The 115710-nt window shown below is 52.5% G+C and overlaps 5 protein-coding genes across 23 annotated transcripts in view; 2 read left to right on the forward strand and 3 right to left on the reverse strand.

Annotated features, from left to right (window-relative positions):
- Positions 1-559: 559 nt before the first annotated feature.
- RANBP1 (RAN binding protein 1) lies at positions 560-8131 on the reverse strand. 2 transcript variants are annotated; one of them, XM_082697600.1, is made up of 6 exons: positions 8005-8131; positions 6514-6650; positions 4429-4586; positions 2223-2351; positions 1518-1583; positions 560-984 (listed from the first exon to the last, which is right to left on the reverse strand). In XM_082697600.1, exons 1-6 carry the CDS (start codon positions 8017-8019, stop codon positions 863-865), a joined length of 627 nt encoding a protein of 208 aa, XP_082553726.1. In that variant the 5' UTR covers positions 8020-8131; the 3' UTR covers positions 560-862. The 2 variants fall into 2 exon arrangements, with proteins under 2 accessions (XP_082553726.1, XP_082553725.1); XM_082697599.1 differs by having other exon boundaries at positions 560-987.
- A 468-nt stretch (positions 8132-8599) lies between these two features.
- On the forward strand, positions 8600-13108 carry TRMT2A (tRNA methyltransferase 2 homolog A). Its single transcript, XM_082697492.1, has 12 exons — positions 8600-8728; positions 8990-9552; positions 9812-9920; positions 10109-10290; positions 10489-10603; positions 10696-10811; positions 10890-11001; positions 11553-11675; positions 11866-11941; positions 12253-12369; positions 12496-12592; positions 12684-13108. The coding sequence occupies exons 1-12, from the start codon at positions 8705-8707 to the stop codon at positions 12898-12900; spliced, it is 1851 nt and encodes a 616-aa protein (XP_082553618.1). The 5' UTR covers positions 8600-8704; the 3' UTR covers positions 12901-13108.
- Positions 13109-14226: 1118 nt separating this feature from the next.
- On the reverse strand, positions 14227-50646 carry DGCR8 (DGCR8 microprocessor complex subunit). Of its 2 annotated transcripts, XM_082697476.1 has the most exons (15): positions 50333-50494; positions 45367-45595; positions 44595-45268; positions 43961-44120; positions 41217-41359; positions 40772-41054; positions 38539-38736; positions 38174-38275; positions 37334-37432; positions 35647-35729; positions 20059-20159; positions 19623-19729; positions 18308-18435; positions 16821-16934; positions 14227-15798 (listed from the first exon to the last, which is right to left on the reverse strand). In XM_082697476.1, the coding sequence occupies exons 3-15, from the start codon at positions 45255-45257 to the stop codon at positions 15715-15717; spliced, it is 2265 nt and encodes a 754-aa protein (XP_082553602.1). In that variant the 5' UTR covers positions 45258-45268; positions 45367-45595; positions 50333-50494; the 3' UTR covers positions 14227-15714. The 2 variants fall into 2 exon arrangements, with proteins under 2 accessions (XP_082553602.1, XP_082553601.1); XM_082697475.1 differs by having other exon boundaries at positions 44595-45595; positions 50333-50646.
- A 5002-nt stretch (positions 50647-55648) lies between these two features.
- On the reverse strand, positions 55649-96265 carry TANGO2 (transport and golgi organization 2 homolog). Of its 3 annotated transcripts, none has more exons than XM_082697568.1 (9): positions 96203-96265; positions 84333-84428; positions 74649-74737; positions 69125-69244; positions 68432-68546; positions 64040-64110; positions 59824-59977; positions 58191-58295; positions 55649-56687 (listed from the first exon to the last, which is right to left on the reverse strand). In XM_082697568.1, the coding sequence occupies exons 2-9, from the start codon at positions 84386-84388 to the stop codon at positions 56567-56569; spliced, it is 831 nt and encodes a 276-aa protein (XP_082553694.1). In that variant the 5' UTR covers positions 84389-84428; positions 96203-96265; the 3' UTR covers positions 55649-56566. The 3 variants fall into 3 exon arrangements, with proteins under 3 accessions (XP_082553694.1, XP_082553695.1, XP_082553693.1); XM_082697569.1 differs by having other exon boundaries at positions 95942-96225; XM_082697567.1 differs by lacking the exon at positions 96203-96265 and adding an exon at positions 95926-96195.
- A 4148-nt stretch (positions 96266-100413) lies between these two features.
- Positions 100414-115710, forward strand: part of ARVCF (ARVCF delta catenin family member) — a 76294-nt gene continuing 60997 nt past the window's right edge. For 11 of the 15 annotated variants that reach the window (XM_082697457.1, XM_082697454.1, XM_082697458.1 and 8 more), the window contains exons 1-2: positions 100450-100691; positions 106050-106103. The gene's annotated coding sequence lies outside the window, so the exon portion shown is untranslated. Of the gene's footprint in view, positions 100692-106049; positions 106104-115710 lie in introns of all 15 variants that reach the window. The other 4 variants (XM_082697434.1, XM_082697446.1, XM_082697439.1 and 1 more) reach the window with 4 other exon arrangements.

Below are 115710 nucleotides of genomic sequence, written 5' to 3' on the forward strand. Positions count from 1 at the left end.
AAACGGCCCTTTATTTAAAGCTATTGCAGATATCCACAGTTCCACCCAGACAGAGATGCCATGAGTGAGCAGGTAGGCCAATTTTCTCTGAGGACAGCAGCAGGGTATCCAAAGAGGGCTGTGGGGCCGAGCTCCCCACCCACCCAACACACTGCACCAGACTGGACAAGTGTGCTATGGGACCGGCCTTTCCCTCCACCAGGGCCGAGGGCCAACCAAACGCAGCCTTGGCCAAAGTCTGGAAACCTACTTGGCTTTGCCATGTGAAAAGCCAGGGTGTACTCCAGTGCTCTTCCTTTCCCTCCCCCAGAGGCAAGAAACAGCAAGATCCAGCAGAAGCCCACCTACCCCTTGCCACAAGGCAGAAACACATGCCACAGCAAGCACCCCTGCCCCACCCTGGACACAGCGCGGCCCCAGAGGCCAGCAGCAGCCCCAAGCCCGAGGCGGAGCCAGGGGTGGCAAGTGGGCCCCGCAGCGCCGCCCCAGCACCCCGGAGCCAGCGGGCACCCACACTGCTCCCAGGACAGGGCCGGCGCACACATGGTCCTGCCCTCTGTGCAGGTTTCGAATGTGTCGTTTATTCACTATTTTTGATGACTATAAATAAGTGTTTCCACTATGGAAAAGAAAGTGAGCACAGTACATTTTCATGACTGGGGAATGGATTTTCTGAAGTCTTCTTCAATAGGGCAGAAACTTAGAAAAAAACAACCTGAATGTTGGAATTCAGTTCTTTATATAAAGTCCCTTGTAAAAACAAAACAGAATAAAAACAAACTGAAAAGAAGGGGCAGGGCAAAATTTAAAAAAAGAAAAAAGAGGAAAAGAACGGAAGGAAGAGAAAACAAGGGGCGGTGGCTTATTGCTCCTCCTCCGCTGCAGCCTTGCTCTCGGTGTCTTCCGACTCCTTGCTCTCCTCCTTCACGGAGAGAGCTTCTAGCTTCTCAGTCACCTTCTCAGCATCATTGTTTTTGCCCGACCCTGCTAAGACATAGGGAAACACAGTAAGAAAACCAAAAAGCACTGCTCTCTGCAGCCCACCCGCCTACCATGTCCCTGGGTGAAGGCGTAAGAACATGCCATTTCACCATGTGCTGGCCAAGCCAGCCTCCAGGGGCACACAAACAAGTAGGAGCTCAGTGGGGGACAGGAGTCAGGGAGCTCAGTTATGTCAGGTCACTTGCTATGGCAGCCATCGTCAGGCCCCAAGCAAGCAGGTGACTGCAAGGACCTCCTGAGGCCCCCTTCACTATGGGCTCTAGCCAGATGTCACTGGATCCCCAGGCTGGGAGCTGTCAGGCAAGGCCAGGGAGCACATGTTTGGGACCCTGATGGCCAGCTCACTCCCCAGGAAGCAATCTGTGCCCCCAGATGGCTGTATCGCCCTTGACAGGTCGAGGTGATCACAGCACCCCGGGATGTTTCTGTGGCAGACGGAAAAAGCACCCGCCTGGGGCTGCAGCCGGATGCAGAGTGAGTCTGCGAGGAAGTCCCCTACCCAGACACCATGTCACCTTTCTTTTCTCTCTCCTCGATCTCTTTCCTGCATTCTTCAAACTTTGTTTTGAATTTCTGTGCATCTGTGGAAAGAAGAGAAGAGACCTTCTAAGATCCCTGAGCAGTGAAGGGGACACATCTGAAGGGTGTGAAGAGTCAAGATGCATCAACGGCTCATCCCGTGGCCAATATGGACTTAAGGACACAGCCTTGGGCTCACTGCTACCCAGACCAGGCAGTAACTGTTTCTTGAGTCCCTCCTGAGACTGGTGACTATGTCGCGCTGTCTCCCTCCATCTGACTCTGTGACAACTTGGGCACAGCAATATATGGCACTGTGGCCATGCACAACCAAGGGAAGGAGTCTCCCTCCCACTCTGTTCTCCACTCACATCAAAGTTCCTGCTAGACGAGGCCCACTGGGCACTTCTGACAATTGGGGCTAGAAAGGGAAATGCCTGCCCCGGGCAGACTGAATGCCCAGTCCCCTTCGAGGTTAAAAGGGAGAAGACCCTGCTCGTCATCTCAAAGCCCAGATGAGGCCTCATCCGCACACGGCTTGCAAGGCTTGCATCCTGCCCCCAAGAGAGCACCAGACAGCAGGGCGGGACCAGTCCCTACCACACACTTCCCAGGCACTACCGATTCTCCCTGAAAAACTACATGGTCAGATGGGTGGCTGCAGTCAGGCGGTTCCCACGGCCCAGCACCCTGCTGCTTACTTTCAGCATTTAGGAAGCGGATGGCCAGCAGCTCTGGCTTGGGGCACTCGTCGGCAAAGTCAGCATGGGTGTTCCAGACCCAGGCACGGTCGCTGCCCGCATTCGGCTTCAGTTCCATCATCGGTGTGACTGGGGAAGAGGAGCAATGTGAAAGTCTGGTCAACTGCGGCAAGGCCAACTGGCCCCAAAGGCCCTGGTTGCCAGCTCAAGGTCCTAAACAGAGGACCCCTAGTTGGGGTCCACCAACCAGGCCTAAACGAAGTCCTGTGGGATACGGATCTTAAACACGTTTCTTTGCAAACACCTTGCATTCACTTAAAACCAAGACTGCTCTAAATGTGGAAACAGGGCAGCCTGCTCCCTGACCCCAGAATACCTCAGCAAGTTGTCTCCAGTTCCACTGGAACAAGGGCTCCAACACCAGCCGAGCCGCTCACACCTAGCCCTCCCTCCCTGTGGAGCACCCATCACATAGCTGTGTCCACGTTCAGTCATATCATCAGAGACCTGGCCCATTGGGACATGGGGGACAGAAACCGTATGTGGGGTGACTACCGTGGAAGGCATGGGGTCGGATCAGGGCAACCACTCTGACACTGTCCAGGGACTTGGGGGACGAGGCCACCACAAGAGGACACAGTGGGGCTTGTGACCTACATCATGGAAGACAAAGCCATGACCTGAAATAAGCACAGCTACCCTGGTGTCCTTGGGCTTTGCACAGCCCCAAGGCGGAAAAGGGAGACAGGTTGCACAAAGAACAAAAGCAGCCCCAATGCCACCCCTACCGGTGTGCCCCTGTACACCTGGCAGAGATCTCCAGGGATGTGGGTCGGCCCATGCCGAGCCCCAAACACACATGACCGTCTGAACCACGAACAGTCACACCATCTCAACACCAGGCAAGCCCTCGAGCTGTAGGGAGCACAGAGGTGCCACTGCCTCCTCCTGCCACCACCCACTGGCACATCAAGGGTCTGTGACATGTTCCAGGCTCAGAACCTGCCTACAACCTGGAAACAACCCAGTGACCTGACCAGGCTCTGGAAGAAGCACAGGGTGTCAGGAAGACCCCTGGGGAACAATTCAAACTGGAGTGGAGGCCAAGGGCCAGAGAAGACAGGTGGGGATGGTGGGGTTCACAAGAGGACACCCAAGCAGCCCTAAGGAAGGGTATGAAAGGGGTACCTGGGGGGCTCAATCAGTTAAGTGTCTGCCTTCGGCTCCGGTCATGAACTCGGGGTCCTGCGGGGATGGAGCCCTGTGTTACACTCCCTGCTCAGTGGAGCATCTGCTTCTCCCTCTCCCTCCCACTTGTGCTCACTAGCGCGCTTGCTCTCTCAAATAACTAAATAAAATCTTAAAAAAGGAAGGGCATAAACGCCCCTCTGCACCACCCCTCAGGGTCTCTGCAAACCCGTTTGCCCATCCTTCCACACCATCAAGAGCTGTTCTGCTCAGGTTCTTGCTGGTGACCCTGTGTGCCCTGATGAGGGGTCCTACCCTGCAAGACATGCAGACATGTCCCTGGATCCAGAATGCAGCCCCAAGCATGTCTGCTTCCCAATACACACAGCACTGCAGAACAATCCAGAACCCAAGAGACTGATATGGTAGGGAACTTACTATCGCTCCTTCACAGACGAGGCCTGATGTGGCTTTTCCAGCCCCCAGCCCCACCCCCACCATACTGAACCCAAGGATGATACATCCAAAGTCCTCAGCCTGTCACCACCCACTACCTGTTCAGTCTCACAGGCACAAGGATAAGGTAGCCACCTTCTCCCCCGACCCTTTTTCCCTTTTGTGTCCTTCTTAGGAGACACCCCACAGGGACAAAACACACCCAAGAATGGAAACGCTTCCTGCTGGGCACATCTAATACATACGGGAGCACACGTCCTGACAACATACAACCTCATAGTCCCAAGCCCACACTGGGGCTCTGTGTCTACCCTGTCAAGTCCTATCTGCCTGGACTCCACACCTCATATGTCAGAAACTTCTCTGAAAGTCTGCTCTGAGTTCAGAGCACGTGGGAACACCTCATTTCCCACTTTAAGTTCTGAACACACCACAAATATGCGCCCCATGTCCCACTGTACTCCTGGGCACCCAGTGCAGCACTGAAGGCAACCTGGCCAAAGACCTGAGGCATCCTCGTGTGGAACTCAGAGTAAAAACACACCCCCCAGAAGCCACCTACTGTAGTGGTTGGCGCATATCTTCAGGGTCTTGTCCCTCCTCATGAGGAGGCGGATGGTCCCTTTTTCCTTATGCTTCAGAAGCTTAACGTCACCAGTGCCTCGTTCCTTCCACTCTGGGAGATCGTTCTCTGAAGCGAATCGGAATAGCTTTGCCCGCCTTCAAGAAAAGCCATTGAGAGAGAATTTAGATGAGCAAAGAGGGAAATAAGTAGTGAAACACTGGCTTGGAAAGAACACTGGTTTTTTGTGCACTGAACAAATGGCTGTATCTGGCGCCTCCAGAGATGCCCTTTGCTTTCTTTGACCGTCTAGGACTATTGGTCAAAAAACTACCAAAAGAGCAAGACAATACAAAGTTCAAGTTTTTACTTAGAATAATGAAACGAGAAAGAAAAAACAATTTCCAACATAAAGACCCAACTTCTCAGCAAACATACCTCCGAGTACACCAAGCTAGCCTGTGGTCACAGTGCTGGGGAGCCCCTGGGGTCCCAGAGGGCCACAGGGATAACATGGAAGCAGGTGAGATCAAGGACCCCTGCCCTCCAAAGGACCAGCCCTTCCCTCTGCTGTGAGATGCCCCCCTTTGCTTCCCTGGCCCCTCAACCCAGAGAGAGGGCTGCAGACCTCCGCTCAGGCTGCCAGGCTCTGACCAACACCCTGCCTTCCTGCCCAGAACAGCACCTCATACTGGGCCCAGCCAAGGCCCCCACCCAGCCAGGCACCGAAGCAGTCGGTGATGAGCCCAGCAGTCCTGCCTTTAGGGCTTTAGGCTGAAGCCCTCCATTCCCTCTCCCCACCCAACCCAAGCAGTGTTGGTCCATTTCCTGCAGAACACTCTGTTCTCTCCCCGCAAGCTCAGTTCTGTTAAGGGATACAGTGTCCTCACAAGGATGCCACCAGAGCTTTCACCTGGAGCTCAAGGCCCCAGACGAAAAGGCCTGAACTGCTGGCCTTGCTTCCCTCAGGAAGGTCCTGTGCTCAGGGCCGCCAGGAGCAATTCTTAGCCCTTTGTGGGCACACATGTGTGTGACAGCAACAGCACCAGCAGCAGTCCCCAGTTCTGGGAGAAACCAGTCCCTGGCTATCGCACCATTTCTGGGCAAAGCAGTGATGTAAAGAAACAGTGTCTTCAGGGACACGCCCACCACTCTCTGAGACCAAAGGGGTGTTATGTGACTCTCCCTCCCCAGACCTTTGGGGATGGTGGGAAGGGCTCGTCTCCCCAGTCGAGGGAGGAGTCCTCTCCTTAGAGGGAGGGGTCACTGTCCCTGCCCCCCACTCACACCCTCATCTGGCTTCTTCAATAGAATCTGAAGTGGGGGGGGGGGCAGTGAGGGAACTCCACAGCTTAGACAGGAAAAACACTCCAGCCTATTTCCATTAGCCTTGTAAGGGAGCCTAGTGTTTCCTGTGATTCTGAGTCTTGGCAGTGCTAATTTTGTTACAAACATCTCAACACATGGCTGGTTCCAGTGCTACTTAAAAATGTCCCTTGCCATTGGAGCTTCTCAATGAAGGTGCCAAAAAACATGTGGAGATTAATTTTTAGAAAGTCATTTTGGTAGGCCTAACACTATCCACTTTCACTTATAATTCCAGGTGTTACTCTGTGCATTAAAAACACTGAACTGGGAGTTCCCAAACTTCAAGATGCCAGAATCTATCATGCAAAAGAAAAAAAAAATAATAAAATTTGAAAAAAAAAAAATAATGGCAAACTCCCCGTTCAACCAGAGGAAGGGTGCCAAGGGAGTCTTAGAAGTAACAAGCCTGGAAGGTGGCAAGGACAGGGGGCTGGTAAGATGCACCTTTGTGGACAGAGCAGCAGGGACAGGACACCAGGGAGCACCTGTGCTCACCACAGCACTGGCCACCAGAAGCAGGGGCACCCGGTGAAGAGTTATCCAACCAATGTATTCTAACAGCCGCCCTGATTTCCACATTAGCCATCATACAATTCCAAGCCCTTTCTTCAAGCCTCGGTCCAACTGAAAGTCAGGCCAAGACCCTGACACCCATAAAAAACACAACTTCATTTCACACTAAGATTCCTATGTCTGGAGCAACACGAGCTTACTTACATTTTAAAAAGCTCTTCTTCATCTTCTTCCAGCGTTTTAATTTCTTGCTCAGGAAGAGAAACTATAGGCTCAAACTGGGGGTCGTGGTTGGACTCGTCGGCATTCTCAGTGGAGGTATCATGGTCCTCATGGGTGTCCTGTGAAATGAGGTGCAGAGAAGTGACTCTGCTGGCCCTGGAGCCTGGCCCCCACACAGAGGTCAGCAGTACCCACAGTGGGCAATCTCTCCTAGTGATCTGCCTCATCCCAAAGCAAGAGATTATGCCCACAGTCTTTCACACAAAGAGAGGTTTGCACCCACATTGAAAGTGCAGTAAGATGCTGAACTTCGGCACCCTCCCCAGATGCATCAATCCCATGTGTGGACAGCGGGACAGAGGTCCCTAAAGTTGGGCCTCCTACTGGCCAAAGATACACTGTCTCACCACTTTGCACCTCCATTTCCTCACCTAGAAAATGTGAATAATGACAGTGCTAAGATTAAAAGACACAATGACGGAGCAGAGCCTAAAGAAGAGTGCCACTCTTTAAGCAAATAGCAACCCTTTGAATGTCTACTGGTTGGAGGGAAAAAAATAAATCAGTGCTGTTGTTACTGAACAGGGCAAAAAAGTTACTACCCAACTGTTAGTATTTACATGGAATTCACAGTTCTGTCAGCAATTTTATCTTACATCAGAAAGTTGATGCCTTGACAGAAATCACACAAACGAGAGCAGTAAAATCCGGATCCAGTTTAGAAAACCACAGAGCACAAAGGATCATAATTTAGGTTCAAGTCTTACAAACACGTGGTTTGGTGATCTGTAGTCCAGAAAAAGCTGAGAGACTTTGCTACCAAACTCGAGCCAAAAAAGAACAAATATAAGGCTTCGTTGCTTTCCTTGGTTGAACAGCAACTGCGGCTCTCCGCCGAGGGCAGCTCGAGTAGATGCCCGCAGTCAACAAAGCCGCCCCCACCCTGGGTCGGTGAGACCACGACCCGACCACCTGGCTGGAACGCGAGCTTTCGCGACAGAGGCCTGTGGCGGTTCAAGACGTGAGAACAGAATGAATGAAGTGCTGCGTAGGCGACGGCAGGAAGGGACGCACGGTTTTGGTGAGAAGCCTGCAAGTGGGCCGAGCCGGAGGAAACCGGCCATCGGCCCCTCATCTCAATCGAGCAGCGAAGTACACTAGAGATCAAGAACCCGGGCGGCGGGCCTCCCCACGCCCCGATGGGGCTCCCGGCCCCACCTGGGACCGCCCCAAGGTCACGCGGCCGCCCCGCAGCCACCGAACACGCGCGCCCCAGGCATCGCGAGCCCTGGCCCCGAAGGCCCCAGGTCGCGCTCCCCAAAGCTCCAACCACGCGCCACTGAGGCCCGCAGGCACGGAGCCCTCAAGCCAGCGGGGGTTGGCGGCGGCGGCGGCGCGGGCCGCCCACGTGGCCGCCAATAGCGGCCTCGGCCTCCGGGCCCCCACCCAGTCCCCGTCCGGGCCCGGCCGCACCTTGGCGGCCGCCATGGGGGCGCGGCGGCGGCGGCTCGGCTGGCTCGGTCGTCGCTGGCTCCGCGGCCTCTCGGCGGCTGGTTGTAGCTCCTTTCCTCCGCGTCTGGCGCCGGCGCCTCCCGCCCTCCCGCTCTTCCCTCCGCCCCGCGACCCGAACCCCGACCCCTGACCCCGGCGGCGGGAAACGCGACGCGATTCAAAACCAGTGCAGCTTTATTGGCTCACACTGCGGACACTCTCATTGTCCAGCCCGCCCCGCGCTTCCCGCCAAAACGCCCGCGGCGCATGCCCGGCCCGCCCGACAGCCAGAAGAGCGTGCACTCCCGGCGGCCCTAGCGCGCACTTCCGCCCCGCGGCGGCGTGCACCTCTGGAGCTCTCTAAGGAGCAGGGGAAGCGAGGCTGGCGCGTGGCGATGACGTCACCGGAAGCCAGGATGATAGAGACGTGCGGCCACGGCTGCACGCGTTGGCTGACGGGAGAGTGGCCAGCAAGGCGAGCGGCCGGCGTACCCCATACCTGAGACCCGAACGTGAGCACCGAGGGTTCGAGTCCCACCCCCGCCCGGGGCGGAGCCGGCGAGGGGTCTCGCGGCGTTGCAGCCGCCGCTCTGAGCGCCCGCTTCCTTTGCTGGGCCCAGGACGGAGCAGCGGAGGCGGCCCTCGCGGGGAACCCCAGTCTGGGCAGCTGACCGACCGGACGATGAGTGACAAGCTCGACAACGAAGTAAAGTGAAGGGAGATGCTGATGGGAGACGGAGGAGGAGATGGAGGAGAACGGGGTGTGGGGGGAGATGGAGATGGAGGCGGGGTAGGAAACCGCTGGGAGAAAACGGGACAGGGGAATACGTTGGGAGAGGGGAAAACGGAACGCGGTAAAGCTGGGTGTAGATACAGTAGCGGAGGTCGGGGTGTGGGGCAAGGGGCCCTGGGGCATTCAGGTTCTAGGGTCGAGCCTTCAGCCCAGTCCTTGCCTCTCTCCACACAGGGCCCTGTGCCTATGGAGGGCTGCGGCCAAGACGGCAGCAGTGCCCAGGGTAGCTCTGCAGCAGTAGCCCCCCAGGAGGAAGACAAGGAGGAGGAAGGGGGTGCTGAGGCGGCTGCAGAGTCCGTGCCTCAGCCAGGGCTCTACAGCTACATCAGGGACGACCTGTTTACCTCTGAGATTTTCAAGCTGGAGCTGCAGAATGTGCCCCGCCACGCCAGCTTCAGTGATGTCCGACGCTTTCTGGGCCGCTTTGGCCTGCAGCCTCATAAGACCAAACTTTTTGGGCAACCTCCCTGCGCCTTTGTGACATTCCGCAGTGCTGCTGAGCGGGACAAGGCCTTGCGTGTGCTGCACGGTGCCCTCTGGAAGGGCCGCCCACTGAGCGTGCGCCTGGCCAGGCCCAAGGCTGATCCTATGGCCAGGAAGAGGCGGCGTGAGGATGAGGGTGAGCCAGCAGCCACATGTATCGCAGATGTAGTGACACCTCTTTGGACTGTGCCCTATGCTGAACAGCTGGAGCGGAAGCAGCTGGAGTGTGAGCAGGTGCTACAGAAGCTCGCCAAGTGAGTGTGGGTGCAGAGCAGCCCCTTCGCCCCAGAGCTCTGCTCGGCTCTGTGCTTGTTCGCCCATCCTGTGCCTTGTACAGACATCCTCAGGGTCTGCATGGTCTCTTGGGTAGTTAGCTAGTAAAACCCATGTATAATCAGTGTGGATAGTTGGGTCATGAGGGAGGGGCCAGGTACATGGGCATTTAGAGAATGGCTGGGGATGGCTGCAGGGGAAGCAGACTGAGTCCAACCTTGGCCCCACCTCATCCTGCAGGGAAATTGGGAGCACCAACCGCGCCCTGCTGCCCTGGCTACTCTCACAGAGGCACAAGCACAACAAGGCCTGCTGCCCACTGGAGGGGGTTAGGCCATCACCCCAGCAGGTCAGGTCGTGCTGGTGTGGCCAGAAACTCATCTCATGTTCTTAAAGGATCTCTTCTCACTTATTTCTGCCATCCCTCTTCTGCTTTGCATTTGCTGTTGGTATTTATGGTGTGACTGTTCCTTGTTGTCAGCCCCATCCCTTGGATGGCCAGGGTAAGGGCAGACATGTCTCTTTGCCTCCCTGCAGACCGAGTATCGTAATAAGTGTGAGTTTCTGGTCGGCGTTGGGGTGGACGGGGAAGACAACACAGTCGGCTGTCGGCTTGGCAAGTACAAGGGCGGGACGTGTGCTGTGGCCGCCCCCTTTGACACCGTGCACATCCCTGGGGCCACCAAGCAGGTGGTGAAGGCCTTCCAGGAGTTCATCCGGTGAGGGCTGATGCCTGGCCTGGGGGCCTCAAGAAGTTCCGAGGTGGTAACTCTCTGGGAGCAGAGAGTCTGCCTGGTGGGGGAGGGGGAGTCTGGGATTGTGATTTGGCAGGTGTGGCTGGAAGAGAGAGCAGGGATGCTCACCCAGACCTGGTTGGCAGATTTTGGGGGACTCAGGGCCATTCATGGCTCCCACAGGTCCACTCCATACTCAGCGTACAACCCAGAGACGTATTCAGGCCACTGGAAGCAGTTGACTGTGCGCACCAGCCGCCGTGGCCAAGCCATGGCCATTGTCTACTTCCACCCCCAGGTCTCAGGCGGGGTGGCCCTCCTGGGGGAGGATGTCTGGGCCACAGTGAGCTGTGACGCAGCCTTACAAGGCCTTTTCTGCTGCTTACCCAGAAACTGGGCCCTGAGGAACTGGCTGGGCTGAAGGCCTCCTTGGCGCAGCACTTCATGGCGGGGCCAGGCAAGGCCACTGGGGTGACCTGCCTCTACTTTGTAGAGGAGGGACAGCGGTGAGGAGCTTGGGTAGGGGTGGGGTGGGTCCCTGCAAGGGTTGGTGACACTGACAGATGTAACCCTACCACCCACAGAAAGACTCCCAGCCAGGAGGGCCTGCCCTTGGAGCATGTGGCTGGAGATCGGTGCATCCATGAGGACCTGCTTGGGTTGACTTTCAGGATCTCTCCTCACGCCTTCTTCCAGGTAGCCCTGAGTTTCTGGGGATAATGAGGATACATGGAGGGGGGCGCTTGACATGATGTCAGCATCTGATGGGGACAGTGGGCTAGGGCAGTGATAAGGGATTAGCCTGGGGAGAACATCCAGGCAGGAGAGCCACCAAGCGTTGTAAAAGGTAGGGAGATCATTTCCTATTAGATTCTCTGATCACCTTTTGGGAGGGTCATATGTAGAGGTAGGAACAAGAGTTGGGGTGACGCCAGGACTCTGGTGTGAGCTCTGGCACTCAGAAAAGAGGTGAAGGGGGGGTTATCACCATCAAGTTACTCTTTGAATTGCTAGGCATGATGGGACTGAGGGTCATTCTGAGGACTGGCCCTTTGGCACTCAGACAGCTAGATGGTGAGGGGCCAGGGATATCTGGAGACCTGCGAAGAGGGTGAGTGACCCAAGGATAGGGCCATGGAGGCCCCCAGGCAGGAAGAATGCCCAGGGAGTGCAAGTGCTTGGGGGTGAGGAGGGTTGTGCAGCAGAGAGGCCAGTGTGGGCAGTGAGACTGCCGGCCCATTCTCCAGGTGAACACTCTGGCAGCCGAGGTGCTCTACACAGTCATCCGAGACTGGGCCCAGCTGGACAGAGAGAGCACAGTGCTGGACATATGCTGCGGCACAGGCACCATCGGCCTGGCTTTGGCCCCAGTGAGCTCTCCTTCCCCACTGAGAACACCCTCTTCCTACCCCACCCATGTTGTCACCTGCCTCATGACCACCCCCCCCCCACCCCAGCCTGGTCCAGATCCTGTTTCACTCCAACACCTCCTGCCATTTCTCTCCCTAAGGCAGTGGGGATGGGGTGGGGTGCCATGAGTCTGTCCTTTCCTGGCTTCAGAGAGTGAAGAGAGTCGTGGGGATTGAGCTGTGCCAGGAGGCTGTAGAAGATGCCCGGGTGAATGCCCGAGACAATGGTGAGAGCCGGCGCTCCGCGCAGTGGGTGAGCAGCAGATACTCCTGCTGCATACCTCAACACAGCACCAGGGACCCAGCCAGGCATTGTTAGGGCCTGCAGTGGGGTGAGGGGCAGAGAGTACAGTAGGCCACCTACTGTTTGGACTGAACAGTGCGTCCAGGATGCCAGAGCTGGAGGAGGATGAGCTGGCTCCTTAGCCAGCAGGTCTTCCTGGGACACCTCTGACCAGGGACTTAAAGACATCATGCAGACTCTACAGGGAGGGTGTGTTCTGGGTCCCCTGTGACAGGGCTGTGGTTTCATGTCCAGAGTTGAGCAATGTGGAGTTCCACTGTGGGAGAGCCGAGGACCTGGTGCCCACTTTGGTGAGCAGACTGGCCTCCCAGCAACTCGTTGCCATCCTGGACCCGCCCCGTGCTGGCCTGCGTAAGTGGCCTCCATCTGAGAGGTGTCATGGGGAAGCGGGGGGGGGGGGGGGGGCAGGGGTGTTTGGTTGGCACACCACACGGCACAGCTTTAAGCCTGATGCCCATCCTGTTTGAACCTCCTCAGATTCCAAAGTGATCCTGGCCATCCGAAGAGCTGAGAACCTCAAACGGCTCCTCTATGTCTCCTGCAACCCCCGGGCAGCCATGGGCAACTTTGTGGAGTGAGTGTGAAGTGGGGGGCCTGGGGTGGCCCCAGGACAGGGTGGACCAGGGACCCATGTGGCTGATCTTGACATCCCTTTCCTACCACAGCCTCTGCCGGGCTCCATCTAACCGGGTGAAGGGCACCCCCTTCCGGCCTGTCAAGGCTGTGGCTGTGGACCTGTTCCCGCAGACCCCACATTGTGAGATGCTCCTCCTATTTGAGAGGGTAGAGCACCCCAATGGCACAGGGGCCCTGGCACCCCAGCCCCCACCAGGGCCCCCTGTGGACACCGTACAAGAAACCAGGGCTGCTGCCTCTTGCTAGGTCCCTGGAGAACTAGAACCTTGTCCTTTCAGAACAGGTGATTCCCCAAGTCCTTGCCTTAGGATGCTCAGGCAGCATCTAGAAGGCACAAGATTTGGCATTCCATCTGTCTCTGTGGATCCTAGGCTCCCATAGCCTGTCCCCTACCACCCCTCCCCTTTCCGGGTTAGCTGGGATATAATGCTAGAATAAAGAGTTTCTCAACTACTGATGTTACTGTGATTGATGAAAATTCCTTAGCCCACAGCGTTCCCTTTTGCCCACCCACTGTAGGTGCCGGGGGCAAGGTCAACAGGGCACCCTGAGCAGCCAGTCTGAGCCTCCATTCCTGCTAGCACTCTGCCAGCCCCTCTGCATGGTGGCAAGTCAGAGCAGTGTGCTGACAACATCAGGTTTTATGCTTATTGCCAGGGAAGCAAACATCTCAAGGCCCAGAGCCAGCTGTACACATAAGGTAGAACACACAGCAAGGGGCAGCCTGTCTACACAGGTAGGCCCTGTGGTCTGCCCATTTTCCCTGTGCCTTGTGAGGTGAGGTTCTGTCCCCAGCCTAGCCCTGAAGGGAATCCATAGGAGCTGGGGCTGGGATTGGACGCAGCCCAGCTGCTATAGGAACAGTGTGACCAGGCACAGATTAAAGGCTGTTTCTGGTGAGTTGAGGGTCCACAGCCTCACGTGCTAATTAGAAAGAAACACCAGTCATTCCCTTTGGGACAGTTTTGCTTTATGCGTTCAGATAATCAAGGCTCACCCTTACAGCCATAGTTGAGCTGCCACCTGGAAGGTACACGACGGCCAGTGGCCAAGTGGAGGTGGCATCAGCACAGGCTCCCCCCTGCCCTCCCCACAGCATGGCTGTGTGCACACAACACTCACACCCACAGGGAGTGGGGGGAATACAAGAGGAAGGACATGGGGAGGCTGCAGCAAGGCTCACTGCCTCTAGTTAACACGTGTGCACAAAGCTTTGGTTCACAATGGCGCATCTGGCTGTTCTGGGGGCAAACAGTCATATAGTCAAAATGATGATTCACAGCTGCAGACAGGAGGCAAGACAGAAGCAAGTGTCTAGGGCGCCTGGGTGGCTCAGTGGGTTAAGCCACTGCCTTCGGCTCAGGTCATGATCTCAGGGTCCTGGGATCAAGTCCCGCATCGGGCTCTCTGCTCGGCAGGGAGCCTGCTTCCCTCTCTCTCTCTCTCTGCCTGCCTCTCCATCTACTTGTGATTTCTCTCTGTCAAATAAATAAATAAAATCTTAAAAAAAAAATTTTTAAAAAAAAAAAAAAAAAAAAAAAAAAAAAGAAGCAAGTGTCTAATTACAGCAACTTGATCTGAAGGTTTTGTTTTATAAAGGTCAACAGAAAAGCCAACCTTGGTTACATAGGTGGTAAGGAAGAGATACACTGTGGGTGGCACGCAAGACCGACATTCTGTATTCCTGAAAACAAATGCCATCAACGCCTACCACGGGGAACAGGATGGAGAACAGGCATACCTGTGGAGAATGTAGCCCAGCAGTGGGCCCCTACAGCCAACAGTGCACCCCTGAACAGGCCCAAGGAACAGGGAGTGGATGGCCACCCCTACCTTGCACATGGGGACAACCCAGAGCCTCAAACACACCCACATCCCCTGGGGCTCAGGGTAGGGACACACCTACCCGTTGCACCTGTCTGCAGGAGCCACCTGGAGAGCACGGACTGCTGATCAAAGGAACAGGTGGCCGTGAGGCCTGGCTGCACAGGGCAGGTGCCCTTAAAATCCAGTGCAGCCACTGTCACAGGCAAAACCGCCACCCTCCACATGCTTGTGCCAGCTCCAGGCAGGAGCGCCACTTTGAGCACAGATGGTCTACATGAACGGTCCTGGTTTCCTCTTCTAAAATCGTGCTAAAATGCTTAACTTGTTTATATCTGCTACGTGATTCCAAATCTATCTTCTACTCTTGCTGTAAAAGTTTCTTCCCAAATGCTAAAATACCATAAAAGCTTTAAAAATTGATGGGTGGACAGATGGACTTGACTGTGCAAAAATCTTTAGTAAAAAGTTGCCAGAGGCCAGTGAAGAGGGCCTCGGTGTCTAAGAAGGCGTGTTTTTAGGACATTAAGACTTACTCAGAGGAAATGAACCACACGCCAGCCCAGGGTAACAAGCCAGGCGGAGACCAGCAGACTGCATACTCCCACTGGCAACAGGTTTCAGGAATGGGAAAGAATCACCTTGAGGGCTCGCCTGCAATCTCTGAAAAATAGCGGATTCTAAAATTGTGTTTATTTTAAGCCAAAAAGGTTCTGAAATACTCCTTCCTATTATAACCTTTTCAGAGTAAAAGGGAAAACACAAGAGGCAGGAAAGGGGCGGGGGTGCCAGCACGCACCTTCTGACCAGACCCCTGCAGTAGCCTGCGAGAACCAGAGGAACAGAGTGCCACAGGACTTGGCCACCACTTTCTCAGTCTGTCATTTCTTGTCTGCACGTACTGACACTCATGAAAACCTTCATCAAACCAGTCTGCAGCAAGTCCCCAGAGGCAGAGGTCATTCACAGCTGTTGCCAAGCTCTTGGCTCTCACCCGGGTGGGTAAGCGGAGTCCATCCTTGAACACATCCACTCAGACCTGTGGGCGGCCCCCAAGGAAGAGCTGCCTGGCCCAGCTGTCCCTGTGCACCAGAGCCCCACCCCTCTGGTCCCGGCCTCAGATGCCTGGCCGCAGGGGAGGAACTCAAACCAGAGGCCCAAGGCTGCAGAGTGAGTGGCGGGTGGTCTCGCTGGCAGCAGAGCTGGCAGTCCCCGCGCCTGACCCTGCTGCCTCCCTCACACGTCTACAGTGCACAGGGGCTCGCCGCCAGGCTGGGCAGATGCCACAATAGACATCTTGGGCTTCTTCCGAGTCTCCTCCTGGAAGAAGAACGAAGGACAGGGATACCAATGATGTGGGAACATGTGGCCGAGCCCAAGCTCAAGCAAGAGGTGCCCAAGGTAGGGAGCAATGGGGGTGAGGATGGGGACGGTGAGCTCAGCACATTAGTGCCAGGTAGCCTCTAGTAGGAGGGCACCACTGCTCTGCCATATCAGGTGGAGGGAGGGGAGGCCTGAGAAGTAGGCCACATGGGAGGCTGGCTGGGTCTCCCTGGGTGCCGTCTCACAGCACTACGTGCTGGTTCTTCCCTGGGACTCAGAACACACCCATTTATGTATGTAGTGATAATTAATATTGGGCCAAGGAAGTTACAGCCACCAGGGACAAGCCACATGGGTGGGTCTCTCTCCCTACTCCAACTTGAGGGCAGGGGTGAGGCATCTCCACCAGAAAGGCAAAACAGCAGATACCCCCTTCTCAGGGTTTTATACGGGCCCGGGCAAATACCACAGCTACAAAAGGTCCTAGCCTAGAAGCCTGTCGAGCGGGTGGCTTGAGGAAGTTGACCAGCATCAAGCCTTGCCCAGGACCACCTGCTCTGTGAACCATGCTCCTCTCTTCCAGAAATGCCAAGGGCCTGAGGTATAGGTCCATGATAGCAGTCTGTCGCCCACTGGACCCTGAGTAAGGGAGGTCTGGCAGGTGCACTGTCCCTGCCTTCAAACAGCTGGTACTAAGTAGAAACACCCAGAAGCCAAGCCCTACACAGCTGCAGGCCAGGGCTGAGAACTCTATGATGTAACTAAAAAATGACAGGATTTGATGCAAGTGCCGTGAATGGTGAAACACAAAGAAAAGGAAAGGTACTCTGGAAGTGCTGCGGACTCACTGGAAAGAGGGAGCACTACACTGGCATCAGGAGCCAGGGACGGGTTCCTGCAGGCTGACATCACCCCCACAGCTGCCCGCGTGACCCTGACTCGGCCCTCCCCTCCTGAGTGCAAGGGGATGAGGGAGTCGAGGGGCCATGGCTGGGGTGCTGGCCAGGCCTCCTGCTCACCCTCTCCTCGGCCAGCCTCTTCATTTCCTCCTGCAGCTTGCTCAGGATGTGCAGGTTTGGCTTGTTCTTCTTGGCGTACTGCTGCAGCTCAATCACGCTCTTGTCCGAGGTCTCCTGGGGGAGCACCGCGCCTTGCTCTCAGGAGGGCCCTAGGCAGGCCTCAGCAACACATTGTGGCCAGCGGCAAGAGCTGCATGACCCCACCCCGGCGGCCCCACCCTCAACTGGCAAACTGACAAAGCCGCAGAGAACGAGACCAGTCCACGGCTGCCCCAGCTCACTTTCTGGCCTTGCCACCCCCACTTCCACCTCACCCTCAGCAGGAAGAAGCTATGGCCTCTTCCCTTCATAAGGCAAAAAGCACCCTGGCACACAGCTGCCTCCAACTCCTGCCGTCGGCGTCAAGAACTCACCCTGCCCTGACCCTCACAATGTAACAGCCAGAGCACGGCCTCAGCCAACAGCAACGGCATGCTGACAGATGGGACACACCCTGGCACTGGGAGCCCACCAGCCCCAGACACAGGGCTCTCTGCATGCCCTATGACTTTCAGCATGGGACCAAGCTGTCCTGAGGCCCTTCCTGGGTGAAGTGGCCATCTCTAAGAACGCCTGCTGGGCCTAGGAGTGTCAGACTCCACCTGTCCTCCGAAAGATGTCAGCTGGGGCTGTGCCCAGACCGGACCCTCGCCCTCCAAGCTTGGAAGGGTTTCCATTCATGGGCCAAAACAGGCTTTCTCCCTCTCAATCTTAGTCCAACCAAGATGCTGCACAAAAGGAAGGGACATAAAGGCACAAGTCGGCTTCATCTGCACTACATCTGAATTTTCTCAGCAATTCCTATCGAGGTTCCTCAAAGCACTCTAGGTGCCCAGTGTCACCTCCTTCACTCCATCTTGTCAAGTCCAAAATGAGGGCCTCTTCAGGGATACCACAATGACCATCCCTCCCCTTACTGGGGTGCCAATAACCCGAACTATTTCTGGGAACATTAGGGGAAAACTTAAAAACCACAAAGACCTTCCCATATTTCCTTCCACCTCACAAAGCACAAACCTAAGGGTATTGCTTTAAATCTCAGGAACACAGCAAAACAGCCTAAACTAACCAGATGACACATTCACGCTGTTGAGTTAAAGGTAAACCGATATTTATAGCCAGGAAAAACTGTCCTGCATCTCTTACTCTCTGTCAATCCAAGGACTTCCAGCCCTGTGCACAAGACAACAGGGCTTAGCTGAGAAGCTTCCTCTCCACTTGGGCTGGCAGCACCCACCACCTGCACCTCCTGTTGGGCAGCCCTTCCCATGTAGCCAGTGCCAGACCCAAGCTTCTCAGGGAAGGAGACACAGCAGAAATGACCTCCCATCCCAGACATGCCCGGTAGAGGGCCCAAGAGGCAGCACTAAACAAGAGCAGAGCTGCCCAACTCTGCCCCTGGGACAGCGGGACCCCAAACACATGCTCCACGGTGGGGGCCCAGTTACCTGTTTGACCATCTTGCTGCTCTCGCGGCCATACATGCGAAGTAAAGACCCCCAGTTCTTGACATGAGGGTGCAGCAGCTGAAGGATTTTCTGAGAGGCCAACTGTTTCCCAACTCTCTTGTTCTTACCTGCGAGGTAAGACGAAATGTGGAGAGGGAATCCCTAACACCCAGCTGTCAACATGGCCACCTCTCCTAAAAGGAGCACGCCTGCTGTGCCCCCAGCCCACCTGAGGGTATGTTCTAGAAGATGGGGTACAGATGTGTTCTAGCCCTGCACTGGGCACCAGGTCTCACAAAGATGAGGCCAGGAGCCATCCCACTCCACTTTGCAGAAGAGCCCCCTTGGGGGCTTCATGAACTCAGCACAGGCATAACTGACAGGGCCTCCTTCCCACCACCCCCACACTTCCAGAGCAACAGACAAGCAACAATGGGTGTTGGCAGGCAGAGGGGAGGGGAGACTCCGCCAGAAAGCCCAGAGAAGTTTCCAGAGGGTGCATGCACTTTGGAGGGGTTTCTATGCAGAGGGAAGGCAGGGCCAAGGAGCAGAGTGATCTGGAGAACAGTGAGTGCCAGAAGCCTTCCATGGCCAGACAGAGCAAGGCTGGCCACGCTTCCCAGACGGCGGGGGGGTGTCAGCGGTGCCAGCATTCCTCCTCTGCCCCTCCTGCCTGCTCTGGAAGATAGTTCCGTGAAGACAGGTGTCTGCTGGATCATGGGGACAGCTGGGTCTGTAAGTGATTCTGCAGTTTTCCCAGGGACAACTGGTATGTTATCTTCCAATCTAACCAGCACTGGTTTTGTGTATATGATAGTCATACTCAAGATTTATGATAGCCATACTCAGATTCCTTTTAAAATAATGTTTTAAAAAAGTGGTTACTCCAAAAACCAAATTCGGTAAGGAGTGCAGGTGGTGCACACAGACACCAGAACACGGGGACACAGAGTACGGCAAGCCAGGGGCTCTGTGGCCATTCAGGAAACCCCTCCTCCTGCCACGGGGACCACACAGTCTAACCCAAATGACCAATCCAATCCCAGGAACCAGGAGGACAGAGAGGGTGTGGGCAGGACTCCCACAGCCCTGCCTTAGGGTGGCTGGCTTTCAGAGGCTGAAAGGAGAGGCCAGTGGACACAGCACAGGTGATCAGCACCCAAGGCAGAAGCTCAGGAAAGATGCCAGAGCAGTGGCCAGAGACCCAGCCACAGAGGCTCAGGGCTGCCAGAGAGGCCACATGGCAGGGTGCGCCCTCCCCAGCGGTCACAGGAAATTGTGACAGGGCAGCGCGAAGCAGGGGAGCAAGGCTTACACCAGCCGCGCACTGTGTGCTTGCCACACGCCATGACATATTCGCTCTTCTGGTTTTTACCAGGAACCACTTCAAATTTGATGGATGTGTCACCCATTCCATGGTTTCTTTAAGAAAAAACAGAGACAACAGGTGACATCAGCTGCGAAGGGAGGAAAGAACTTCAGAAAAGCCCCTGAAAGGCTCTTTGATGAAGACCATGCCAACCCTTTCCCCAAACCACTTCTCAGCAGAGGAGGACAGTCTTCATGCCAGATCTGATCTCATGGACTCTGACTGACCACCAGGCACAAGGGGCCTCTGTGCACACACTGAAAACCTGTCAGCCCAGTCTTTCACAGCACCTCTTAAGCCAGGATAAATGGCTAATGAAGACACTGGGCACTAAAAGAGAAGCCCCCATGACCCCTCTCAGGAGGGGAAGCACCCACCCTACCTTTTAAGGCACTCGTGGAGGATCTGATAGGGAGACAACAGTCCGGCCTTGCTGGTCAGCTCGTAGACACGTGAGTCCTCAATACTGATGTGGTTAAAATACTACAAAACAAGGAAGCCACTCCTAAGTGCTGGACGCGCAGGGCTGCTCCCCATGCTGTCTGCTTTCCCCAGAAGTTCCCTGTCCTCTTTACTGCCTCAAGGAGCAGGTCATAGCCCCACCACACTGTCCAGTTGCCCCCTGGGACGGGACGAGCAGTGCTCTACTAGGGTGGGGAGAACATGCTGCAACAGAGCCTGGTGCTGCCTGGGAGCCCTTTCTGAATCTAAGTGCGATCAGACACTTAGAAATCTAAAGACAGACAACCTTAGGAGAAAAAATGTGGAGATCTTCATAAGATTATAGAAGAGACACACTAAGTCAGACAAAAGCAGTGTATTCTAAAAAAGGGCAAGCCTCCCGAAAGCTACAAAAGGCCTGGCTGGCTCCCGTTTCAAACAAAGTCACCCATCCTGGCTCTGAAACCAATCACTAGTGAGACACCACATAACCCTTATGTTAGGAGGAAAAGGGGAAGTTCTGCACAACAGAGACAGGCGGCAGCCAGGAAGTGGTTGTGACCCCATTAAGGCTTGGGCCTCTGCTGAGCCACCCCAGTGAAGGGAGGCCATGGCCTACCCTCTCAGCATAGCCCACCTCCCTGTTGGGGACCACTGGACTTTGGGGCTGCTGTAACAAGGTACCACAAAGTGGGTGGCTTATTTTCTCACAATTCTGGAGGCCAAAAGTCCAAAACAAGTCAGTAGGCCACATTCCCTCTGAAAACTCAAGGAGATCCTTCCTTGGCTTTCCTGGGTACTAAGAGCCCCACACTTTCCTTGGCTTGTGGCAGCACCGCTCCCATCTCCGCATGGCCCTTTCTCCACCTCCCTCCCTTTTCTTATAAGAACATTAACACTGCTTCTCTGGGCAGGGAGACAGGGGTTCCTCTCCCACCACCAGCAGACTCCATGTGACAGAGTCGAAAAAAGCAAGGCACTATTTCTGAAGAGAACTCCTGATTCTGATAAGCTGAAAATCTCCCTGCTCCCATTTGGCTATTGTCTTCCAACAGGTCCCCACAAGATACCTCCACTTTCAAGTGTCCATATCAGCGGGGATCGGTTTCCAGGGAAAGTTATTCACCAAGATATCAAGCCCAGGCCCCATCCTCAGTGGTTGGCCAGGTAGCCAAACCATCAGTGGTGGCTGGCGCTCTCACTCAGCCTATGAGCACTAGTCTCTAACCAGCAGCCAGCACCTGGGCTATGGACCAGGCTGATCAGGTAGAAAACAACTGTGTGCTAAGGATCCTCCCTGAGAGAGCCAAGGCACACACACACAGCTGGGGAACACCCACTCAGAAGCCCAAAGACACCCAAGAGCCGCTGGCAAAGGCCCACGCCACAATTACCCGTACCAGGTGCCATAGCCACATGTGGCTGATGGTTAACCTGTGAGGGACATATAGGAAATGCAGCACAAAGGGCAAAAATGACCCACTGACAATGGTATGGAAGAGGCCTTGCACAGAAGCCTATGCCCAACAGACACTGAAGGACCATGAGGGAGCACCATGGACAGCCCAGCACCCATAAATTCAACAATTCAGAGAAAATGGACTAATTCCTTGAAAAATGCAAACTACCCAAATTGCCCTTTTCAAGAAGCTGAATTCGTAGTTCTAACTTTCCTGCAGAGAAGACTCCACATGCAGATGGCTTGATTGGTGACAACTGCCAAACATGTAAGGGGCGGGGGACACAATTCTAGACAACCTTCCAAAAAAACCTCAAGAGAAGAACAATTGCCAATTCATTTTATGATGTTAGTAGTATCCTGTTATTAATACCTGACAAAGAGAATCTGATATCCCTCAATGAACACACGTGTAAAAATCCTAAACAGAGCATTAGCAATACACAACCAGTAACAAATATAAACAAATATATGCCATGCCCAAGGAGGACTTATCCCAGGAATGCAGTTTTTAAATAAATCAACCAAATTCACTCTATCAACCTATTAAAGAGGAAAAGGCCTATCATATCAAAAGCTGCAGAAAGGGCCATCTGACAAACAGCCAATACCCTTTCATGATAAGAACACTCAACAAACCCAGAATAGAAGAACCTGTCCTGAAACAGATAGAGGGCACCAACAAAAAACTGACACCTAACATCACAATCTGTGGTCAGAGGCTGGATCACTGCCGCCTAAGATCGGAAACAAGACTAGGATGGCCACTCTCCCCACTGCTACTCACCATGTAATGGAGCTTTTAGCCAGAGCAGCAAACCAAGAAAAAGAAACAAAAGGCACCCAGATTGGAAAGGAAGAAATTCAACCAACTTTTAATCAGTCAGCCTACTCTGTACACAGAATTCCAAAGAAATCTACAGAAAAAGTACTAGAATAATACAGTTAGTGAAGATGCAAGATACAAAGTCAACATACAGACAGTAAATTCCATCTCTCTACAGTAGCAATCCAGAGTCAGGACTGAAACCAACAGTTCCCAAACACATATGAAACACTTCTGGCTAAATCCAAGAAAATGAAAGCAAGATCTGAACACTGGAGATGACCCAGCAACAATAAAATGACATGGAAGAAAACCTCAATACATGGGGAGACACACTGGGCTTGTGAGCCGAAAGACTCCATACTGTTAGGAAATACATTCTCCCCAAATTTATCTATAGATGTAACACAATTCCAATCAGAATCTCAACAGAACTTTCCATACTGACATACTACTTCTATATGTAAGGGCAAAGGAGCATGGTATGGAAGTCCTTTTGAAAAAGAACAAAGTCGGAGGGTTCACAATCTGATTTCAAGAATTCACGTCACTGGGGCACCTGGATGGCGCAGTCAGTTACGCATCTGATTCTTGGTCTCAGCTCAGGTGGGGATCTCAAGGTCGTGAGACTGAGCCCTGCATTGGGCTCCCCACTCAGTGAGAAATCTGCTTGGGATACTATACCCTCTGCCCTGTCACACTCGCTCTCTCTCAAATAAATCTATCTTTAAAAAAAAAAACAAGAATTCATCTCATTAAGAAGGTGTGGCATTGAAGGGACAGACACACAGACCAAAGAGATAGAACCAAATGCAGAGACAGACCCACACACACATACATGCTGCTCCCACAGATAGGCAAAGGCATCCAGTTGAAAACACATCTACTGTACTGCCCAGGAGAGCCATCTTGGGTGTTTACTTAACTACGCTCACAGGGAATCCTGACAGCCTCGTAGCAACACTAAACACCCAAAACTGGAAATGTGTTCAACACCCCTCAATCAAGGAAGAACACACCCAGCACTGCCCTACAGTAGGCAGTCAGCAGCAAAAACAACCCAACCATAGACACAGGCACCAACAGAGACGAATCCTACATGCATCACTAAGCTGGAGCCTGGTTCTCAGTGGGACTCCACTGATAAGACATTTGGGAATTGGCTAACCTAGGAAGACAGCTCAATGCCTAGCAGGGTGAAAAGAGAGAATTCTGACTACAAAAGGACAGTTCAAGAGAATTGGGAGGGGGAGAAGATTTGAAAATGTTCTGTCTTGATTGTGCTGTGGGTTACGTGATAAAATGAAAGGCATGGCTCAAAACTCACAAATGTCTACCCAAAAGTGCATTTTACTCTCTATAAATTAAGAAGTAAATTGGGAGGGGGGGGGGGACCAAAAAGGCAAAACCAACAGGTCACTAATACCTAAATTCTAGAACAACCATGAACCAACCAGAACCCACAACTATCTAAAAAGCAGTAATATACTGAGAAAAAAAAAAAAATCACCCCAGGTCTTACGAGTGGGTACAGTGCCATTTCTGGTCCTGTGTTTTCGCCTTTTTTTTTTTTTTTTTTAAAGATTATATTAATTTGTTTGACAGAGAGAGACGCAGCAAGAGAGGGAACACAAGCAGAGCAAAGAGGGAGAATCAGGCTCTCCATGTAGAAGAGAGCCTGATGCGGAGCTCGATCACAGGATCCTGAGATCATGACCAGAGCCAAAGGCAGAAGCTTAAAGATTGAGCCACCCAGGCACTCTGTTTCAGCTTTTTTTTTCTTTTTTCTTTTATTTCTTTTTGTTGGGGTGGGGGGGCATTTATTTTATTTTATTTTATTTTTATTTTTTATAAACATATATTTTTATCCCCAGGGGTACAGATCTGTGAATCGCCAGGTTTACACACTTCACAGACTTTTTTTTTTTTTTTAAGATTTTATTTATTTCTTTGAGAGAGAGAGAGAACATGAGAGGGAGAAGCAGACTCTCTGCCAAGCAGGAGCCCGATGTGCGACTGGATCCTGGGACTCCAGGATCATGACCTGAGCCGAAGGCAATTGCTTAACCAACTGAGCCACCAGGTACCCCTGTTTTTGCCTTTTTAATCAACACCAAGCACATCCTGCCCACACAGCAGCTCTCACACTCTGGATGTTCTATACATCCATGCCACCACTGTGTGTTAACTTCCTCCACTGCACCTCAAGTACAGGAGGACACAGAACTCCCAAAGAACCAAGGCCCTCCAGACCACCTTGGCATCCTACCGTCCCCTCGCCCCCTGGAGTCCACGTAAGAAGGGAATGCTGCCCCTACAGCCCCAGCTCTGGCACCAAACCTCCACAGAGGCATCATGGGAAAGAGGGGCCACCACCTACGAGATACTCACAAGGATATGACAAAAACACCGTCACAGTTTTTAGGAGCAAGACAGCAAAATCAGGGGCACCTGGGTGGCTCAGTGGGTTAAGCCTCTGCCTTTGGCTCAGGTCATGATCCCAGGGTCCTGGGATCGAGCCCCACATCGGGCTCTCTGCACTGCAGGGAGCCTGCTTCCTCCTCTCTCTCTGCCTACTTGTGATCTCTGTCAGATAAATAAAGAAAAAAATCTTTTTTTTTTTTTTAAAGATTTTATTTATTTATTTGAGACAGAGACAGTGAGAGAGAACATGAGCAAGGAGAAGGTCAGAGAGAGAAGCAGACTCCCCATGGAGCTGGGAGCCCGATGCGGGACTCGATCCCGTGACTCCGGGATCATGACCTGAGCCGAAGGCAGTCGTCCAACCAACTGAGCCACCCAGGCGTCCCAATAAAGAAAAAATCTTAAAAAAAAAAAACAGCAAAATCAGTCAGGATTGAGCTGCTCTAATACATCCAACCTGACAGAAAAGCTACTTTCTTCTCTGACAAATTTTAAAACAAGAGAAAAATACAAATGTGTATGTGTGCACACATATACAACTAAATTCTAAGTGTGAAAAAACTTCTCCAGAGAATGAGGACAATTTTGGTCACTGGACACATATTTGGATCCTTGTATCCAGTTCCTGGCATGGAGCTCCTAAAACCCTTAGTATTTCCTCAGAGATATGTGTATCTTTTGTTCTTCAAATGAGCCCCTCTGGCCCTCACCTGAGTTTATGCTAATGAGGAGACTAAGGGGGCTTGGTGGGGACCCTAGATAGTTTCATGATGGGAACTTCATGATCGGACTGGTCACCAGAAAGATGAAACACAATTAAGGACCTGTTCGTTTGGCTGTCCATTTGTATCCTTTATAATAAACCAGTAAACAAAAAGTTTTTCCCTGAGTTCTGAGAACAGTCTAAAAAAGCTCAAATTCAGGGCACCTGAGTGGCTCAGTGGGCTAACCCTCCACCTTTGGCTCAGGTCACGATCTCAGGGTCCTGGAATGGAGCCCTGCATTGGGCTCTCTGCTCTGCAGGGAGCCTGCTTCTCCCTCTCTCTCTGCCTGCCTCTCCTCCTGCTTCTGATCTCTGTCTGTCAAATAAATAAATAAAATCTTAATAAATAAATAAATAAGCTCTAATTCAAGCAAATTAATGTACCTGAGGGAAGTCATGAATCTGTAGTTGGCTGGACAATGTGGGTGGCCTGGGCACCCCACTGGTGGCCGGAGTGTGAAGTGTACAGTCTTCTGGTACTGAGCCAACTCCACGTAGACCGTGTGAGAACTGACCAGAGTTGCACATCCCTTGCTGATGTCAGAGAATTGGGAGAACTGACAAGATAAAGCCCCTTGTGTGAATAAGGGAACTTTTACCTGGGATTTCCAAGCTGCCCATGTGGCCTCCTCCACCTAGGGAAACCTTTCTCAGGCTATTTTCTGATGTCACTTCTGGAAAGATCCCTCACCTTCCAGAAAAGCCCCCAGAGTACAGGACCAGAACCTGAACCTTACTACAATCCACACAGTCCGAGGCACAAATTCCAGAAACCCACAGCATCTGTCCCACAGATGCCTCGGGCAAATTCAAGGAAAAGGGTGCAGCCACAATGACCTTGCAGACTGAGGGCAGGAAGAAGGTGGAGGATCAAAGAACAGAGCACAAAGACTGCCAGCTCGTCAATGTCAAAGCCATGCACCTCCAAAAAAGAAGAGGTAAGTAACCCCAGGCCTCTGATCTCCAGGTGTGAGGCAGTGACAGGGTTGATGGTACAGCTTAGGGAGAGCCTGCAGCCCACCAGGTGCACATCCCACTGCATGGCCACTATGAGGAGGCCACAATGCAGGTGGTAGGCTGCAAAGGGCAGCTGGGCCATAGCAGGGAACTGGACACTGTGCAACACACATATACTTCCAAGGCTCTAGGAGCCACAGAACACACCCTGGGTCCCTGTGCTGGCCAGACTGAAACCCGGAAGTCCCTGCTTAGGGAACTACAATGGTACCAAACATGAAAGTGAACCATAGCCAGAGACACCAGAGACTTTCAGATTAAAAACTGGACTTAACTGCTTATTCATTCAACCACCAACCAAGCAAGATGGTGGTATCGTAAAGGCTACAACATGAAAGATAGATTGTCTTGGATGTTATCTTGAAACCAGCCATTCCTAACCCTTGCTCTACTAACCCTGGAAAATTTTCCATTATCGCAACAAGTCAAAAATTTCTGAAGTCAACTGTCATTTACTGAGATACTTAAAAGTTTTACCACAATAATAGCCACAGACAAGTAGATGTGGGTCCTATAAGACCTCCCATTACCCCACCGCCATCCACCCATCCCCTGCTCCCCACTGGGGTTCAACAGTGGAGCCTGCTCAGAGAAGCTGCTGAGACAAAGTAAAGTTCCATCCTCCAAAAAGGCTGCTGGAGCCACACATGCCCTGCCGGCCTAGGCCAGGCTGACTCCCGGCACCGGAAGGGCAATTACCCTTCCCGTTTCTGCTACCCTGTATCAGAGTGCCGAGCAAGCTATATAGCCCAGGCATCATCAACTGCAACAACCAGTCCTAAGGGCCTTAGCGGGCTGTGGGCAGGGGCCCAAGTACCAGGCTCTCCAACATGCCCTGGAAGCCTCCCTGAACACCGCTGTCCCACAGCTGGGTTCTTCAGACCTAGACTTGAAGATGTGAGGCTTTTCTGGAGGACCTAGTCCTTTTGAGATGGTCTCTGGGGATTAGGGTCTGCAACCTCTCTGTGGTCCATCTATGACAATAAAGCAAAGAATATAGACGTCTGACTGCCACAGACACTGCCGTATTTTATAATAGTATCAGTCTAAAACAAAGACAACAATCTAAGGAACATTTATTCAAGAAAAATGACTGGATCTTGGCAAGACAATGAGTTTTGTAGCATTTTAACTTGGCCCATTCCTGTCTCCTCTTCCCAGCTCTATAGTAGCCTTAGGAACCAGCAACCCCAGAGCCACTAAAGAAGGCAGGATGTTTCCCCAATACTCCGACCCCAGAGAACCATCACTATCTGGCCCAGGTGGCAGGGCTACAGAAAAGCCCCATTTTAAAACCTGCCTTTGTGTGATCCAACTAAGAGCTCACTCCATGAAAATACCCCAACTTCCCAGGAAATCTGTCAAAAATAATCAGTGACAACTATTTTCTACTGCAACTGTATGAGGCTGGAATACCAGCTGGCAAGCAAGAGGCAGGTCAGAAAACATAAAAGGGAATGTAGAGAATGAGAAAGATGCCCATTAAGGGACTTTGAAAAGCTCTAACTTGCCTGGGGATCTAGGTGGCCACGCACATGCCCAGGAGACCCAAGAAAGCCCAAATTTCTCACCCAACTGATCTGGAAGCTCCGTGCAAGTGGGAAGTAAAGGCTAATACACAGTTATCAACTACTAGAGCATTAAAGGTGACCCCAACATGCATAAAAAGTCCCCTGGCAAAGGAGACTTACTGGTTTACGTCAAGAAATATCTGATCTGGATTTCACAGAATAGACTGGAAAAGTCACTGTTATGGGCTGAAATATATCTTCACACAAATTCATATATTCATAAATTCATATACTGAAATCCTAACTCTGAGTATGCCATTATGTGACCTTTTCTGCAGCCTTATAGATAATCAAGTTAAAATCAGATTATTAGGGTGGGCCCTAAATTCAATATAAAGAGGAGATTTGGAAACACACACACACAGCCTCTTAGTTATCTCCAACAACTATCTCCAAATGAAGGAAAGAGGCCTGAAAGAGATCCTTCCCTCCCAGCACCCAGAAGGAACCAACCCTGCTGACACTTGCAGATGTCAATTGTGAGGCAAAAAATTTGTCTAAATCACCCAGGTTGTGATATGTTGTTATGCCAATGTTAGCAAACTAACAAAATCACTAATAAGTCAACAGCAGCAAAACAACAAATCTTGAGAAGGGGTGGTAATCTGATATCTAGAGTTGCCACATTATTTTAAATGTCCCAGATTTCAACAAAAGAAATCATGAGATAGGAAATGAAACACAAATGTATATGCCCTACGAGATGCAGGAAAGCAGTCAATATAAACCATCCCTGAGGAAACCAGACTTTAATAGCTATAATAAATATGCTCAAAAAAAAAAAAAGCATGTATAAAGAATTAGTGATTAGAAGAAACCACAAGAACAATATCTCACCAAACAGAGTATCAATAAAGACATAGAAATTATAGGGGCGCCTGGGTGGCTCAGTGGGTTAAAGCACTGCCTTCAGCTTGGGTCATGATCTCAAGGGTCCTGGGATCAAGCCCCACATCGGGCTCTTTGCTCAGCAGGAAGCCTGCTTCCTCCTCTCTCTCTCTCTCTCTGCCTGCCTCTCTGCCTACTTGTGATCTCTGTCTGTCAAATAAATAAATAAAATCTTAAAAAAAAAAAAAAAAAAGACATAGAAATTATAAAAAATTCACCAGAGGGTTCAAAAGCAGATTCGGTCAGAAGAAAGATCAATAAACTTAAGATAGGCAAACTGAAGGCATGTCTGGGTGGCTCAAACAGTTAAGCTTCTGACCCTCAAACTCAGGGTCATGAGTTCAAGCCCCCACACTAGTTGGGCTCCATGCTAGGTAGGCATGGAGCCTACTTGAAGGAAAAGGGGAAAAAAAAAGGCAAATAAAAAATATCCAGTCTGAGGAACATTTGAAAAAAAAAAAAAAAAGAAAGAAAAAGACCAGTGACTATGATGTCTGTGTGTCTAAGACTGGTGAGATACTGTGGGAGTGTACCAGCTTACCTATAATGGGAGTCCCAGAAAGAGAGGAGAAATAAAAGAGCAAAAAAATATATGTGAGGAAACAACGTCTCTAACTTCCCAAAGATAAAAAACATTACATATTCAAGAAGTCCAACAAATTCCAAAAATGAAAGCTAAAGAAATCTATACCTAGATATCCCTGTCAAAGGCCAAAGAGAAAACCTTGGAAACAGTAAGAGAGAAACAATTCATCAATAATGTGACTCTAAGTAAGATGAACAGCTGACTTCTCATTGGTTGTAGAGGCCAGAAGGCAGTAGGATGACATAGTCCCACCATGAAGAAAAGAATGTCAACCAAGAATTCGGTAACAAAACTATGCTTTTAAAAAGGGAATCGTGGGCGCCTGGGTGGCTCAGTGGGTTAAGCCTCTGCTTTCGGCTCAGGTCATGATCTCAGGGTTCTGGGATGGAGCCCTGTGTCGGGCTCTCTGCACAGCAGGTAGCCTGCTTCCCCTCCCTCTCTGCCTATTGCTCTGCCTACTTGTGATCTCTGTCTGTCGAATAAATAAAAATCTTAAAAAAAAAAAAAAAAAAGGGAACCGTTACAACATTCTCAGATCAATAAAAAGTGAAAGAATCTACTGCTAGTAGACCTGTCCTCCAAGAAATACTAAAAGCCTTCCCTCTGAAATAAAAGGAACACTACAGACTGTTAACAAACTGAGGGCACTACAGAAAGTAAAGGTAACTACAGTAAATAAAAGACAGTGTAAACACATATTTTAACTCTTTGTTCTACCTTAATTAAAAGACAACTACATAGGGGCGCCTAGGTGGCTCAGTGGGTTAAGCCTCTGCCTTCGGCTCAGGTCATGATCCCAGGGTCCTGGGATCTAGCCCCGCATCGGGCTCTCTGCTCAGCAGGGAGCCTGCTTCCCCCACCCCTCTCTCTCTGCCTGCCTCTCTGCCTACTTGTGATCTCTCTCTCTCTCAAATAAATAAATAAAATCTTTTTTTAAAATTTTATTTATTTATTTGACAGAGAGAAATCACAAGTAGATGGAGAGGCAGGCAGAGAGAGAGAGAGAGGGAAGCAGGCTCCCTGCCGAGCAGAGAGCCCGATGCGGGACTTGATCCCAGGACCCTGAGATCATGACCCGAGCCGAAGGCAGCGGCTTAACCCACTGAGCCACCCAGGCACCCCTAAATAAATAAAATCTTTAAAAAAAAAAGACAACTACATAAAGCAATAATTATAAATCCATGTTTAAGACACACAATATACGGAGAGATATCATTTGTGACAGTGAAAGCACAAATATGGGTGTCAGCAGAGCTATAGAGGAGCAAAGTTTTTGCATATGATTGAAGGTGGCAATAGTCCAAACCAGATTGTTTTCAGTTTAAATGTGACTGAAATGTGGTTAGGTCAACCACTGAGAAAAGAACTGAAGTATTTAAGGCAAAGAAAGCAGTAATGGAGGAACTGAGGAACAAAAAGACATAGAACAGAAAGCAAACAATGTAATGGCATACATCAATTCTACCTTATCAGTAATTACATTTCAATGGACTAAGTACCCAACCCCACTGAAAAAACAATAACAGAAACAAAAAAAAAGTCAATAAACTGAAATTAAAAGGGGTGCCTGGCTGGCTCACTCAGTGGGACATAGGACTCTTGATCTCAGGTGATTTTTAGTTCAAGCCCCACGCTAGGTGCAGAGATTACTTAAAAAAAAAAAAAAAAAAATCTTAAAAAAAAAAAAAATCTTTTGGGGCGCCTGGGTGGCTCCGTCAGTTAAGCGTCCAACTCTTCATTTTGGGGCAGGTCATGGTCTCATGGGTGGTGGGATGAATGGAGCAGGGTAGCTCCACACTCAGTGAGAAGTCTGCATAGGGATTTTCTCTCCCTCTGATACTTCTCCCACTCTCATTCACACTCTCTCTCAAATAAATTAATTCTTTAAAAATAAAATAAAATGAGGGGTGCCTGGGTGGCTCAGTGGGTTAAAGCCTCTGCCTTCGGTTCAGGTCATGATCCCAGGGTCCTCGGATCAACCCCCGTGCCAGGCTCTCTGCTCAGTGGGGTACCTGTTTCCCTTCCTCTCTCTCTGCCTGCCTCTCTGTCTACTTGTGATCTCTGTCAAATAAATAAAATCTTTTAAAAAAAAAGTAAAATTAAATAAAATGAATCTTCCAAAAAAAAAATTGCTCTGGTAGGTCCTCTGATCAAAAGACAGAGACTGATAGAAGGATAAACACAAAACCCAATTATATGCGGTCTATAAGACATGTTTAGATTCAAAGTTACAAAGAGGCTTAAAAGGTATAAAGAGGGAAAACACATATCACGCAGAGTAATTTAGGGAGTAGGAGTGACTATCAGATAAAACTGACTCTAAGATAAAAACTGTTACTAGAAATAAAGGATACTTAAAAACGGCAAAGGGCCCATTGATCAAGATGACATAACTATTATAAACATTAAACAGAACTGACTTCTAGTTTCAACACTTGTGACACCAAGTGAGTGGGCTTCCACACCGGGCAGCTCTACCACTAACTGCCAGGAGCTGCAGCAGACTCCACAGCTTGAGGGCTCAGACCCACAAGACTGTTGCCACCACTTGACTTCAAGTCCACGTTGTCACCTGTGCTTCTGACTGAGCAACTGCACAATGCCAGTTCCCAACCCTTCCTCAGCTTCAATAATTTCCCAGACAGCTCACAGAGAACTGGTTTATTACAAAAGGATAGGGCTCAGGAACACCCAATGGAAAAGATAAATACGGCAAAGTATATACGGCCATCTTTTTAGCACCTCAATGTGTTCACCAACCCAGAAGCTCTCTGAACCCCTCAGTTTTTTGTTTTTATTTTTGTTTTTTAAGGAAGGCTTTACTACACAGGCACAACTGATTACATCATTGGCCATTACTGATCAGCTCAACATCCACTGCCCCCTAAACACACACACACTACACACATACGGCGCAAGCGTGGAGGCTGAAAGTTCTAACCCTCCGGGTAGATTCCACAGGCAACCAGCTCCTATTCAAAGGGATGGTCCAAAAGTCACTTGATTAACATGAACTCAGGTGTGGTTGAAAGGGATGTGTTAGGGGAATCTGGCTGGCTCAGTTGGTGGAACATACAATTCTTGATATTAGGGTCTTGAGTTTGAGCCCCAGGTTGGGTATAGAGATTACTTAAATAAATACAAGTAATGGAAGCAAAGAAGGAAGGAAGAAAGGAAGGAAAGAAGAAAGGAAAAGGAAGGGGAGGGATGGGATAAATTGATATTAAATATAAGAAAATAAGAAAAGACATTCCATTCTCCTTTATCAACCTGCAGCTTTTTAAAGAACTTGGGACAAAAAACAATGTATTGTAGAAGCTCTGCACCAGGAACCAAGAACAAAGACCAAACATACATTTCTTATTATATCGCAATACCACAAACATGTATGTATCTAACAACAGCCCCAAAATACATTAAGCAAAAATGGAGAGAACTGAAGGGACAAATAATTCAAGAATAACAGCTGGAGACTCCAATACCCATTCTCAACAACAGACAGAAGGAAGACAGTGCACCTGAGTGGCTCAGTCAGTTGGGCATCCGACTTGATTTTGGCTCAGGTTGAGGCCTCAGGGTCGTGAGACAGAGTCCTGAGCTGGACTCCCACTTCATGCTGGGCATGGAACTTGCTTAGGATTCTCTCTCTCCGTCTCCCTCCGCCCCATCCACCCACGTGCACATGTGCACACAGGGGCTCTCACTCTCTCTTAAGGGAAAAAAAAACCAAAAAACAAAAACGGATAGAAGAACAAAGCAGAATACCAACAAAGATATAGAATAAACACCATTCGCCAACTGGACCTAACCGACACCTGCTTCACCCAGTAACACCAGGAAGCACACTCGCCTCCTGCACACACGTAAAACTCTCCAGGGCAGACCGTATGGTAGGTCCTAAGACAAGCCTCAGTGAACTTAAAAAAACTGGTCGAAACCATACAAACTATGTTTTCAAACAACACGGGAATTAAATAAAGACCAACAACTAAAGGAAATTTGGGGAAATTCACAAATATATGAAAAGTAAAATGACCAATTGTTCAAGGAAGAAATCACAAGGGAAATTAGCAAAATACTCGGAAATGAACGAAAACAAACACAACACAGTAAAGCTTATGTGCTGCAGTAGTAAACAGAAGAAAGTTTATCGCCATAAATTCCAGTATTTAAAAAGAACACCTCAAATACCCTAACCTGAAGACACTAGAAAAGAAGAACTAAACCTAAGGCTGGCCAAAGAAAGGATATAAAGGCTAAAGCAGAAAAAAATGAAACAGAAAACAAAAAAGCCAATAGGAAAACAAACAAGCAAACAAAATCAGAAATTGGATCTTTGAAAGATCAACGACAGTGACAAACTTTAGACTGACCAAGAGAAAAAAGGGGACTGAAACTATGAACAGGAATGAACACAGGAGCAGCACAAACTTAACAAAATATAGCGAGTCACAAGGGAATACTATGAAAGAATGTATGCCAATAAAGGAGACAGTCTAGGTCAAAAGGAAAAATTCCTATGAAGACACAAAGTTCCCAAACCAGCTCAAAAAGGAGCAGAATATCTGAAGAGAAGTACACGAGGGGTGCTTGGGTGGCTCAGTCAGTTAAGCATTTCCCCTCGGCTCAGATCATGCTCTCACCGTCCTGGGATTGAGCCCTGCATCCGGCTCCTTGCTCAACATGGAGCCTGCTTTCTGAACCTCTCTCTCTGCCTGCCGCTCCCCTTGTTTGTGCTCCCTCTCTGCCAAATAAAAAAGACCTTCTTAAAAAAAAAAAAAAAAAGAAAGAAAGAAAGAAAAAGAAGCACATGAAAAGACTGAATCAGTAATTAAATAATCTCAAAGTCAAGTCTAGACTCAGATGATTTCACTGGTGAATTCTACCAAATGCTTAAAAATTAATACCAACCTTTCATAAACTATTCCACACAAGAGAGGAATACTTTCCACCTCATTCTGTAAAGACAGTATTTCCCCAACACCAACACCACAAGAAAATTACAGACCAGTATCCCTCATAAATACAGCTAAAGTCCTTAACAAAATACCAGCACTCTAAATCCAGCATACATAACCAAGTGGGATTTGTCCCAGAAATTCAAGGTTGCTTTACTATTCAAAAACCTATGCAATATACCACCACATGAGTAAAAAAGACAAAAACCACACAATCATCTCAATAGAAGCAGGAGAAACATTTGACAAAATCCAACCAGTCCTGAAAAAAAACTCTCAGCAAAACAGAAGGAAGCTTCCTCAATCAGTTAAAACCCAGAGCGAACACCTCGTGGCTTAAAAAGAAGCCAGTCAATAAAGAACCACATATGTCATTTGATTCCACTGATACGAAGTGACCAGGGCTGGCAAATCCATCAAAACAGAAAGAGGATTAGTGGTTGCCAAGGGTTGAGGGGCTGGGGGAAAGGGAGAAATCAGGAGTGACTGCTAACAGGTATAGGATTTCCTTTTAGAGAGATGAAAATATTCTAAGATTTGACCACTGCGATGATTGTACAACTCTGAATATACAAAAATCCAATCAACAGTATAGTTTAAGGGAGCAAAATTTATGGTACATATAAATCAATAAAGCCGTTATAAAAAAGAATGCCTTCTTCAGATTTTGAAAATCCCTCACTACACATAACCATAGAATCATATTTACCCAAAAAGGTTTACAAGTAGTTTTAAACAGTTCTTAATACAGAAAACATAACTTACAGACTCTGTCTCAAAGACAGATTCCCACCATAGATCTACACTTGGGAGAGCTGACAGTGCGCATTCTTTACCCCCATTGCAAGACATGAAGGGCAAGCTTGCACAAAGACAAATAAGTTTCCCCTTTTATGAAAGATTAACAAATGAAAACCACCTGGAGCTGGGAGGACTAAATCCACAGCTCGCACTAGCCTGGGAGGTGGGGGTGGGGCAGTGGCACAGGTGCTGCATTGGAGCCACAGCTCTAGACATAGCAGGACTAGGAAACTCACCTCAAGCTCTTCACTATCTTTGGGCTTCTCCTCAGAGGTCTGTTTGACAAAGTCAGGGATAAGGATCTCCAGCGTAGCCCGGGCTATGAAAAGAAAAACCCCAAGGGTGAGGGCTTGGGCCCAGCTTCCAGACTCCAGAGCAAGCCACATGCCAGCTCCTGTGCAGGGCCAAGCTTCCCAGGGCTCAGAGGGAAACGAGGGCCCTGGGCAACAGCAGCGTTTCAGAGGCAGGCATAGCCTCTCCTCCTGAGCAAAGGACGCAGTGGGGCAAGTGTGAGGCTGTGGGCAGCCTCAGAAGCCACAAAAGCTGTATGTTCTCTTGCCCTGAGGCGCTTGTAGCAGGCAAGGCAGGAGAGATGTTTCAGAGAAATCACGGTGGTGGCGTGCAGGCAAATGGCTCAGCAGGACCCAGGCCAAGTAGTGAGGCCAGAGAACTGAGCAGGCTGCTGTTGAGTGTGGGAGGGAAAAGCAGTGAAACCAAACAGATGTACTTGAGAAAGCACCTGCAGGACGGAGCAGAGGGATGGCTCAGTGCTGAGCAGAGACTTCTAAATGAGCAGGCTGCCACTCACCACTGGGGTGAGGAAGTGGGGAATGCTGGGGAATGCGGAGGGGTAACAACCTGTCCCTATAGAGTTGGAGGTGCTGCAAGACATCCGAGTGAGTTATCTAGAGAGCAGCTGAGGTCTGAGCAGAGGAAGTGGATCCTCCCACATGGGGAGAGCACAGCCCTGCTGCCAGGACGCTTCCACTTCTACCGTGCGCCCAACTCTGTGAGCCCTCTGCCCCATGACCTTGGCAGCACTGGTTTGTTGAGCTGAAAAACCCTTTTGGCACAATCTCTCTAAAATGGACAGGAGGCCTTCCCAGAGGAGTGTAGTGTGTGAGCCCAGTACAGCCTCAGAGAGGGAAGGACAAAAAGTGACATATCTTCCCAACCATCCTCAGCATACACCACAAAAGAAAGCAACTCCAAGGTAAACTCTGAGTCCCACAAACAAAAGCACTTTTGCCACCCGAGATCTGGTAAGAACGTGATGAAGCCGTCATACTTCATGTGGGTACAGGGCAGAGCTGCTTTGGAAGACACGACAGCAGAGGCAGAAACCTTAAGAATTGAACTGTGGGCACCAAGCCTGGTGCACACCGCCAAACCCACCCTAAAATGTGCTCCACATCCAAGAAGAGGCCATGTAACCCTGACGGTGAAGCAGAATGGCTTCGCTTAACTGGAAAAGGAAAACATAGGCCTTCCCAGGGATCTGACCACTTACTTTCAGTCCCAAATCTAGAGATTGGAGGACTTACTTAGAAAATCATCCTCACACATGTCAAAACCACTCAGGAAAATCCCTCTTTGTCATCTAGCATGCCCACATTTTGCTCAGTTTACACACCAACCCATAGAATGTGTGCTCACCATGACCCAGTCGACTCTGTGAGCAGTGGGGACAAGGGTAGGAGATTCTAGCCCAGCTGCCACAGAGCAGAGAAGGTTTGAGTTCTCTAGTTTTATTTCTCACATTTTACTTCCTATTTGAGTCTTTGAGCACATACTTTTTAAAAAACCAAGTTAAAAGATTACATAAATCAAATGGCTTTTCCCCACACCCAGCACTCCCTAGCCAAGGGGAGGGGCAGACACTGTGGGCAGCATGGGTCTCTGACATCTAAGTAGCCACATTACCAGCTTTGTTCTTCGCAAGTTTTTTGCTGCTTGCAGTTCCAGATCCATAGGTCACACCATCAATGGTCACCGAGGCACCAAAAGGTTCACTTGGGTTCTCTTAAAATTAAAATCATGGTTTTAAAAATGCTTACAAGACATTAAAAGCGTGCATATGTGCACACATACAATCTGCTAGCACCAACAGATAAGGCAGGGTTGGGGCTACTGCTGGAAGGGAGACATGGGCACTCCCTGAGGCACGGAAATAGAGCCAAGGACTAGGCAGCAGGCAGACAGCATGCCTGGGAAACAGGAGGACCAATAAGCTGGAAGGGAAACAGAGGCCAAGCCAACAGGCACAGGGAACAATGTCTGTGAAAGATGGACAGAAGACTGTGAAGAACAGAGATGTACAGACGCAGGAAGCCAAGCAACAACATGAAAACAATGAGTGACGCCTGGGTTCAGGGTTCCACGGGGAAGATAAACTGGTTTTCATAAAGGTGTGATGCAGATGACAACAGGAGACAGCTGGTGGGAAGTGCAAGCCTGAGGCCCCTTCACCCACCTGGGGGCAAGTGGAGACACAGTGAGAGAGCCTTCCTCAGAGCAGGGGATGAGAGGAAGGTGGGAGTGGGGGTAGTGGGAATGGTGAAAGGGGGAGGCGGGGGCATCTGCCCGCATAAGGGGTACACGGCTGGGAAACCAACCCGCCCCTCTGCAGCACCCTTCTCCCTGCCATGCCCTTTCACTTCTCTCCCAGCAGAGTGGGGTTAACGGTTAGTTCCCGCCTCCCCAGCCATGGCCCCAGTGAGGTGTAGGATTCTTCAAGGCTGAGGTGAGGGAGGTCAAACTTACCACATTCAAAGAAATTATAAACAGGGCGGACCTTGAGGACACGCTGCATGTACTCGTGCAGGATGCAGACCTCGGACTTCCCATTAGGGTTAATGACAAACTCTGTGACAAGAAGGCCTATCTCAGCAACAGCGTGAGGACCTGTGGCAAGCTAGCTCTCAGGGCCAGCTCTCACCATCCACATTAGTACCTCACTGAATTAGGGGCTCACCAATGTGAACGCAGTGCACCTCTGCATTCATACGATCGACATAAGCTTAGAAACAAACGCAACTCACACACACAGCATATGTTCTAAGACCATCAAGTGAAAAACAACAGGATCACCCATCTGCCGAAGAGAAAATTTACACACCCCAACTCACCTTTCTTTGTGGGTGCATCCTGCACAGACAGGGTGATGAGCTTCTGATTGGCTGGCAGGATGGGCCTCTCAGACTCGGCCTGTTTCCGTTTCATTTCTCGGTTAAACTGCCGCCGCTCGGCCCAAGTCCTGAATTTCTTCACAGTGACTTGCTCAAAGTCAAAACGCTTTTCCAGGTAGTTCCGAAATTCCTCAAGATCTGTGTGGATTTACCACAGAACAAAACTGCTAACTTCTAACCCAAGAGTCATGATTCCTCCGTCCAGTGAGTAGGATGGTGCTAGGTTGCCCATCAAACAGGTCCTGCCATGCCATTCCCCATTTCCCTTTCCCTTCTGAAGGGCAAAGAAAGCAAAGAATCAGGTCCTTTTATGTTTTCTTTCTTTTAAGATTTTACTTATCTACTTGAGAGAGAGAGAGACTGCGCAAGTGAGAAGAGCACAGTGTGGGAGAGGGGTAGAAGGAGAGGGAGGAGAGGAGAAATATGGGGCTCGATCCCAGCACCCTGCGATCATGACCTGAGCCTCAGGCAGACTCGTAACCAACGGAGCTACCCAGGCACCCCTGAATCAGGTCCTGTCACTCAAATTACTCAGGAAGGTCCCATATGGGCAAAGTTCTGAGATGCTCTTTTAGTCTATTTGGAACAAGAAGAAAAAAAGCTTTAAAAACAACAACAACAACAACAAACCAGCTGGCCTTCAAGACTTTTCTTCCCATATCAAAACAAGTACCACAGCAGCTGAAGCACTGCGCACCTTGCACTCTCCCCTCCAGCCACCCTGGCTGCTCGCACACTCAGCAACACACCCAGGCAGCTGCGGCCCTGGCATGCCTCTCCCCACACAGGTTCTACCCCACTCAGTGACGTTCCCAGGGGCTTTTACTGTTGTACCCACTACCCCCCCCCCTCAAGATATCCTAGAGGCTCACATCACCCTCACTGGTTTCTTACTCAAGTGTAAGCCCTGAGGCAGGGACTCTTGGGCCTCACACTCAGCCCTAAAGAACAATACATGCAGAAGCAGAGGGAGGAGTTCCACATGCAAGACAGAAATACATGGTTAAAGCGCTGGGCTGTGAAACAATATACCTGCACCCACTAGATTACACCCCTAAACCACGTATTTCTTTACACATGAACACAAGGAAGGAAGTCTGGAAACAAGTCCAAGTGGTCACCTCTCCCACGGGACTAAAATCAGATGCGAAACACAGGTGTTTTCCGAAAAGAACAAATTCAGGTGTCATGTGCGTAAAAAGATGGATTTGAAGAAAGAAACCATTATGTTGAGGTCTTAAAGCATAAGCTCCTGTCCAGCTGGGTCCTGAGAAAAGCCCTGATATAGACAGAAGACAGGGGAAGCTGACATGGTGGGGAGGAAGGCAAAAGGCACGCAGGTCAGGGGGAGAAGTCAGTCAGTGCACAGGAGAAGCTGGGGGCCAGTGACACACCCTGCCTTTCCCCAGATGCTTAAGGCTCCAACTGGCCCTCTCCACCAAGGCCACCCCTCCCTCAGCAGTGGTGCCTCCCCCCAGCCCCAACTCTGCCCTAGCTTTTCTAGGCTCCTCAAACCTAAGAGTTACAAGAAAGGCTGGGCAGCAATACTCAGACAATATCTAAATAACAATAACCAAAAACCCTAAAAACACCAAGTCCTCTTTGAAAGAGATTTAGCAGGTGAGCTGAGACGTCTGCCACCATTGTAGAAACAGTTAAGACTTGCATGGGTAGGCCTAAGATAAAAAACACAGAAGAGAGAAGAGAAACACTGACACAGAGCCAAAAGCCATCATGGGGTTGAAGAGGGGGAACATCCACAGAATAGTGGCTATCTGTCAGTACTGAATCTGTAGATTGAAGAAGTTCATTGTGAGTGTATCAGGAGAGATCAAAATGACACCATGTGAGCACGTCCTATTGAAAAATCAGGATTTCAGGAAAGGTCACCAGAGAAAAAGGACAGTCCATACTGACAGCAGCCATGTCCATGGCAGCACCCACCATGTGGGGTCCGCAGACCAAGACAGGTCCTAAATCATGGAGACAGGCATTTCCCACCATGTAAGAATAGAGAGAGGTCCCCAGAAGTCCCTTCCTCATAGGAAAAAGCAGTACAGGTGGCCTTCAGCAGGAGGAATGTGACCCTAAGGAAGGCGTGGAGTGCAGCCATATCCCTGCAGATGGATCCAAGCCAGCAAGGAAGGAAAGAAAGTTCACCCCAGAAACTTACCAACTGATTCGTCTTTGCACACCTCAACCTTGGCCTTCACCTGCCCCAGGGCCCCAGGGGCAGCCTCAGCCCCCAGTGTGTCCTTCTCATCTAGGGCCCCCGAGTCAGCTCCTATGGAGTCGGGCTCTTCCAGGGGGAACTCCAACTCTGCAGATCGGCTCAGGGGCTTGACAGGGGACACTTCCCCACTGGGGGCGAGCTCACTGTTTTGCTCTCTTTCCTCATTGTCCTTCATTTTCTTGTAATGCAGACATGGAATGCTGCTCAGAGGAGGATCATGTTTCTGTGGATAGTGAAATTGCGACACAGATTACAAGGATGACCCCCGAGTTCCGAACATCTGAAGACTTCCACTTGCCTCTTCCTGGCTACCATGCAAACACAGCATGTGCATATTCAGTCAGCAAACTTACAAGACTAAATTCATGACTGATGCATCCCCTACCCGTATGCTTCCCGTTCCCAGGAAGTACGGCCTGGACCAGGTGACCACCCGAGACTCTCTGTGTAGGTACACTGGGATTCCGGAGTTATGGAATGTCATGATCCACCCATCGGGCAATGGTTCTGTAGGAGGACGGCCACGACCTGCACGGAAGACAAGAGAATTCCACAATCACTTCAAAAACACTTGGGAGTTGTAGAGATGGCTTCAAAATTATGACCCAAGGCAGATAAAAATAGCAGAGTCAACTGAGGATAGAAAAGAACGTCTAAAGAACTAGGGGAGGGCGCCTGGGTGGCTCAGTGGGTTAAGCCGCTGCCTTCGGCTCAGGTCATGATCTCAGGGTCCTGGGATCGAGTCCCGCATCGGGCTCTCTGCTCGGTGGGGAGCCTGCTTCCTCCTCTCTCTGTCTGCCTCTCTGCCTATTTGTGATCTCTCTCTGTCAAATAAATAAATAAAATCTTTAAAAAAAAAAAAAAAAAAGAACTAGGGGAGTAGGGGAGTACCCCACCCCACCAGACAGAGCCTACCCAGCCCTGCCTGCCCACTCAGCACCAACCATGCATGAACTCTGTTCTCAATGCTGTGCTTGTTTATATGGCTCCAAACCAGAGAATCTTAGTCCCTCCTCAACCAGGAAGCTGTCTGCCTTGTTCACTGCTGTCCTCTTGGGCCTAGAACAGCACGTGATACAGGAAGGAGCCTGGGACGAGGTTCTGCAAGACGCAAGTCCTGGCCTCAGCTGCTGTCTGCAAGCTGTGGGAACCATGGTCCTCATTCCCTCACTGCCTGCCATGGCTGTGGCCAGAGGCACCCCAGGGGCTGAGTAAGCTTTGCTAATCAATTGCATGCCTGCTGACCACTGCTCCCATGACTCGAGAGCAAGTGTTCCTTGTACCTGAGTTGCACACTCTCACCGGCAAATGAAACACTACTTCCAATTCATTCATTTTTTAAAAATTAAATTTAATTTTTTAAAAAGATTTTATTTATTTATTTTACAGAGAGAGAAATCACAAGTAGGCAGAGAGGCATGCAGGGTGGGGGTGGGGGTGGGAGTGGGAATGCAGACACCCCGCTAAGCAGAGAGCCTGATGCAGGGCTCGATTTCAGGATCCTGAGATCATGACATGAGCCAAAGGCAGAGGCTTAACCCACTGAGCCAACCAGGTGCCCTCAATTCATACGTTTCTAAATCAGTTTTAAAAACACTACTCCCAATCCCTTCTTTGCTTTACAGACAGTCACAGAAAAAAGCTCAAGACATATCACACACTTGATATCTGCCACTGACAGGCCCAGTGACTACGAAAAGTACAGACTTTACTGAAATTTATAGGAACTAGGAGCAAGTAATTTAGGAACAAAAGAAAAAAACAAATGAAAACTTAAAAACAGAGACATAATGAAATGGCATGAAGGACTCTCACGGACAAGGGAGTAGCCATCCCCGTGCCAGGTCCCCAGCCGGCAATGTTAAGCCCTGGCCTGATATCAGAACGTAACAATACTGGCTTGATAGCTAGCTGATGCCAGGATGGCCCACAGGAGGGAGCACTACAGGTCAGAGGTGCAGAGACACTGTTAGGCACTCTCCCCTACCCAGGCTAGAGCCAAGGAGCTGCCTTACACCAGCTTTGGGCTGAGTCAGGACAAAGAGAGACAAACAAAATTCCAGCAAAGTACAGTAAGGGACACAGATCCTACTCATTTGTGACAAGTAGCAGTGATAAAATTGGCCCAGTCGTTTGAAGAGTTCACGTGCAGCTTACACACAGCTGAGTGTGAGGCCCATGCTGCAGCTCCTGGAAGGCAGCACTGTGGGGCAGGCTGCCAGGCAGGTGAGGTGGAGCAGAAGGCTGCAGAGGGAAAGGCACAGCAGTGCCCCGTGCAGGCAGGTCCAGTGGCAAGCCTGCAGTCATGGCCAGCACTGTGAACCTAAACCAGACCGCTCATAACAGACAGGGCTTTGTGGAGCCCGGCACACCCAACCCATCCACTCTGCTGTGGAAGACTGCACCCCACCTACACCTCGTTTCCCTCCCATCACGCTTGGCCATCTTCTGCACCCCAGCCCTCAGCCTAAGGTCTCAACTGTGCTCCCGAGTCCCCATGCATCTTCTGTTCAGTCTCGTCGCAAGGCCCAATGCCCAGCCCCCCAGGCAACTCCAGGCCGACTGCTCCCCCCAACCCCAAATCCAAGTGCACTTTTGAAACACCTTTACCCCTACCACAGGAGCTCCCATCCTGGCCACCTAAAGCACACACACCAGGCTGCAGCCATACGAGCTATGCTTTTAGACAAAAACTGTTTAACAACACCAGCCTGCTTCTAGAGGCTTCTCCTGACACTTGGCATTGAATCCAGAACCCACACTGCAACCATCACCTGCCACAGTGCTGCACCCACCTCTGGCCTTGGCCTCACATCCCCAGTTGTCCATCTTCTCATCTCCCAGCAACAACACCATCACCAACTCCTCACCCCATCAGAAGTGCCCCCCCATTCCCCTGCATAACACCAGCTACTCCGGTGTGCAACCACAGTGGACACCACAATCTGTAACCAGGTCATCGTGCATCTGGTGCACCCCCCCGTGTCTTGTCTGTTTCCCCTCATCACACGTGCCTGTCCTCCCTCAAACATGTGCCCACTGCTCAGACCACTGCCTGGCACCCAAGGGCTCTCTAACCAGCACTTCTGCCACCCCACGAACACATGATTTTCTACCTGGCTGACTTACTTTTTAGCACAGTTTTAATCTTGGTCATCATTGGCTGCACACTTGTCTCTCCATCAGATGGATGGTCACTGTCTCCTCCGTACTTCTCCTCCATTCTTCTCTTTTTGGGAGCACAAAGACCCTCTTCCAGCAGAGCATCAACATCGTTGTCAAAATCATCCTGCAAAACATGCTGTTCAGACACCAGGGCCCCCAGAGCCTGTGTTCCTGTACCGTAGGCAAGCTCAACAGCATTAGTGAGAACAGACACAGAAACGAGGCACTCTCAAGTGGGGGCCTAGGTATGCCTTTATGTTGCGTGATTATCTGAAAAACAAACAGGAAAAAACTGAAAACTGCAACCAACACACTTGACACTTGGCATAGGTGCACACGCCACCAGGAAGTGCTCCTCAGCAGCACCTTCCAACTCAGGCTGCATAAAGGGTACAAGGTCGACTGCTCAGCCAGTTTTATATCCAAGTTTTAAAACTTGGATTTCTTACAGTTTTTTTCTTTTCCACATTAACATTATTCCACCTCATATGGGTTTTTTTTTTTTCCTCTGTAACATCAGCTTTCAAAAGATGCTGCAGTTTCCAACACTTCTTTGGGTTTTGCTAAGAGTGCTCCAAAGGAGGGGTCGCAAACATACCTCATAGGAGAAGTTCAAGGCCTCTTCATCCACTCTGTCTCTCTGCACGATTGCTTTAGCCGTGAACCCGCCTGCTCCTTCTTCATCTAGCTCCAAATTGTCAGTAAAATCTTCTAACTCATCGAGCACTGCGTACTCCACTCTCTTTTCCTGATCCAGCTCATTCTCCTCATCCTTCTTATCAGCACTCTCACCCCCTATACCTACCCCATTCCCAACACTCCCGCCAAAGGGACAAGCATGCACGTCTCCACTGACAGGGCTAAGGGCCAGACCGCACTCTGCACGAGTGTCGCGCTCCACTCCTGTGTACAGCACCTTCCTGTCCTTACTCCTGCAGCTCTCGGTAAAGCTCACGCTAATCTTTACATCCTTAAGCAACTTAAGGTCAGGGGAGAACTTCCGGACCGCAGGTGCGTGCCGGGCGGTGCGCGGGCTGTGGCCACTACAGTTCGGGTCTATGAGGAGGCGGGCCTTAGAGAAGGATCCTTTGGAGAGAAGAGAAGCTCCGTAGAAGTTGAGCGGGTCCTCAGCAGGGGGTTCGGCCTGTCCATCACCACCAGAGCCAACGTCCATTACCTCTGCATCACTGGACGTTTGCAGGGGAGGTGGTGGAGACTGTTCACGGGGCAGCGCTTGGAGGGGGCAAGCTCGGTTCTCCATCACCGCTCCTCCTGCGGGCTCACGCGGGAGAGGAGAGGGACTCTCATATGTCTCCATAGTAAAAGTGGTTAAGACTATTTTAAAAGACCAGAGTTTTAAAAAACCTTACATAAATCTATACAGCTAACATGCACAAGTCCGTTGAGACCCGGGTGCCGTCCTGCCCGCGCTGCACACGCTGGCGCCTTAGTCAAGCTGGCCACATTGCTCTTTTCATTAATGTAGACAGCTTTTAGAACCACTGCCTCAATTATTGGAAATCACAATGCACTCAGCTTAAATGACTGACGACTAAGTGAGTCTGTCTTCATGCCAAAGTGGCACCTTTCTTCTTCCACCTGCAAAGAGATTTAAAAACATCGTCACAAAATGACAGAAACCTTCTGCTTCCCTGGTACTGAGAGTCAAGTGCTATTAACAGTGTAGTAAAGAATGTGAAATGCTATTGCCTTAGAGAACCTTCTAGGCTTTAAAACAACTGCTCTACATTCTTCCTTCAGAACCTAAATTATAATTTAAGTGCAAAATTAAATATCTTAATTGTCCACTGTAATTCCTACTTCAGAAGCAAAAAAAACAGTATTAATATTAAGGCTCAAAAAAAAAATTTTTTTTTAAACTAGGTTAAGCTTCACCGCAGCATTCCCCTAACTCAGTTTAATAGGTAAGCAAGCTCGCGGTGCAAGGCTGCCCTTTCCAGAAACCACATTAAAGGTGTGTGGCCTCCCTCTGGCCATCAGAGCGATATGGATCCACTCACCTGCTAGGGCTGGGTCAGTCAGAGGGCGAGGGCGAGTGCGAGACCCTCAGCTCAACTCTGCGGCACTAGGGCCTCAGAGGTACGGCCAGGCGCTCTGCCACCCAGGGACCCCAGGGCTCTCCTGGGCCCACAAGGTGGCAGGTGGACCGAGACAGTGATGCAGCGTGCTGAGGTCGCCAGAGGTGGCATGGTTCTGTTCCCAGTAGAGGAGGGGGTGGTGGCTGTGGGGAAGGGAACCTGGCCAGGCTTGGTGGGGGGAGACTCAGGAGACAGCTGGAGCCAAGGCACAGGAAGCCCTGGGTGCCATCCGGAACCTGGCTCCCTCCTGGGGGACAATAAGGAGCCACCAAGGGTGAAGTGATTCTCATGCCACAATTCAGCCCCTATTTGAAAAGGGAAACTGACAGCTGTGCCAGGCCCAGTGCCTATGCCCAAGGCATAGAGGGCAGTCAGTCCTCAGGGCCAGTGCATAAAGGTATGAAAGAGGCTCTGTTAACGGGGCTGGAGCCCTCAAGAACAGTGAAGACACAGAACTGACCACACTGCTGACCGGGTAGAGGTGGAGAGCAGAGACAAGAGGGAACTGAAGGCGAATGAGACTTCTCCTCTGGAGGGACACACATGTTCCAGCATTCAGGCAGGAGCCTGCAGAGGAGAATGGATGGAGCCTCCAAGCAGATCTGTCCATTAGGTGCTGAGGCCACAGCTCTGGAGCCGTGACTGACCCCGAAACAGAAGCCCAGAACGTATCAGCAAGGTGACAGTCACCAAAACCACAGGAGAGAGGCTGCCCAGAGAGTCAACACAGACCAAGAAGAGGGTTGAGGATGCAACTCTGAGAAGCTTCCCTTCAGAGAAAGGACTACAAAAGGGATGATGTGAAAAGGCAGGTCAGAGGAACAATCCAAAAACCCAGAGGTCTGCAGGGGGGCTGGGCATCAAATCAGGAGAAGCACGTGCAGATGCAAATGTGTATGCGCACACACTCCCACACCATGCAGACACACACACAGACACGAACATGCCATGCACACGGATGCAGATATGCACATGCATGCCCATGCCCACATAGGGCAGGCTTGACTGGCTGCATGGACAGAACAGAAGACAGCAGATATCACACACTTAAGTTTACAGTGAAGAAGTAGTGCATGATGGTTGTACTTTCAAGGAGACACAACATAAACACCAGAGGCTTACTCAGATTTAATTAATTCATTCTACCAATATTCATTCACTGGCTTTCTACATGTACCACCATGAACAAGAGACAAGGTTCCCACCACCTGGACACAGCTGGAAGGGCAATGACCACTAAGCTGTCACTCTATTTCCGAGATTCTAAAATGTCCTTACATTTCTGAATTCAGTGGGAATTTTACCACAATACTTCCCCCAAACGTATATCTGTCAAAGGTGCTAAAGATCAAGGGAATACAGCATACAGATAACAAGACTCAGAACTGAGGTAAACGCTAAGGAGGCTGCAGCTGAACAGGCATGAAGAGAACTGAGCAAAATAAGGCCAGTTTCCTGGCAACCAACAAATATCATTTCAGAGAAGGACAGACAGGTCAGCATGTACAGTGCTACAGAACACAGATAAAAATCAGGACCAAACCTCTCGGCTTCTGGTAGGTCTGTGGAGACACTACCAAGAGCCAATCTGTGATTCTGAGAGATGAAAAGGAGGGGAGAACTGAAAACAGTGGTACAGGATGGGGACACCTGCTACCATGTTAAAAAACCAAGCAGCTGCCATCACCAAAGCACAAAGCAAAGATGATAATGACAACAAAGCAGGGAAGCCTAGAAGAGGTGAGGGGGTGGGGTCAGGGAGCTGTAGAGAAAAAAAGTGTTCCTTCTCCCTGGGAGGTCAGGAAAGGCTGACCAGCTCCAGGCGGCAGCAACTCAAGGTTCAGAACTCCACAGTAAGGCAGTCCCGGACAAGTTCCCTACTTTCCCCTGTAAGCTTGCTCTCCTCATTCAACAAGTTTGCTGAACGCTTTCTATATGGCCCATGTGCCATTCTAGATGCTAAGGACACAAAACAGACAAAATCCCTACCTCACAGAAATCACTTTTTAGAAAGAGAGATGAAGAAACAACTAAGAAAAGCTAAGAAGTATCAAGAAAAAACAAAACAAGGAGTTGGGGGTGGGGGCACAACTTCAGAAAGGACAGACAGCAAAGACTACACAGTCAGAGACCACCTGAAAGCAGAAGAGAGTGAACTAGGTGGGTAAGAGGATATTTTCCAGATAACAGAAGAGGAAAGGACCTGGGGTAGAAGTGCAGTGCAGCACGTGAAAGCAGCATGCTAAGGGCAACTGAGACCAGGCTCTTATCTTAAGAGATGGGCCACTGGACAGGGTCTAAGCACTGAGGTTGCAGGATCGAGGGACGCAGAGGCAACCAACCCCTTAGGCAGGCCCTGCTCTAAGAGGTGCGTTTTCACTCACCAGTTCTCAGGCACTAAGAGAAAGGTTAAGGACAGAAAGGTTAAGCAACTCGCTCAAAGTCACACTGCTAGAAAGCAGTGTGGTAAAGCCGCTTTACCACCAGGCAAACTGGCTCCCCTCCTAACTTCCTTGGTTTTACACTATCTTACAGTTCAAAAGAATCCTTCTGTGTCCAGAAAAACTTTCATGGGTGAGTGGGGGGGAGGGGCAGGGATGAGAGCAAAGAGAAGAATTAAAAGGCTCACCAGGCAGTTCAGAATAGCACATTAAGCTGGAGGTGGTAAGAAACGGTCCTGAGTGTTGTATGGAGGCCTAAGAGAAAAATCCAGGTGACTCTACGGTCATGAATGGAGCTGTTATGCATTGAGGTGGTGAAGGCAGCATGGGAAGTGTTGTGGAGTGGGTGAAAATAAGGATTTAGGTTTGGCCATGGTTACTTGGCATCAAAGTAACATATGGAGATCCGGAAGAGACAGCAGCTCAGAAGAGAGGTCAGGGCTAGAGAAGGCGATGGGAGATGTCATGTCAAACAGAGAGGGCATTAAAGCCGGGAAGCTAGCTAAGACCACCAAAGGGGGAAGGGCAGCTACTAAGAGGGACCAAGACCAGGCAATCTGGTAAGATTCATGTTTTCTACTACCAAGGTCATGGGCAGATTATAAAACTATCCCCAGGAAGTGCCCTACAGAGTGCCTGGCCATAAAGGGCTCAAAGAGTGACTCTTCTACCATCAGCCTCACTGCTGCTGCAGCTGATTGAACACATGGATGCAAACCTTGCTTGCCAAGTGAACCATAAGCCAGCAGCAGACTCGCAGCAGGCTCCCCTGGATCCCTGGCACATGGGGTAAAACCAATAGGCTTGGACAGCGCCCTTCACAGAAGTCCACTTGCTGAGCTGGCATTGGGGCACTGGCTGTCATGTCCAGTGCTGGGGCTGGTGCCTTTCCGTCAAGCCTCTCACACTGCAGCCTCCCGCCCAACCCAGCAGCAGTATGACCTCATCCATTCCTTTTGTCATCCTCTAACAGGCCTCACATCCTGTACTCACAGGCGCACTCCAGACTATCCATTCACTCCCTTTGGTGAGTGATAGCCTGCGGCAGAATTTGAGCCACTGTGCGTGAGGCCTCGGACTGGGAGTCCAAGGCTTCGACCAGGAAACAGAGGGTCTCCGCCTGCTGGTTGGCCTCAGAGTCACCAGCCCTAGCCTGGACTGCCGTGCATCAGGTATCAAGGTACATGCAAGCATGCACAACAGCAAATCAAATTCCTACCATGAGCAACCCAAGTCCATCGAATGATACTTGACAGGTATCACTATCAACAGGTTGTCACCTTCCATTTATTTCTACCACGACCATTGTTACAACAAACCACATTCCGCCTATCTAAGTGACACTCGGTCCACGAGCATTTGGAGAAGAAAAAGACTTAGGCGACTTCTCAGATTTCCCAAACTGTTACACCCGGCAGGATCCTGGGCGAGCACTAACCGGGTTCGTACCTTTCCCGCCTGAAAGCGACGCTACGACTTCGAGCCCCCAGAACGAGGGACCTCTTTACATTCGGGCTTTGCCCGGGCAGAAAGCGACCCGCGTCAGCGCCACCTGGGCCTGGGGCTCGCCCCCGCCCCACCCCCACCCCGCCACGGCGGGACCCCCACCCCGCGTCCTCCGAGGCCCGCGGCCATGATGCTTCACAAAGGCCGGGTCTCCGCGTGGCTGCCCCGCCTCGCGCCCTCCCGCTCCGCCCCACCCCGCCGTTCGGCCCGGGAAGGAGGGAGGGGAAGGGCGCGCCCTCGCGCAGGCCGCAGCGCCCGCCCGCGGGGCGCCCCTCGCGCCCCGCACCTACCTCCGGCGCCCGCGGCGTGCCCGAGCTGCCCGCAGCTCGACCAAGGGAGGGAGACCCTCACGGCCTGACCGCCACGGCCGCCGCTGCCGCCATCTAGAAAGGCCTCCCAAGCTCTCTCTCCGGACCGCGGACCCGCCTGCCGCGCGGGGCGAGCGGAGGGCGGGCCTTGGAGACTCGTGGCCAATCCCAGCACGCGGGCGCCCCGCATTGGGGGAATCGCGGAGCGGGCTGCGGAGGCCGCCAATTGGCAGCGCGTGGCGCTCGCGGCCACGGCACGCCGCCCAATAGCGCGACCGCGTGGGCGGAACCAGGAGCTCGGGCCGCGGCCGCGCTAACGGTCGCCCCCGGGGCGGGGCCCGCCGCGCGGAGGGCGGCGGCCGCGAGGAGCGCCGGGAACGGGGAGCGCAGGGGATGCCGGGAACAGGAGAGCGCGGGAAGCGCAGGGAGCCGGCGGCGCGGGGAACGCCGGGAGCAGAGGGCGTGTGCGTGGTTTACGTAGTGCGGGCGGGACCGTAGGCACACATGTCAGTAGTTTCCAATTAAAAGCATTAGCATAATCAATGGAAAAAAAGGACAAATACGCTAAACTGTCCGGCATTTTTCCACTTGCTAATGCCATTTCAGTAACCTCGGAAAAGGGAGGGTATGGGTAAACGGAGAAGAGAGAGCTTTTCCTTAGCCAGAACTCCAGTGAATAAATGTGGAAGGAATAATGGAAGTAGGAAATCTTCGTTTTGGCAGCCAGCACAAACCTACTGCGGACAACAATAACGGATGCTAAAAAATAGGGGGCAGAAGTATGAGAACTGATAGCGGGTTTTTTTTATTGCTTTACAGAGTTGCAAAATTTCTCCCCAAGACACTAATGTCAAACCTAAAATAGTAACTAAAGTGGAGAAAAACCTGAGAGACAACCAGGTAGCCAAGTGATCGAGGTCACCAACAAATGTACACACATCCAAACATCAAATTTATACCCTGAAGATGTTCGTTGTATAGTAAACTAACGATACTGATGAAGTTCTAGAACCTAGGTGAGGTTTGGTGGGCTGAGGTCCAGAGCCGATGACCAAGAAAGACATCTTTGGTGCAAAATGGTGGTTTATTAAAGCACGGGGACAGAACCCGTGGGCAGGAAGAGCTGCTGCCCCGGGGTTGTGAGGGGTGGCAGGTTAAGTACCCTGCAGTTGGGGGAAGGTGAGGGGAAGGGAGGTTTCAGTGGAGTTTTCATATGCTAAAGAGGGCCTACAAGGTGCCAGGATGTCCCAAGCCTACCGGAGGCCTTGCCCTTGCGGTTGGATCAATGTTGTCTTTAGACCAGCCATTAACATTAAGATAGTTGGGAGACTTTTTGGTGGGGTGTCACAATCCTGCTATCAATCGCCTTTGTTAGTGAGATTTAGGACATTTGTAAACCAAGGGAGACTCCTGTCTAGCAGGATTGTGAGCTCTGCAAGTTAACTATTTGCTTATTGTTCAAGGCATTCACGGCTGCCTGAGGGATGCTACACTTATGACAGAGGGGGAGCGGATGGAGAGGGGGGGTGCAAGGCGCCAGCTTTTGCTTTGTCTTCAGCCAGCCTCATGCTCCCTCATCATTACCTCAATAAAAATGAAGACAAAAGTCAGCACCAGAAAAGGGACATATTGTGGCCCTCCTGAGAGGGACATGCATCACTTGTTGGTATTTCTAACCAAAAGGAAAACCTGAAAGATTAGACGAACCCAAATGAGGAGCATTCAAACAAAAAACTGGCAGGTGCTTTTCAAGTGTCAAGATCATTCAAGTCAAAGATAAACTAAGGACCTGTCTTCAATTACAGGAGACACAAGTAAGTGTGAGGTGGGATCTGGACCCTGTATTGGAACCTGGCTCAGGAAAGAGAAGTAGGACAACTGGCAAAATTCAAATCAGGTTTGTAAATTAGCTGGTAGTAGTATCAGTGCGAATTTCCTGGTTGTAATCGTTTTACTGTTGTTAGATGCAGGGTAGGGTGTAAACATTTGGGGGAACTGGGTGACAAGTTTTTAGTAAGTTGAAATCATTTCAAAATGAAAATGAAAAGATTAAAAAAGGCGGGGAGAGAGAATGTTCCCAGTTGAGGAAGATAGAGGCCTATCCAGGCCCTTCCCTCCCTTTCTGCCCCTTTCTGTTCACCCAGTTACCCCAGTGGTCAGCACCAGGCAATTCACAATAAAAATATGACCAAGCCCCATGAGGTTCTAGTTCCTGGACTTGGCCAGGGGAGGCCAGTCTCCCGGTGGCTGGGCCAACTGCTTTCCTTGGTCAGACAGAGCTCATGGGAACCCTTGGCATGCCACCATCCAGCCTTAGTGAACTCTCCACACTTTGTTGCTTGGTGAGTTGCCTCAGACTTGAGACCTCACACCAACACACTACAGCTGGCTTCCCACATGGCTTTCCCACACGACCTCCCTACAGTTCCCATCTGACTCCAGCCTTAGGTGGATGCCTAGAAGCTGGAGCTCTAGCCCAAACTGAGGGGAGAACTTTTCCCTCTGGTTCCTAGTTTTCCACTTGAGCCCAGCTCACCCATGAGCCAGGTCTCCACTAAAGGGCCTGGATGATGCTAACTGCTGGCAGATGAGACCAAAAGATAAGGTGTTGGTGGTGGGGTGGGGAGGGAGGTGTCTCTGCAGGCCAAAGGCAGGGATCTCAGGCCTGCCAAGACAAGCCTCAAGGCCAGGCTGCATTCCTGAGATGGTCTTGTTTACTCAGACTTGGCTTCCATATCAAGTCATTTCCACACCTCTTGCCTCCATGCCAACACGCTTCAACTGGCTGACTTAGAGCCAGAGAGCAGAAGCAGTTCATCTAGGAAGGGGCATCTGAAAAGGAGGTAAATTCCCCCTCCATCTGGGAAAAGAGGACCATGTTGGGGACTCACGGATCCAACACATCTGATGACTAGCTAAGCCATGCCAAGGTCAGATCCAGTCCTTCCTGTGTGGCATGTCAAAAGCACTTCTAGGGGCGCCTGGGTGGCTCAGTCCTTAAGCGTCTGCCTTTGGCTCAGGTCATGATCCCAGGGTTCTGGGATTGAGCCCCATATCAGGTTTCCTGCTTGGCAGAAAGCCTGCTTCTCCCTCTCCCACTCCTCCTGCTCGTCTTCCTGCTCTCTCTTCTCTCGCTCGCTGTCAAATAAATAAATAAAATCTAAAAAAAAAAAAAAAAAAAAAGGCACTTCTAGAACATGCAGCTTCCCAAGGTCCCTTCTAACCACACAAAGGTTCTCACTTAAAGGCCTAAATAAATGGGGGCTTGGGAAGTGCCAGCAATGTCATTTTTGGTTCAAATGTCTACCTAGCCTGGGCATCAGGATGGCCTTGCTTTCCTAAAGCTCTTGTTCTGACAGGGAGACACACAAGAAACAATCAAGCAAAACACATAGCACATCACCACGCTAACTGCTATAGAAAATAGAGCAGGGACCAACGCAGGGCTGACTGCAGCTTCAGATAGGATGCCTCCCCCAAGACTTTACCAAAGAGCTGCAGGATGTGAGGGAGAATGTGGTTTCAGTATTTGGGGGAAATAGTTCTTCAACCAGAAGGGACAGCAAGTGCCAAGGCCCTGGGGCAGAAGCTGTGCAGAAAGTACAACCAAGGGCAGTGGCAGAGGCAAGATAAATGACATGATGGGGGCGGTGCAGGGCAGCAGGTGAAACCAACATAGGAGGACCATGAGTCTTCAAGGGGAAGAAACCCCAAGACAGGCCTTATCCTCATCCTGCTCCTTCCTGGCCCAATGGCTCTGCCTCCCTATGTCCCCAGGGACTGAGACACTGTTATGGCAGCTCCTCAAGCCTCAATTTCCTCATCTGTAAAATGAAGGTCACAAATGTATTAGTTTGCTAGAGCTGCCATAACAGAGTACCACAAATGAATGGTTTAAACCACAGAAATTTATTGTCTCACAGTTCTGGAGGCCAGAAGTTTGAGATCAAAGAGCCATCAAAAAGCCATGCTCCCTCTAAAGGCAAACAGAGAAGGATCTGTTCCCAGTCTCTCTCAGCTTCTGGTAGCTTCTTGGCATGGGAGAGCATAGCTCCAGTCCTTATTGGGCATTCCTGCCTGCCTGCATGTCTGTCCCCGTGTCCAAATTTTCCCTTTTTTATAAGGGACATCAGTCATACTTGATTAGAGCCCACTCTAATGACTTCATTTTATCTTGATTACTTCTGTAAAGACCCTAAGGTAACATTTTGAGATACAGGGGCTAGGGCCAACAGATCTTTTGGGGGCACACAACTTAACGCATAATAGAATTACATCTTGGGCTGCCGCTTCTTCAGGGGGCTCAGGCACTTGTGGAGCCCAGGGTAGTTGAGGGCTGGGGTATCCCTGTACAGGCCCTGTCCCTGGGGTAGAGAAAAACATCAGATGGCTTTGTACCTGCCTAGTGGTGCCCCATGAGGGCAGACATGCTGGCCAGGGTGGGTGCCCATGGGATACTGAGGCATCAGCAGTGCCCGGGCTGACAGCCTGGCTCGGTGTGGCTCAGCCAACAAGTATTTGCCCCTGGGCCTGGGGGTGTGGGCTATGCCACCACTAAGGGGCCCATTCAAATCTGACCATGATCAAGCACTTTTCCTCTGAGTTCAAAGTGAGCCAAGGAGAGCATCAGGCCCCTGAGGGGTGCTCAGGGTGAAGAGAGGGAAGGGTTGAAAACGCAAGTGGGGCCAGGTACAGGTCCACACCCCACCCCAAGCTCTCATTGGCTCTACGAAGGCCAAGTTGGGGGGCCAGCTTCAAAGGCCGATGGAAGCCTGGGTCTTAGCACTGGACACACATGGAACCCCTTGATGCTCAGTCTGGGCTAGTGACAGGAACTCCTGGCTGCTTGCCACAAACCAGGGTCTTAAGGTTGAGACAGACTTCACTTGCCCCCTTGCCCCAAAACCCATCAATTCCTACCATCCCCTGGCCTCTAGAGTCTACCCCAAGTGTAGGCCTGACCACACCATTCCATGGGGTGGTCCCCAAGGGCTCCCAACTATACCCAGATGAGTCCCTGGCCCCTCAGCCCAGCTTAGGAGGCCCTGTAACTGCCACCCACCATGTCCCATGCATACAGGCTCTCTCCAACCCCAGCCTCTGCCCAACGACAGATGGATAGACAGGCCAGTGGCCCCTCAGGTTTCCATCATGGTGCTCAGGGACCCATGAGCAAAAGAAGAAAGTGAGAAGAGGCTTGTTCTGGTGGGTGCGCCTTGGGAGTTCCTGTAGACCAAGAAAGCAGCCCTACTGAGCCTTTGCACGGTTGTCCCCCATCACACAAGGACCTGAAATGCATTGACTCACCACAGCCTCAGAATTTTATTATCACGGTCGCACGTTCAAGTACAGATTCCTATGAAGTCTGACTCCCCAAGAAGGGAAACAGCAAGGGTTGGCTGTGTCCCCTCATTGAGAGGGCCTTCCCAAGACCCATGACCCCAGTGGGCAGGTAGGTGCCTGAGAGCCTACCAAGGTGCTCCAGCATACACAGGACCTCTGGTGCTTCAGGCAGGACCACCCTCCTCCCCCGACAGGCCTACCCCATGCACACAGGAGACCACCCCCACCCAGGGCACAAAAGACCACCAACCAGCCTGTGCTTCTATGACAGTGGGTTTTCATGGGGTTCTTGTCATCCTTCAGCCCCCTCTCCAAGAGCAAGTCTAACTGTCCAGAAGTAGACCACGCCCAGGAGAAAGGGAGCCACTTTTAAACACAAGTCTACACCCTGCTGTTTTGATCAAAGCAAAGACCCACTGGCCGGCAGTGCCTGCAGATGTGAGAGGCACATCTCTGTCTGTCTGGCATGCATATGTGTGTACGCTAGGATCGGTGTGTGTTTTTGAGCATGCGTGTGCCCATCTATTACCTGTACATGTGTGTACTGTGCCCATGCACCCGCAGGTGTGCATGGAAGCATGTGCCTTGAGTTTGTGCCTCTATGCTTGGACAGGGTGCAGGCCCAGTTGCCTTCACACATGCACAGCACACCTGGGCCTGCCCCAGGCCTGGCTGTGGGACTCTTGTCACTCCCACCAGCATAAGGACAGACCCTGAGCTGGACACACGGACAAGGACAGGTCACAGAAACACCAGAGGGCCTGGTCCTGCCCAAGTCATAGGCAGTGTATGTGGCTACAGGAGGCTCCTATCCATACTGGTCCTTGAGGCAGGGCCTTCCAGGAGCCCAATGGCCACACCCACAGAGAGGGGTTAGCTCTGCAGCTTGAACTCGTGGGTGCTGGTCTCCCAGCAGGAGGGGTCCTTGTCCAGCATGCTACGCTCTGTGAAGGTCACGTGCCCATCTGCGTCCACAAGGATGATGGTGTTGGTTCTGAAAGAGAGCAGGGGGCCCATGTTCAGCCCTCTGCCTGCCTGGTAGAGCCCCAAATGAGGTCTCTGTCACCAGGAAACCTCTCCTGTCTTCCTCCCCCACTACCCATCCATCCCAAATGTTCAGCACACCTTCTCTTTTCCTGCCAGCTGTCCCTAAGGACAGTCCTCACTTTGTTACCACCTGCCTCACCCTGAGAGAGGGCAGGTACCAGGTCCCCAAGCAGCCCCGGTACAGGCTGATACCCAGAGTAGGCACATGCATGCTGAAGACTGGGGGTCCCAGTCAGGATTGGACCCAGCAGCCACACACCTGGCATTCTGCCTTATGCACGTGGGTACACATGAGCATGTAATTTAGTCGAGAAAACAAGTCTGTGCTCGAGAAGCCTGAGAATGGATGCCCTGCCACCTGCCAAGGGAAAAGCCTGAGAATGGAAAGGCCACCATTCAAGCATACAACCCTTGGGCCCTGAGCATCAGTGCTGGGCCCTGACACCACCCTGGCCCTGCCTACCATCCCATCCCCCAGCTAGAGGGTTTGAAGCTGTCATCTGCTGGAGGATGGAAGACTCCGGCCAACCTGAACTCGAAAACCAAGCATTATGTGTTGACCTCACCATGTACCCACAGTACATGTGATATCATCGTGGCATCTCTTAGCACTTGTCACCACCCAAGCACCCCGTCCCTGAGTCCTTAGTGGCCACAGGCCCCCAAGAGCTTGGCCTATCCATCATAGTCCTCACCAGGCCGGCATAAGGCTGGTACCCACAGGGCCTGGTTCAAGCCGAATCCAGGAAGATGCTGCTTTGCCCAAGGCCACAGTCTGTCTCCAGGCCAGGTGGGCCAGGTGCACAACAGCACTCCTAGAGCATCCTGGCTGGTCCAGCAGACCACCCACCTCCAAGTACAGCAGGTAGGTTGCCCCAGACAGAATCACGGGGATGGGATAGGCCTCCCAGGCACACAGAGCCAATCTTCCTCTGCCCAGGAGGGAGAGAGGCACAGAAGGAACTTATTGGGACAGTAGACACCCATGCCAACAGTTTCTCCTTCCCAGGCATTCCCTCCCCCATTGAGGCTGAGACCAGAAGTTGCCTCTTTCTTGGGTGATGTCCCCAACCTGAAATGATCTAATTCTGCACTGGTCACACACAGAATGTAACAGACCCAAGGACACAGGGTGAAGTGAGGGGAAGAGCCAGGCAGTGAGACCTCTGGCCCCACAGGGATCTGGCAACCTGAGGGCGCCCACAGCCATCCCAGCCCCCTCATGGCTGCATAGGGAGCAGGAAGCAGCCCAGGAAACATTGCAGCGCCCCTGGAGGCCAGTGAGCATTTTGTCCATAGCTGTCACCTGTGATATCTGCTGGCCCCATAGCCCCACAAGCTGAAATGGCAGCTGCCTGTAGACAGGGCAGAGGCTCTGGGATCCAGAACATTCAGGGAAGGCAGGGCTCCTCATGGGACAGGACTGAACGCACCCAGCCGCCCCTCATACCTGGTGCCATAGCCCGGGCAGCGTACACACACAGCCGCGTACTTGCTCAGGAAGGGCTGCACATACTCCCTGCCCTGGTCCTCAATGGCCGGGTCTGGCAGCTGCCTGGAAGGACAGAGGAGGGGTCACTAACACCCCCTCCCACCTACCCACAGCCCCACCTGCCATCCTCAAGGCCTGCAGTGCCCAAGGAGCCTACCAGCCTCACAAGGTGGTTTGGGAACCACAAGGGTTTTCTGGGCACTTTTCTGCTGAAGGCCTCAAGTCTCGGTCCAGTCTTTTATTTAGGGCTCTGTCACTGGGCCCAGGCTGCCAGACAGGGACTGCCAGCCCAGCTCCCCCTACCAGGGCCCCCAGGAGCTTTCCCAGGACCCAGGGACAGGAGCACCTATGAGCTCAGCACTGGGGAAGGCTCTGCTGAATCAGCAAATGCTTTGGGGGGAGGTGGTCCATCTGGTCAGACCTGTGCAGGCAACACCCCCTCACCCCCTGCCCCGGGGGAAGGACAGATGTCATCTCTCAGAGCAAACTCACCTACCTGTCTTGGTGAGGTCTGAGCGGTTGGGGCGCTGTGGGGCAGGGGCCTGGCTGAGGGGTCCCCAGCCACACACAGACACACACACACACATACATACTGCCTGCCCCAAGAGGTACCCTATGGACATCTCTCCACATGACAGGAGCCCACTTGAGCCCTGCAGCTTGCCAGTCACTGAAGCTGGCGCTGGGACCACAGCTGTCGAAGTGGCCAGGACCCCTTTTCAGGCCAGCGGGAGTGACAGATAAGAGACTGAGGGCCACATGACTTACATACAGTTGAGCATGGGATGCTGGACCAGTCCAATTAGGGCTTCCCTGAGGGGTGGCTATGCTGAGGCTAAAGGTCCCATGGTTCGTGGTTCCAAAAGGAGATGGACACTAAGCAAGGGGCAGGGAAGGGTTCCAGTAGAGAGAAGCAGGAGGCAGGCCGTTGGGGCTCTCTGAGGGGCTATCGGGTCATCTAGGCAGGATAGGGGCCTGGCCTGCGTATGGGTGACACTGCAGCATGGGAGGAAGGTAGCACGGCCAGCACCTCTGTCTCCCAGGTGGGATGGCCATGACATGTGGCGGCGGGGGGTGGGGGGGGTGGGGGGCGTCCCTGAGCCAGGTACTGTGTGCAGAGGCCATGGAGGTGCCTTAAGGAAGTTGGGTCAGGAGCTTCTTTCCCCCAGGCGATTCCTGGGACAGGTGTGTCTGTGTCACAGCACTGGTAAGACACATGTGGGAAGGACATTAACCCCCAGACATACTCCCAGGCTGGCTGCTTGCTTCTGTGGTTTGCTGAGCACCTGGAGCTTTCTAGAATCTCCCACCAGTTGTGTGCAGACATGGGGAACCTCCAGCTACTCTCTGCCCCACAGAGGCCCACACCGAGCCTCTGAGAGCATTGAGCTTCCAAGTATACTGACCCAGGAGGGGAGCAGTTAGGAGAGGAACAAAGAACAGTATGTCTATCGGGCACCCCCGGGCTGAGGAGCTGTTCTCAGTCACCTCCACAAGCCTCCCAGGGCAGCACAGCCTGCCTGCCTCTATGTCCCAGGACTAGAGAAGAAGTGGGACCCTCTGCTTGTCCCAGCAGGCTCCGCTCACTCACGCCTCATCATTGTTGAGCACATGCAGGAGCTGGGCAATGAGGACATCCTTGGGGAGTGCCTGGCTCCGCTCCACGGCCTCCAGGAAGAGCTGCTTCCCAAAGCACAGCTTCTTCCAGGGCGTCTCCAGCAGCGCATTGCTTAGTCCATACGTTCCTGCAGGGAAGGAGACAGCCCAGCCAGGGCAGAGGCCCCATTGTGGGAATTCAGGGTAAATGTCAGTAATTCAGAGATTACCCACCCACCCAGCACTGGGAAAGGGACTAGGAGGATGGGCAGGGACACAGAGCCCAGACCACCCCACACTTCAGCATCTTCTCCATGCACATTCCTAACCCATCTGTGTGGCGAAGGGTGGAGAACTCAGCATAGCAGGGCACTCACAGGAGACCTGAGGCACAAGCGCCAAGCAGGCTTGATGGAGGAAATTGACGACCTGAATTCCAATGCAGCAAAAGAAAGGGGAACCTCAAGAAGGAACCACCTCCCGGGACATCTCACTCCCATCTCTAAGCTAGGAAAAAGCTGCAAGGTGTCAATCTCCCTGAGAAGGTCAAGAGTGGGAGAATAGCAACCTGAGGCCAGAGGGATACCTGCTGGATATCAGTCAGTGGTTAGGGAGTTGGCCAACATCAGAATAGGCCTCTGCTGCCACTCTGCCTGCCTGTGTTCTCTCTCTCTGGCAAATAAATAAAATCTTAAAAAATATATAAAAAATAAAATAAAATTTTAGGGGCACCTGGGGTCTGCCCTTGGCTCAAATCATGATCCCAGTGTCCTGGGATCAAGCCTTGCATCAGGTTCCCTGCTCAGCAGGAAGTCTGCTTCTCCCTCTGCCCCTTTCCCCCACTCATGCTCTCTCTTAAATAAATAAAATCTTTTTCTTTTTGAGATGTTATTGATTTGACAGAGTAAGAGAGAGAGAGTATGAACAGGGGGAACAGCAAAGGGAGAGGGAGAAGCAGTACCCCCCCCTCCTGCTGAGCAAGGGGCCCAATGCAGAACTTGATCCCAGAACTCTGGGATCATGACCTGAGCTGAAGGCAGACGCTTAACTGACTGAGCCATCCAGGCATCCTTAAGTAAATAAAATCTTAAAAAAATTAAAAAATAAAACCTCAAAAAAGAGAAAAAGAACTACAACTCAAAAATAAAAACACAAGCAACCCAATTTAAAAATAATCAAAGGGTCTGAACAGGCATTTCTTCAAAGAAGACATACAAATGACCCATAAGCACATGAAAAGATGCTCAACATCATTTGCCATCAGAGAAAGGCAAATCAAAATCACCAGGAGACACTACTTTACACCCACTAGAATGGCTGTAATCAAAAGGACAGACATGGGCACCTGGCTGGCTCTGTCAGGGGAGCATGAGACCCTTGATCTCGGGGTCTTGAGTTTGAGGCCCACACTGGGAATAGAGATTATGTTTTTGTTTTTTTTTTTAATTTTAACAATCTTTTAAAAAACAACAATAATAACTGCTGGTGAGGATGGGGAAAAATTGGAACCTCATATACTGCTGGTGGGAATGTATATGGTAGCGCTGCTTTGGAAAACAGTTTGGCAGTTCCCCAAAGGGGTTAAACAGTCACCTTACCATCCAGCACAGCCACTCCTAAGTATATGCATAAAAAAGAGGAAAACACAAGTCTGTGCAAAAACTTAGAACAAATGTCTACAGCAGCATGATCCACGATGGCCGAAAGCTGAAAACAACCCAAGGGTCCATCAGCCAGATGAACGGGAAAATGAAAAGTAGACTATCTAGGCAATGGAATATTATTCAGCTGTAAAAAGGAATGAAACCCTAATTTGTGCTACAACACAGAGAGACCTTGAAAACATGATGTTAAGAAAGAAGTCAGTCAAATACAAATCAAAGCCACAGTGAGATACCACCTCACACCAGTCAGAATGGCTAAAATTAATCAGTCAGGAAGTGACAGGTGTGGGCGAGGGTGCTGAGAAAGGGGAACCGTCCTACACTGTTGATGGGAATGCAAGCCGGTGCAGTCACTCTGGAGAACAGTAAAGAGGTTCCTCAAAAAGTTGAAAATAGAGCTACCCTATGACCCAGTAATTGCACTACTGGGTATTTACCCCAAAGATACACAAGTAGTGGTCCAAAGGGGTACCTGCACCACAATGTTTATAGCAGCAATGTCCACAATAGCCAAACAATGGAAAGAGCCTAGATGTCCAACAACAGGTGGATGGATAAAGGAAATGTGGTATATATACACGATGGAATACTATGCAGCCATCAAAATCTTGCCATTTGCAATGACATGGATGGAACTAGAGGGTATTATGCTGAGCAAAATAAGTCAATCAGAGAAAGACAATTATCATATGATCTCACTGATTATCAGGAATTTGAGAAACAAGACAGAGGATCATAGGGGAAGGGAGCAAAAAATGAAACAAGATGAAACCAGAGAGGGAGAGAAACCATAAGAGACTCAATCTCGGGAAACAAACTGAGGGTTGCTGGAGAGGAGGGAGGTGAGAAGGATGGTTTGGCCAGGGGATGGACACTGGGGAGGGTATGTGCTGTGGTGAGTGCTGTGAATTATGTAAGACTGATGAATCACAGATCTGTATCCCTGAAACAAATAATCCATAATATGTTAATTAAAAAGAAGAAAGGATGGAAGAAAGGAAAAAGAAATCACAAAAGGCCACATATTGGCTGATTACACTTGCATGAAATGTTCAGAATAAGCAAATGCACAGAAACAGAAAGTAGGTTAGTGGATGTCTGGGACGAGGGGTGGAGGGGAGTGGGAGGTGACTGCTAATGGGAACAGGGGTTTCTTTTGGGGTGATGAAAATGTCACGGGATTCTGTATCAGTGATAGTTGCACACCTTCACAGATAGACTAAAACCTGCCAAATGATACAGTGTATGTGAGTACATTGTATTGTAAGGGCCTATTTAGCCAGAGCAGCTCCATCCTGGCCCTCCCCCTCCTCCTTCAGGGAACTTACTTAAAAACAAGTCCCCAAAACCAGTCCCAAGTAACAAAGCCCAAATACAAGGGTGATTCAGGCCAAGTGGAGGTATCCAATCGGCGGGGGGTGCATACTGTCTCCTCGCTACCAAGGAGTATGGGCCCCACCCTTTGGGCATCTATTCTGACCAAGGTTATAGGCTAGTTCAAATATCTACTATAGGTTAGGGACGCCTGGGTGGCTCAGTGGGTTAAGCAGCTGCCTTCAGCTCAGGTCATGATGCCAGCGTCCCGGGATCAAGTCCCACATGGGGCTCCTTGCTTGGCAGGGAGCCTGCTTCTCCCTCTGCCTCTGCCTGCCACTCTGCCTGTGCTCGCTCTTGCTCCTCTCTCTCTGACAAATAAATAAATAAAAATTTTTTAAAAAAATCTACTATAGGGTAAATTGTAATTCAATTGGTCACTTATGTGTGACCTAGCAGGGCTGTGCAGCTTTCTCTGTGTTAAAATCTCATTGGTCACCGTGGCCAGGCCCAACCACATGGCCTTTGCCCTTAAAAGCTAGTCTGTTAGGCAGAGGGTCGTTGCCTCTTTGCAAGAGACCGCCCTGGCCGGTCAGTTTGATTTCGATGCTTGGCGCGAAATAAAGCTTTGATCTTCGCTTTGTATCATTCTTGCTCCTTTGACCATGGACCCAACAGTATGATATTTGAATTACATCTCATTAAAGCTGTTAATTTTTAAAAAGTGACATGCTCAGGCAGGGTCAAGCTCAGGGAAACAACCTGACATACTTGAAACAGGCTCACTCCCTCCCTTCCACCTTCCCCCTCTGTGTCCCTTACTTCCTCCCTTTAGCAGAAAAGAAGCATCTCCAGCCACAGGATCTCAAATACTGAGAACTGCGAGAGGGCATCATAGGGGCTGTTTCCAGATACTTCCACAGAGGCCTCTGGGCCAACACATAGAACTGGGGGTAGAAGAGACCTCTGTGTCCTTTTGTAAACACTGTCAGTTTTCAGTTCTCTCTGGGCAGTAACTGGCTTCGGGCTAGGGGGAAGGTAGCCCTGCTGTGGGTACCCTGATATGTGGACCAAGTGTAGGCCATGGGCCACTATGGGGGCATAAGGCACACCAAAGGCCAAGGAGCATAATCCCTGGAGAGAAATGTGACCAGGCCTCCGGTTCTCAAAAGTACAGAAGTGTCCCCACAGAAGCAGCCCCAACCTTGTCACCGCCCACCAGAGTAGGCTTACCTGGTGCCAGGACGACTGGCTCGGGCTCCCCCCGGTTTCCGTAGTAGCAAATGACATCTCCCTTCTCTGTGCTGTGGACAGGAGGACAGAGAAGGTCAGATGGGAATCTCAGGGTGCTAAATCTCTCACTGCCTGGTGATCTCCATGGTCCCATTGATGAGGGAATAAAAGGCTGGCTAAGGACAAAGCAAAAGCTGACACCCTCCAACCTTCCCCACTCCTGGGTGGGACATGTGACATTCTTGAGGAATCTCCCACCTATCATTTTTTTTTTAATATTTTATTTATTTATTTGATAGACAGAGATCACAAGCAGGCAGAGAGAGAGGAGGAAGCAGGCTCCCCGCTGAGCAGAGAGCCCGATGCAGGGCTCGATCCCATGACCCTGGGACCATGACCCTGGGACCATGACCCTGGGATCATGACCTGAGCTGAAAGCAGAGGCTTTAACCCACTGAGCCACCCAGGCGCCCCTCTCCCACCTATCTTAATGTTAATAACCTGCTAGAGGGAAAAATGACCTTGACAATGGCAAGGCCACAGGTCTCTGGTATCTTATAGGTCCTCTTTAGCATATGAAAGTTCTATTAAGGGCGCCTGGGTGGCTCAGTGGGTTAAGCCGCTGCCTTCTGCTCAGGTCATGATCTCAGGGTCCTGGGATCGAGTCCCGAGTCCCGCATCAGGCTCTCTGCTCAGCAGGGAGCCTGCTTCCTCCTCTCTCTCTCTCTCTCTCTGTCTGCCTCTCTGCCTACTTGTGATCTCTCTCTGTCAAATAAATAAATAAAATCTTAAAAAAAAAAAATACCTTTAAAAAAAAAAAAAAAAAGAAAGTTCTATTGAAACCTCCCTTTTCCTTCCCCCGCCCTCATGGTACATAACCTGCCACCCTTCACAACCCCAGGACAGCAGCTCTTCCTACCCATGGGTCCTGTCCCGTGCTTTAATAAACCACCATTTTGCACCAAAGATGTCTCAAGAACTTTTTTCTTGGTCATCAGCTCCGAACGGCAGCCCATCGAACCTCACTTATATTCTAAGACTTTATCACCATCCCCAGCACAGGGTCAGGACAGGAGTTAGTCAGGGCTCCAGCCTCCCAGGGGCTTCACAGCTAAGATCTGAGACCCCTAGCAATGACCTCACTGTGCCTGCCGACACCACTCCCACCCCCAAAGCCCATCCCCATACACCTCCAGACACAGTGGGATGCCCCAGGGCAACAGAGGCTTCTGAACAAAGCACCAAAGATCCCATTTGCCTACTTTTATGTGCTGAGTGTGCATTTAAAAATACTTCAAATGGCTGGGAGCTGGAAATGTTCCCACTCGTAAATACCATAGTAAATCTTCCTTGAAACTGCCTTCTCTGCAAACTAGAGAAGGTCTCTTCCTGGCCTGTGAGCCACCTTCCTGCCTGCAGGTGTAGAGAATGCCACATCCGGACCTAAGCCTCCAAGCTGAACCGTTGCAAAGAGAGGGCTGGGAGGGGCAGCCAGGGAGTCCCTCCCACTGCTCCCAACCTGGCCGCAGGTGGCTTCACATTCTGCTCCTGTTCTTCCTCCCCACAGACTCTGGCTCATTTCTTAAGCTATCTAGCTAAGACTTAAAAAAAAATTTTTTAATTTTATTTACTTATTTGACAGAGAGAGAGAGAGATCAGAGGTAGGCGGAGAGGCAGTCCGAGAGAGAGGGGGAAGCAGGCTCCCCACTGAACAAAGAGCCTGACTTGGGGCTTGATCTCAGGACCCTGAGATCATGACCTGAGCTGAAGGCAGAGGCTTAACCCACTGAGCCAACCAGATGCCCCAAGACTTCAGAAATTTTTATAGGCAAAAAGGTAGAAAGCATGAAGACCCATGGATTAGACATCAACTCCTGCTGTGCTTGGTCAGAGACTGGCCATGACTGCGATGAAAAGCTCTTCTCCTTGACCCTGACTTCTTTCTGGCTCCTACCACTGGGGTTGCTTGTTGACGGCCAACTTCCTCAGTTGCCCTGGCCACCACCTGTCCTTGAGGGATGTGTCTAGGGAGGCAGGCTCTGACCCTGGGGCCCCAGGAGGTAGGAGAGCTGTTCAGGCACCAAGGGGCCCAAGCCCACCTGTGGGAGCCGCCTGCCCATGCAGGTGTCCACTCAGAGCACAGGGCCCTCATCACCCAGCCACTTGACATGGTTGGTGAGCACTGAGTCCTGCTGGGCTACTGGTCTTCCAGACCAGGTCAGATGCAAGTAAGGTGTTCCCAGCATGGGGGGTGGCAAGAAAGGCATGGAAGTTCCCCTCTGGGAGCTGTCCATGGTGAGAATGAGAGGGTCAGGGCCAGCAAGTGCCCATGCCAACACCCACCTCCTCCCATGGCGACTGCGGCCTCCACATCAGTGTGTCAATACATGCAGCAAGAGTGGGGCTGAGCGGGTCACATGCAATGGACACTCTAGGCACAGTTGGCCTGGGGCTCTTGAGGAAGGAGGTGGGCTCAGGCCACATGTCTGGTCATGGGCCCTCCGTGCCATACTGACCACCTCCCAGGATGGAAGCTGACCACCTTCACTGACCTCTGGGCATCGGCAGTGGGGGTGCACAAGGGGAGGGCAGGAGGGCAGGACAATGGATGCTCACTTCACTAAAGGACAAAGTCACAAAACCCCTGAAGTTCCCAGGCCACATCTGTCAAGTGTGGGTCGGAGCACAGACCACCCTGGCTGCCCTGCCCTATTCCCACCCAATGCCTGAATCCACCAGCCACTCTGTACACCCTGCTTGGGAAATGCACATGGGCCCTGGGGCATCCAAGGCGAGGACATCCTGCCAAGGCCTCTCCACCTTGGCCACCCTTTGCGGCTACAGCATTGCCATTCTCCCACCTGCAGTGATCTGCCTTATGCATCAAGACTGTCAAGTGTCCCCAATCCAGTCCCAGCTTGATAGTGATGAGGGAACAGAAGGCTGGCTGAGGACAAAAGCAAAAGCTGACACCCTCCAACTTTCCCCCACCCCCACTCCTGGGTGGGGCATATGTGACATTCTTTGGGAATCTCCCACCCAACTTAATGTTCATACCTTGCTAGAGGACAAAATGACCTTGGCAATGGCAAGGCCTCTGGTATCAGGTATCTTGTAGGTCCTCTTTACCATATGAAAGTTCTATTGAAACCTTCCTTTTCCCTACCTGCCCCCAACTCCATGGTACACAATCTGCCCCGGTGGGGGGGGTAGCCGCTCTTCCTGCCCATGGGTCCTGTCCCCGTGTTTTAATAAACCACCATTCTGCACCAAAGATGCCTCAAGAATTCTTTCTTGGTCATCGGCTCCAGACCTTACCCCACCGAACCTCACATATGTTCAAGAACTTCATCAGTAGATTGGGGCTACTGTCTCCAGGGGCTGCTGGACCCCAGCCCCATCGCATACCGGCAAGGTCTTAGCCACATCAGCAGTCCGTCAGTAGCTTGGCCGCAGCAGTTGCACATGGGGCAGCAGTAACTATGTGCCAGGTGCTGCACAGGAAGGGCCCAGCATCCACCCCCACATGGCCATGCAGCTTACTGCTTGCTACTACTGTACCCCTGTATGCCTCACGGGGCCTGGCAACACCCCACTGGCCATAGGTCCCTACCAGGTTCCAGCCACCCTACTCCTGACTCTCAGCCAGTGCCAGCAACCCTGAGGCTCCAGGCCTCTTGGGGCCCCTTCCTCCTGCCTCTGCTCCTTGCCTATCCTCCCAACTCCAGGGAGGGGAAAACATCCCCAAATGACTGTATAGCACAGCTTCCGTGTCCTCTGGCGACGGGGCCCACGGGCAGCTGGGACAGCTCTGTCGCCCCTTTGGACAACACCAGGGAGGCCCTGGGAGCTGCCCACTGAGCCCCTTGCAGAACATGAGATGAGCCACGCCACATGCTCAGACACACTGCTCTAAAGTAGCCCCAGAGCTCAGCAGCACCTGACTGCCAGCACTGCCGGGAAGCCAGTCTGCTAGGGTCCTTCCTTCTCCAGCCTGGGGCCACTGTGCGCACCAGAGAACAGGGCAAGTGAGGGGCAGCTCCAGAACAGGGCACTCCTGAGCCACGGGCCTGGGAGGAGACCTTAGGGGCAAGGGGCCGGTGTGGGCCAGGGGTGCCCCCGGGACCAGAGATGCCCGCTGCAGTCACGCCACAGCTCACGTGCAGGAGCTGGTGACCATTTCGCTGCCACCAGGAGCCCAGGTTCCACTTCCTGCATCCCCACAATAGTCAGCCAGCCCTGGGAAGCTTAACCATGCCCACCAGGTGCGATGTCCCTGGAGAGGCTGTCACAACCTGGGTGGCAGGGTGGGAACCCCACTTCCTGCCAAGTCCACAGCTCTGCTCCGTGGCAGTGGCCAATGGGCTGCCATCTCCCTCCGAGCAGACCCACCTCAGGTCAGCTGCTATGAGATTAAAGCCGTTGTACAGGTGGCCCTCCGCAGAGACCTTCTTCAAGTAGGACAAGCTGTCCATGTCTGTAGTCAGAAAGTGGGTCACAAGTTCACCTGTGGGTAGGGGACAGACACACATGGCCGAGGTGGCAGAGTGGAGTCCCTCATCCTGGGGAGACTGATGTGGGGCCAGTACAGGCTAAACTTAACCCCCCACACCAGCCATACCTCACTGACCTGGCAACTAAGGAGGTCTGCATCCAGAACTCGGTTTTTGTTGGGGTTTATTTATTTATTTATTTATTTTTCTGCCTTTATGCCCAAAATGGAAGTACAGCATGAAAGGAAAAAACCTTCAATGGGGACAACATGTGTCCGCAGAGCTGTTTTCCTAGGGGTACTGCTCTGCAAACATCTGACAGGTGGCGGGGGGGATGACAAGAGCCAGAAGTGACACTTTGGCCTGGGGCACAAATGTGGAGAGTGTTTTCTAAGACGGGCTGACCATGTCTGTGCCAGCAGGGGCTCTGTGGGCCAGGCAGAGCCCCCGGGGATTCCCACAGTGATGCTAGCCAGTGGGACCCAGAGCCAGAAACACCCTGCTTCCCCTTCCTCCTCCTCCTGGACCACATGTGCCGGAGGAAAGCCCGCCCTCCCCATCCCCCACCCCCAGAACCAGGGTCCCACGGTACCTCGGCCCCGGGCATCCCGGTCCTGCCGTGGCTGCAGGTAGTTGGTGAGTGCAGCCAGCTTCCCCCGTGTGCTGATGCCCAGCCACGTGCCTCCTTCCTTGCCTTCTTCCATGTCAAGCCCTGCGACAGATGGTAGTGTCACCACCAGTAGCACCTACTGCCCCGTCCCTGTGTCCTGGGGAGACAGATGCTCAGCCCAGCAGCCTAGGCTAAGGAACAGGGCCTTGAACTACTCAGGGCAAGGCACATGCCACAGGGCATGTGAGAGAGGCCCTGCCCCCAAGATGACATCTGATGCCCATGGGAGTCCCTAAAAGCTTGCAGTGGAGCCTGGCATGTGTGGAATACATCCTGAAGCTTGGCTCAACATTGGATCAACACTGTGCTGGGAGCACAGTGGCAGCCACATCCTAGCAAAGGCACCAGGCCAAAGCCCACATCCTGGATCAGGTGTGGGGCTGCTGGCTGTCCTCCCCAAGCAGGACACAGCAGGACACATAGGCCCTAAGGTGGGTGCTTTGCTAGGAGGCCAGAGCACATCTAGGCCCACCTATTTGTCTCATTTCCACCCCATAGGCCTGGGCCATGATTAGTCCTCCATGGGGCCTCACCACTGGGTTGGCGAGGCCCTTAAAGCCACAGGAAAGTGTCTTCCTAGATTAGAGGATCATTTCAGTTGAAGACTGTGGCAAAAGCAGCAAAATCATTTTTATAATAATAATAATAAATTGTAACTATAAAAGAAATAAAAGATGGAAAGATCAGAAAGAAAAAAGTTAACTGTCTTTATTTGTAGACAGGATTACAGGTGAAGAAAATCCAAAAGGAATCTACCCCTCCCAAAAAAATCTCATGGGGGGCCTGGACTGGCTCAGTCAGAAGAGCATAGGACTTCTGATCTCAAGCTCCTAAGTTTGAGCCCATGTTGGATACAGAAATTACTTTAAAAAATTAATTGATTTTATTTTTTTTTAAGATTTTATTTATTTGACAGATAGAGAGCACAAATAGGCAGAGTAGCAGGCAGAGGGAGAAGGAGAAGCAGACTCCCTGCAGAGCAGGGAACCCAATGTGTGGCTCGATCCCAGGACCCTGGGATCATGACCTGAGCCGAAGGCAGCCACTTAACTTACTAAGCCACCCAGACACCCCAAAAATTAATTTTAAAAAAATCTCCTAGAACTGGTAAGTAAATAGAGGCAAGAATCAGAAAATGAAAATTTAAAAATACCATTTACAACAGTATTAAACAAAACAAAACATAAGACAACATCTAAGGAAAAACATGTAATGCCTGAAGACTGAAAACCACAGAGTAGCACTAAGAGAAGTCACGAAGCTATGATTAAAAAAGAGATAGATGGGCCCTGTTCCTTAACCGAAGAGTCAATATTGTTAAGATGACAGTCCTCCCCAAACGGCCAGAAGAGTCAACAATCCAAATCCAAATCCCAGGAAGCTTTCTGTTTTATAGAAATTCACAAGATGACTCTAAAATCGCTATGCACACACAAAAGAGCCAGGAGCCAAAGGAGTCCTGAAATAGAACAAAGCTGGAGGACTTAACACCACCTGATTTCAAAAACTTGTTGAAAAAAGCTGCAGTAATCCAAACAATGTGAGTTGGTATCAGCATTGATGAACAGATCGATGGGATACAAAGAAGTCCAAAATAGATCCACATACATGGGTTCAACTGATTTTCAACCAAGTTGCCATAGCAATGCAATAGACAAAAGAGTATCTATTCAATAAATAAGGCCAGAAGAACTGGGATCGATGTGGGTGAGATATGAGCCTCAACCCCTACCTCACGCCAAGTACAAAAACATAAGATAAATCAGACCTAAACACAAAACCCCAAATCAAAAGGCTTCTAGAAGCAAAAAGAGGAAAATATCTTTAAGGCCTTAGGGAAGGCAAAGACACAAATGGAATAAACCATCAAAGAGTAAACCACACTTCACTAAAAGAAAATATTCTGCTTATCAGAAGATGTCATTAAGAAAATGAGTAGGCAATACATTTATCCAATATACCAATCCAGAATGCATAAAAAACTCCTACAAATCAAATGCTGAAAAGTAAATAAGAATTCCACATCCAGCTAATCAACAGGGACCAGATTTACTCTCCTACCTAAAACCACCAAAAAATAAAATACATGAAACAGTGGGTTTCAAGACACCAGACATCTAAAAACAAAGGACAGAGATCTCTGAGATAAGAAACACACTAGATGAACCCCAAGACTGGAGAGGGTCTCCAAGACACTGTACGGGGAAGAGGCCCAGGCAGAGTCCACTGGACTCCCTGGCAGAGGAGAAGGGCTGGGAGCCTGGGGAGATTGAGGCAGCCAGAGTTCCTGGGACAGAGGACCAGAGAGGAGAGAGCTGCACAGAACCAGACAGCTGACTGGTACATGTGTGTGAGGAAACTACTGTGGCCAGGAAAGAACCATTCAGAAAGATTAGAGGAGACAGTGCTCACACAGGGCTGGGAAGAGTGCCTGTTCCCAGAAGTCAGCCTGGAAAACCTTAAGATCCAGGGGGCACAGGCAGGGAAGATGGAAGGATCTGCCTGAGGAGTAGGGAATCATTAGCCTTAGACTGGACATGGCTTCAGAGCCACTTAACCAATCCCAAAAGCAAGACCTGAAAGGATCAAACTGTTTCTGAGCATCTCAGCTGTGTCTCAAAACAAAGCTCAGGAATATTTATAGATAAACAAAAATGTTCAGTCCCCAACAAGATAAAATCCATAAACATTTGGCATCCAACCAAAAATTACCAAGCATGCAAAGAAGCAGAGAGCCACAGCCCTGCTTACTAAAAGTTCAATCAATCTATTAAAACTGAACTAGAACTGAAACAGACGTCAGATTTTGCAGGCATGGATATTCAGTTAATAAAACTATATTCTGCATGCTAAAACAGTTAAGAACTTAAATGTAAAAGAGAAAAATTGAATTTCTAGAGATAAAAACTACATTGTGAGATTAAAAAAAAAATACATGGTGGGCTTAAAAGCAGATTAGACACTGCAGAAAAAAAGATTAGTGAATATGAAGATATGGCAGTAAAAATGACCTAAAATGAAACAGAGAGAAAAGAAGGTTTTTAAAAATGAATTGAACAGGAGTGCCTGGGTGGCTCAGTGGGTTAAGGCCTCTGCCTTCTGCTCAGGTCATGATCCCAGGGTTCTGGGATCGAGCCCCACATCGGGATCTCTGCTCTGCAGGGAGCCTTCTTTCTCCTCTCTCTCTCTCTCTCTCTCTCTCTCTCTCTGCCTGCCTCTTTGACTGCTTGTGATCTCTGTCTGTCAAATAAATAAATAAAATCTTTAAAAAAAAAATGAATTGAACATCATCAGGGGTGCCTGGCTGGCTCAGTCAGTTAAGTGTCTGACTCTTGATTTTGGTTCAGGTCATGAACTCAGGGTCGTGAGATTGAGCCCTAGATCGGGCTCTGCGCTCAGCCATGTATCTGCTTGAGATTCTCTCTTCCTCTGCCCCTCCCCCCATTCATGCACACGCATGTGCATGCTCTCTAAAAAACTGATAAATCGGAATGAATCTTGGAACACTGAAAAAAATAAAATAAAATTAAGTTAAAAAAATTGACAAATCAAATCTTTTAAAAAAAATGAATTGAGCATCATCAAAGTGTGGGACAACCTCAAGAAAACTAATACATGTGTGAAGAGGCAGAGAGAAAGAGATTGAGAAGAAAGAGCAGGACACAGGGAAAATATTTTTTAAAAATAACACCCCAATTTTTCCAAACTTCTAACAAGTCCTAGTAGCTCAGAGATCACATCTGGAGAACCACTGGCCTATAATTTTGCACACAATTTGGTGATGCTGGATAGTGGGAGGATATGGATCTTAGTGTCTTCCAGCCCCAACTGGTGCAGCGCCACTGGGCCCACCGAGCACTGTCGTGAAGCCGGGCCACCCTCCCACCAGGCAGGAGCCCCGTAGCAGCATGCCAGAGACCAACTCTAAATCACTACAAATTGGCCCTGATTTTGGGGTAGGGTGCAGGCTGGAGTGCCTAAGCAGGTGGCCAGGATGGCCAAAGGAGCCCAACAGGCTAACCCTTCATCTTTGTCCTCATCCACAAAAATACTCAGGAAGTGCCATCAGGCCCTCCCCCCACCCTCCCTGACCAGTTCCCCCACCCCCAACGCCACTTCAGTCTCCCATTAATGCCCTGCAGCAGCGACACACACAGCCTGCCCCATGCCCATGACCCCCTTCCATTCTACTCTAGCTCAGGATGGTTGGCATCGTACTGGCCGGGCCCACAGGCTCCCTTCAGCCCTCCTCATGTAGCCCTGCAGGCCTGATCCTCAACCTCTGGGAGAGCCATGGCTAGTCCAGCCAAGGACCCCACATACACAGCCCCTCTGGGGTTACCATACTGAGGTACTTGAAGCTTACACAACAGGGGTCTCCTGCCCCCCATTTCTATCCTCATGCCTAGATATTTCCACAGTCTCCTGTGCAGCTTCTGAGGAGGCCAAGACATACCCGAGCGACCTAGCCTCTTGTTTCTCTTGCACTCACCAAGAGGGGTCTCACCTCATAGCCTCACAGAAGCTTTCCCTGCCAGACCTCCTGTCCATGACACTGCCCTGCCTCAGTGTCCCCACTCCTGTCCTCTTCCCACATGGCACCAGGATGATCCAGCCTGGGCAGTGTTTCCCTCACACCACCGCCCAACCAGTCTATACAGGCCTTCTGTGGAAGTTCCTCAGTTCAGCTCTTAGATATTGCAGGCAAAGCTGGGCACACCTGGTGTGCCCAGGCCCTGAGGCTACCCACTCAGCCTACTGGGCCCCTGAGTACCCTTGTCAGCTCTGCCAGGCTCCCTCGTGCTTCCCTGATGCCCAGCTCATAGGCAAAGGGACCCTGGCCTGGCCAGCACCTGTCCACGTGCCTCCAAGTAGACCCCCATGGACAGAAACTGCTCTCTGTCCATGGGGTTAAGCTGGCAGGGGACACAGATGTCAACTCCACTTCTGCCTCTCTCTGTGGGAACTCCTCACGCAGCTCCCATCTGAGTGTGCTCCAACCAAGCCTCTCCTCCCCAAATGCAGACCAGCTCTGAAGCGAGGTGCACCGGCATGTAAACAGAAACATGTGCAGGTGTACACGCACACACACGTGTACACACACACACACCACACAATGACGCTTCACGGGGTGACTGAATGTGAACCTGCACCTCCTATGAACCTGACCACACCCCCACTGCGAAAAGGTGGAGCCAAATAAACCAACCGATTCTTTCCAGCTACTTCTCTGGGAGTCCACAACACACGAAAACAGGTGGCCGGTGCTGGGTACACACTTCGGGGCTGGTCACCTCAATGCTGGTCCCAGACCCCAACCTGGGAGCTTCCCCCATGAGACCAGTCAGTGTCTACTCATTTGTTTTGCACTTACAGTACCAGTTAAAGGCACTTGGGGCCTCCTACTTCCCGCCATGCTGTGGCTGCCCCCTGAGGAAAGACTTACCACTGAGGACTTCATTGTTGTTCCCCCAGAAGTCAGCGACCTTGGATGGTCTGTGGTAAAATTCATCCCTGTTGGCTGCCAAGATGAGCCTGAAAGAGAAAGCATGACTAAAGGTCTCTGGGGGAAAACAGAAAAGCTAATGTTTTCCTCCTGTTGACAAAGAAAATCTGCCTCCATAGCAACAAAGGCAAGTCCTAAAGAGGACATGAACTCTCAGGAAACAAAGGTCAGTGATGGCTCCAGGCAGGTGGGTTTCCTAGGGAGCCTTCGGCCAAGGCTGTGCCCTAGAACCCTGCCAAAGAAAAGAGGAGATGCTGGGCAAAGACGCATATCCCATCCTGCCCTGCATACCCCACTCACCCAAAAAGGGTGGTAGGACCTGCAGAGGGGAGGGCCCTTAGCAGCTGAGACCAAGCGTGTCCCAAGTGTCCTGGTGGCAGAGAGGTACCCCTTCTGTCCATCTGTCCCTTCCCAAGGCCATCCACCGTGAGCCTGTGACTTCCTAGAAATGTGACCATCCCCACCAGAAAAGGCCAGAGTATGCATTGGAGCAGAGCACAGGCTCTCTGGGGGCTGCTCTCCTGCTCTGTCTGAGGGAAGGAAGAGGGTAAGAACTTCTGTTTCTCTAGTGGTTTGCATTATGAATCCAACAAGTTTTTTGTTGGCAAGTAGAAAAGATGTCAACGTTTTCAAAAGAGCTTTAGTTTTAACATAAGAAAACATATTTTCTAGGTGGCTTTGCCATTTTAAATAAGAACACAGTGACTGAGTGGGACTGCACGTCCATGAGACCTCTCTGGGTCTAAGATGTGATGGCCAAAGGATCTTCCGAGCACCATGGGCAGGTACACAGAGAACACGGGACCAGGAGCTATGGCTTGGCCACCTGTGGTCACACTGGGTCTGAAACCAAGTCAGTCTAGTCAGTGGTCAGACCCCAAGGAGTCTTCCAAAATAATTTCTGTATTGACTCTTAGATGTGTAAGAACATTTAGGGGCACCTGGGTGGCTCAGTCGGGTAAGTGTCTACCTTTAGCTCAGCTCATGATCTCAGCGTCCTGGGATCAAGCCCCACGTGGGGTTCTCTGCTCTTCAGAGAGTCCACTTGTCCCTCTCTGTCTGCCCCTCCCCCTGATCACGCATGCACTCTCTTTTCTCTCTCAAATAAACAAAATCTTTTTTAAAAAATGATTTTTATGAGCACTTGCTTTCAGTAAAATGTGAGTTAACAAACTTCATAAAACTGAACATGAAACTGGCACCCACACCCACTGCCAAGGCCCACAAAAGTCTTTCATCCTGTGTGCAACAGCCCCCCTAACTCTGTACCTCCCCACCTAGCCCCAGGCATCAGTAAGGCCAAGGACTGGGGGTACCTCCCCACAGCCCCAGCCCCAGGCATCAGTAAGGCCAAGTAAACCCTCCGCATCTGCCCTGGAAGTGTCACCACCTTCGGGACACCCATCCAAACTGTGGCAGCTCTCAATCCCCCCGGACATAGCCTTCTGGGCTGCTCCAGGTCTTAGGGACAGGCACTCAGGGAGTTGTCGCTGTCCCTGATACAAACCCCCAGCCATTTCCGGAACAGTCCTCTGCAGCTCCACGTCGGACCCCAGCCCCAGGTTAAGGTAGGCAGCCTTAGGGAGAAGTCCCTGGGCCTTGACCCCTATCTTCCACCATATCTGCTTTGTACCTTTCTTCTGTGATCCAATTCTGGATCCACCCCCGCTGGCACAGAGGGTACTGTTCCATGGGCTGCCTGTATGGGCCGGGGACCCCACCAACCCCTGTGGGCGGAGGTCATTCCATGTGGTCAGGAAACAGTGCTCTCCTTCAGACACGCATTCCTGCTCCTCTGCTCACTTGAACGGGTGGGAGGGTGGGCCCAGGGAGGTCGGGGAGGTGCTTCCCAAATTGACACCGGTACTATTGGCTTCTGGTCCTGATTCTTATGTAAGTCTCCAGAAAAGGAAAAATTGGGGAGAGGGGAAAAAAAGCTGACTGAGCAGAACCTTCTGTCCTAAGATTTCCAACTCCCTACTATTTTTAAAACAGGGAGCAGTGACATGCATTTGTTAATAACTAGAAATATTAACTGCTGGGTTATTGCTGCCGCAAGAGTTGCTATTTAGGGGCGCCTGAGTGACTCAGTTGGTTAAGCAGCTGCCTTCGGCTCAGGTGTGATCCTGGGGTCCTGGGGTCAAGCCCCACATCGGGCTCCCTGCTCAGTGGGGAGCCTGCTTCTTCCTCTCCCCCTGTCTGCCGCCCTGCCTACTTGTGCTCTGTCAAATAAAGAAATAAAAATCTTTAAAAAAAGAAAAAAAAAGGAGTCACTATTTCGCTGAATTGCTAGTGGTTTGATGGGGATTCCATTACATATCTAATTGGGAAACATGTGGGCCTGAGTACTCAAATCAAGGCTCCAAGTAAGAGAAAGTACTCCCTCACTCACCACTTCTGGGTGCTGCAACCCCAAAAGGACATCTGTGCCACAGCACCCAGGGGCAGGGGCCATGCCCATAAGCCAGGGGCTCTGAGGACAGCAAGTCACCCAAAGCTTTGTTCTAATAACTGAAACCACCAACGACTCATCACTGATGCGGATTCCTCACCCTGCGACTGGGGGTGGGTCTGTGCATTGTCTCGAGGTACTGGGTGTGCACCACCTGAGTGAGCCTGCGCAGCACCCGGGGGGAGGAGTTTGTGCACCACCTGTGGGGCAGGGTCTGCGTACCACGGCGGGTGGGGGGGGGGGGGTTGCCCACCACCTGCGGTGCACAGTCGGCGCAGCACCTGGGGAGTAGGAGTCTGCGTAGTCAGGATGGTGGAGTCTATGTACCATCTCGGGGGTAAGCTGTGTGTTCTCTAGAAGGTGAGTCGGTGCACCATCTGGGATGGGCCTGAGCACCATCTGGGTGAGTAAATCTGTGACTATGGGGTGGGGGTGGGGGTCTCTGCACCATCTGAGGGGGCAAATCTGTGCACCCTCCACGGAGAGTTTAGCGCCAGGTAGCAGGTGCCCGGGGCCATGGCCCATGATGTCACCAGCAGTGAGGAGTCCCATGGAAGCCACCAGAAGGATGTGACAGCTCGCCCAGCAGCCCCTCCAGACTGGAGTCAACAAGGAGACTCAGCTCATGAGTCTAAACAGGCATTTTGGGGCACCTGGGTGGCTCAGTTGGTTAAGTGTCTGCCTTCAGCTCAGGTCATGATCCCAGGTTCCTGGGATTGAGCCCCACATCCAGCTCCATGCTCAGCAGGGAGCCTACTTCTCCCTGTCCTTCTGCCTGGTGCTCCCCCTGCTTGTGTGCTTTCTCTCTCTCTCTGTCAAATAAATAAATAAAAATCTTAAAAATAAATAAACAAACAGACAGACAGACATTTTGATAAAGATGGTGGTTCTACAACCACGATGGTGTTACCTGACAGGAAGTGTACTGGGGCCTCACAAATGGCCACACACATAGCATATGCATGCAGCAGCTCAGAGCGGGGCCTACTTCTCATCTGAGTCTGCGGTCAGGAACACGGGCCGGATGTGCCGTGTGCTCTGCTCAGCGGCCCCTAAGGTGCCAACTGGCAGGGTATTGCTGAGGCTCAGCATCTTCCTCATGTTCCTGAGGTTGCTGCAGAATTCCCGTCCTCCGCCGGGGTCACTCTCAACGCCTGGAGGCCACCCCCAGTTCCTGGCCATGGGCCCCTCCAAGCACAGCAGCTTCTCTCTTCAGGAGGGGCCTGGCACCTCTGGGGGGGGGGGTCCCCTGATTACGTCAGACCAACACAGGACTGCTCCCATTTGACTACCTCTGAGGCAGCCAATTATGGACCTTCATCATACTGGCCAAATCCCTTCGCATTTAGCCCCACAGTCCCACACACAAGCAGGGGAATGGATGACACTGATGTGTACAGCGGGGGCAGGAATCTTGAGAGCCTACCACAGGGGTTACGGGAGCTCACATTTTACTTTGTTATGTCCTGTAGGGTATGACTTTTTTCCAAAAAGCGTGTATCCCTTTGCAAACAGGGGGAGAACTGGAATCCTGGAGAAAGACCGCTGCCTCTACAGAGGAAGGTCATTGGGACCCCGAAGCAAAGCTGCAGCCAGCAGGGAAAATTTCTAAGTCAGCACCTCCTAAGCTGCTCAAATAATTTCTCCTCTGCTCTACTCCTCACTGCAGTGCTGCAGGCATCAGTACCAAAACTGAAAATGAACAGAACCGACATTAGGCACCCAGACAGTACTCAACACTGGGTAACCGTCGCCAAAAATTGGAGGTTCCAAGTGCCAGGGCATGGAAGGCAGAAGCTGGGATCACCCAGGAGAATCCCACATCTGGGCAGGGGCAACCCCTATAGGGAGTGACACCCAAGGAGACCCCCTTACCAGGGCCAGTTCAGCACCAAGAAGATAGATGGGGAGGCCCGAGGGCATCTGGGGAGTCATACTAGGTCAGTGGGATGTGACATAGGGACGGCTGCCACACCTGGAGGGACAGGTATCCCCAACAGCGAGGGGCAGTGGGATGGTAACATGGGGGACAGGAGGTGTAGGCCATGGGACCCATGATACCAAGGCTGAGCTCAGCATCAGGCCTGGAGATGGTCTGCGGAAGTGGCCATGCTCATTTCACTCCCTGGGCAGGGGCTGAGCTGGCTCCCTCCCTCCCTGCCTGCGCTCAGGGAGTGTCACTCAATGACATACTAGGATTGCTAAATCTGGGCAAAACAGACCACAGGATGCGTGCTCTAGTGGGCTATGCTTCCTCTAGTGGGGAAACAGATGATATGATGATCAAATGAGGCCCAAGAGAAGGAGAGATGCTTTGGGAGCCATGACTTTCACCAGCAGACCTGCAAAGTGGCAGGCCATAGACCAAGCGCTACCATCGCTGGGCCAGGCCCAGGCAGGGGATGACAGGGAGAGGCTCATCTTTCAGGACTCCTGGGAAGCCAGAAAATACACGCCTGTGAGATCAGCATCAGCCAAGGGTAGAGCCGGGGGTGTCACTGCCCATGCCATCAAAGGTGAGGCTGTCTCATTCTTTTCTGTAGGGCAGAGATGTTTAAATTATTTACATATACAGTTATACAGTTGACCCCTGATCACAGGGGTTGGGGCACCAACCCCCCTTCTTGCACAGTCAAAAATCCATGTATAACTTTTTTTTTAAATTAAAGCTCTTATCTATTTATTTGGTAGGGGGAGGGAGAGAGAGAGAGAGAGAGATGGAGCACAAGCAGGGGGAGCAGCAGAGGGAGAGGGAGAAGCAGGCTCCACACTAAGCAGAGCCCAATACGGGGCTCTATCCCAGGACCCTGGGATTAGGACCCAAGCCAAAGGCAGATGCTTAACCAACTAAGCCACCCAGGCACCCCAAAATCCATGTATAACTTTTGACTCCACTAAAACTTAACTGGTACTGGCCTACTGTTCATCTCAAACCTTATGAATAATGTAAACAATTAATTCATGTGTAATTTAAATATTATGTGTATTACATGCCATATTTTTACAATAAAGTAAGCTAGAGAAAAATAAAATGTTATTAAGAAAATCACAAAAAGGGGGGCCTAGCTGGCTCAGTCGGTGGAACCCTCGACTCTTGATCTCAGGGTTGTAAGTTCGAGCCCCACATTGGGTGTAGAGATTACTCAGAAAAAATTAAAAATCTTAAAAAAGAATCATAAGGAAGAGAAAAATACATTTATAGTATCACACTTTAAAAAATCGGCATGGGGGCACCTGGGTGGCTCAGTGGGTTAAAGCCTCTGCCTTTGGCTTGGGTTGTGATCCCAAGATCCTAGGATCCATCCACCTGTCGGGCTCTCTGCTCAATGGGGAGCCTGCTTCCCTTCCTCTGTCTGCCTGCCTCTTTGTCTGCTTGTAATCTATCTGTCAAATAAATAAGTAAAATCTTAAAAAGAAAATAAAAATTAAAAATTAATTTAAAAAAAATCGGCATGTAAGTGGACTGGCACAGTGCAAATCCTCGCTGTTCAGAGGCCAACTTTCTATGGCAAGGACGGCTACCATCCCGGCTACAAAAGTCCCCTTCGCAACCATTGGACCCAGGAGCAACGGTGACTGCAGGGATGAGCTTAACCCACAAACAGAACCAGGTGCTTCCCATTACCCCAAGTGTCAAGAGGCCACTGCATGTGTGATGAAATTAAGGGTGCCTAAAACAGTGCATGGAGCACAGGGTCTTTGATCGGTCCCAGCCACATGGATTGGCTTGGTGGGCAGCAGAGTCCAAGTGGATGGTGGCCCCAGGACTTGGCTTGTCCAGCCTGGTGGGAAGAAGTTGGTCTGTACAATGCACAATGATAATACACTATGAAGACATACTTTGCCACCAAACAGAGACATGGGCTGACATGGCCTGGGAAGCCTGTGGCATGGCCATCAAAAGACACTCGAGAGTATCAATTTGGCAGTTCCTCAGAAAGTCAAACACAGAATTGCCATATGATCCAGCAATTCTGCTTTGGGGTATCTGCCCCCAAGAGAAAGGAAAGTGGGACTCAAACGGACACTGTATGCAAATCTCCATAGTGGCATGAATCACAACAGCCAAAAAGGGGCAACAGTGCAGGTGTCTATCAAGAGATAGGTGGATAAAATTGTGGTCTTGCATATGGTGGGATGTTACTCAGCCTCAAGAAGGAAGGAGATTCAGACACCTGCTACACCATGACCTTGAGGACCCTATGCTCAGTAAAAGAAGCCAGTCACACAAAAATACTATGGTTCCACTTATATGAGGTCCCCAGAGCAGTCAAGGTCATAGAAACAGAAAGGAGACTGGTGGTTCCTAGGGGTGGGGGGAGGGGAATGGGGAGTCAGTGTTTGGTGGTGACAGAGCTTCAGTTGGGGACAATGAAGTGTTCTGGAGATAGACGGATGGATGGCACGGAAGGTTGCACAACAATGTGAATGTACTAAATGCCACTGAACTGGACATTTGTCCATGGTTAGAATGGCACACACTCCTATTCCTGCCAGTTATTGGGGGGTGAGGTATGGGGAGAGGAAGACACAGCAGTGGATGCCAATGCAGGAGACAGAAGCTGGTGCACCCCAGGCCAGGACAGGGATGGCTAAAGCAAGAGGGGTGCTGGGGCAGGTCCTTCTGGCCCCATCCAGGGCCTCTTCCCTATCACACTGATGGCCCTGGAGCCTGGCCTGCTCCCCATCCCACTCCAGGCACCGGGAACCTCTCTCTAACCTCAGATAGGCCTAGGCTTGGCCTCTCCTCACTGGATCTGCTGCAGTGTCCCTCCCGAGGCGTTCTCCCACTTGCTCCCCCATCCTTTCCTCCTATCATGCACATACAGAACCACAGACACCAAGGGCCTGCGGCCCACCCATTCTCACGGGCCAGAGAGCCCCACAGCTAGAGCAGGCGCTGCAACCCGAAGCCCCTCTTGCCTTCCCACGCAAGAGGGTAAACAAGTGGATTCGGTCAGTCACCAGAGGTGGCAAATGTAGTTTCTGGCTCGGGGCTTTGGAATACACTGGAGAGAAATGCCAAGGCTGTCTCGAATCACAATCCATAAGGAGTCGTGGAGAGGTCATGGCAGTGACACACAGATCCTGAGCAAAAACAAGAGAGACCTCTTTTCCTCCTTCTTCCCGTGTTTATTTTACTGATAGAGACTGGCAGTAACTTCGGGAAACACCACATCCAGGGAGGCTGTGGCTAAATGTGGTTGTAAATACAGCCAGCAACAGACCCAGGAACTGTCAGACACCAGTCTCGTGTCCCCATGAGAGAAATCCTTCACTTCTCAGGTGAAAACGGAGTCATTTTGTTGGTATATAAGGGTTCACATGAGCACAGAAGGGCGCACATAAAACCGCAGTAGCCAAAGGGGTCGACCATGTCTGTGATCTAGTCCTTTTGACTCAGCCCAGAATTTGCCCCCCCCCCCTTGCCTCCTCACCATAAAGGAGCTGAACTTTGCGGCTGATACCTTATTAAGTTTTGTCAGTAGAGGGCGCCGAAGAGACACCCCGGAGGGAGAGGCTTCTTGGCCTGGCTACAAGGTGCTTCCTCAGGCTCCTTCTCCAGCTCCCCCAGGATGATTCCCAATACACATGGGGCTTCCCCCAAGCACCCAGTGGCCAGCACCTTTGCCCAGTATCCTCCCACGACAGTTGCCAGCACACTGGAGAGTAGACTCCTAGCAAGTTCTGCTGCTATGGCGCCCCAGCGATTTCTTTCCTAGTCAATGCACCACAGCTGAGCCTCTCCAGCAAAGTCTGGCTCTCAGCCTGAGGGTGGAAGATGGGGCTCTGCCCAGGGCATTCCAATCCTAGTATGGTTAATAATTCTGGATGTTACGCTTCCCCAGCTCAAATAAATCATTGCACCTGGATTCTGCCCACTGGCTGCACCCTGACTCAAAGAGCTCATTCTGCTGGGAGTCGTTCAGGGTCAGCTCCAGGATCCTGGCCTGGCCCTGCTGGCCACTCTTCTGAATGATGGGAACACTGGGGACTCTTCAGTCCCCAGCCCCTGGCCTGGAATGACTTTCATTCAGCACGAAATTAGGCAACATGGTGTCTGTGCAATTTTGCACAGTGACTCAAATCTAAGAAGCTAGTCAAGATGATTTAAATCATTTCTGGTATAAATTTTAAATGTATTTGTTTTTTAATTTTATTTACTTATTTGTCAGAGAGACAGCGAGCACAAGCAGGGGGAGAGGCAGGCAGAGGGAGAAGCAGGCTCCCCACCAAGCAAGGAGCCCCATGTAGGACTTGATCCCAGGACCCTGGGATCATGACCCAAGCGGAAGGCAGACACCCAACCGACTGAGCCACCCAGGCATCCCTTGGTATAGATTTTAAAATGATGAAAACTTTCCAAGCAATTGCACTAGTGATCAGTTTAAAATATCATTTCGGGGGCACCTGGGTGGCTGGGATCGAGCCCTGCATCGGGCTCCCTGCTCAGTGGGGAACCTGCTGCTGCCTGCCGCTTCCCCTACTTGTGCACTCACTCTCTCACTCTCTCTCGCTCTCAGTCTCTGTCAAATAAATAAATAAATAAATAAAATGCTTATTTGGTTTTTTAAATGTCATTTTTGGTTTTGGGTTACCTCTCAGTCTCATACTCATAGATGAATTCCCACTAGGTTGCCCCAAGGAACACAGGGACACATCCAGAGCCCAGGGTCATGGGGAGCGGGGGGGTTGCATTGGATCATGTCTTACCCCTTTCTGGCTTCAGTTTCCCACCCACCTCCTCTGCTGGTCTCCCAGCTTCCCCACCCCTACCCTCATTCCCCAGTATAGGACCCACAGACCCTCTGTTGCCACCACCACCCAGATTTTCCACTGGCAACACAGACCAGCCAATCCAAATGGGGCTTTTGCTCATCAAACCAGTTCTGCCACCCCTGGTGCCCCTGTCGAGACCATAGGAGTGCACCCCTGGCTGTGGCTCCTCTGTGCTGCCCACACAGCGACCTTAAGCAACCAAGTCTCTTTATGTCAGTTCAGCGTTCCTGCCACCGAGCGGTACTCACTGCCACACCCCATACTGAGTAACCACCGTGGGACAGGGCAGGTCCAGCCTGTACAGCCTGTCCCCATCCCCACGTGGGCACTAGCAGGACAGTGGGGACCCTGAGGCCAAGCAGAGGCCCGCAGACACAGAGCAAGGGGGTTACCTGTATGCATTTTTAGAGACAGGGCGAGGATCGAACTTAAAGAAGATGATGCACATGGGTCCCTGAGAATGGTTCTGTTCACAAAGGATCACCAGTCTGCGGGAAAAGGAAAAAAAAATGCATTGAATAAATAGCAGACAACACAACACTGCCTTCCTGCACTTGCAGTGCTCCCTAGCCCAGAACGACCTGCCTCCGGGATGCCCCTCACCCTTACGGGGCATGGCAGAATATGCCAGACACCATGATGCTCATCAGCACCAGCCAACCAGCTCCCTAAGTGTGCACACACATCAGCATGGGCCAGACTGTCCTGCGCTGCCTGCAAGGCTCACTGGTCCTGGCCACACCACGTGAAGGCTGGCCACAGGAGCAAGAATGAGACCCACAGGCACAGCTGGGGCATCCGGTGGGCACCCTTCCCCACCACACCTGGGTGGCCCTGTGGTTTGTTCCATCCCCTCCACCTAACCCTAACTATCCCATCCCCTGGCAATGGCACCTATTCCAGGCCCCAGCCCCCAAGGAAGGGCTGCATCCCATCTGACCAGCCTGGGGACGCCAGCCCACGCCATCCACCCACGACAGCACAGATGCAGCCTGGGGACCCATGTAAGCAGGTGAGCCCAAGGGGCAAAACACAGGTGCTGGTGAAGTGGACAGGCAGCCAGGTCCCAAGGAGCGAGGACAAAGTGCCTACCCTTGTACACGCAGGCCCTGGGCCTGGCGGCCTCTAGGCCCACCAAATATTTACCCCAACCGAGCTGAGGATGGAGATGAGCTCCTGAGGCCATTGACCCTGGACAAAGTGGCTGGGAGGGGCTCTGGTCCTGTATGTGTGCCTAAGCCGGGGCACGGTGGTAGGGCGGAGCCAGAGGCCAGGGCCAGGGAATGGATGACACAGAGGCTGCGGAGGTATTGAAGGGAGCCAAAAAAGATACCCCAAGAAGAGCCTCATGAGCAAGGGAGGTGAGGGAGTGTTCAGCAGATGTGCGTGCATGTGAGGCATTGAGGTCTGCACGCATGTGCGAGTGTACAGCCACGGTGGGTATCTGCGTGTGTGTGCTCCCGCCTATGCCTACATGCGGGCACGTGACTGTGTATGTGTGTGCATGTGCCTGAAGGAGGCCGGTGAGCTCCCAGTGAGCTAGCCTGGGGCCCCTGGGTCTGGGGAGGGTCCGTGTGGTACCCTGCCTATCCCACACCCCAAAAGAGTAAGCACATAGTGCCTAGTAGAGCAGGGTTTGGGGTCTGCATCTGTAAAGAGGGTCTGTGAATTGGGTCCCAGCTGGGAGAAGGTGGGATGTGATGCCCAGACCCTGCCCATCCTTGCTCCAGGTCTCAACATAAACCACAAAAACTGTGCCATTCCTAAAGCCATGGCAGGGTTGGGGGGGGCCGAGGGGGTACCAGCCTGTTGTGAGGGCTGCTGGCACAGTGATCCCTGCAGGTATGGGAGGAGGAGTGGGCAAGAGGGGCTCTAATTCAGTGCCCCAAGACAGTGTCCTTACCACCCACACACATACAGTCCTGAGAGAGGCGGACCCCGGCCATGGAATGGGGCAGGGGAACAGAAGAGAGGTGAGGGCCCCCCTCTAGACCCGCACAACTGCTCCCAGTTCTTAGGTCTCTGAAGTGAAACATGTTCTGTTTGGGGACTCACAGAAGGAGGACATTCCCACCATGCCAACACTGCCCTCTAAGCTGTACCAGCACCCAAGTGTGGGCGGGTGGGTGGACAGGTGGTAGGGGATCTGGCCACAGAGTATGGAAAAGCCAAGGAGGGGCTGAAGACCGAGGCTGGCACTGTGGACACGACCACAGCTCGGGGCCACATGGAGGTCTTCCTGTGGCTGACACCACGCTGTCCCTGCCTCGCCACTCCTTTCTGCTCACTGATCTGGCTGGCCTGGGAAGTAGAGGGAGGGGGTCAGGGAGAAGGGATCTGCGCCACTACTGTCACCACTGGCTCCCACAGGCCCTAGAGGGATCCCCATGACTCAGTCCCATGTCCCCTCTGCCCTAGCCCCTGCAGGCACGAGCACAGTGATACCATCCCTGTCCTTGGTAGAACCCTCGGTTGTGCAGGTGACATCACCATGGTGACCAGTGCCACTGAAGAAATGCAGGGTGCCAGGAGATGGAGCTGAAAGCAGTGCCTGATGCAGAAGAGGTCCCCGAGGTGACAGCAGCACGCTGGGTTCCCCCCCTTGGCTGCCGGGGTAGTGCCCACGAGGGCCAGCATCCTAGGCTTACCTGATGATATCAAGACTGGTGGGCAGGCTGCTGGAACTGACCCTTCTAGTAAAAACAACTCAAAATGCTTGAAAGAATATAAAAAGATCTTAAAAGCACCCAAGAACTAACAAGGTCATGCAGGATTTGGCCAGTATCTCAGAGAACGTGGAAACCCAGAGAAAAAAGAGAGCAGAGTACACTGGCTATTCCCTGGGGCACTGGCCTATGTGGGCAAACTGGGCTCTGGTGGCCGTGAAGGTGAGGGAGACTGAAGATAAGGCCCAGGGCTGCCCCAAGATGGGACTGTAGTAGGAAACCCTCCCCTGAGTGGAGCTGGGACCCTGAAAGGCACCACTCCTAGGGTGAGGGTGGGCTCTATCCTCAGCCACCCCCAGGTGCCACAGGGACAGCACACAAAGTGGGGAAGAAGCGCTGAGAAGTCACAAGAGCACAGCTGGAGCCACACTGGGGTTCCAGGGATCCTCATGCCAAGACTCGAATTGACAGTGCTCCTCAACACCTGGAGAACGGAAGTTCTCATCTTCATGCTAGACCTCTGAGAAATCCCACCAATCATTTCCAGGACAAAGAGCAGGACAATCAGAAAGAATGCCACATAACGAAACCCAGCGCCATAAGCAAGGAGCAGCGGAAAGTGATCCCCAACACATCTCACAAAACCACCAGGCTCTGACTGCAGAAAAATGAAGCTGGAGAACATCTGCAGGAAAAGGATCCAAGAAAGAAGAAACCAGGAGGTCCGCAAAGCACCAGAAAGGACTTTTAGTACTAGAAGCTCTGGGAACCACAGATTAAAACTCAGCAGTGGATTTACGATGAGCAGATTAGACAATTAGACAGATGACACCAGTCAAATTGTCCAGAACGTGGTCCAGGGAGGTAGAAAGCACATGGGGCCTCCTGGAGTCCTAAGTGCCCCAACCCACCAGGGGCAGCAGGTGGTCACCTGCCACTTGGCCATTGTCCACCACAGAAGACACGGGCCTTCTCACTCCCAGGGAGCTGGTTTCTCCCACAAAGGAGAACACTACAGGAGAGGTTAACTGCCACTGCCTATGGCAACCAGGCCAACCAGGGTCAGTGGGAGGAGCCCTGCCAAGCCACCACTTCTGAAATCTGAGAGCCCCACCAGGACAGAGGATGGTTCTGAGGCTTACTCCACCAGGGACATGCTGTCCCACCAGGAACATGCAGCTCTGGGTTATCAGAAGAGGCCATGATGTAGGCCTTGGCCTGCTGTGCACCTCTCTGGGCTGTGTGCCTAGCTGCTGGACAAGGCCATCCACTGGGAGCAGCTCTGGCTACTGATGCTCACAAGCCAGAGGTAGAGCCCTCCAACTTGGCTGTAGGACTTCACCATCCTAGCCAGCCCATGTGGCTGGCAGCCCAGCCCTCCAGACAGTGGCAGCAGGGAGGGCTCTGTGGTTGGAGGGAAGGCCACTGATGGATCTCCAAGCAGCCTGGCGCCAGACGTGTGGGCACAAAGCCCAGGGCTGCGGCCTCGATGAAGACGTGGTCATTGGGAGGGAAGGACCAGAGGAAAGCCAGCCCCTGGGGAGGGGACCATCAGGAACTGCCTTTCTCTCCAATCCCTCACCCCCCCACTCAAGCCAGGCCCGCTGCTCACTGCCCCACCCCTTCTCAGCTCCATGTCCCATCACCCCCTGCAACCTCCTTCACCTAGGCAGGTCTCATGGGTGCAGAGCCCTTCTCCCAGCATGCCCCCACCCAGGCCCTGGTGAAATCCTGACATCCTACTTGTTGGGCCACCTTCTCCCTCCTGCTGACTTGCAGGGCTCCCTGAGTGAGCTCTGGATACAGCCACTGTGGTCCCAGGCACTGTCCCACAGGCTAGGCACAGGGCAGGCAAGAGGCTGGAACCACTAACAGGGGCAAACAGCGTTCTGCTCTTGCCATCGCACGCCTGCCTGCCTGGCCACTCGGGGCACTAAGACAACACTGTTCTCCACTACCCATGGTTCCGAGGCCGGCACAGTGGGAAAAAGATGGGGACAGGCCTCTGTAGGCCCCACCATGCCAGCTGGGGCAGGGGTTCATCCATATTTGGTGGTTTCTTTCCTCGTCATGGGGAACTCACCTTGGAAGGACACCGGAGCTGGTAAAATGTGTAAAGGAGGGTGGAGTCCCAGGCAATAGTGTGCCTGGCTTTCTCAGTGACATCCCCGCCCCTCTGGTCCCCACCTCCACCAGGCATGTAAGCCTGGGCCCTCGTGGAATGTCTGCATCCCCGTGGCAGCCTCCAGGCCAGGGGCAGCCCAAAGTTAGAGGAAGAGACGGGCAGGAAGGTCCTGGGGAGGTCTGATCAAGAACCTCACCCATGGACCTTGGCAACCTCGGGGGGGGGGGGCACCTTGAGGCAGCAAAGCTTGGCAGCATCCAAGCAGTGAAGGAAGCCGCACCCAACCCTGCCTGTTGCGCCCAGGATGCTGTGGGCCCCAGGAGGTGAAGGAGGCAACAACGGTGGTATGCACACCCACCCCCTGGTTTGCAGATGGCAGCTGAATGTCATACACCCATCCTTTTCACATGGGAAGGGTTCCCCTTCCCCTCATTTGGCCTCACAGCAACCAGGAGAGCAGTACAGGTAACCCCATGCATGCAAAGGAGTACCCCCATCAAAAAGGGGTAGGTGCCACAGAATCTGTTCCTCTGGGAGGGTGACACACAGACCCAGAGAAGGCCGGGCCCCCGGTGTCACAGAGCAGAGGACAGGACAGCCAGGGAAAACTTTCCCATGCCAGGTGCTTCACAGGGGTGATTCCCCTCTCCCCAAGAGCTCTGGCAGTGTGCCTAAGGTCACACAGGAGGCCTGTGGAGGCGTCTGCCGGCGGCGCTCAGAGCAAAGGGGCAGGCACACGTGGGCTGTTGGCCTCCCAACCCTGCGTCTGCTCCCAGGCAGCCTCCCAGAAGGCCAGGACACCCCCAGCACCACACCTCAACACCACTCTGGCCCACCCACAAACCACCCCACCCAGTGCCTTCATGGAATCGCTAAGAAGCCAACATGCCCGCTGCAGTGTTCTCTTAGTGGTCAACCCTTGGAAAGCTGGTGATAGGTGACAAAAAGTCCCCACGTCCCCACATGGTCCCACTAGGGGCGCTGTCTCACAAAAGCCACAAACTCAAGGGTGCAGCCAGGCCTCGGAGCTGCCCACAGGGATGGAAGAGCCCAGACAGCAGCCCAGACCCATGTGAGCAATGGGGCTGGAAAATGGAGCCTATGAGGTGGCCAACCATCCTGACGGGGGCCCCAGAACCCCCGCAGGGCACAGAGGCTGAGGGTGCGGGGTCGCCTATCATTTCAGGCTGTGTGTACCCGAAGATATGCTTCCTGGACTATTCCACAGAGAAAACAGGAGGGCTGGGCCCCACCGGTGAGGAGGCGGCCTCAGCAATCACTCGCTCAAGAGCATCAGCCCCATGGCTTCCCATTGACACCACTTTCCAGAACTCACAGAGACTCTCATAGCTGCAAGCAGCTACCAGGCAATCTTCGTCACAAGCAAGATTTCACCTGAGAAGCCGACCTCTGTGACCCAGTGATGACTCTGTTGTAAAAAACTACCCAGGCCTTTCCTGGAACTGAATAGGGCCCGCGTGTGGGGAACAGAAAGGCCACAGCTCTAAAGTAAGTTCTCTCTCATGGCATCTGACAAACGCCCCCAACCCAGGGACTGGGACTCAAGCTGAGCAGGTACATGAGGCCACACATACACGGACGAGAGCAGCACCCCCACACTACACCTCACACCTGCCCACAGCCTGGGACGCCAGCTGTGTCTTTGGCCTGCCTAGAAACACGCCGTGGAAAGGAAGCTCTGCGTCCCCCGGGGTGGCCTCCCCCAGCCCAAGTGTGCGCCTCTCCCAGGTGCCCCCCACCAGGAGCCCAGGGCCCACACTCCCTGTACACACCTACAGTCCCTGGGCATACCTGAGCTCCGGCAGGAAGGACCTACAAGGTGTGAGGCCAAAGCAGAAAGTTCACTTCAAACCAAAGCCATGGGCTGCCCCTTTCTTCTCTCTGAGAAAGCCAGAGGAAGTCCTCCCAGCTCCCCGCTCCTGCCTTCCCCTACTCTGAGCACTTGGTACGCAAAACTCGAAGAATGGGTCCTGAGTCTCCTATCAGTTCTTCTTAGCACTGGAAGCTTTCACGCACTCCCAGCCCATCTGCTGATAAGGCTTTTGAGAGTTCTTAGCATGCTCCACACTGCCTGCTACTCTTCCCCCTCCCCCACTGCTGCCTCTGAAAACTGCCCACTCCAGCTGGGGCCTTCCTCTTCCTCCCCTGCCTTCCAGAAGAACCAACAGAGCTGTCCTACCAGCCAAGGGCAGCCAGGTACATGCCGACATACAGCATAACCAGGCTTTTCATCTGACTCAAGCCCCAAGCCTCACTCCACACGGGGTCTAACAAGAGCACTACAAGGAAACGACTTGAGCTGGTGGGCAGACAGCCCGGCCAAACGTGGGTCAGGGCCACACGCCAAGACACACAGTGACAGCTGCTGTGGCTCAGGTGAGGGCCTTGTGGGGACAAGGCTTGGCACCTGGATGGACCGATGGTGAGGATCTCCTTCCCTGGCCCAGGAAGGCACATCCACAACCCCACAGAAGCTCATAAGGAGAGAAGGCAAGTGGGGCCCAAGGGCCACAAGGACCACACCTTGCTGTTGCCGCTAGCCCAGATGAGGAAGGGTATGGCCAGGGGATGAGGAGACCTCAGCACTGCTGGGGGTGCTCACTGATCCCTGTGTCCCTCTTGTGCACTCCAGATGCCACCCAGATGCTCGCCCACCCAGCCTGGGGGTTCACAGTCATCACACACCAACTGTGCCCGCCACCCACCCCACACCAACCAGCACCATCTCCTCCAGCATTTGCAACAAGGCTGGCCCCCTTCCCTTCCTCCCAGCACACCCATCCTCCCACACCTGCGACCCACGCGTCCATCCCCAGCCCAAGGCTCCACACCGCCTGTGGCCACAAATAGCAGCTCCCGTGGGCCAGTGGAGTCTGTGGTTGTGGTTCCCACCATCAGGTTATCCAGGAGCACATATTCTCATCTGGAAAGTTTCCAAGTATACTCACTCTGCAAAAGCCCTGTATCTTGTCGGCAGTACGCCTCCAGATATTTCTCAGTGAAGTATGGGTGTATGCCATGGGGTTACACACACACAGGATCCCGCTGCCCTGTCCTCCTGCTGACTGGCTGTGCAGAGCTGTCCTCACCAAGGGGCAGCTGTCCCCCAAGCCTGCTAGCCGCTGCTTGGCTTCCCCGGAGGACATACCCCTTCACTTGGCCACTTGGCTCTGCTGGATGTTTCAGTCCCATCACGTTTCTAGCCCCTGCAGAGTGCCACAGAGGAGCCCCATGCCCAGGCCCTGCAAATGGGCTGCAGACCTTCCTAGGGCAGAGACGGAGGAGGCGGAATGGCTGGGTGGAGGAAGATGCTCTCAGGTGAGCAGACCTGGCCCAGCTCCCCCCAGATATCCAGTGCAGGTACCACCGGCTGGGTAGAGGTGGATCCCGCCAGCACCACAGCCTGCCGCTGCTGCCTTCCTCGGGGTGGCAGGAAACTCTCACCACAGTTATACTGGCAACTCCCAGGGCCACGCACCTTACAGCCACCTCCCTGCCCGCATCCACGAATCACCAATTTGGGTATTAAACCCTGGACTTCTGCCGCACTGATCTGCAGGGCGGTGCACGTGGTATGGGCAGGCTCACCGCCTATCTGTTCCACCGGTAGCCAATATTTCCTCCCCGTCCTGCCCCTGTCCTGCAGCCTTGCCCGTGCCACTGCCCATTGGAAAGAGTCTGTTTCTTTACCACACGTTTTCCCCATCACTACCGCAGAGCAGCCGCCTTCCCTGTCCCAAAGCAAAAGGTCCTTTCCCTTGCCTTCTTCATATGGTTGTATCTTGACTTAGTTCTCAGGTGAGCCTGTGTCCTGCTCCAGCGGGCAGTGTAAGGTATGGACCCCCCCCTTGCTTCTCAGGTGCCAGGCGTCAGGTCTGTCCCACCTCAGCCATACCCGACATGCAGTCACTGGGCTCCACAGGGTCCAGCATGTGAGGCAGGCCTCTTAGCTTCAGCACACACTCTGGCCAAGTCTCCCTCTTGGCTATTCAAAGAATCTTCAAAGAGCCTAATGAATGGTGCTGGGCCATGCCCCACCCCCGCTCATGATTACGGCCCCCCCCCCCCACACACACACTGGGCAGGAAGCACAGCAAGCTGGTAAGTCCTGAATGAGCCCTGGAGCCCTGGATCCCTGGATCCTTGGCTCCCTGGCTCCCCAGCAGCCCCATGGCAGCACAGAGAGCACACCGCCTTGGCACGGGTACCAAAGCCAGAAATAAGCCAGCCTCATCCCTAAGGACACAAGTCAGGGAAGGGCCATCTGGTCTGGGGAAAAAAGGGGACAGCTGGGTGCTCGCATACCTTTTTAATATGGATGCTAGTGGTGTGGCTGGTGGGCTCCCTGTATAAGCCATGGGGCTGGAAGTTTAAAACACGTGCACTCTCACTGCAGGTGTGTTTTATGTGTCCTCTCATGGGAAGGCTGGCATAACGAGGAAAGCAAGGCCAAGATAGAGCCTGTCCGTGGGAGACCCGGCCAAGAGCAAACGCAGCACTGGTGCAAAACCTTCAAAGCAGAACCCAGCGCAGCAGGGCTGCTGTAGAATTCTGCACAATGACACCAGCCCCTGAGCAGAGAGCAAAACCACACCTGACAACAGGGGTGTCAAGGGAGGTGAGGGGACCTGCCACCTTGGTGGGAGCACTTTCCTTTATCAGCTGGAAAGGCCCACGGGCCTCTGGATGGAGGAGAGACGGCCAAATCAGAATGCAGCCAAGAATGATGGGGATGCGCATGAATGAGTGGGGAGCTCTTGTGGCCTCCAAGGGCCTAGACTCCCAGAAAGGGAGGCTCCCCGTTCATATCACGTTCATCTCCCACTGGCTGGCTGCACACGTGAAGGCAGAATCTGCAGCTCCATTTCACTCGGGATGTATGTTCAAGGTTAGCCAGCCTGTCTATCTGGTCTTTAGGGGCCACGTAGAGGACAGGGCCTTTGGGCTTCATGTACCTGGGCTAAGGAGCCAGACAGCCCGGCCTCCCCCAGTGCAGACCAGGCTATCACTGTGGCAGTCCCCCGGGGTGGAGCTGGAAAGCGGGTACTGCTCTTTTCGCGTGACGCATCATGTCCTCCCGGCGGCTGCCAGCCGAGGACGTAAACACACATGGGAACACAGTGTCGCTGTGCTGTTTGGGAGCCTTGGTTGAGAAAGCCCTGACGTCTGTAAATATTCTGAGCAGCCGGCCCACTGCAACACCCCACCCTCCTCCCAGCTCGGCAACCGAGGATTCTACAGTCTGTGTTTTGTCATTTTGACTAAGTGGCGTTTTACCGCGACCAATTTTCCACAGGGTTACTCCCTTCTGAGATCTCCACAATATTTGGGGAGCACTAACTCAGCTCCACGCCAAGTGTCACTGTCCCTGCTGTTCAAAGGAGCAATACAAATGAGAGGAAGAAGGAGCATTAGAGAAAGCTCTGGACACAGGGCAGCCCCTCTACCTTAGCCCCTTCTGACTTCCCCACAAGCCAGGGGCCAGCCCGGCCTCACAGTGACCTCTGCTGTCTCCATGCTTAATAAAGGACAACAGAGTATTCCCACCAAGATGTATTTCAAGTGACAGGAGCCACCGAGAGATGGTGGATGCCTTTTTTTTAACTTTAAAGTGCACACATGTCATTTTTGCAAATCTAAAAAAGAAAGTTAAGAAAGAAAAAAAAAGTTGCAATGAAAATCAAAATACAGCTTGGTGACATGGGGTGACCTTGTTTTCACGGAGCCCATCACCCCACCTCACGGTCTGGACCAACAAATGCCAGATTCCACGGTGATGCCCTCACACGCTGACATGTCGCCAAAGGATGGACCCAGTTCCTGCACATCTGGAGCGTCAATGACAAGTGCGGCACCACTTCTAAAAGCCCTTCCGGCTTCCTTGCCGTAGGCCTTTGATCTCCAGACATGCTCTGGAGGCCCCTCATTTCTCCACATAAGTCCTTAGAAGGAACAGGCACACTTCCTCTGTGGGAAGGCACCACACCGCCTCCCCCTCTGATGCAGAAGCCAGGCATGCGAAAGAGACCCCAAGATACCACACACAGTTACACCCATGGTGAAAAGTGATCAAAAAGCCCACAAAATGAGGTCACAAAAAAAGCATGAGGCAATAACAATAATTCAGGGGCTGGGTAGGCAGGGCAGAACTGACAGCCTGTTTCCTTCATTCAGGGAAAGCTGTTGTCACCACCACACATCAGAGCAGGCAGTCTGAGTGGACTGCAGTCTCTGGACATGCCAGTAACATGAAGGCATAGGACTGGGGCTGATAGTCAAAAACCAGATAAGGTGGGAGCACCAGGGCAGCCTAGCTACCACATGGGAGCACTAGGATCCTGGAGAGGAGAGCACAGAGCTGTGTCCTCCTGCCTCCACCTCACCAGACAGGTCACCAAAGCAGGCAGGATCCTGAGACAGTGGCCCAGGTGGAGCGGAGGCACTGGGACCTGGCCCTGGCTCTGAGTGACCTTGGGAACACCCCTCGCCCGTCAGTCCAAGTTTTCTTCACCGTGGACAGCAGCCAACCAATGAATATTTACCCAAAAAGGTTGCTCAGGGGATTAATAAGCAAGTCCGAGAAAGCATTTCCAAAGTGCTACCAGCTGTAGGCGCCCCTTATAGCTGCCATCAAATCCCATCTGCCTTGCTGAAGAAAGCTCTGAGTCCAGAAAGCAGCAGCAAAATAGCAGGCAGCAGGTGGGGGGAGCAGGTCGCCAGGCCAGGCTAGCATGTGATATCCCTGCTGGAGGAAAAGGCCTGAAGCTCAGGGACTGGTCCAAGGGCAAAAGGCTCACTCTACAGCTGTGGCCCAGGGGGAGCCCATGAAGCACTTGACGTGCTGGGGCAGGGGAAGGGGTCTTAAAGCCCAACACCAGGGCCAGCCCTTGCCCTGGGTGCAGTCCTGCCCAATCCCTACCCCTGAAGCCCCAGGGGTGGGGGGGATGGTCTGACTGACTGAGCCACCCCAGAAAAGGCATGTCCAAGAGCAGGCATGACCCAGCACTTGCTGCCTACTCAAACATCAGCTGTCACCCAGCTGCCCCGCAACAGGCCACAGGGAGGTGGCACCGTGACTCAGGGCTTCAGAACTGAGGCCCTAGCCCACCCACCCTGCAGCGACCACGCAGCTCCCAGCCCCGCCAGTCTTTGCTTTCCCGCAGTGAGACCGACCGGCCTGCCAACGGACCGTGCCTCCCATTCTGGCGGGGATTACTGGAAACGCCTTCCAGTAACGCATGGGGCTCTTCGTCCGGGTCAGTTTGGTCTCTCCGGACCCAGCCGCAGGACTTCCATTCCACGCATTGGGAAAGGGAAACAGGCAGGGTGGGGAGGTGCATCCCTGCCCCTCCCCTCCCTACTCGCGCCCCCAGAGCCCCACGCCCGGGATCCCTCGCCGGCCCTTCGCCGAGAGAAGTCCGCCGGCCCGGGCCGCCAGCCGCACACTCACCGCCTCCGCCGCCGCTGACTTCCGGGTGCCGCGCCCGCGCGCCACCGCCGCCGCCCAGGCCCCGCCCCCACGCCCTCCGAGCGCTCGCCATTGGGCTGCGGCGCCAGGGGCGGGGAGGCACGCCGCGACCGCGAGCACCGTTGGCTGAGCGTGCTGTCGCTCGGGGGCTACAGCCCTCCCGGCGCCCCGCCCCCAGAGCTGCGCCAAGCTTCGGGTCTGCGCGGGCGTCTGGGGGTCTCGTGACCCCCGCCGCTTTCCCAGGCTTCCCGGCTCCCCACGCCAGAGGACGCCCATGGGAAGTCGCTGCAGCTTGCGGCCGCCCCAAGGGCATGCTTTCGTGGACCCATTAGGGCTGCGGTCTGAACTCCAGGGGCCATAGGTCACCAAACCACCTGGCGGCCTTCTCCGGGAATGATAGAGGGATGCCCACTTCCGGACCCGCCCCTCAGGCTGGCTCCTGTTCCACACCTACGACTGGCTCCAGACCTGATCATCCCACCCTTTTCCTTATGGCTCTTAGTTCAGCCTCTACGCTCTGGCTTTTGCACCACCCCCCATTACCCCGTACCACCACCCCCACCCCCCACCGCAGTCCTGCCATACTATGGACAGACCCTGGACTGGGCTCCGGATCCACCCAGGCACTGTGGCCTTGAGCCTACTTTGAGGCGGTCCTATAGGTCCAAGCCCTAGGCTGAAGAGTGGGTCCACCCTCAGCTGTAATATGTGAGCAAGTGAGCAAGAAGGCGGGAAGGGGCACTGACTGCCCCTTTTAAAAGGACAGAGGCGGGTGTCTGGGTGCCTGGGTGGCTCAGTGGATTGGGCCTCTGCCTTCCGCTCCGGTCATGATCTCAGGGTTTGGGGATCGAGTCCCGCATCGGGCTCTTTGCTCATGGGAGAGCCTGCTTCCTTCTCTCTCTCTGCCTGCCTCTCTGACTACTTGTGATTTCTCTCTTTGTGTGTCAAATAAATAAACAAAATCTTTAAAAAACAAAAGGACAGAGGCAGTTGCTGGGTTCCCTGCCTTCAGTGATCTTAAGGCTGTGTATAGGGTCTAAGTGAACTATGACAAGGAAGACAGTTACATTAAGGATAATAATGTGCTAAGCACTCCAAACCCAGGGTCCCAGTTCACAGGTGTCATTCCCCCCATTTTACAGATGCAAACATTGAAGCTCAGAGCAGTTACACCACTTTTTAAAAAGATGACAAGTGGCAGTGGCTGGGTTAGATCCAGGTCTTTTGTGAAGACCTAAACTGTCCTGATCCCGACTCAGAGCACTGATGCCCCCTGGAAAATGAGTTTAGAGAGGGAAAAGACCTGATGGGTAATCAGCAAAGGCAGGAGTGGATCCCAAACCTTCATGACACACCCAAATGCCTATTCCACCCATCTCTCTCGCCATGTTTTCTGTGCTCCTCCTGGAACCCAACAGGAGCCCTTTACAGACATGGAAACTGGGGACTCCAGATGTCCAAGGACTCATGGGCAGCAAGTGACAGACTCAGCTTGATGCATGGTCCTTCCTCTCACCATCTGGCAGAGAATCCTCCTGGGTTGGTACCAGTGATTTCCCTCTGGACAGCCAGTCCTTTCAGCCCACCTAAGAGGTGATAGTGTTAAGTAAGACTTGGGGCTTAGGCGCATGTGACCATGCTGTGGGGTACAAGACAGCAGTTACAGAGTGGTCTGCCCCAAACCACTGGGCCATATGCCTCAGGGGAATGGGACACAGAATGGTGCTTTCCTGTTGCTAACAAAGAGGAATGCAGTCATACATGGGTTGGACAGAGGTTCAAGTCCTGGTCTGCCACAGAAGTATATGCCCCTGGGCCAGCTCCACTTCTAGCTACACTCTCCCCAACTGGATGGATACATGTCAGGTACTCCGATATATTGTTTTTGTCTCCGCTGATTACAGTTGACAACATTTAGTGCTAGGAAGCAGATAAGATCAGATAAGATGGGTTGGGGTGGTAAGCTGAACTCTGGGGTCTCGGGGTTAGAAAGAGTTCATACATCTTCGGTTGGGGAGCTCACTGCCTTATTTGGTCACCTTTTCAGCCTCTGAGCCTTTACCACTGTTAAGAAGTTCTTCCTGACCTCCAGCTGAAACCTTTTTGTCCCAATAGCTTTGCTCCCATGTGGAGCTGTCCAGCAGCGGGGTGTAGAGGGTGGGAGAGAGGTAGGAGACTAGGTTACTGGTCCCTGTGCCAATGGTCACATGGTAGGGGCTCTCCACCCTGCTTTTTGACTGTTATTGACCCCTACCTGCAGCCTGGGTCATGGTGAGGCCACTGCTAGAGAGTGGCCTTGAGTCATCTTGGAACTGACACTGTCCACCCTACCCCTCTGTGTGTGGCTGGTGATCCAGTTTGGGGGACAGAATCCTGCCAGGAGTGGGGGACAGGGAGGCCGTCCTCACCTAGGGCAATCTTGGAGCACAATTCTCCCCTTTGCTCTCTCACCAGAGGTCTGTCCAGCCCCTCCTTCCACCACCAGCAAGTGTGTGGGGAAGGGAAGATGCTGGACCACAAGCTCACTATGAAAATAGGGCTCCAGGAGGAGCTCCATGAGCCAATGCCCCTGGAGAAATCTGTAGGGACAGTTGGACTAATGAGATCCACTCGTAATGGAGGGAAGAGAATACCCTAGCCCACACAGCAGCTGGCTCAGAATGTCACCAATGGTGCGGTTCCACAGGACAAGAGATACCTTGCTTACGGAGGCCTCTGCGTCCCAGAGAAGGACACTGCCTTCCATCTGCCCAGAACCACAAGCAACATCACTATGCCAGAGTGTCAAATAGCTCTCATCTCAAGTGCCAAACCCAGTTGACTGGGGGAGTGACTGCCTGGCTCTAAAAGGCTAGGGTAGATCTGCTGTGTGTACCAGGTACCACAAGAGGGACCCAATGGTGGTACCAGTGGTGAGTTCTGGCCCTGCATCTCTTCATTTTCTTTGTTCTGAGCAAGTAACTATGGTGTGAACACTCTGGACCCCTGGTATGGGTGGATAAGACATGAATGTCTGGTCCCCCCATTAGCAATGTCATGGGCCTGTGACTCCCTGAGTGGATATAGGGAATATGGTGGGCTGAGAATCTGGTCATCTCCAGGTGCAACCAGGACAGGAAAGGCTTAGAACTAAGCGTGAGCCAGAGTCACTGGCCAAGGGGCCATCATCTCCTGAAACCCCCAAAATAAGCCCCAATTGACAGCACCCCCACTGGGGCCCTCACCACCACAAATTTAAGTGGAGCTGACCAAGGATTATGGTCCCATTTGTGGTCATATATGTGTGCCTCGCGTCCCTGAAGGGAGCAGGGGGCTGCTCTCCACCTGACAGAAAAATGCAACCTGTGTGAAATTCTGCTCAAGTAGTTGCACCTCACAGGGATCCTCCAAGATCCCGGGTAGGGTGGAGGAAATGGGACACCAGGAAGAAGGGGCGGTGATAAACTCACAAACTCCTCCCCCTCCCCCTTCCCAAGCTCTGAGCTGTGGTGATGTGACGGAGATGAGGGAGTGCAGTCCTGTGGCAGTCCTGCAGAGTGGGCTGAGCCAAGATGTCCGTAGATTCAGGCCCTGTGGCGGAGGAAAACCTCTATTTCACCGAAAGTCCCTTCCCGCCCTCAGAAATACGGCTCTCTATCCAGCCTGGCTGAGTTAAGATCGGACCTCTGCCCCTCGGTGAGAACCGCGGGGTGGAAGAACCCTCAATCCCGGGAGGTTTGAGTTCCGGTGATCTAAAGCAAGCAAGAACAGTTCTGAGCTTCAGTTTCCCATCTGTAAAATGGGAAAGCAGCAAACTCTTCCTCGCGGATTGTGTGAAGAATACAATTAGATCAATATTGACAGGAGGGCGCGGCGCGCAGCGTCCGGCGAACAGCTGGCGCGGGAGAAGGATCCCAGCGAGCTAGGGGCAATGATGGAGGCAGCGAGCCTGGAGTCCGGGGAAGGGGCGCGGGGCCTGTCAATCCCCGCTCGGGGCCGGACGCTCCGGGGACGTCCTCGAACGCGGCCGAGAGGGGGCGGCCCCGACTCCCAGGCCGCAGCAGCGGTACCGGCAGGTGCCGGGGCCTCGGCCACTCCACGAAGGGGCCGGTCGTCGGCCGGGACGGACACCCCGGGAGCCCAATGGCAAGCCGGCGTCTGCCAGCGCCCGTCCAATCGGCGCCGGTTGCCGGGCCGCGCTGGGTCTCCCGGCCAATGGGAAAATTCGCGTTCGGATGGGGCGGGGCAGAGGGTCGCGTAGCCGGCCAGACCCGCTTTGCGCACGGGCCGCGCGAGGGGCGGGGAGGGCTGCTCCCGGGGCTGCACGCTGGGCCCGGGAGGGGTCCGCCCCCGCACCGGCCCGAGTTGAGCACCCTGCGGGCCGCTAACCGCGCGGCACCCTAAGGACGCCGCGCTCGGTGCGCCGAGAGACCCAGGGCCGCCCGTCTGGGGGCGGGGGCCACGCTGCGGGGCCGCCCACGCCGTGCTCCAGGTAGGCTCCGGCCGGGGGGCGGGGTCCAGAGGTCGGTGCCGGGACTGGGACGAGGCCGGAGATCCGGGACGGGATCCAGGTTGCGGTCCAGCAGGGGACGGGGTCTAGGTGGGCGGCTGAGACGGGGAATCGAAGTCCGGCCGGGTATCGCGGCCCGGGGAGGATCCGGGCTCCGCCCCACCTGCTCCCTCGCCCGCGCCGCGGTGCGCGAGACCCTGGGCCACGGGGGCGGGTCCCTTTGTGCGCGGCCTCGGGGCCGTGGCCAACAGGGCCGGGGCACCCCGCACCGCGCGCCCCCGCCGAGACGCGGCGGGAACCCGCAGCCTTGACCGCCCAACGCGACGCCGGGCGCCTTGCAGCTGGGGTCCAGCAGCCACGGAAACTTTCCAGGGGCCCGAGGGGCGGCGGGGCCCGGGAACTTTCCTGGGGCGGCGCGGCACTGGAACCCGCTGGGGCACGGTGGGCCAAGGGGATGTCCCAGCTCCTGCTGCTCCCGCCGCCTAGAGGACGAGGGAGGGGATGTCCGGAGTCCCTGCTTGTTGCCCTGAACCAGGCCTCCCTGACCGGGGATCCCCCTGTTCCGCCACCCTTGGGTCCCTTCGGTGGGACACCGGGCCCCTGGCAGAGGTGGGTCCTCCCCACTCGGGGTGGTACTCAGCCGGAGTTTGCTGGGGTGTGGCCCCAGGGCAGGTGGCCCGAGATCCAGAGCCTTCCCATTTTAATCTTTAATTAAATGTTGGGTGCTTAAAATATGTCACTGTTTCTAACCTGTGCGTAACGTATCGCTGAAAAAAGAGCTCAGGGACTCTGGTTGTTTTCCCTCTAGACCCAGACATGTTTAGAAACAAGAGAAAAGAATCACTTCGACAGGATTTCATCCTTTTGGGGTAGGCTCTCAGTGTAACCTCGGGTGGTTACGCCTCTTTCGCAGTCATTCCAGTTGTCATCTACATCACTGTGCAGGACATGCACCGAGTCAGGATTTATAAACGCAGGGGGTTGGGAGATGAGCTGTTCAGTGATGTAAGGGCAACATCTCCCTGTGAGGACATGCACCAGAGGTGGACTGAGAACCTCCATCCCCTCCCTCTGCCTCCACTTGAGAAGCAGGCCACCACCAGAGGTCTGTTGGTCCAGAGCAGGTCATGCCTGTCTTGTGTTCAGTGTATCTCTGGACCTGAGGTGGTGCCGGACACAGGATACAATCAAAGACCTCTATACGGCATACTGCACCCATGGCTAGTAGGCCCTGGGTCTGGCCATAGCATGTGGAGCTGGGAATTCAGAACACACCCTTTCCCACAGCCTTGCCCTTTCCCACTCCCAGTACTGTGTCTGTCCCCTGCTCCCTCAAGTCTGTGGTCCAGTGGCACCCAACACGGGTCTGGGTCCAGAGTGTTCACTATGCTCAGGATTCTGGTCCTTGGTTCACAGCCAAGCCACCCTCTGCCATGCTCTTCTTCACAGTCTTTTCTGCATAGACATGAGTACCTGCAGACCACGACCCTCTGAAGTAAACTGGGCCAGCTCTCAGTCCTGCTCAGTTAGCTTCCCCATGCCACATTGGGGTTGCATGGTGCCGCCTCCAGAGGTGGCCTGTCAGGTCTCTTCCCAGTACCAAGGTCTCTGCCTCTCTGAGGTTCTATGAAGGCATCCCTGTTTGTGCTACATAAAGATTCAGGGTAGATTTGCCACACCCACTTCACCCCAAGAGACAGGCCTGAGGGGCATGAACAGTGGGGTCCTGCACTTTCGAGGGGATCCAGGAGTGACACACAGCTGGGGAGCAAGAACACCAGGCATGCCAAAACCCTAGCCAGTCCCTAGCAGCTGCCCTGTGCCCTAGTTTGGCCTTGGCAGAGGGACGGAGGGTGGGGCAAGCCCTGTGGACTGCCCAGGGGGCCATCGGGGGTTCTGGGGACTTCCCAGTGGCGGCTCAAGTTGGAGGGAAGGCATCTGTTTTCTTGCCACCAGCTTCCGTCAGGATAGTGATAAAGTCTTGGGCTGCTCAGCAGGAGACCCAGAATTAGGAAGTAACCAGAGGGAACACAGGGTCAGGAATCCCTTATTGGGCTTTCCTGACTGGGACAACTGCACAGTTCGGTTTATTTCACGGGTTAGGAGGATGAGTCCAGAGCGGTGGACACCCATTTCATCTACATCTGTCCCTCATCCCTTTCCTAACCTTGTGTCCCGCACAGACTTTTCCCATTGCCCCAGTGGATCTTGAGGAGCCAACGGCCTCTAGGAAGGCAGCGACTAGTGGATACTGCCACCAGAGGGCACCCAGGCCTGCCATGGCAGGCAAGACTAGCCCCACCCAGCCGCCCTCAGGGTTGGAATCCTTCCTGAGGAACCTGGTGGGGAGCCCAGAGCTCTGCTTTCTCCAGACTGCCTGTCCAGGGTACAGAGCTGGAGAGGAGCAAGGATCCCCGGGGTGAGGTCCCTCCATAGCCCCCAGAGTCCCTCACCGCCTTTAGTTCAGGCAAAGGGGAGACCCCGGGCCTGAATGGCCAGGTGATTGAGCACAGGCTCAATGAAAACCAGGCCCTGAGGGAGGCCTCCTTCAGGCCTGTGCCCCAGGTGACCCCTTGACTTCCGTTGGTTGACCCTGCCCCCATCTAAGGGTGCGGGTGCAGACCCTGAGTCAGCCTGTCAGGGCAAGGCTGGGCCTCTTCCACTTAATCTCTGAAGAAGGTGCCACAGAAGTTGGTGTCTTTTCACATTGCACCCAAAGTGGACAGCGGCCTGGAGGAGCGTGTTAGGATTTGTCATGGTGGAGGAGGACGTGAGGCTTGCATGCAGAACAGGCTTCTAGAAAGACCTGCCTGACCCCCTCACCACCACCCCTGCCACTCCCACCTGGGGTCCTCATTACCTGCTATAGCCCTGAGTTGCCTGCTCAGCAGGGGCCCCATCCCTCATCTAGACTTGGTTTGTGATCGTGGAGCTGCCTAGTGCCAGGGACACACGACCCGACCATGGCTTTTCAGGCCTGGCTGCTTGGCAACCCTGGTGGGCTGGGCTCCTGCCCCAGTCGGAGATGCCGCAGGCCTTCCAAGGGTGGGGGCAGACTGGATAGATTTTCAGGTCACTCCATTGTGGGGAGGCCCATGGTGTGGATAGGCTTAGGCTTAAATGGCCGGGTAGAGTTATTTCACTTCTCAGGATCCTCCTCATTTGGGGGAGGGAGCCCCGTAAGAGGGAGGTTTGGTGGCTCCCTTAGCCCCAAAGCTCCTAGTTCGGGATGGGGAGTCCTCGGCCAAGTAAGTGACTCCAAAGCCTACAGATCAGCCCTGAGGGTTTGCTAAGAAGGGATAGCCGAGTCAGGTAACCCTGCACTCTGATCATGAATCCTGTCACTCGTTCTCTCACTCTGTCTGCTCCCTCAGGGCTCCTGTCAGGCTCTGCCCTGCCCCTACCTCCTACACAGTGTCACCCTGGAACCCATGCCTCCCCAAACCACCACCACCCTGCATCCCCCGGAGCCTCCCATTTCCCCTCCTCTTCTCCTGCAAGAAGCCTTTGATGCCCCACTCCCAGCAGCCCTGCAAATACCCTCCCCCCACTGGTGTCTACTACTGGCTCTCTTCTGTTTATGGAGCTCTTCACCTGGCTGGAGCCCCACAAGGAGGGAGCATGTTCTTCTTGTGGCCAAATATCCCCAGCTGAGGTGGGGGCACTGCGAACAGGAAGACCTAATTTCAAATCCCAGACCCAGTTTGCCCATCTGTAAAATGGGGTTTGGGCCAATCCAAGGCCCCTAGCAAGAGTGACATGAGGGCACATAGCCAGCGCCTTGTGAGGCTCTGCACAGGGCCAGCACTGAGGGGGAGGTTGACAGTTATCTGGACTGATAAGAAAGGCATGTGGTTCTCTGTGGGACAAAACCTATGTGAACGCTTAAGCCAAAAACAGAAGTGTCCCAGAAACGTCACACTGCAAGTTGAGCTGCTTCCTGAGCCTCAGACTTCAGGGTGGGAACAGCAGGTCCTCTGCCGCAGGCGGAGCAGCTGTTGTGGGTGGGCAGGCTCCCTCCCAGACTGCCATCGTGAGCACACACGAGAGTGAGCGTGCTCGAGTACAGACGTGTGCACGCACGCACAACTGCCTGGCTCAGGCCACTAGTGTTTCCTGCCTCAGCCCCATGCATCCTGTTCTTCCCACGATCCCACCATGACTCAGAGCCCCTCCTGGTGATGGAGGGGCTGCTGGGAGGCAGGGACACCTACCCTCGGGGCCCCCACCCCGGCCACATCCACAAAGGAAGATTTTGATAGAGAAACAGTCTGGAAAACACTATAGAGCCCGGGGGAGAGAGCTTCTATCACCTCTGACCATCCCCAGAATGGCTTTCCATTTGTTTGACCCAGACCTCTCCTCCTCTTTGTGCCACCCTGGCTTTGGTTTGCTGTTGTAAAGATTTTTATTTTTAAGTAATCTCTACACCCACAGGGCTTGAAGAGTTGCAGTCAATTAAGCATCTGCCTTGATCTCAGATCATGATCCCAGGGTCCTGGGATGGAGCCCCACATCACACTCTCTGCTCAGCAGGGGAGCCTGCTTCTCTCTCCCCACTACCCCTTTTTGTTTTCTCTCTCTCTCTCTCTCTGTGTGTGTCAAATACATTAATAAATCTTAAAGAGTGTTGCATGCTCTACCAACTAGCCAGCCAAGTGCCTACCACCCTGTTTTTCATTTTTATTGATGTGAATGCTCTCTGGCCTGGTCTCTAGCCTTAGGTACAGAATGTGTCCTCTGGGTCATGGCTGAGATAGGAAGCCCATGAGGGCTGCAGCTCCTACGTGTGAGGGACACATAGCCATAACTCTGGCCACTTGGTCCCAGGGTCTGGGAGCGGGCTGCCTGACCAATAGGAATGTGGGTTCTTAGGGCAGCCCCAAGAAGCATCAGGACAGGCAGATGGCTTGTTACACAAGGCAGGAATGGGTTCCTGGAGAGGAGAGCAGAGCTAGGCAGGTGTTGAGGTGGGGGGCAGTGGGACCCTTGTGCAGAAGCTCTCCTTGCTGTACTGTTTATCACAATGAAGCACACCCGGCCTTCTGGAATCGGGAAGACATTATTATCCATCTTCAGCTGAACAGTCACAGTTTTGAAGGCCAACAGAGGTAGAAACATTTTTAAGGGATGGTGATAGTCTGACATGGACCGCAGACACCATGATTCCAGTCAAGTGGGGATAAGAGAACATGCATGAAGGTATGGGCCCATGTCAGGAGCTCTGTGAGATGACCTCAGGGTCCGGGATGACACTGCCCCACCAGGGGTCTGGCCTCATCCAAAAGGGTCTTATCCCAACAGGTTGATCTCACAGGGTACCCTGTGGTTTCCCTGCAGGAGCTGGGGCTGGCAGGATGGGTATTTGGACATGCTGATCTCCCCTCAAGACAGGTAAGTGTCCTGGGCTTGGCCTGGGGCCATCCCCCTCTTTGCATGGGACAGAAGAGTGTCCTCCTGGGCCTGGCAGGTGTGACTGAAAGAGGGCTGGCCCCGGGGTGGTGGATGCTTCTGGTCATCCTTACTCCGGGGGCTAATACCAGGACATTGGCTGGATCTGTTTTTCACCTGTCTTGACTTGGAGGCCTGCCACGCTCAGCTCGGCATAGCCTACCCAGCTTGGCTCTTAGCTCAGGTGGTCTTTGCTGCCCAAGGGAGACTAGAGCTCCCAGCTGGGGACAGACTGGCACATGCTGGCCCGTGGTCCTGGGCATTACCAGTGTTTGTAGGTTTCCCTGGTAGTCGCTCCTCCAATGAGGCTAAGGCCTGGAAAGTATGGCAGGGTCGGGAAGCAGTATGCTCCCTGTGTCCTCCAGATCCCTCTGAATGATGGGAAAGTATGTACTGCCAGCACACTGGCCTGGCAGAGTTTGCTGCAGTAGTTGTGTTTACAGAGTGGTGATAGCTAATGAGAGTGCCTCTGCTCATTCTTGTCCCTCTGCTATGCGTGTCCAGTCCCCAACCCAGCCATCTGCTCCTGCCCCACCGGGTGCTGTCTCCATGAGAGGCTTGGCCAACCCAGCCCTGTGGATGCTCAGTGGCCCTGAGTATCCACGGTGGATGACCCGGCCCAGCCAGTGCCATGCTGTGTGGTGAGAAGATAGTGGCCACAGACCTAAGAGCCCCAAGGCCTCCAGACTCCTCAGCGCTCTGTGCCAAGGACAGGGGGGGACAGGGCCTGGCTCCTTCCTCCCTATCCCACATGACTGTGGGCGTGGGAAGCTGCCAGCTGGCTGGTGGTAGCTGTGCCTCTGCTGCCACCTGGCGGTATCCCACCTGGGTCGATCAAGGTCAGGCCTGGCAGCTTAGTGGCAGGCTGTTGGGCCATAGTGGGGCCTCTGGATTGGGGTAAAGAGGCTCAAGCTGCATCCAGGGCTCAGACCGTGACCTTGCTTGTGGTGTGTGTGACGTGGTATCTGGGGGCGAGTTTGGCAGGGTGCTGGTCCCTACCCTCCTTAGCTTCTGGTAGGCCACCACACGTCAGGTTGGCCAACCAGCCAAACACCGAATGATAGCTCTGGTCACAGGGTCTCCCTTATCCTGCCTGCCACTCTTGCCTGGTCTCCCAGTGTTGCTTGCTTGTTTCCTGTCCCTGTTTATCCCTTTCTGTCTCCTGATCCTGGCCTTCTCCCAGCTTTCCTCTGGTCTTCTCTGTGTCTCTCTCAGCCTTTTCCTCTCTTTTGTGTCTGTCCTGTCCTGTTCTTCTCAAGTGTGGTCATTGATTATTCTTGTCTGCCATAGCAATTGACTGCTCATGTCTGCCCTGGGCACTGGAATACTCATTGTGGCATTAGTGCCATCTCTTCTATGGGCTGGGACCATTTCACAAACGGGAGCAGAACCTGGGTCCTAGCTGGGGGCTCCTTGCTCTGTGGTCCCTGGGGTATAGCCCTGTCCACATTAAGAGGGAGAAGGGGAAAGGGAGACCTGGCGACTCTGCTGGGAAAGGGGCCGTGTATCTCCCATACTTGCCTTCAGCCATTCTGTACCCAGTTGCTGAGCTCCACATCAGACGCTGAGTGTTGTGACCCCATCAAACACAGGCCTGCTGTAGAGGAGTCCCTGGCCTGGCCAAGAAGGCAGCAACAAACAGAGAAAGTGACCAACCGTAGAACTGTAAGCCAGTGATGAGAATTGTGGGGCCCCCTGACAAAGGGGAGCTGGAAGGCAATGCAGGAGTGATGCTGATACCTGGGGGTTGCAGGGGCCCTTCACTGCACCCATTCCAGCACTGATACCACTTCCTGCGGACCACACTGCCCCCTGCCCAGCCTGGTCTCGCCCTGTGGCAGCCTTGTAGTCAGCCTCCACGTAGCCGTGCCGAGCATGGCCACACTTCTGTGACTGCTGGACCCATGCTGGGGTTTTTTTTGGGTTTTGATGTGTTTCTCAGTCATCGATCGGAATCTTTATTTTAAAGCATGAATTCTTCCCTCATCTGTGTGCCTGCAGCAAGTTCTTTCTTAATCTTTCAATTTTTTTTTAAGATTTTATTTATTTATTTGACAGAGAGAAATCACAAGTAGATGGAGAGGCAGGCAGAGAGAGAGAGGGAAGCAGGCTCCCTGCCGAGCAGAGAGCCTGATGCGGGACTCGATCCCAGGACCCTGAGATCATAACCTGAGCTGAAGGCAGCAGCTTAACCCACTGAGCCACCCAGGCACCCCCTAATCTTTCAATTTTTGTTTATGATGGCTTTTCATGTTCAGAAATTTTTCATATTTTGTGGTGAAGTTCAATGAACGTTTTCCTTTTTCAGTCATTTCGTTGTCCTCCTTGAGCTTCTAGTCTGGTAAAGGCACCCCTATCTTTTCCTGAGGTATTTCTAGTTTAGTGTTTTGCATTCAAGCTTTCATCTGTCTAGAATTTATTTTGACATAAGTGTAAGTTGTGGATTTAACTTAGTTTTTCACCTGTATCTGAACTACTTCTCTCTCTCTTTCTTTCTTTCTTTCATTCTTTCTTGTTTTAAAGATTTTATTTATTTATTTGACAGAGAGAGATCACAAGTAGGCAGAGAGGCAGGCAGAGAGAGAGGAGGAAGCAGGCCCCCCTGCTGAGCAGAGAGCCCGACGCGGGGCCCGATCCCAGGACCCTGGGACCACAACCCGAGCTAAAGGCAGAGGCCCAACCCACTGAGCCACCCAGGCACCCCTCTTTCTTTCTTTTTTAAAGATTTTATTTATCCATGGGGCGCCTGGCTGGCTCAGTGGGTTAAGGTTCTGCCTTCAACTCAGGTCATGATCTCAGGGCCCTGGGATTGAGTCCTGCATCAGGCTCTCTGCTCAGTGGGGAGCCTGCTTTCCCCTACCTCTCACTCTGCCTGCCTCTCTGCGTACTTGTGATCTCTGTCTGTCAAATAAAATTAATAAAATCTTTTTTAAAAAAGATCTTATTTATCCATTCATTTGAGAGAGAGAGAGTGTGTGTGTGTACACAAGCAGGACAGAGAGGCAGAGGGGGAGACGGAGAGGGAGAAACAGGCTTCCCACTGAGCAGGGAGCCTGATGTGGTGCTCGATCCCAGGACCCAGGGATAATGACCTGAGCCAAAAGCAGACACTTAACCAATTGAGCCACCCGGGTGCCCCTCGAACCATTTTTTTTTTTTAAACATTTGATTTATTTATTTGACAGAGAACACAAGTAGGCAGAGAGGCAGAGAGAGAGGAGAAAGCAAGCTCCCCGCTGAGCAGAGAGCCCGATGTGGGACTCGATCCCAGGACCCTGAGATCATGATCTGAGCCGAAGGCAGCGGCTTAACCCACTGAGCCACCCAGGTGCCCCTCGAACCATTTCTTTTCTTTTTTTTTTTTTTTTTTTAAAGATTTTATTTATTTATTTGAAAGACAGAGATCACAAGTAGGCAGAGAGGCAGGCAGAGAGAGAGAGAGAGAGAGGGAAGCAGGCTTCCTGCGGAGCAGGGAGCCCGATGCGGGGCTCGATCCCAGGACCCTGAGATCATGACCTGAGCCGAAGGCAGCAGCCCAAACCACTGAGCCACCCAGGCAACCCCCTCGAACCATTTCTTGACTAACATTTTCCATCACCAGAAGTTGGAAGCATTGTGTAAGGTGTCCTCAGGTTTGTGGTGCCCGTGGCAAGCATCCAGCCCTTAGCCAGTGCCCACTGCCTGATTAAAGAGATCAGGTTGGAGCCTCCCCTTGAACAGTCTTTGTTCTCAAAAGTCATGGTTATTCTACACGTTTACCCCACATGTGCTTGCTGGAACCACTCTGCTGGGTCCCTCTCTTTGAGACTTCTGTGGGCTTCACCTTAGGCTTCCCTCTTCGGAGCCAGTCAGCCCTCCCTGTATGGATCTGTGGCATGTCCTCCACTGGTCTCCCCATGTCTCAGGGCTCTCACAAGAGAGCCTGTCCACACCCCCTCTGAGCACCCTTGTTTTCTGAAAAGAGGTCCCTGCGTGGTAGAGTCCCTCAGAAACAGGGCCCCTGCTGGTGTGGCCGGAGAGCCTGGTGCAGGGTGCTGTTCTTGTTCCTGTGCAACTCTCAGCCAGGCCTCTGGGGACCTCTGGAATCAGACTCCTGGGTCATTTCCAGGTTGGCAGGTACCCAGAGGAGCCTCAAGCCTTTCCCACCCCCACAGCCCATGCTTCTCAGGCAACGCAGGAGGAAGAACATTCTTTACAGAGGACTTGGGCTCAGACCCTGGCTCTGCTCACGTCGCGGACCTTGTGAAGGGCTTGGCACCGGTGGTGCTCCGCTGCAGTGATGGCCCGAGCGCTACACTCACTTCTGGCTATGCCATCCTTGTTCCCGGTGATTCACAGCTGCTGGTATGGCTGGTGCAGCAGCAGGGCTGACTGAGAGAGGCCTGCATCGCCCAGGCCCCCGGTCGAGATGGTACTGGGCTGGCCCACACAGGCTCTCCTGGCCCAGGGTGTCTCTGCAAGCCTAGGTAGCATTTACCCAGCCCTGCTTTTCCCGGGCCCCCAACCCCCAGCTTATCTGGCCGGCAGGAAGACTGCCCATTATCACTATCAGGTGGGGAGATGGAAGTATTACCCCCACGCCCACCCCCACCCCGCGCATCTTGCCAGGTTGACTTTGGAGCTGATGAGTTTGGTATTTCAAATATTCCTTTAGTTAAACTTTTTCTTTTTAAAATATTTTCACTCTCTGGTGAAATCCTAATTAGGCCATTCATTCGTCTGAATGTACTCGCTGCTCTCTGCATTTTGCAAGATAATGAGGTTTCCAGATGCTGCCATCCCCAAGCTATCAGGGCCTTTACTTTCTGCCCTGGAGGGAGATGCTGGCACCCCCTGGGCCAGACCTGCCTGTGGGATCTGGGCCACAGTGCCCAGGGGTGGGGGAGCACCAAGTGCACAGATGGGGAAATTGAGGCCTGGGCTGCTAAGGAGTCTGGGATGATGTAGGTGAAGGGGTCTCAGCCCCAGCAAGGCCCACCCTTCACAAAGCAGCATCTCCCTTACCCCAGGCTAAAGATCAAGGCCAAGGGAAGTGTCTTCTAGCTCCTGGTGGGCCAGGCTCCTCTGGATGTGCCTTAGGGGCTGCGAGCAAGGGAGAGGGCACGAGACTGACCCATAGATGCCAAATGACCATGGCATCAAAGTCCCCTGTTAAGCTTTTTAAAGATTTTATTTATTTATTTATTTGAGGGAAGTGGGGAGAGAGAGAGCAAGCACTCACAGTCCTGTGGGGAGGGTGGTTGGAGCAGAGGGAGAGGGTAGTAGAGAATCTCAAGCACACTTTTGGGTGGTGGGCTTCATCTCATGACCCTGAGATGATGACCTGAGCTGAAATCCAGAGTCAGATGCTTAACCAACTGAGCCATCCAGGCACCCCCCACCCACTTCTATTTTCCGTTTTTTTTTTTTTTTTTTTTTTAAGATTTTATTTATTTATTTGACAGATCACAAGTAGGCAGAGAGGCAGGCAGAGAGAGAGGAGGAAGCAGGCTCCCTGCCGAGCAGAGAACCCAACACGGGGCTCGATCCCAGGACCCTGGGATCAGGACCTGAGCCGAAGGCAGAGACTTTAACCCACTGAGCCACCTAGGCACCCCTGCTATTTTTTTATTTTTAAGATTTTATTTATTTGATGGAGAGAGAGAAAGCACAAGCAGGGAGAGGGAAAAAGAGGCTCCCCACTGAGCAGGAAGCCCTATGCAGGGCTTGGGGCCAGGACCCCAAGATAACAACCTGAGCCAATGGCAGATGCCTAACAGACTGAGCCACACAGGCGCCCCTTCATTTTCCTTTTTTTAAAATTTTTAATCTTATTTTATTTTTTCAGTGTTCCAAGATTCATTATTTATGCGCCATACCCAGTGCTCCATGCAATGTGTGCCCTCCTTAGTATCCACTCACCCATCCCCTCATCCCTCTCCCCTCCAAAACCCTCAGTTTGTTTCTCAGATCCACAGTCTCTCATGGTTCCTCTCCCCCTCCAATTTCCCCCAATTCACTTTTCCTTTCCTTCTCCTAATGTCCTCCATGTTATTCCTTATGCTCCACAAGTAAGTGAAACCATATGCTAATTGACTCTCTCTGCTTGACTTATTTCACTCAACCTAATCTCCTCCAGACCCATCTATGTTGATACAAAAGTTGGATATTCATCCTTTCTGATGGAGGCATAATACTCTATTGTATATATGGAGCATATCTTTATCTATTCGTCCATTGAAGGGCATCTTGGTTCTTTCCACAGTTTGGCGATTGTGCCCATTGCTACTATGAACATTGGGGTGCATATGGCCCTTCTTTTTTTTATTTTTTTTATTTTTTTTATTTTTTTAAAGATTTTATTTATTTATTTGACAGAGAGAGATCACAAGTAGGCAGAGAGGCAGGCAGAGAGAGAGAGAGGAGGAAGCAGGCTCCTTGCTGAGAGAGAGAGCCCGATGCGGGACTCGATCCCAGGACCCTGAGATCATGACCTGAGCTGAAGGCAGTGGCTTAACCCACTGAGCCACCCAGGCGCCCCGCATATGGCCCTTCTATTCACTATATCTGTATCTTTGAGGTAAATACCCAGTAGTGCAATTGCAGGGTCATAGGGAAGCTCTATTTTTAATTTCTTTTTTTTTTTTTAAAGATTTTATTTATTTATTTGACAGAGACAGATCACAAGTAGGCAGAGAGGTAGGCAGAGAGAGAGAGAGGAGGAAGCAGGCTCCCTGCTGAGCAGAGAGCCCGACACGGGACTCGATCCCAGGACCCTGAGATCATGACCTGAGCCGAAGGCAGCGGCTTAACCCACTGAGCCACCCAGGCGCCCCTCTATTTTTAATTTCTTAAGGAATCTCCACACTGTTTCCAAAGTGGCTGCAGCAACTTGCATTCCCACCAGCAGTGTAGAGGTTTCCCCTTTTTCCACATCCTCTCCAACACTTGTTCTTCATTTTGCCTTTTAAAAGAAATTATATATGTGTGCTTGTTTGTAGAAAATGTAGAAGATACAGAAAAGAAGGAAAATAAAATCATACCTATCGTACCCGTACAGCCCAGCACTTTCTACCCTCCTTTCTGGGGAGGTGATTTCCACATGTGCATGTGTAAGAGGGCTGGAGGTTGGGGTGCCTGGGTGGCTCAGTTGTTAACATCTGCCTTCTGCTCAGATCATGATCCCAGAGTCCTGGGACTGAGCCCCGCCTCGGGCTCCCTGCTCAACCATAAGCCTGCTTCTTCCCCTCCCACTCCATCTGCTTGTGTTCCCTCTCTTGCAATATCTCTCTCTGTCAAATAAATAATTAAAATCTTTAAAAAAAAAAAAAAAAAAGAGGGCTGGAGGTTGTGATCCCCACCCTAACCCCCACCTCACCAGCATCTCCCAAATTGGTGTTGGGATGCTAGGCCAAAGCAGATGCATGGGCTCCCTGTTTCCAGGTAATACTTGTGGTTGGCTGTGCTGGTCCTGCCTTTCGGGGCGGGGGCAGACACACCCATGTCAGTCCCCCTCTGTCCCTGAGGCCCATGCACCCCTCAGCTAAGAGTTCAGAAGCACATCCCATTACAGACTCAGGCTGTTTGGAGTTCTCTACCATCAGGGCCACTGCAGTAGACAACTTTTGCCCAGAGCTATTTTTCTACATTTAAACAACTTGGGCTTGACCTTGAGGTTCAGGTACTGCTGGGTTGTGTGTGTGTACGTGTACACACAGACACACTCATGCTGGGGACAGAGCCTTGGTGGGATCCAACAGATGCCAGTGCGTCCTGAGAGTGGCCCAGGGGCATGCCCCATGAAAGCCCTTCTCCCAAGAGATAGCTAGGACCACTGTCTTCAGACAGCCTAGCCAGGGACCTGCATAGGAGATGGGCTTCCAGGAAAGGCAGACAATCCAGGGAGGAACACCTCCTGTGAGGACTCCATCTCACTTCCTATGCACTCAACTGTGCAATGGGAGCTCAGGGTGTCCCTGCAGGTGTGTGTGAGCTGACACCACTCCTGATGTGCTGAGGGACGCTGGTGATCAGGAGTCTAGGCTGGTCCCTGGCTCTGTGGGCATTGCACACAATGGGTGCTAGGGCCTCCCCAGCCCCTTGGCCTTTGCTCCTACCAGGCCGTCAAATGCCTACTTCCCCACTCCAAGGCTGATGCCCAGGGGATTTGGAGCCCTGGCAGTGCCAGCACTCCCACAGATGATTACCTCTGAGGTGAGTCACTCGGACCCTCTGGAAGGGCGCTCTGATGGCTCTGAAGCCAGAGCTTCAGTGGGGAGTCTCCTCTGCACACAGCTGGAGGCTCCAGGCTCAAGACACCTCAGCGCCTCCACTCATGTCCAGGGGACCATGATGGGGGAAGGGCACTAGGGCTCTGAGAGCGCCAGCTGTGCCCCTCGGAGCATATCATGGGCTGCTCACTTCACCCACCATAGGGTGCAGAAGACAGGACAGGGCTGAGAGGGAAATAAGAGTGGGAAGGGGAGGGGTGCTGGAAGGAGGAAGGGCGTGGATGTAGGAGTATAGGAGACAAGGCAGGTAGGGATGCAAGAGGAAGTGGGGGTGCAAGGAGGCAGACATATAGCGGAAAGGGGGGTTTTCGGGAAGGCGGGGGTTCAGGGGAAGGGAGAGGCAAGGCTGTAGGGAGAGGGCAGGGAACAGGGGAAGTGAAGGTACCAGAGAGGTATGGGAGTACAGAGTGGAGGAGCAGGCATGGAGGGAGAGGCAGGGCTGCAGGGGGAAGTAAGGGCAGTGTGCAGAGTGAGGCAGGGACACTGAGGTCAGGAGCGAGGCCAGCAAGTACTTGAAGGGCCCAGGTTTAGGCCCCGTTATAGTATGTTCTTTTTTTTTTTTTCTTTTAAGATTTTATTTATTTATTTGACAGAGACACAGCAAGAGAGGGAACATAAGCAGGAGAAGTGGGAGATGGAGAAGCAGGCTTTCCGCTGAGCAGGGAGCCCAATGTGGGGCTGGATCCTAGGACCCTGGGATCATGACCTGAGCTGAAGGCAGACGCCTAACGACTGAGTCATCTGGACACCTCTGTAGTATGTTCTAAGTACCCTGGCCACACACTGAGCCTTCTGAGAACTTGAGCCTGGGAAAGGGGCTTTCCTGAAGACACCATGAGGGCCGGTGTGGGTTCTGGGACTCCCGACCCTCCTGCCCCCCATCAGTTGGCACAGACTACCAGCCTCACCTGTCACCTCCTGTCTGGGATGAGCAGCTTATTGCCACCCAGGGGGGGCAGGTGTCCTGTCCAGGGCCCCAGAGGATGCAGGGCCATAGCTGGGACCACAGCTGGGGCAGGGACTTGTATGGGACCAAAATCATCTCCTCTCTTGGGCCTCCCCAGCATGGGGGTGGGGAATTATGATGGGGAAACTGAGGCTCAGCAAGCAGAGCTGGGCCCTGTTCCCAGGCCTGCCCCAGGCAAGCATATCTTCCCTTTCCAGCTGTCTCAGTGACAGTTTTCTGGCATTTGCCTATCTGCAAGAGGGGGAGCTATTGATTATGATGAGACTATTTTAGTATTTGTATTTGAAGAAGTAATTGCGGACATGTCTTTGCC

The sequence above is a fragment of the Mustela nivalis genome (genome assembly GCF_964662115.1).
Source record: "Mustela nivalis genome assembly, chromosome: 14".
NCBI lineage: Eukaryota > Metazoa > Chordata > Mammalia > Carnivora > Mustelidae > Mustela > Mustela nivalis.

Bases quoted from the DNA above. Each gene is read 5' to 3' on its own strand.
- RANBP1 (XM_082697599.1), bottom strand. The intron at 4,587-6,513 runs GTAAGTAAGCTC...CTTTTCTTGAAG, and splicing joins GAAGAAGAGCTTTTTAAAAT to GCGGGCAAAGCTATTCCGAT. The intron at 988-1,517 runs GTGACATGGTGT...CCTATGTCTTAG, and splicing joins CGAGGAGAGAGAAAAGAAAG to CAGGGTCGGGCAAAAACAAT.
- TRMT2A (XM_082697492.1), top strand. From the start codon at position 8,705: ATGAGTGACAAGCTCGACAACGAA. The intron at 8,729-8,989 runs GTAAAGTGAAGG...CTCTCCACACAG, and splicing joins GTGACAAGCTCGACAACGAA to GGCCCTGTGCCTATGGAGGG. The intron at 9,921-10,108 runs GTCAGGTCGTGC...GCCTCCCTGCAG, and splicing joins TTAGGCCATCACCCCAGCAG to ACCGAGTATCGTAATAAGTG.
- DGCR8 (XM_082697475.1), bottom strand. From the start codon at position 45,314: ATGGAGACATATGAGAGTCCCTCTCCTCTCCCGCGTGAGCCCGCAGGA. The intron at 38,276-38,538 runs GTGAGTTGGGGT...TTCTTGTCACAG, and splicing joins GGATGCACCCACAAAGAAAG to AGTTTGTCATTAACCCTAAT. The intron at 35,730-37,333 runs GTAATGTGGCTA...TTCTTTTCATAG, and splicing joins ACTTGCGAAGAACAAAGCTG to CCCGGGCTACGCTGGAGATC.
- TANGO2 (XM_082697567.1), bottom strand. From the start codon at position 96,092: ATGCACCTCCCCACCCTGCCTGTTTCCCTTTCCCAATGCGTGGAATGG. The intron at 68,547-69,124 runs GTACCGTGGGAC...CCCTACCCACAG, and splicing joins CCGGGATGCCCGGGGCCGAG to GTGAACTTGTGACCCACTTT. The intron at 56,688-58,190 runs GTATGAGGGGCG...GCTCTCTTTCAG, and splicing joins TGCCCGGGCTATGGCACCAG to AACCAACACCATCATCCTTG.